The sequence below is a fragment of the Oryx dammah genome, unplaced genomic scaffold (genome assembly GCF_014754425.2).
Source record: "Oryx dammah isolate SB20612 unplaced genomic scaffold, SCBI_Odam_1.1 HiC_scaffold_29, whole genome shotgun sequence".
Taxonomy (NCBI): domain Eukaryota; kingdom Metazoa; phylum Chordata; class Mammalia; order Artiodactyla; family Bovidae; genus Oryx; species Oryx dammah.
In genome coordinates this window covers 72,573,997-72,718,175 of record NW_024070213.1, presented here as the reverse complement: position 1 = coordinate 72,718,175, position 144,179 = coordinate 72,573,997, and the positions used below count along the sequence as shown (strand labels likewise).

Here is a 144,179-nt window from a genome sequence, read left to right as displayed (position 1 = left end):
TGTTAGCCCAGCTCAACTGGACAACAATCTCCTTCCAAACTCCTTCAGGTCATTGATAGACCTCATCTGCTTATGGTTACAACCAGTATACTTGCTGGCTACAGCTAGGGCTGCTCTCAGCTCTAGCGGCACCTGCAGCCCCCTATCACACGCCCTCTTCTTAGGCTTTCTCACAACATGGCACTATACTTCAGAGCCAGCAATGGAGAGAGAATCTCTGACCGAAGGCAGGGCCCAGTCCTCTGTTCAGGACATTTACCTGATTGAGTCAAGTCCATCCATGACAATCTCCCTTTTGATTTACTCAGAATCAACTGATTTGGGATTTTAATTACATCCATAAAATCCCTTCCTCTTTGTCATATTCTGTTGGCTAAAAGCAGGTCACTAGTTCCACCCAAACTCAAGGGAAGGGGAGATGACATAGGGTGTGAACATTAGAGAGAGAATCAGAGGATCCATTTTAGAATTCTATCTATCTCAGCATAGATATCCCCTCACTATAATAACTTGGAAGTTAACTTTATGGAATTCCAGGGTTGAAAAGGACTTCCACAAACTTTAAGTAGATCAGAAAAAATGAATGCTTATCCCTTTATAGCGGAGAAGGCAATGGCAACCCACTCCAGTACTCTTGCCTGGAAAATCCCATGGATGGAGGAGCCTGGTAGGCTGCAGTCCATGCGGTCGCAAAGAGTCGGACACAACTGAGCGACTTCACTTTCACTTTTCACTTTCATGCATTGGAGAAGGCAATGGCAACCCACTGCAGTGTTCTTGCCTGGAATATCCCAGGGACGGTGGAGCCTGGTGGGCTGCCGTCTATGGGGTCGCACAGAGTCGGACACGACTGAAGCGACTTAGCAGCAGCAGCATCCCTTTATAGATCTTTAAGGAAAGTGAGTTTCTTTATAATCAATCTTTATGAATAATAAAAGCTAACACTTATGGGAGGGAAATATGTTTCTTACCAGGTCCAATTCCTTGGTAGAGGCTTTCTAGCTTTCTGAGGTATGGAGTTGGGAAGGTTGTGAAGCTAAGAGTTCAGTGGAAAAGAATTCCAGGATCAGTTATTGATGTCTGCCCAACAAAGGCTAATGGAAACAAACATATGACATAGTTGCCAATGTTGTAATGAGAAAAGAACCAGAAGGGAGGAATGGTCTGCTCCAGACCCATGTCCACTCTACCAGGTGACTTTGAGAAATCACTTACCTCTCAGCTCTTATTTCTTAATCTGTTTAAAAAAGGAAAAAAAAAAAGTTGCCTCTTAGGGTTTTCTTGATGATTAAATGACATACCTCAGATGAAGTTGTTCTGTAAATATAAACATTAAACAACTGTAAGATGTTATTGCCATCTAGCTGACATAGCCTTTGTCCCCAGAACCTTGTTTCTGCTTTCTCCAAATCTCAGGTAGAAAATATATTTCTCAAATTTGCACTTGGTGGACTGACAACTCCCTGGAATAGATGTCTGTCTTATCAAACTGATAAACAGGATGACAACACCATTAACTATAGAGTCAACATTAATGTGTTCTAACTCCTTTGAGTTTAGTATGTTAAGATCAAGGTTCACCTAAACAAACAAACTGAACTGAAACAAACAAACAACTTTATTTTAAAATCATGTGTGAACCCTAGGATCGCTAAAAGTGTGGCTGTACAGGTACAATAGAGCAATCTTGGGATCAAAAAAACAAGTTATTTGTAAAGTAAATGCAGTGCAACTGCCTTGAACTCTTTTCAAATGTGGGGCTTCCCTGGTGGCTCAAAGGGTAAAGCATCAGCCTGCAATGCGGAGGGAGATCCTGGTTTGATAAATGTAGGAAGTGTCAATTCAGGAGCTCATATCTACAGGCTCAGCTTGTGTCTCTGTCTTCAGTAATTGTTTTTTCTGATATTAAGCTGAATATGTGAGTGAGGAAACAGTTCCCATCCATCAGATTGTTACTACTCAAAAGTGGTCTGTGGACCAGCAGTACTGGCATCACCTGAAAGTTTGTTAGAAATACAGATTCTCAATCTGCAACTCAGACTTGTTGAATCCGAATCTGCATTTGAATGCAATCTCAAGGTCATTCACTTACAGGTTAAAGTTTAAGAGACCTGTACTAAACTTTCCAGAGCAATGTACCTGGGACTATCCCAAACAGCTTGGGGCATCCAGCCTCTTATCAATCGGTCTCTGTTTTGCAGAAATTACTGTCATTTTATTATTATTTGTTATTGTTGTGATACTATTTTTAAAAATCATTTATTTTCCAGCTTTATTGACAGATTGACTTAACACTGTATAAGTTTAAGAATATAAGTATACGATAGGATATACGTATGTATCGCAAAATGATTACCACAATAAGATTAGTTTACACGTTCATCACGTCACATACTTACGTATCGTGTGCTTGTATGTGGTGAGAACTTTTAAAATCTATTCTCTTAGCAATGTTTGAACATATAATACAGTATTGTGAACTATAGTCACCATGCTGTACATGGATCCCCAGAGCTTATTCATCTTATAATGAATGCATTCCTAAGTCAAGATTTATAAATGGGTAACTAGTCTTGTGGGAGCCAGGAACACATCAGCAAAAGTTTGCATCATTGTTTGGGAGTTACTTGGCCCTAATGATCATTAAACAGTTATTGTTATCATTGATTATTAACTACGAAGCCCTGGATAATAGAGAAGTGGTTTGCTACAAAGTATATTCCTGGGAAGGGTCAGCAAGAGGACTGGGGAAACTGTAAGGGCCCAAGATTGTGTCATGCTTCCCAAATGGCACTAGTTATAAAGAATCTGCCTGCCAATGCAAGAGACACAAGAGTTACAGGTTCAATCCATGGGTTGGGAAGATCCTCTGGTGTAGGAAATGGCACCCCATTCCAGTATTCACCTGGAAAATTCCATGGGCAGAAGAACCTGGCAGGCTACAGTTCACAAGGCCACAAAGAGTTGGACACGACTAAGCAATTGAGCAAACACACACAAGATTGTGTCAGTTATGCTCCCCCAGGGAATGTTCCCGGACCCAGAGATCCAACCCACATCTCTTACTTCTCCTGCCCTGGCAGGCAGGTTCTTTACCACTAGTGCCACCCGGGAAGCCCTACTAAGCACCCTAAGCTCACCCTTCTCACCTTTGTGATATCCCAATTAGCATCACTTTAGTGGCTTACCACAACAAATGATCTTGCCCTCTCCTCTGAGAAGCTCAGATAGAAGTATTTTTGCCTTTTGTGCACAACTTATTTCTTGGTGTTTCTTTTAAATTTGTACTACACAATAATTGTCTCATGTGGGTTCATCTCATCCCCAATAGAGACTATAAAGCAGTGCATATATTTTGGCTTACCCTTCTGTAAGAAGGTCGTCACTGCTGAGAACACATTAAGTTCCATGAAAATTTTCTAAGAAGAAACTTAAAAACATTAGGGTTGGATAGAGAGAGTTAATTTAAGAGTAAATTCATAGAGTAGAGATTCCAGACATAAACCCACGCATATATGCTACACTAATTTTTAAAAGTGGTGTCAAGGATACAAAAGGGGAAAAGATAGTTTCTTCGATAAATGGTGCTTGGAAAACTGGATATCCTCATGCAAAAGAATAAAACCTGGATGCCTGTCTTATACCACTCACAAAAATTAACTAAAAATGGATCAAAGACTTCAATTTATGACCTGAAACCATAAAACGCTTAGAGGAAAATATAGGGGGAAAGATCTTTGACATTGGTGCTGGTAATGATTTATTGGATAAAACAACAAGAGCATAGGCAACAAAAAATAAACAAGTGGGACTACATTAAACTAAAGAATTTCTGCACAGCTAAGGAAGCAATCAATAAAGGGAAAAGGTAGCCTACAGAATGGGAGAAAATATTCACAAATCGTGTATCTGATCAGGGGTTAATATCAAAATATATGAAGAACTTATATAACTCAATAGCAAAAAGCAAATAATCAAATTAAAAATAAGCAAAGGACTCAAATAGATATTTTTTCAAAGAAGGCTTACAAATGGCCAATAGGTATATGAAAAGATGCTCAACATCACTAATCATCAGGGAAATGCATATCAAAATTGTAGTGAGATATTACTTCATGCCTGTTAAGATGGCTATTATCAAGAAAAGACAATAAATAACAAATGCTGGCAAAGATGTGGAGGAAAGGGAATATGTATACAGTGTGGATAGGAATGTAAAATGGTGCAAGTCATTATGGAAAGTAGGACGGCGACTCCTCAAAATATTAAAAGCTGAACTACCATATGATTCAGCAATCTCTTTCCTGGGTATTGCTGGATATCCAGCAATTGAACTGAAATCAGTATCTCAAATTGAAATGAGATACAAAGGAATTGAAATTAGCATCTTAAACAGATATCTGCATACCCATGTTCATTGTAGTTTTTATTAACAATAGTCAAGATATGGAAAAAACCTAAGTGTCCATCAATGGACAAATGGATAAAGAAGGTGTAGTGTTACATACACAGTGCAACAGCATTCAACCATGAAAAAGAAGGAATTCCTGCCATTTGTGAAAACATGGACGGACATTGAAGGCATTATAAGTGAAATAAGGTAGACACAGAAAGACAAATACAGTATGATTTCACATGAGGAGGCTAAGAAAGCCAAACTCACAAAAACAGAGAGTACAGTGGGGTTAGCAGGGGTTGGGGGGTGGGAATTGAGCAGATGTTATTCAAGGGTACAAATTTGCAACTAGGATCAGGTTCTGGAGTTCTAATGCAAAGTGATCTTGGTCAATAATACTGTATTATAAAGTTCAAAGTTGCTAAGAGACTAGATCTTAATTGCTCTCACCACAAAAAAGGATGGTAATTATGTGAGGTGACTGAGGTGTGAGCTAAGGCTACCACAGTAATCATATTGCCATATATATGTATATCAAACCAAGGTGTTGTATTCCTTAAACTTACAGTGTTACATGTCAATTATATCTCTACTTAAAAATTCAAGACTAATGAAGAGTAAGTAAAATAGATTTTGGAAATATACTGCCAGATATTATAAACTTATCTTATTGCTCCCAGAGAGATGAAGGTGTCCTAAAGGGAATGACCAGTCCTCAGCTGCCTTGGGAAGAGGTCAGTTTGAGAGTAGGGACCAGACTTTGGAGGAGGTGCATGCATGGTAGGGGTAGGAGAGCAACACATGGCCCCCCCTCTCAGGTTGTGGAACTACCTGGAGCACTCCTATTGATAGGGGGTGACCATTCACTAGTTGGTAACCTGGGAGGGAGGCAGAAGTGGGCAGAGAAAAAGGTCTCAGGTTAGATCTTGACTCTGCAGTATCTCTGAGTCATTCTCTGTGCCACATGTCCTTTCGACATCCTCACAGCCTGTTCTGCACTGGATCAGGGAGGGTCCACACCCACAGTTGGGTCAGAGTGAGGCAGGGAAATGCTTGGTTCCCTCCCTGAGGTCAGAGAAGGGTGCCAGCAAGGAACAAATGGGCTCAGCTGGACACTCCCTAGGGGTGTTCCTTGGAAGAAGGCACTTAACCAAAGTGCTGTCTCAGTTCCCCATTTGTAATAGGAAAAGAAACAGTATCTTCTTCTTGGGGTTGTCATGAGGATTAGTAAAAAATATGTGCAGAGTGACTGGAATTTATTCATTCATTCAGCGTTTACTCATCTCAGGTAATAAGAGTATACAGTAGGCAAGACAGATCAAGTTCCCACTCTCTTGACTTTACATTCTAGAGAGAAGAGATAGATCATAAGCAGATAAAACACTGTCAGCCAGAGACTGTCAGACGTTGTATTTGCACCCATCATGTACAGCCAGCACTTCCAGCGCCCAGATTTAGCTGATAAGAGCTTCCCAAGGCAACTTTCAGTTGCTTCCCTTGCTGTCCACCCTGGTAACCTATATTCCTAACAGATACAGCCGTTCGTCATTATGCTTGATTCTCTGAAGCCCCAATTCTATAACTAGCCCCACTTCTATAACACAGAATTGGGCCTGATGAATTCAGAAGAACTACTGCCATTTGGGTGCACGTAATTTATTCAGAAGAAACCTGTCAAGGGTGAGGGAACCTGTATGGAGATGAGAAGAAGCTAAGCAAGAGTGAGCTCAGATCAAAGCTCACCTCGGCCTGATCACCGAGGACTCTGGCATGCAAACTGCGTCTTCCACTTGTACTTTAAAGGAAGGGGATGAAGCTTTTGTAGCTCTGTCTCTATCAGTTCTTGGCTGCCCCAGCTGAAGACTCCTTAGTCAAGGATGAGTCTGCAGAGAAGGTCACAGGTATAGGCTACAGCTGTGCCATTCACAGGAGGGAGTCTACGGGCTCACCCCTGGTAAAGGGGCTCTAGGCAAAGCATCCATGCCCTCTATGAATATTCACAAGGGAAAATGTCAGAGAGTGATAAGTGCCAGGAGAGAATGAACATTCAGTAACATGAGAGAGACCGTGCAGTGACTTTAGCTTGGCTGGCCAGGAAACAAGGGGTAGTCTCAGATTTTGTAGAACCTGAGGCTTACTGTTTGGGAGGTGGGGGGTCTTCTAAAGTAAAAGAATATAAAATCATAAATGCAAAACTAACACAAATGTGAAGATTTATTCAAAATGAGAAATCATAACAAATTACAAATACTAAAAGCTAATAAATACCTCAAACATCACAAAATCCAGAAAAAATCCCAGATATTATATTAACTCCCTGACATATTTCTGTAATACCTTTTCCTCCATGTTTTGATGGTACATTTTTTAACTACCTCTCCATTAGATATTTGATAATAAATTATCTGTTAAGAGAATTTCATGCCTAACATGGTAGATGAAAAAACATTTTATTTTTAAATTAGTGATATTTTGTTAAAGTTTCTTTCAGTTTCAGAACTTGTTATTTGGTAAAATCATATGACTTTTGAGGATTATCGTCAAGTTTGAGAAAGCCTCTGTTAAGCTTCTTTCATAAATGAGCTATGAACTTTGGCAAGATGTACTGCAGACTGGCTTCTGACTCCACACATTTCAAACTCACTCTCTTCCCATGCGCCTCGTTCTTTGGTTGCTAGGCGTCATGGAGCATATTCATAGTGAGATGCCTGTATATGACGAGGATAAGCAGTCAGAAGTGAATCCAGAAAAATCTTATTATGCAGAGTACATCTAGCAATAACGTACCTCCACAAGGAAATGGCTGCAAATTACTTAAATATCTCCCTTAAACTCAAATGAAATGAGTCCCTAAATCAACTTCCTTTTAGCCAGGTCCTGAAAATGCCCATAGCCACTCTGATGCCACCTGACCAGAGGAAGCAAAAAGATGGGATATTTGGAGTAAAAAGAGAGTAACTTTTTGTTGTTACTGATGGTGCTTAAAATATTTTACAGCATTTATAAAAACACATACACAGGTGAATAGATTACCAGAGTCCTTCCCAAGACTTAGAAAGGGCCCATGGAAATGAGCCTAGAGTAGGAAATGGCAACCTACCCCAGTATTCTTGCCTGGAGAATCCTATGGAGAGAGGAGCCTGGCAGGCTACAGTCCATGGAGATGCAGAGTCAGACACGACTGAGTATGCATGCACGCATGTGTGCAAATGAGGGGCTCTGAAATGTAAGCTTCATGCACGTCACCTTAAATCTGCCAGTCAGTGAGGGCCTCTGGGGAAGAGGTGCCATAGAAAATGAAAACACTTAGTTGACACCCAAAAAGTTATTATTATTAACTGGAGACTTGGGATGAATCTACTGAGATATTGCAAGGACCTTTGGTGCTATCCTGAGACTCAGATCAAATGACAAAAGGACAGGAACATGACACCTCCCCTGCAAGGCCTCTTTTAAAATAGAAGTGGCCCACATCAGAGATCTTCCCTAAAGTACCCCATTTATGGTTTTCAGCCACCCAGCATACAGGCAATGCATGGTAGCTGTCTAGGTATCTGTTTACTGTTGATTGCAATCAGTAAAGATTTAAAATCTGTGCATACTACTATAGATGCTTCTTGGAAGGAAAGCTATGACAAACCTAGATAGCCTATTAAAAAGCAGAGGCATCACTTTACCAACAAAGGTCTGTATAGTCAAAGCTATGGTTTTTCCAATAGTCATGTATGGATGTGAGAGTTGCACCATAAAGAAAGTTAAGTGCCAGAGAACTGATGCTTTTGAATTGTGGTGCTGGAAAAGACTCTTGAGAGTCCTTTAAACTGCAAGGAGATCAAACCAGTCAAACGGAAAGAAAATCAACCCTGAATATTCATTGGAAGGACTGATGCTGAAGCTGAAGCTCCAATACTTTGGCCACCTGATGTGAAGAGCTGACTCATTGGAAAAGACCCTAATGCTGGGAAAGATTGAAGGTAAAAGGACAGAGGATGAGAAGGTGAGACAGCATCACTGATACAGTGAACATGAATCTGAGCAGACTCCGGGAGATAGTGAAGGACAGGGGAACCTGTAGTGTGCTGTAGTCCATGGGGTCACAAAGAGCTGGACATGACCTAGCAACTGAACAGTTAACAATAAAATAGATAACTAATGAGAAGTGACTATATAGCACAGGGAACTCTACCCAATTCTTTGTGGTGACCTAATTGAGAAGGAAATCCAAAAAAAGCGCAGTTATATGTATATGTAAAGCTGATTCACTTTGCTGTACAGCAGAAACTAACACAACATTATAAAGCAACTATACCCAGTAAAATAAGATCAATATATTATTTCACTGTGATTTGTATCTTCTCTTCCTTTGCTGGCTGGGGGTCTCTGGAAAGGGTGGTAGGAGTAGAGAGAGTCTCTTGTGCCTTCCAGGTGTTCCTGATTATGGCATGAGTCTCCCAGCTTTGTGATTATTTGTTTACCTGCCTTCCAAAAATGAGCTGTGCCAGGGCAGGGGCCCTGTCTTACTTTATACACCCAGCACACAGCCCAAGGCACTTGATTCATGTTATGAAATGAATACATTATTGCCCACCCATGAATGTATAAAGAAGGAAGATCATTTCACCAGCATCTTTCTTTTATCTCAAATTCCCCAAGAGCAGGTAAGTTAATACTTTGTTCATTCTGTTCAGTCCTGTAACTCTTGACCCTGAGTGACTTCTCATTTACATAAATAATGTTCACTGTTGGCTAGAAAGCAATTGCAGAATAAAGGAGGAATAACACACAATATGCAGTTTTCATACTAGTGACTCTGCACCAAAATATGAAACAGATTCTCTTTCTTATTTTTGAGAAAGACAAGAGAGCTGCTTGTCTAGAATCACTGTTCTCTTTGTCAATGAATGAAAGCTTCTTGTGTTTGCAAGGGTTTCACATGATGTACTAAAAAAAAAAAAAGAAAGGAAAAAGGCGTGTTAAGTTTTCCATAGCAAGTGTGCTTACCAAATTTGCGTGAACTACTTAATTGCAGAGAATTCAGAGGGATAAACCGCACTTCTGGGCAGAGTTAACAGAGAGGGTGCAGAATGTTGTGGTGTTTTTCCTTTGGTTTCCCCTTTCCTCTCTAGCTTTCACAGATCCAGAAACAACAAAAGCAGCAGCAGCAGCAGCAGCAACAACAACAACAAAACCCCACAAATTGTTTTTAATTAAATCTGAAAATTTGAAGCTTATTTCCAAGGGACTAACAATATTTGCCATCAAGCTAAATTAATAGCAGGAAAATAAAAAATTTTTTCTTGTCCTTAAAGTACCAACAGTGTTTAATAAAAGCAACTTAAATCCTTCAAAAACTTTCTACAGTTCTCAAATAAACCCTGGATTAAGATAAAAGCCTTAACTCCAAAGATTTCAAAGGAATAACACAAATAACTATTTTTATAAAACATTAAAATCTAGATAAATCCTAAAACTAGTAAATGAAGATTAACTCTGGATAGTTAGAAAAGATCTATACGCATCAAATATCTGTGTGTGTGAAGCAAGATGAGCATTGCTGTTGTTTCGTGGCTCAGTCATGTCTGACTCTTTAGCGACTTTGGACTATAGCTCACCAGGCTTCCCTGTCCACGGGATTTCCCAGGCAATAATACTGGAGTGGGCGGTCATCTCCCTCTCCAAGAAGAGCATTAGTTTCATTAATAAATGAACCACCAGGGGTGGTAAATGGAATTTTAATAAGTAAAAGTTAATTTATGTTAAAAAATAAATAATTTAATCCAAGTAGCTTCAGATGACAACCCTCTAAACCAACTGCCCTATTTCTAAGGGTAATTATGAATGATACCAAAAGGTTTTGCTCAACTCCACTCAATGGTTTTTCTGTACACTGGTCTACTCTGTATGTGAAAATCTGGCATCAGCCTCATGATTGGGCTTTCTAAAATAAGTTCACTTTTATCAATCATTAATACTTTATTTGAGTTGGCATCTGATCTAGCATGATGTGAAGGCAAGAACTCTTGGTAGGAAGGTAGGCTGCGGGGGTCAGGAAAGGTGAACACAAAAACTGGTTTAAGAAAAAAAAAAGCAACTGTCTCTGTCAGCAGAGCCCTCCTTGGGTGGAACATTTAGAATGAAATCATACCCTGGACTGTGGCCAGCTCACCCAAGTCAATGCCAGCTTCTAAGGCTTTTCAGGAGATCACAGATAATCTTTTTTGGCCCATATTCTCTCCTCTCTCCATGTGGCCCTGGCATAGGGCAGAGGTCAAGCCCATGGTCTGTGTAGCCAGACTTACAATTCAGCTGTATGACCTTGGACAAAGTTTTTTTGTCCAAGATCAAAATTTATTTTTCATTTATGCATGTCTGCTCCATTAAAATGCAACTTTCATGAGGGTGAGAACTTTCTCTAGTTCATGACCACAGAAGAGGACCTAGTGCATAGTAGGTGCTCAGTTCTTATTTTTTTCACAACTTAATTGCTCTATGCCTTTATTTTGTGTGTATGTTAGTTGCTCAGTCGTATCTAACCCTTTGCAGCCCCATGGACTGTAACCCACCAGGCTCCTCTGTTCATGGGATTTCCCAGACAAGAATACTGGAGTGGGTAGCCTTTCCCTTCTACTGGGGATCTTCCTGACTCAGGGATCGAATCTAGGTCTGCTGCATTGCAGGCAGATTCTTTACCATCTGAGCCACCAGGGAAGCCCATGCCTTTATTAGCTAATATTAATAAAGCAAAAAGGGGACAAAAGATCAAAAACACTTTATATAGTTTTACAAGATGCATGGCAGGGGGAAAAGTGACTAAGAAGGACCAATAGTATCCTAGGGTCTCAGTGGATGCATTCCTAGGGGAAGTGGACCTCTAATTTCTGGTGGAGGAGGTCTCATTCCTGGATGGAAAATGCCTCCTGCTGTCACGCAAGTAGGGGGAAGCCGAGTGGATGGGCCCGTGGGTGGTCTTATACCATTGGAGAAGCCATAATGTCAGGTAATCCATCCCCAATTCAAAAGAGCCCATAGTCTTTCGTTAAAAACCAGTACCCAAAAGTGGGAAATATATTCCATAAGTACTTAGGCTGAGTCTTAATTCAGCATCTTCAGAGTAATTTTAGCCATCACTTCCTCACAATGATACAATCTCAAACCCATACTTATTCATTAAATGAGTGAATGAAGCATTTAACCTCTCTGGGCCTAGTTTTCTCACTTTTAAAATGAGGATAATGGTAGTAAAATATGACACATACACAGGTAACGACCTTTGTCAAAATGTAGGAACAGGGTTTACCCATCCGAGGGGCCCTTCCTGTTCAGAGAGAGCATCGTTTCAGGATGTGCAGCTGCTGACAAAACGGGGCAAATAGAGTCATTGCAGGTGGGTCCTGTTATGCATTGTTTAATCATGTTTACTTGGAATTCACTTGGCTCTTTCAAGAAAGACACTTGATCACACAGATGTCCTTATGCTCTTATTTTTGTTTTCTTGACACTAATATGTAGTAAAATGAAAGGGACTCAAATGAAACGTGATTGAGGAAGGAACAGGGATGGAAGTGAAACTTGTCAGTTACATTCTGAAGCCCTCATTCTCATTTGACTTCCACGTGGGTGGGAAAATATTTTTAGAATTCAGTTTGCTCAGTTACAAAATAAGTGTATAAACATTGGAATCTTTCCTACAGATGGTTGTGTTCAGTTGGGAAAAAAAAATAGTGGAAATATTTTTGCAACAGCAAAACTAAATATTAAACACCAATGAATAAATTTAAGAAATACAAAGGCCTACATAAAGAATCTTCTGCAACTTTATTCAGAGGCATGAAGAAGACATTTATATGAAGAGACACACTTTATCTATGGATGAGAAGATTCATTATCATAAAGGCATCAATTCCCTAATTCATTTATTAATTTAATGTGAAACTTTTCACAATATTTTTCTTGGACCTATTCAAAATAATTTTAAACATCAATTTTTTAGGCTAAACTTATAAGAATAACCAATATAATTTTAGCAAATATGGTAAATGAAAGATTTATCTTATCAATTGTTTAACAAAACACATTAAAAGGTATAATACTTAAAGTATAATAAGTAAGACTGCTAGTCATAACCCCCAACATTTATTTTATGGCCTGCTAAGGCTCATGAACTGCAGTGTGAAAAACACTGGTTTACAGATATTTTAAATGGGCAATTTGGTTAAATATAGTATAGCCATAATGTAGAATACATACAGCTATTTAAAATAATGTGATAGAACTATATTTATTGGCATGGAAAGGTGTTGACAACATATTGATAACTTAAACCTACTAGAATTAATCCATTTTGAAAGAACAACAAAAATACTTGCAGAGAAAAAAAATATGAACAGATAAGTGCCTATATGTTAGCAAAGGTTATAGCCCATTTCTCTTTAGCTTCAACCTTTTTTCCAATTTTTTTGCTATTATAAATAACAATATAAATACTAACTTTATTAAAAAAACATGTTTTGAAAGTTCAAATGATGCTTGTGGGATTGGTTCCTAGAAATAGAATTACCATAATACACATTTTTAAGGTTATTTTGTAAAATTATTTTCCAAAAGGGTTGCAGCAATTTTCATTCCTATCAGCAATATGTGAACCAACATGTCCTTTTAATCATATTCATATTAAGCATCTCATTTTAAAAACTAATAGGTACAAAATTCTAAATATATTCCTTTGCTATTCAGATAGGCTAAATTATTTTCACTGTACGTTTAATTTGTATTTCTTTTATTTTCAGTGAGGTTAATCCCTTTTCCACATATCAGGTATTTGTATTTCCTCTTTCGCATATTGTTGCACATGCTTTCTGCCATTTCCTTCTGAGTAAGAATAAACACACACACCATGATGACTGCTATGACTCAATTCTTTTTTTAATTTCAATTTTATTTGAGTATAGTTGATTATATGTTTGTTAATGTCAGTATACAGCAAAGTGATTCAATTATACATATACACATATTCAATGCAAACACAGGAAAAGAGCAGAATGGGAAAGACTAGAGATCTCTTCAAGAAAATTAGAGATGCCAAGGGAACATTTCATGCAAAGATGGACTCGATAAAGGACAGAAATGATATGGACCTAACAGAAGCAGAAGATATTAAGAAGAGGTGGCAAGAATACACAGAAGAACTGTACAAAAAAGAGTTTCATGACCCGGATAATCACGATGGTGTGATCACTCATCTAGAGTCAGACATCCTGGAATGTGAAGTCAAGTGGGCCTTAGAAAGCATCACTATGAACAAAGCTAGTGGAGGTGATGGAATTCCAGTTGAGCTGTTTCAAATCCTGAAAGATGATGCTGTGAAAGTGCTGCACTCAATATGCCAGCAAATTTGGAAAACTCAGCAGTGGCCACAGGACTGGAAAAGGTCAGTTTTCATTCCAATTCCAAAGAAAGGCAATGCAAAAGAATGCTCAGACTACCACACAATTGCACTCATCTCACACGCTAGTAAAGTAATGCTCAAAATTCTCCAAGCCAGGCTTCAGCAATACATGAAGCATGAACTCCCTGATGTTCAAGCTGGTTTTAGAAAAGGCAGAGGAGCCAGAGATCAAATTGCCAACATCTGCTGGATCATGGAAAAAGCAAGAGAGTTCCAGAAAAATATCTATTTCTGCTTTATTGACTATACCAAAGCCTTTGACTGTGTGGATCACAATAAACTGTGGAAAATTCTGAAAGAGATGGGAATACCAGACCACCTGATCTGCCTCTTGAGAAATCTGTATGCAGGTCAGGAAGCAACAGTTAGCACTGGACATGGAACAACAGACTGGTTCCAAATAGGAAAAAGAGTACATCAAGGCTGTCTATTGTCACCCTGCTTATTTAACTTCTATGCAGAGTACATCATGAGAAACGCTGGACTGGAAGAAACACAAGCTGGAATCAAGACTGCTGGGAGAAATGTCAATAACCTCAGATATGCAGATGACACCACCCTTATGGCAGAAAGTGAAGAGGAATTAAAAAGCCTCTTGATGAAAGTGAAAGAGGAGAGTGAAAAAGTTGGCTTAAAGCTCAACAATCAGAAAACGAAGATCATGGCATCTGGTCCCATCACTTCATGGGAAATAGACAGGGAAACAGTGGAAACAGTGTCAGACTTTATTTTTTTGGGCTCCAAAATCACTGCAGATGGTGATTGCAGCCATGAAATTAAAAGACGCTTACTCCTTGGAAGAAAAGTTATGACCAACCTAGATAGTATATTCAAAAGCAGAGACATTACTTTGCTGACTAAGGTCCATCTAGTCAAGGCTATGTTTTTTCCAGTGGTCATGTATGGATGTGAGAGTTGGACTGTGAAGAAGACTGAGCGCCAAAGAATTGATGCTTTTGAAATGTGGTGTTGGAGAAGACTCTTGAGAGTCCCTTGGACTGCAAGCAGGTCCAACCAGTCCATTCTGAAGGAGATCAACACTGGGATTTCTTTGGAAGGAATGATGCTAAAGCTGAAGCTCCAGTACTTTGGCCACCTCATGTGAAGAGTTGACTCATTGGAAAAGACTCTGATGCTGGGAGGGATTGGGGGCAGGAGAAGAAGGGGACGACAGAGGATGAGATGGCTGGATGGCATCACTGACTCGATGGACGTGAGTCTGAGTGAACTCCGGGAGATGGTGATGGACAGGGAGGCCTGGTGTGCTGCGATTCATGGGGTCGCGAAGAGTCGGACAAGACTGAGCGACTGAACTGAACTGAAATTTAATCTAATTCCCAGGTGTAAATTCTTTTTTTTAATCTTTTTTAAAATATATATTTATTTATTTTAATTGAAGGCTAATAACTTTACAATATTGTATTGTTTTTGCCATACATCAACATGAATCTGCCACGGGTGTACATGTGTTCCCCATCCTGAACCCCCCTCCCACCTTCCTCCCCTTACCATTGGTTATCCATTTTAAATATAGCAATGTGTACATGACCATCCCAAACTCCCTAACTGTCCCTCCCCCAGCAACGGTAAGTTTGCTTTCTAAGTCTGTGAGCGTCTTTCTGTTTTTTAAGTAAGTTCATTTTTATCATTTCCTTTTGGATTACACTTAGAAGGGATGTCTATATTTCTCCTTCTCTGTCTAACTTACTTCACTCAGTGTGATACTGTCTATGTCCATCCATGTTGCTGCAAATGTCATTATTTCATTCTTTTTAAAATTTACGTGTCTTTTTCCCCCTTTAAATGTGCCTCCCCAAAGTAATTTTAACTAATATGTTGGACCATTACTTTACAAATTTGATTTACACAGCATAAAATCCCCCTATGAACAACATTAAACAAAGTTGTTTAGAAAAAAATTGTGTCCAATAGACCTAAAAAGTTAAATAAGCTTATTGCTGCTGCTGCTGCTGCTAAATCACTTCAGTCGTGTCCGACTCTGTGCGACCCCACAGACGGAAGCCCACCAGGCTCCCCCGTCCCTGGGATTCTCCAGGCACGAATACTGGAATGGGTTGCCATTTCCTTCTCCCGTGCATGAAAGTGAAAAGTGGAAGTGAAGTCGCTCAGTCGTGTCCGACTCCTAGCAACCCCATGGACTGCAGCCTACCAGGCTCCTCTGTCCATGGGATTTTCCAGGCAAGAGTACTAGAGTGGGTTGCCCATTGCCTTCTCCTAATAAGCTGATTGAGCTGGAACTAATTCTTGGTCTATTTTTAGCAATCAATAGAGCTATGGTGGAACTTTCAGGACATACTTGTAGAGCCATAAAAAAGACAGTTATTATTTTATTTTCATGAGCTGGGTATTTTATCAAGGAAAAGCATTTTAGATCAGAGTTTTTCAAACTGTGAGTAGGTAATGAAATCAGTTAAGTGGGTTAGACTGGCTTTTTTTTTTTTCCATGAAACGAAATTGAAGGCAAAACAGGGGAAAACAAGAAAAGAGTACTGCATGTAATAAGGGTTAGTGTTAACTTCATATGATGGGCCAGGTTGCTGTGTCAAATGTATCCCTGTTATGGGCTGTGTCACATACGTATAAAAGCTCAAGACTATAGATAACAGTCAGTGTTCTTCTCATTAAGAAAAATCCTTAATTAACTATATCCTTACTTCAGCAGTTATTCTCCATTAACATAGTCCTTCTAAATTGTTTTATTTTTAAAATTTTTATTGGCATATAGTTGATTTACAATGTTATGTTAGTTTCCGGTGTACAGCAAAGTGAATCTGTTATATATAGACGTAGATATCTCCCTTTTTAAGATTCTTTTCCCATACAGGCCATTACAGAGTGTTAAGAGGAGTTCCCTGTGCTATATAGTTGGTCCTTATTAGTTATCTGTGTTATATACAATGATGTGTATAAATGTCTATCCCAGTCTTCCAATTTATCCCTCCTTCCCTTACCCCCTGGTAACCATAAGTTTATTTTCTACAATCTGTAACTCTATTTCTGCTTAATAACTTAAATTTCTTTTAAAGGGGGTTGTTCATTTGCTGTTACCATATGTTAGGCATTGTTCTAGGCACTGAGGATGTAGTGGTAATACTGAGATCTATACTCTCATAGCGGCCCTATAGAACAGAAGAAAGATGATGTACAGCATCCGTGGTTCTATAACCAGCATAACAAGAAGGAGCTTAAAGGGAATGCGAGTGACTCAGGTTCAACTTTAGAAAGGATGGTCGGGGAAGGAATCACTGAGAAGGCAACATCTGAACAGAGTTCAATATTTAATTTTTTAATCTGGCATTTTAAATGTTATTTTAAATCTAAATGAGCAACTTCATAAATAATAATGGACAATTACTGAGATTAAAATATATAATCTATTTAATACCCTATTATGATATTTAAATTTTTGTTCATTTATATATTTAGCAATATCTACAAACCGAGAAAAAGTCAAACTTCATTCCTGCTCTCAAAAAATGTCCAGTCTGCTGGGGTATTTACACAAAGGAAATAGGCAAAGGCAATCAGAATGCAATATGTATATAAGAGAAGGGGGATACACACTGTAGTTCCCTTCTTGTGGATCAGGGAAGGCTTCTGGAAGGAATGATGACTTTACTGAATTATGAAAGATGAAATAAATAATAAATTTAAATAAAAGTAAATAAATCAAAGGTGAAATAAAATTGTTGTAAGTTCTCAGTTTTGGGTTTTGTTTTTTTTTTTAACTAATCCTCAAAGCTGTAGCTGTGATCATGAGCATTTCAATAGTGTGTAATGAAAAACTTTGAGTCATGACATGTGCTTTTAACTTCCCATAGTACTGGATTAGACATCACCCGCACTTAAAAAAATTACAGAAGGTTAGAGAATGTTTACACATCTGTTTCCATTGAATTTAAGTTAAATCTATCTATAATTCTTTATCTTAGGTTTCCCTCTCTCTGTTTACTAAGAAGGGCAGAAGCATGTTTTTTACTTGGAGGGACTGTTGCTTCATAACCTGGAGACTATGGAAGTTTATGCTGCAGAACTACATTCTACATGTTAGGATGTCGTTGCAGAGAATTGTGTTTCTTCACTTGAGGTTGTAAAGTGTTTGTCACAGGAGGTTAAACTAGCTCACCAACCTTGTGATAATTAACCTGTAAGACATCAATGATGCTGTTAAAATTAACTCAACCAAGATAAAAGACTGTGGTTTTTCTGGTCAGAAAACATCTAAAGCTTTTCCCTCCTTGCTCTGATTATGCAAATAAATAAAACTAAATAGGTAAACCTAAGGCAATTAATTTTAAGCACAACTCCAAATCTCAGTCTTCCTCCAAAGTCAGCACATAAGGTGGAGTGGAGGAGTCCCTCATTCCAGATCAAAGGAACTGAATACTGCAATGCCTGGGCACTAGCAGAGGCAAGTTTCAGGAACTGAAAGTCATTCAGAAGCAAAGCTTTTGGGTGAAGATGGCAGATTGAATAGATGCCTGTGATTTCCCTCCCCAACCCATACTAAATCTACCATTGCAAAATGCTCCGGAAATGCCATTTCAAAACCACCACCACCCAACTTTTATTTAAAGCATTTAGACAAAAAGATATGACACTGAAAGATGAACTTCCCAGGTCAGTAGGTGCCCAATATGCTACTGGAGAAGAGTGGAGAAATAGCTCCGAAAGAAATGAATAGGCTAACTCAAAAAGTGGAAACAAAGCCCAGTTGTGGATGTGTCTGGTGGTGAAAGTAAAGTCCAATGTTGTAAAGAACAATATTGCATAGGAACCTAGAATGTTATATCCATGAATCAAGATAAATTGTAAGAGGTCAAACAAGAGATGGTAAGAGTGAACATCAACATTTTAGGAATCAGTGAACTAAAATGGACTTGAATGGGTGAATTTAATTCACATGACCATTATATCTACTACTGCAGGCAAGAATTCCTTAGAAGAAATGGAGTAGCCCTCATAGTCAACAAAGGAGTCTGAAAAGGAGAACTTGGGTGTAATATCAGAAACAACAGAATGATCTCTGTTTCTTTCCAAGGCAAGCCATTCAATATCCCATTAATCCACAACCACTAATGCCAAAGAAGCTGAAGTTGAATGGTTCTATGAAGACCTACATGAACCTATAGAGCTAACACCCCTAAAACATGTCCTTTTCATCATAGGGGACCAGAATGCAAAAGTAGGAAGTTAAGAGATACCTAGAGTAACAGGCAAGTTTGGCCTTGGAGTACAGAATGAAGCAGGGTAACAGAGTTTTGCCAAGAGAACTCACTGGTCATAGAAAATACTCACTTCCAACAACAGAAGAGATGATTCTACACACAGACATTACCAGATTGTCAATACCAACATCAGATTGATTATATTCTTTGCAGCCAAAGACGGAAAAGCTCTATATAGTCAGCAAAAACAAGACCAGGAGCTGACTGTGGCTAAGATCATGAATTCCTTATTGCCAAATTCAGACTGAAATTGAAGAAAGTGGGGAAAACCACTAGGCCACTTCAGTTGTGTCTGACTCTTTGTGATCCTGTGGAGGTATGACCTAAATCAAATCCCTTACAATTATACAGTGGAAGTGACAAATAGATTCAAGGGATTAAGTCTGACAGGCAGAGTGACTGAAGAACTATGGACAGAGGTTCATAACGTTGTACATGAGGTGGTGATCAAAACAACCCCCAAGAAAAAGAAATGCAAAAAGGCAAAATGGTTGTCTGAGGAAGCCTTACAAATAGGTGAGAAAAGAAGAGAAGAAAAAGGTAAAGGAAAAACAGAAAGATATATGCCTCTGAATGAAGTTCTAAAAAATAGCAAGGAGAGATAAGAAAGCCTTCCTGAGTGATCAGTGCAAAGAAATAGAGGAAAACAATAGAACAGAAAAGACTAGAGATCTCTTCAAGAAAATTAGACATACCAAGAGAACATTTCATGCAAGGATGGGCACAATAAAGGACAGAAACACTGTGGACTAACATAAGCAGAATATATTATGACAAGGTGGCAAGAATACATAGAGGAACTATAAAAGAAAGATCTTATTGACCCAGATAATCACAATGGTGTGATCACTCATCTAGAGCCAGACATCCTGGAGTGTGATGTTAAGTGGATCTTAGGAAGCATCACTATGAACAAAGCTAGTGGAGGTGATGGAATTCCAGTTGAGCTCTTTCAAATCCTGAAAGATGATGCCATGAAAGTGCTGCACTCAATATGCCAGCACATTTGGAAAACTCAGCAGTGGCCACAGGACTGGAAAAGGTCAGTTTTCATTCCAATCCCAAAGAAAGGCAACGCCAAAAATGTTCAAACTACCACACAATTGCACTCATCTCACATGCTAGTAATGGTCAAAATTCTCCAAGCCAGGTTTCAACACTATGTGAACCATGAAGTTCCAGATGTTCAAGCTGGATTTAGAAAAGGCAGAGGAGCCAGAGATCAAATTGCCAACATCCTCTGGATTATCGAAAAAGGAAGAGAGTTCCAGAAAAAAACACCTGCTTTATTGACTATGCCAAAGCCTTTGACTGTGTGGATCTAAACAAACTATGGAAAATTCTTCAAGAGATGGGAATACTAGACCACCTGATCTGCCTCTTGAGAAATCTGTATGCAGGTCAGGAAGCAACAGTTAGCACTGGACATGGAACAACAGACTGGTTCCAAATAGGAAAAGGAGTACGTCAAGGCTGTATATTGTCACCCTGCTTATTTAACTTCTATGCAGAATATATCATGAGAAATGCTGGGCTGGATGAAGCACAAGCTGGAATCAAGATTGCCGGGAGAAATATCAATAACCTCAGATAGGCAGATGACACCACCCTTACGACAGAAAGCGAAGAAGTACTAAAGAGCCTCTTAATGAAAGTGAAAGAGGAGAGTGAAAAAGTTGGCTTAAAACTCAACATTCAGAAAACTAAGATCATGGCATCTGGTCCCATCACTTCACAGCAAATAGATGGGGAAGCAATGGAAACAGTGACAGACTTTATTTTGGGGGGCTCCAAATCACTGCAGATGGTGACTGCAGCCATGAAATTTAAACACAGTTGCTCCTTGGAAGAAAAGCTATGACCAACCTAGGCAGTATATTAAAAAGCAGAGACATTACTTTACCAGCAAAGATCCATCTAGTCAAAGCTATAGTTTTTCCACTAGTCATGTATGGATGTAAGAGTTGGACTATAAATAAAGTTAATCACTGAAGAATTGATGCTTTTGAACTGTGGTGTTGGAAGAGACTCTTGAGAGTCCCTTGGACTGCAAGGTTATACAACCAGTCCATCCTAAAGGAGATCAGCTCTGAATATTTATCAGAAGGACTGATGCTGAAGCTGAAACTCCAATACTTTGGCCACCTGATGTGAAGAACTGACTCATTAGAAAAGACCCTGATGCTGAGAAAGATTGAAGACAGCAGAAGGGGACAACAGAGGATGAGATGGTTGGATGGCATCACTGACTCAATGGACATGAATTTGAGCAAGCTCCAGGAACTGGTGAAGGATAGGGAAGCCTGGCATGCTGCAGTCCGTGAATTGCAAAGAGTGGACATGACTGAGCGACTGAACAGTATCAACAAAATGCTATATATTTTACGCACTTGTTTTCTGCTCAACTTTGGGAGCAGAGTTGACATTAGAATGTCAACTCATAGAAAAAAGTACTCTGTCTGTTTTGCTCATTAGCACCCTCAGTTGAGAATAGGAGACTGATTGGAAGTTCAAAAATAAGGCTTTGATCTTCATTCTAGATCTAGGGTGAAATGGCTGGAAATCTTGCTCAGTCTCCTCTCCCCACCCTCTAACCTCCATATTAGTATTTTCAAATATTTCACTGTGGACTGGTCAGAAATTTCGTGAGAAAAGTATTCCTATCTCCTATCTTGAGGGTAAGGTTAGGAAATTATCAGATTCTGGGAGCTAAGTGGAGAGAGAGGTCTGGGAGTTTCTCTATTAAGTCAACTTTTCCTCATTGGTTAGTAGATTCATGGGAGAATATCCATGTCCCAATTACCCCAGCTCAAGAAATAGAAGTAAAAACCTGATTTTGTGTCCTATGCCTTCAATGTCTGCCAGTTCCTTTAGCAATCTCTCCTGGGTCCAGTTTATCAAGTTAAACATGAAGATATGTCTCTCACTTACCTTAAGTCTTTAACAGTGCTCTGTGTGAATCTAATCTGAGGCTTCCTCACTCATTCCTCCTTGTCTTTCTACTCTCAATGAGCCCCATCTGTTCATCTTAGTTAGGGCAGGACCTGTTCTATACAGAAGTCTGATTTCCTTTACACAAGGCAAGCAGAAGCCTCATACAAGACAAAAGTTGCATGTATCTCTAATCAAAGAGAATGAAATGGATGGAAAAGGAAACAGGGAACTAACTAGAAGGCTGGGAGTGCCGTAACATCATATTTGGATGTTTACAGAAAGTTCATGGAGTTTCTTAATATTACCACATGTATAGAAAGGTTCCAGCTGAGTTTACATGAGCTTGATAAACTTCACTTCTCTGTAAGGTGATCCTGGCAAGAAAAATGGTCTTCAAAATCAAGTCCTTCTTTGCTGAGTAGAGTTCAGTTCAGTCGCTCAGTCGTGTCCAGCTCTTTGCGACCCCATGAATCGCAGCACGCCAGGCCGCCCTGTCCATCATCATCTCCCGGAATTCACTCAGACACACGTCCATCGAGTCCGTGATGCCATCCAGCCATCTCATCCTTGGTCGTCCCCTTCTCCTCCTGCCCACAATCCCTCCCAGCATCAGAGTCTTTTCCAAGGAGTCAACTCTTCACATGAGGTGGCCAAAGTACTGGAGCTTCAGCTTTAGCATCAAGCCTTCCAAAGAAATCCCAGCGTTGATCTCCTTCAGAATGGACTGGTTGGACCTGCTTGCAGTCCAAGGGACTCTCAAGAGTCTTCTCCAACACCACAGTTCAAAAGCATCAATTCTTTGGCGCTCAGCTTTCTTCACAGTCCAATTCTCACATCCATACATGACCACTGGAAAAACCATAGCCTTGACTAGACGGACCTTAGTCGGCAAAGTGATGTCTCTGCTTTTGAATATACTATCTAGGTTGGTCATAACTTTTCTTCCAAGGAGTAAGCGTCTTTTAATTTCATGGCTGCAATCACCATCTGCAGTGATTTTGGAGCTCCCCAAAATAAAGTGAGCCACTGTTTCCACTGTTTCCCCATCTATTTCCCATGAAGTGATGGGACCAGATGCCATGATCTTCATTTTCTGATTGTTGAGCTTTAAGCCAACTTTTTCACTCTCCTCTTTCACTTTCATCAAGAGGCTTTTTAGTTCCTCTTCACTTTCTGCCATAAGAGTGGTATCATCTGCATATCTGAGGTTATTGACATTTCTCCCAGCAATCTTGATTCCAGCTTGTGTTTCTTCCAGTCCAGCATTTCTCATGATGTACTCTGCATAGAAGTTAAATAAGCAGGGTGACAATAGACAGCCTTGACGTACTCCTTTTCCTATTTGGAACCAGTCTGTTGTTCCATGTCCAGTGCTAACTGTTGCTTCCTGACCTGCATACAGATTTCTCAAGAGGCAGATCAGGTGGTCTGGTATTCCCATCTCTTTCAGAATTTTCCACAGTTTATTGTGATCCACACAGTCAAAGGCTTTGGCATACTCAATAAAGCAGAAATAGATGTTTTTCTGGAACTCTCTTCCTTTTTCGATAATCCAGCGGATGTTAGCAATTTGATCTCTGGCTCCTCTGCCTTTTCTAAATCCAGCTTGAACATCAGGGAGTTCACGGTTCACATATTGCTGAAGCCTGGCTTGGAGAATTTTGAGCATTCCTTTACTAGTATGTGAGATGAGTGCAACTGTGCGGTAGTTTGAGCATTCTTTGGCCTTGCCTTTCTTTGGAACTGGAATGAAAACTGACCTTTTCCAGTCCTGTGGCCACTGCTGAGTTTTCCAAATTTGCTGTATATTGAGTGCAGCACTTTCACAGCATCATCTTTCAGGATTTGTAATAGCTGAACTGGAATTCCATCACCTCCTCTAGCTTTGTTCATAGTGATGCTTTCTAAGGCCCACTTGACTTCACATTCCAAGATATCTGGCTCTAGATGAGTGATCACACCATCATGATTATCTGGGTTGTGAAGTTCTTTTTTGTATAGTTCTTCTATGTATTCTTACCACCTCTTCTTAATATCTTCTACTTCTGTTAGGTCCATACCATTTCTGTCCTTTATCGAGCCCATCTTTGCATGAAATGTTCCCTTGCTATCTCTAATTTTCTTGAAGAGATCTGTAGTCTTTCCCATTCTGTTGTTTTCCTCAATTTCTTTGCATTGATCGCTGAAGGAGGCTTTCTTATCTCTTCTTGGTATTCTTTGGAACTCTGCATTCAGATGCTTATATCTTTCCTTTTCTCCTTTGCTTTTTGCCTCTCTTCTTTTCACAGCTATTTGTAAGGCCTCCCCAGACAGCCATTTTGCTTTTTTGCATTTCTTTTCCATGGGAATGGTCTTGATCCCTGTCTCCTGGCCAATGTCACGAACCTTATTCCATAGTTCATCAGGCACTCTGTCTATCAGATCTAGGCCCTTAAATCTATTTCTCACTTCTACTGTATAATCATAAGGGATTTGATTTAGGTCATACCTGAATGGTCTAGTGGTTTTCCCTACTTTTTTCAATTTGAGTCTGAATTTGGTAATAAGGAGTTCATGATCTGAGCCACAATCAGCTCCTGGTCTTTGCTGAACTCTTCATTAATTCCTCTGGTTCCGAGCTACTGTGCACAGATGAGCTGCAAAGATGAGTCAAGGTCACTTATCCAGCATTTACCAGTGGGGACCCTGGAACTCTTAGACTGCTGATGTTACTTCCTTAAACAGTAGCATTATTTTACCTAATGATGGCTTGACTTGCTTTTATTTAACCTAGCAGTCGAAACACAAATTTGCTGTTGATGATAATGGAGGAATTTTATTCAGTGGTATTCTCTTTGAGGCGAGCACTGCACTTATTTTGAAGGAATATCTTGACTAAGGCCTTTCGGGAGTACAAAATAAAAGACTAGCAACCCATATGTCCATCAACAGATGAATGAATTGATCAATGAAATGTGGTATGTGCATACGAAGGAGCCTATGTACATATGATTCACCCTTAAAAAGGAAGGAAATTCTGACATATGCTACAACATGGATGAAACTTGAGGAAATTGTACTAAGTTAACTAAGCCAGTTACACACCAAGAAAAACCAAAGTGTGTGATTCCACTTGTATAAGGTATCTAGAGTTGTCAAATTCAGAGAAGAAAGGAGAATAGGGGTTATTGTGGACTTAGGGAGGAGAAAATGGGTTGTTCAATGGGTACAGACTTTCATTTTCACAAAATGAAAAAAACCTGGATATTGGTTATACAACAATGTGGATATATATACTTAACAACTGAACTGTAAACTTAAAATGGTTATGGTGGTATGTGAATTTTACCACAACTAAAACTTTTTAAAACCTACTTTAAAAGACCATGAGGGCTTCCCTGGTGGAATCATGGTTAGGAATTTGCCTTGCAATGCGGGGGACACCAGTTAGATCCCTGCTCCTGGAAAATTCCACATATTGTGGAGCAACTAAGCCCGTGTGCCACAACTACTGAGCCCACACTCTAGAGTTTCGGGAAGCCACAGCTACCGAAGCCGACGAGCGCTAGAGCCTGTGCTCCACAACAAGAGAAGCCGTGCAGCGAGAAGCCCTCACACAGCAAAGAGCAGCCCCTGCTCGGCGCAGCTAGAGAAAGCCTCAAAGACCCAGTGCAGCCAAAATAAAAATAAGTAATTAAAAAAAAACAAACGGATGGTGAAACACACTATTTAAAATAACCTAACTTTTTGTTTGTTTATTTTGCCTCGCTGTGTGGCTGTGGGATCTTAGTTCCAGTGACCTCTGCAGTGAAAGGGCAAAGTCTTAACCACTGGACCCCAGGGTGAGTTGCATAATCTGTGTTTTTTAAATGGTCTCCAAATATTTATGATGATCAGCCAAGTCTGGTAACCACTAGATGGTAGGACAGGTATTAAAATATTTGCCTGGGCTAGTAAATACTTGGGACTAATATTCTGAAGTGATTTTGAAGTTCTTACTAAAAGATTCGCAAGTTTAAATTAGATGACCCTTGTCAGGAGAAACCCTTATATTAGAAGATTGTTTTACAGTTTTATTTTCTTTTACTTAAACATTGCAATTAGAAAAACAACTTGACTTCCTTCCTCAGATGTTACAGGTAATCAGTATGCTTAATTGTAAGAATATAATTCTTCTTACCTATTCTACAATTAGGGAAAGGTAGTTTCAAAATGTCAAGTTCACTTGAACAAATCATACTTAGAAGATCTAAAATAAAAACCTAGGCAATGCCAGCTTCCTGGGCTCAAGAACTGTGCAGCCCCATAAGGGCCCCAGGCTTAGAAAAGCACCATGCTGGGTTTAATTCTCTGTTCTTGCCATCTTGAAATTCTTAATAATTTTTTGACAAGGGGCCTCGCATTTTTATTGTGCATTGGGCCCCACAGATGAGTATCTAGTTAGTCCAGGACTTTGGTCACTGATTCAAAAATGTGATGCTTAGCTGGGGGAAGGGTCATATGAGTATAGAAGAATTGTCCCTTTTATTCAAGTTTCAATATAGCCATTTTATACAAAATTTTCATACTAATTTTGCCATGAAGCATTGCAATACTAAATACTGAATCTACAATTAATTTAAAGAGAGGCTAGAGCACATTAAAGTTACATCCATGATTCAAACAGAAATCCTCACAAAGACGGATATAATTTTCTCATAAATATTTACAAGTTTCAAACTGATAGACATTAGCCACTCCATTTATCTTACTGTTTCTTTATGAATGAGGTCTATCCAGTGTCTATATCTTATTGAAAAATCTGTGAAGCTAATGAAGAAAGAAGAATCCAAGAATGCCAAAACTAAATGTTTCCCAGAATGAATCATTTGTTCATTCATATGTTAAAGAAAATGTGACCTTTTTTTTTCTAGTTTTACAAGGCCAACACCTTTCGGAAACACAAATTCTTACATTGACTGATTCAGACAAGTCTCAAAAGCCATAAAAAGACTGTTCATGTAAATGAACAAAGAATGTATTGATATGTTTATCTGAGACTTATTTCCAGAATCCTTTCCAAATCAGTAGAGTAACATTTACGTTTATATTGGTATGTTTTAGTGAATTTTATAAACCCTGAGGCTAACTGATTTTTGCTTATAGAGATATTAACTGATATCAGGAGAGAAAACCAGGGATATGGCAGAATGAAATGTTAGTGCATTTATATATTAAACCTGGTCATCCCTTCTCACCAGAAATCACTATAGAGTCAGCTTTCCCAGAAGGCGCTGAGATCTGAAGTCTGTGTTTCGCTTCTCTGCTGTCCCTTAGGCACTTACACAGTGTTCATGGATGGAAAGTACTCAGTGAAACTTTTCTTCACCCTCTTTCCAATTTGGGCCTCTGGAGGGATGGACTTCCTGCCTTCTGCTAATTTTTCTCCTGTTTCTGTCCGGATAGGGTAGTGTCTCCATGTAGCCAGCTCTTAATCTCTCTCACAATTCCAGTATAATTTACTTGTCTTTGGTCCCATTCCTTCTGATTCCCAAAATGAAAATAATCTGATTACTAACTCAGGCTTATGTTTCAATGATTTCATGTTTTAACAAGATAGCATGAAACTTCTCTTCTCCTTTTATAATAACAATGATCTTTCAAGACAGTGGTTCATGGAGTGACTTTGCAGGTTGAAATTTCTGGCTAGGCAATTGAGATTTTGAAACACCCCTGAGTCTCATAATTTATTACATGGCATTCTGTTGACAGGACTGGATTGGCTTTTTCTGAAATATGTTTTGTTTCTTTATTTGATCATCAAACATGTACCAAGGACTTACATAGACTGTGTCGGGACACACAACATTTGACAAGGTGACCACGTCCCTATTCTCATGCAGCTTATGTTCTAGGCATGTGGGGAGGAAACCTAGAGACAAATAATAAAATCTTTGGTAATAATAAGTGCTGTGATAAAAATAAGACATGGGGACGTGAAGAGAAATGACTACTTAGGGTGTGGGCTGGAAGCTACCGCTGAGTGGTCAGAGAAGGATTCTCTGGGGAGATGATATTGATGCTGAGACCCTAATGAAGGAACCAGACATGGGATGGCCTGGAAAAAGAGCATATCTGTACATGGAAGTGCTAGTGCAAAGGCCCTAAGATGAGAGGCAACTCTGTGTTCAAGGTGGTTATAGCTAGAATGCAGGATGATGGACGGAGATGGAGTGGGGAGAGCTATGCAGGGGCCGGTTCATGTTGGGTCTTAGAGGATAGGAAGAGGCTTCAGGTTTGAATCTGACTGTGACTCGACGTCACTGGAGCATTCTAAGCAGGGGGATGATAGATTCTGTTTATGTTTTAAAACAACACCTCCGGCAATCGCATTGTGACTATGGTGTCAGAGAGGAGGCCCAGAGGCCAGTTAGGACAGAGCTAATGGTGGCTTGGGCCAGGATGGCACCAGTGGGGGGGTGTCAGTAGCAGAGTCAGCGTGTATCTTGGAGATCGAGTCAACAGAACTTAAGGATGTATTGCACATGGCGAGGAAGAAAGGGAAGAGACGAGTCAAGAATGACTCCCGGGTTTTTGGTGTGAATAACTGATTGCACTGTGGTGTCATTTTCTGAGGTGGAAAACCTGCGTGGAGGAGGGAGTTTGGTAAAACAGATGCAAGAGGGGAAATCAAGAGCTGTTTTTAGAAAGTGTTGAGTTTGCGATGTCTATTAAACATCCAAGTAGAATTATCAAGTGAACATTTGGATAGTAAGTCTGGAGCACATAGGAGAAGTCAGGGATGAAATTTTAAATTTGAGAGTCATGGCCTATAGATGGAAGGTAAAACCATGGGTCGGGATGAGATTATCTGAGGGAGGGCAAATGAAGAAGATGAGAAATCAAGAATGCCACCACTTAAAAAAATACGACAAGCTAGTGAATATAACAAAAAGAAGCGGACTCGCAGATATAGAGAACAAACTAGTGATTACCAGTGGGGAGGGGGAAGAGGGGAGGGACAATATAGGGTAGGGCTATGAGAAGTACAAACTATTAGGTATAAAGTAAACTACAAGGATAGACTGTACAACATGGGAAATATAACCAATGTTTTCTAATAACTACAAACGGAGTACAACCTTTTAAAATTGTGAATCACTACATTAGACACATGCAACATATAATACTGTTCAGCAACTAAACACACAGACACACAGAATGCCACCACTTAGAGGATAAGCAGAGAAGTTAGCAAAGGAGCCATTGAGAAGGATAAAGATATGGACTACGTGTGGCCCAGAAGCCAAGAGAGAGTCATGTTTCGTGGAGAGGGAGCGTGGACTCTGCTGGGTGCAGATGAGAGGCTGCATAAGATGCAGACAGATGTGTGGTCATTGGAGATCTTTGGCAACCTTGCCAAGGCAGGTTCAGAGCAATGGGAACATAGTGAGGGGGACTGAGGAAATAGATGCCATATTCTTCCAGGTTGGGCAATACTGCTAAAGCTGTGCTGGAGCACCCGATGGTCTCCCAGTGGTTTTTTATTTTTCTAAACTGTGTGACACACAGAAAATACACAGAAAAAAAATGTTGTGAAGTTTTTATTGCCACCTACTTAGCTCATAAATCTTGAAATGCCATGAAGGAACTCCTAAATAACTAGCATTAATACATTTATGGGGTAGCTCTCCAAGACATCATGAGGGAATAACTAATAAAAGCAATTGTAAAAAGTCTAACAAAAATATAAAACCTGACTGGGAATCACTCATGCCTGATGAATTTCTATGTTGTAATGCTAACAAAGCTACTATAAACATAGAGTATTGACTTCCGTGGTTAAGGTATTTGTAGTATAACAATTCCCACAACTAGCAAAGCATTGGTCTGGAATTGTGACAGACTTTTATTACACTTGTCAAAGAGTGCTGCTGAAATAATAGCATACTCCATTTAATTCAACAAAGATTTTTATTCAGCAGATTGTCGAGAGAAGGGACTGTATTGCTGGGGAAGGAGACACAGAGATGAGTCACAAGTGATCTCTGCTTCAAAAAGCTAACAAGAACCCTCTCTACCACCTCGCCACCAGCACGACAAGGGCAGAGACTGTCTCTCTGGATTACCACGGTAAGCCAACACCCAGATGCAGAAGGCACTTCTCTCAGTCTGTTTGAGCTGCTATAACAAAATGCCGTGGACTGGTTGGCTTGTAAACAACAGAAATTCTCGTGGTTCTGGAGGCTGGGAAGTTCAGGATCACGGCACTGGCAGAGCTGATATTTGGCAAGGCCTTCCTGGTGAAATGGGTTTGCCTGGTGGCTCAGATGGTAGAGAATCCACCTGCAATGTAGGAGACCTGGGTTAAATTCCTGGGTTGGGAAGGTCACCTGGAGGAGGGCATGGCAACCCACTCCAGTATTCTTGCCTGGAGAATCCCATGCACAGAGGAGCCTGGCGGGTTACAGTCCAGGGGGTGGCAGAGTCAGATCCGACTGAGTGACTTTCACTTTCCTGGTGAATAGACAGCCGTCTTCTTGCTGTGTCCTCACATGGCTGAAGCTCTGTGGGGTCTCTTTCATAAAAGCATCAATACCATCCATAAGGGCTCCATCCTCATGACCTAAGTACCTCCCAGACTCCACTGCTTAATTCCACCACCTTGGAATTAGGTTTTGAATGTATGAATTTTGAAGGGAGTGAGACATTTGGACCAGAGCAGCACCCAAGCTAATACAAGTCAGTATTTGTGAATAAATAAATCCAAAGTAGAGAAAGAAAGGTATATCTGGTCCTTAGTAGGTGTGCAATGAATACTTGTTGAACAGGTATCTTAGGACACATTACAAAATAAATAGGAAAAACAAAGGAATATAGGATTAGAACTGTCTGGAAAAATTCTTGAAAAGATTGTGACTTCTGAAATAGGCCTTGAAGGCTAGATTGACAAATAGAATTAGAAGGAAGGATATTTCAGGCACAGAAATAAGAAAGAACTGCTTCTGTAAGATTTTTAACTGCAAAAGGAGATCCTATAAAGAGAAAAGAAAAGTGAAAATATGGACATGTTGGAAAAGGCTCTTTATTACCCAATCGTGTGAAGTGTACTGTTTTGAGTTTATTATCTAGTATTGAGTCAGATATTCTGAAGGACAATTTCCATCAATGTCCTAGGCTGAGTCCCACAATAATAACTTGTAGAAAAAGCTGTTTTCTAGGAACTGATATCTACCTTCTTGGCCTGACTGTATCTTCTTGAGAAATAGTAGTTTGGGTAGCTGCTGCTGCTGCTAAGTCACTTCAGTCATGTCCGACTCTGTGCGACCCCAGAGACGGCAGCCCACCAGGCTCCCCTGTCCCTGGGATTCTCCAGGCAAGAACACTGGAGTGGGTTGCCATTTCCTTCTCCAATGCATGAAAGTGAAAAATGAAAGTGAAGTTGCTCAGTATTGTCCAACTCCTAGCGACCCCATGGACTGCAGCCTACCAGGCTCCTCTGTCCATGGGATTTTCCAGGCAAGAGTACTGGAGTGGGTTGCCATTGCCTTCTCTGGTAGTTTGGGTTAGATCACCTGTAAATTTTGGATGAAGAGATAATCAGCCATCCAACCTCAGGTAACACAGCGGGCAGAGCTCTTTCTTTTGACCCTCCTGTAAGCACAGCACAGATGTATAAGGTCAGCCACAAATGGGTTTCCACCCTACATGCTCTCATGGGGAAGCAGACAGACCTCAGGACCCCTGCAGGACTCACTGACAAGATGCAGCCACCATGGAATTTTGCCCGGCCCATCCTCCTCCCAACAACTTGGAGAAGGTGTGAAAAGATTATAAATAGGACAAACTGGGGAGACATCTCTCTTCCCTCTTTCCAGCCAGTGCTCCACCTCAGAAATGCCCCACGTGTGTGTTTGGAAGAGGGGAGAGTAGGGGCAGAGACAGCTTCATGACTTGAGACCTGCACCAGTGAGACCAAGTGGGACCGGCTCTGGGTTTGACACTGTGGCTTCAGTGTCTCAAAATTCTTAATGATGTTTGAACATGGAATCTCACATCTTCATGTTGCCCTGGGCCCTACAAATTGTGTAGCCCTACCCAGAGATGGGAACTGGCAAGAAGTAGCTTTCAGAGAAAAGCAAGTTCAGGCCTGACTGTCACCTAGACTTTAAACTGGTGCTTCTTGACCAGTTTCTGGTCAAATTCTTTCTCCTCCCAAGTCCTCCCAACATCAGAACAAAGGAGCCTCGGAAGACCCACTGACCTGGGTCTGAGAGATCAGAGGGAAGAAGAAGAAAAAGCTCTCTTCAATGATGACATTTCTTTGAAGGCTAATTTTCATCCTAAAACCAAAACAGTGGTGTTTTCATTCTGTCCCATAATATATCTGTTGGATACATTTTTTTAAATCTTTTTTTTCCTTTAATGTTCTTTTCTTTTTTCTTTTTGGGTGTGCCACATGGCATACAGAATCTTAGTTCTCCAATCAGGGATGGAACCCATGCCCCCTGCATTGAAAACACAGAGTTCTGACCATTGGACCACCAAGGAAGTCTGCATACATTTTTAAAATAATACAGGATTTGCCCCCAGAAATAATCCTTAAGTGAGTGGTGTTGGAGAAGACTCTCAAAAGTCCCTTGAACTGCAAGGAGATCCAAACAGTCTATCCTAATGGAAATGAGTCCTGAATATTCATTGGAAGGACTGATGCTGAAGCTGAAGCTCCAATACTTTGGCCACCTGATGCGAAGAACTGACTCACTGGAAAAGATCCTGATGCTGGGAAAGACTCGGGGCAGGAGGAGAAGGGGACAACAGAGGATGAAATTGTTGGATGGCATCACTGACTTGATGGACGTGAGTTTGAGCAACCTCTGGGAGTTAGTGATGGACAGGGAAGCCTGGTGTGCTGTAGTCGATGGGGTCGCAAAGAGTCAGACACGACTGAGCGACTGAACTGAACTGAACTAACACGTCAAGAAGGTACACTTTCTTGATGATCTGGATGTGAAGTTCTCTGTCCCCCACCGCCAGTCACCTCCAGTGCAATGACAATAAGCAGGCACACAGGTCTAGGAGAGACAAGACAAAGGTCCAAATCAGTCACTTCTTTTCTCTCCTCCCATGGTTCTCCCGTGGCCTTCACCTGATGTAACTCACTGTGTCTTGTTCCTTTTTTCTGCCCTTCTTTCTTTCCCTCTTGTTATATTAAAAAAAAAAAAAAGTCACATTTGCAACAACATGGATGAATCCAGAGGGTATTATGCCAAGTGAAATAAGTCAAACAGAGAAAGACAAATTTTGCCTAATTTCACTTATAGGTTGAACTTAAAAAAAAAAACAAAGAAACAAGCAAACAAAACAAAATGAACACAGACTTATAGATACAGAGAACAAATGGTGATTGCTTAGAAGGGAGTGGGGTGGGGAAGTTGGCAAAATAGGTGAAAGGGATTAAGAGATACAAACTTCGGTTATGTAATATTTGAGTTGTGCGTTCATGCAAAGTCACTTCAGTTGTGTCCGAGTCTGTGCAACACTATGGACTGTAGCCTGCCAGGCTCGTTTGTCTATAGGATCCTTCAGGCGAGATTACTGGAGTGGGTTGCCATGCCCTCCTCCAGGGATAATATATAAGTCACAGGGAGTTAATATACAGCATTAGGAACATGGTCAATGATATTGTTATAAATTTGTATGGGGGCACTTGGTTACTAGACTTATCATGGTGATCCTTTTATAATGTATACAAATTTCAGATCATTATTTAGTACACCTGAAACTAATATAATATTGTATATCAACTATATTTCAATTTCAAAAAACTCAACATTTGCTAGAACACAGTCCTAACATTGCTTTTTACTATACAGTATTTCACTCCTGATCTAGGGGCAGTCTCACTGCCAGACCAGTTGGCTTCTGAATGGGCCTCTTGGTTCCTGGTGGTGCTCCACTCTCCTGGACACTGCCTGCCTCCTACTCTCCATCCCTCCTCTCTGCTCTGGACTCAAAGTCCACTGGTGGCAAAGGCCAGGAGGCATATGCCATATGAACTCTGATGGTGATAACAATGATCAGACTCTGGTTGGATGGTGTCACCAACTCAATCAACATGAGTTTGAGCAAACTCCAGGAGAAAGTGAAGGACAGGGGAGCCTGGTGTGCTGCCCGTGGGGTTGCAAAGAGTTGGACATGACTTAGCAACTGAACAACAACAACTCTGATATTTACCTCTTAGGTTTGCTCACACAGTGCCCTCTTCTTAGACAGCTCAAGGGCTTCTAACTGCCTTCATGTCTCAGTTTAGATGCCACCTCCTCTGGGTATCCTTCCTGGATGTACCCCACCTCTGCCCACCACCAGTTCTAAGCCAGTCCTCCCATCCTCCTCTTCCCTCCCCTTGTAGCAATACACATCCCACTATTCTTAATAATTATCCTAAATTTGTCTGTATCCCCTGCTCCAAGCAAGATTGAAGCAGGGACTAGCTTGTCTATTCTCCATTGTATTCCCCAAACTTGGCAGTCTTCTCCTCCTGCCACACACACACAAAATTTTTGAACATTGTTGAAGGCTAAACACTGTTAAGTGATTTTCATTTATTATCTCGTGACAGTCTTAGAAGGCAAGAACTAGTGTTCCCATTTAATGGAAGGGGAAAGTGAGGCTCAGAGAGATTAAGTTGCCCAAGATCACACAGTTAAAAGTGGTGCCATCGTATTGTCAGGCTTTACAGTCTATATGTTGAAAGTCCTGTGTCAGCTGGAGTTCAGTCAGAGAAGTAACACCACTAGGAATGATACAGAGTGAGTGATTTAAGGATTGGACTTGAATGGGCAATTGTTGGACCTTGTTAACTGGTCTCTCTAAGGCTATTGCTTCTGTGTCTGGTGCTGGGGCCTGCGGACTGCAAGGCAGGTAGTCAGGAAGGGAAGATGGACATGAAGTGGGAGAGAGCAAGGAAAAACAGGAGCCTGCAGGGACTACCTGGAACCCTCCCAAACAGACTGGAACCCACACTGGTACCCACCTGCTTCAAGCCTCCAACCGCCATGTGAGAAAGACCACATGTGAAGCACCTTTAGATTAGGGGTAAACACTCACCTGGCCCAGGGATCATGGAAGCTGAAGGAGGAGATCTGGGAGGATCTGGAGGAGCTGTGGGCCCAGCTTCTCTACATCAACCATGTGAACCAACAAAGAAGGCTGAGCTGCAACAGCTCTGAGACTCTGCCCTGATCTTCTGAGAATAGAAAAAATAGATGTTTCACTCCCACCTTCCGAATCTTGGCGAAATATCTCTTGCAGCATAGCAACCCAGAACTATGCAGAGAAAGGAGGTCTGGGAAATAGGGTTCCAGCTTAGCTTAATTGCCACAATGTAAATTTTCTTCACTCTGACTCCTAGTTGCTTTACTGTTACAATTTATGAAAGAAGATTTCCATTTCCTGAAAGCCAATATTTATAACATCAATATACTGCACGATATTATGCAGTATGGGCTTCCCAGGTGGCGCCAGTGGTAAAGAACCCGCCTGCCGATGCAGGAGACCTAAGATACACAGGTTCAGTCCCTGGGTTGGGAAGATTCCCTGGAGGAGGTCATGGCAACCCACTCCAGTATTCTTGCCATGGACAGAGGAGCCTGGTAGTCCATAGGGTTGCAAAGAGCCAGACACAACTGAAGTGACTTAGCACACACATGCAGTATATTAATGCCCTTAGTAATTAGTTTCATGCTTCCCATGATTCTGAAGCAGGAGTGGGCTTGCCTAGGTCAGCTATCTAATTTCATGTCTAGTTTTTCTGGGACCACCAAACTGTACTTGCAGTAGCTTTTCTGGCTGAGTGGCTCTCCCAGAGCAGTTCTACATGTTCTCCAGAATGGAATGTGTTCGTGCTTGATTTAATCATAGAGGAACCTGTTCTCATAGCCCTGCAATCAGAAATTTGGAATTGTGAAAACCTAGAGGGTTGGAACAGGCACTGATCTATTCTGTGCACTAGTATTCACTTTAGTATATGTGCCTCTATTGCCCTCTGGGGAACCAGACCATTTTCTACTCTTTTAGTCCGTCCAGTTTAGGACCACTCATCACCCCTCTTCCTTCTTCCCCAGAGAATGATCATTTAAGATCATGAAACAGGTAGTTTCACACTTCCAGGGAAAACTCCAGAAAATAAATGGTTAGCATTATTTATCTGATACCCATATTCCGGCTTCCCTGGTGGCTCAGAGGTTAAAGCGTCTGCCTCTAATGCGGGAGACCTGGGTTCCATCCCTGGGTCAGGAAGATCCTCTGGAGAAGGAAATGGCAACCCACTCCACTACTGGAAAATCCCCTGGACGGAGGAGCCTGGTAGGCTACAGTTCACAAGGTCGCAAAGAGTTGGACACAAATAAGCGACTTCACCTTCACCTTCACCTTCATATTCCAGCTATTACAGATAGATAATGAAATCTCAGTTATTTAGGGGCACAAATCAAAGGGACAATTATAAAACTTAAGTTTCCATATTTCTTTTGATTGTGGAAAGGTAAAACAGAAATGACTCATCCCTAGTCTGAAGATAATCCCCAACAGGAGTTAAATAAACGCCTAGCCCTGCAAAAGCGCAGAACCCTTAAAGATTTGGGTCCTATTTGTTCGTTTGTTAGATTCTATTTTGGGTCTTGAGAGCTTGCTTTCAGATACTGCGATGTTGTGATTTATAATAAGAAATATATATTTGGTCTTCATCAAGTTTCTGGCATAGAGCTTCTAAAATGCTTAGAATGTCCTAAGTGTTGAGAACATAAAGATGTTTCTTGTTATGTAAAACTGAGATGACTTTTGCACCTACCTAGGACTTCCCTGGTGGCTCAGACGGTAAAGCAATGCGGGAAACCTGGGTTCAGTCCCTGGGTTGGGAAGATCTCCTGGAGAGGGAAATGGCAACCCACTCCAGTATTCTCGCCTGGAAAATCCCATGGACAGAGAAGCCTGGTAAGCTATAGTCCATGGGCTTGCAAAGAGTCAGACATCACTGAGCGACTTCACTTTCACTTTTGCACCTAAGGATCAGGACTGGTTCCCAGGAGAACCAACCACTTGATTAGAGAGTTGGAACTTTCCATTCTATCCCCTGGGTCAGGGAGGGAGAGAGAATCAATTACCAGTGGGCAACGATTTAATCAATTGTGCCAATATAATGAATCCTCCATAAAACTGAAAAGGAGGGGGCTCAGCTTCTGGGTTGGTGGAGATTTGGGATGAGTGCTCACCTAGAGAGCATGAAAACTCAGGGTCCTTCCCACATACCCTGCTCTAGCCATCTCTTCCATTTGGCTGTTCCTAAGCTATATTCCTTTATAGTAAACTGGTGATCCAGTAAGTAGAATGTTTCTTTGAGTTTTGTGAGCCGTTCCAACAAATTAATTGAATCCAAGGAGGGTGTTGTGGATACCTCCAACCTACAGCCAAGTGGTGAGAAGCTCAAGTGATAACCTAGATCTGCGATTATCTGATGAAGGGTGTTGTAGGCATAGGAGGATGATGGGCCAGTCTTGCAGAACTGAACGCTTAAACTGTGGAATCTGATACTATCTCTGTATAGATAGTGTTAACTTAAGACAATAAAAACAGCCAGCTTTTTTACCAGCAAAATGGGTCTCTTTGATAAACAGCAAAGAATTGCAATTCAGGACACACAATCTATGGAAAACCACAGGCGAGGCCAGAGAACAAAGAAGAGGATCGTTCTTTTATAGAGAAGGGGGAGTTTAAAGGAGCTGCTATAAACAAACAGTCCGTTGGTGGAAACTGGAATTTGAAGAGTAGTGGCTTTCTATTGGTTGAATTGTGAATGTCTCATTGGCAGCGCCATGGCCAGGCAAGGAGAAATTCTTCTTTCCTCCTGCTGAGTACTAAAGTAATAGCTTTCTTCCTGTTGGAGATGCAAGATAAATCTCTTGTTAGTAATGTAATTGAAGTTGAATGGTAGGGCCTGAGAGCTCCTTCTTCTGGCCTTCCCATTCCATTTTAAACATTTTTCTTTTTATTAAGTTTCAGTAATGTCAGAAATGAATTGAATTGTAAGAGACCCAGTTTGTATCCAGAAAAGTGCTTGTTGGTAGGGAGGAAACTCACACAGTTCAGTTCTGTTGCTCAGTCGTGTCCGACTCTTTGCGACCCCATGGACTGCAGCATGCTAGGCCTCCCTGTCCATGGTCAACTCCCAGAGCTTGCTCAAACTCATGTCTATCAAGTTGCTGATGCCATCCAACCATCACATCCTCTGTCGTCCCCTTCTCCTCCCGCCTTCAATCTTTCCCAGCATCAGGGTCTTTTCAAATGAGTTGGCTCTTCTCATCAGATGGCCAAAGCATTGGAGCTTCAGCTTCAGCATAAGTCCTTCCAATGAATATTCAGGACTGTTTTTCTTTAGGATGGACTGGTTTGATCTCCTTGCAGTCCAAGGGACTCTCAAGAGTCTTCTCCAACACCACCTTTCAAAAGCATCAATTCTTTGGTGCTCAATTTTCTTTATGATCCAACTCTGACATCCATACATGACTACTGGAAAAACCATAGCTTTCACTAGACACACCTTTGTCGGCAAAGCAATGTCTCTGCTTTTTAATATGCTGTCTAGGTTTGTCTTAGCTCACACTTTTATGTTGAAATTAGGTTTTCAGAACCCTTTTAGATGGGCAACAGTTATCAGAATTGTTTGGGGAGTGGAGGGTGCTGGTAATAGAAAATATGACAGTATAAATGTATAAAAAATGAAATGATTCATCATCTCAATATTATTTCTAATGGATGTGAACAAATATAATAAAAACTACATGAGTCTATAAAATAAGACACATTATTCTCTTTGTCTGAACCTTCCATTTCTCCATCCTTTAGGTTTTGGGTTAAAAAGACACGTTTTGAAAAAGCCTTCTCTGACCTTCACTCATCCCCACCAGACCTGATTAGAAATTTCTGCTAGTCTGCCTCCTAATATCTTGTAATTTTCCTTTTGTGAAACACATCAAAATGATCACTGAGTATTTGTGGGTCTCTGTGACTTACACAATACAATAGGAACTCTATTAGTATGAAGGATATGTTTCTCTTTTCCACTGTGGTATTCACAGTGCTTAGTGTATTATTTGATGTCAAGTATTAGTTATTGACAGGCTGAATGAATCAATTAATTAAGCAATCATGAGGAGACAAGAGAATTTGTTTTGGGTGTTGTCTAAATATATTTAAATTTTGATTTCATGGAGATCATTGTTGAATGGACATGATCTGGGCTATTTTCAAAAGAATCATTGAAAAGTAAACAATTACCCCTGGACTGCAAAGAAATCAAACCAGTCAATCCTAAAGGAAATCAACTTTGAATATTCATTTGGAGGACTGTTGCTGAGGCTGAGGCTCCATTTCTTTGGCCACCTGATGCAAAGAACCAACTCATTGGAAAGATGGAATGCAAAAAAGAGAAGAGGGCAGCAGAGGATGAGATGGTTAGATAACATCACTGACTCAAAGGACATGAATTTGAGCAAACTCCAAGAGATCATAGAGGACAGAGGAGACTGGCAGGCTGCTGTCCATGGTTCCGCTGAGTTGGACACAATTTAGCAACTGAACAACAATAAGACCTACAACACACACAACATTGTATAACAATGTTATTCCAATAAAAAATAAATTTAATTAAAAAAGGAATGAGAATTTAAAAAGCAGATAATTAGATAAACTTACAAGTATCAACTATAATCAAATAGTCTCACCTTTGTCATTCTGGTATATATACATCTTTTTCTTTCTTTCTCTACAATCCCTTTTCTTTTCTTAGCAGATATGGAATATTAACAAAATTGGAGAACCCTTTCTCAAATACACAGTTTATTTTTTCTTAATGAGCCAAAAGATAGTTATTGCTCAACATTTAAAACAAAGTAAGAGGAGAAAATGGAATTCAGTGGCTCTACTGCTTCCTAAATAGATATGAGTACATTTATCATCTGCTCTTATGGCAAACAGTTTGATAGTGACCAAATATAATCCAGTGAGCCAAGCAAATGCTGCTAAATGTTACTGCCTTGGCTTTGGAAATTTGCCTTATTTGGCCTAGGAAGCTTTCTCTTAAATCTATCCTATAAATTAAGTATAGCAGGTAAAGTGAGAATTATTTTTGCACTCAGAGACCATGCTTTTAATAGAAAAAGTCACTTCTAACAGTTGCTCCTAACAGTTGATTATCATGAGTAATTAAGATTTATTCCACTATTGGGAATGTGTTGGAAGAAGCTGGGATGTAGAAATAAAGCAGCAGCAGAAGCAATCTCTTACATCTTTTGCCTCTTTCTGTCTTGCTTATTTCGCTAGGTGGTAACAACAATGACAACAATAGCTCCAATTTGAGGCTTATAAAGAATTTATAATATGCCATAGCTTGTACTAATAAAAATTGCAAAGCTAAGTGATTACCCCGGAGAAGGAAGAAAGGCCCAGTAACTGGGAAGTGGTACAAGAGGGAATTCTGAAGTAACTGGACCATTTTGTACCTTGACCTGGATGGTGGTTACATGAGCATTTAGCTGTGTACTTCTTTGTGTGCTTGTGTATGTGTCTGTAATATTCAATAAAAGTAACTTAAAATACATAAATACATACAATCCAATGTTTAGAAGACAATCTAAAAAATTTGAATGTTGACTGCATCTTAATATATTGAAGAATTCTTATTTTAAAAAATTTACCATGTGCCAGATGCTGTTTGTTATAAGTCCTTTACATATCACAACTCATTTAAAATATGCAACCCTATAAAACCCCTACAGACCTATAAGATTGGTACCATGAGTATTGCAAACACATACACATTTTACATATAAAGAAGTGAAAACACAGAGAGGTTAAGTAACATGCTCAAGGTCAAACAGTAAGTGAGAGAGTTAGGGTTTAAACTTGGGTGATCTGGCTCATCTCCTGCATTGCTGGCAGATTCTTTACCACTGAGCCACTAGGGAAGCCCTGGCTCCACAGACAGTTTTTAGCAATTTACTGTATGGCTTATTATGAATTATATACTGAGGTGCTATCCTTCCTAGAGGAACATTTATAAATCTGCAAGCATGTACTGAGCACTGCTCTAGAAGCTGTGGAGGGCATAACTCACTCTAATCAGGGTATCTTCCTAAACTAAATTAGATACATACCACATAGATTTTTCCTGACAGTGGTTCTCAATCAGTGTGTTAGGATACCCTGGGGTGTCAGGTCTAAGCTTTGATCTGATTAAATTTTCATTTTGCTCCACTGTCAGTAAATAGATAAAATGTTGAGCCAAAAAGGTCATGCTATACAGTGTAGAATGTGGTCCAAACCCCTAAAGATAAGACAGAGAGGCAGAAAGTAATGTCAAGCCAACTTTCAAGAAAGATCACAGGTTTCTTTGAGCATATGAGATTCTTTAGCGGAGAATTTTGATTGTAGAATGTAAGCTACATAAGGGCAGGGATTTGACCTGTCTTTCACAGTTGTACTCCCTAGGAGATAGCACAGTGCCTGGCACAGGGTAAGCAATAAATAATTGATAAATGAATGAATGAAAAGAGAGGAAGGAAGGAAGGAGGGGAGAAAGGAAGGGAAGAAGGAAGGCAGAGTGGGGCAGAGTAGCAAACAGGTTTACTCTCACCATGATGCCTGCAGCCCTGAAGGGGAACCATGGGCGCGTGATAATGGTGGATACCTTAGTAGTCACTGCTATCTATTGTTAAACTCTTCCAGGAACTGTGTTGTGCTTTTTGATGACTTTGTGTTTTTCAGCTGTTTCTCTCTGTGTGCTATCAAAAATTCCAGAATTCAGAAGTTTATCATGAACATAGATGTGTACTCAAATCCTTTATAAATCTCCCAAAGGAATGCCAACATGTTTACAATTGTACCTCCAAGATAAAAGCACTATTTTGCTTGGATTTCAATAGAAGCTTGCATAGCAAATAGAAAACTCAATCACCATCCCTAGTGAAATATTATCCCTAATGAAATGTTCTTAAAAAATAAAGGAGCAAAACCAAAAACAACAACCAAAAATGTACAGTACAGACTACAGAGTTCTCGTTTCCAACAGAGTGCTTGAGTTGAGCTGTGTTCTTTAAAGTTCTGGGTCCCACTGTTTAGACATCACTCTGAGGTTGCCTAGGAGAAGGAAAGAATCTTGGACCTTACTGGAAACCATCTAGCTTTCCACTGACTAGTTTCATGTCAATGACTAAAAATAGCTGTCTTTCCATCCTACAACACTGTAAAGTCACTTATTTTATTTTTACCAAGAATTAAGCAGACACAGAGATTTGACTTGGGGGAGCTAGTTTGCAGGAGGCAGGTGGAGGGCTGAGGGAGGGAAGTCAGGCTAACAGTAAATACCCAGCCTCTCTCAGCTATGTGGAAAGCAGCAGGCAGTGGAGTCATTGAGTGGCATCAGTATGAGTAATCATATTCCACAGGTGAAATGTCCAGAAAACGAGTCTTTTTTAAAGGCCAGCTGTGGGGGGTTGTTGCGCTGGTTCTTTGCTGTGAGCAGGCTTTCTCTAGTTGCTAGAGAGCAGGGGCTAGTCTTCATTGCAGTGCTCGGGCTTCTTATTGCAGTGGCTTCCCTTGCTGCAGAACACAGGCTCTAGAACACGAGGGCTTCAGTAGCTGGGGTGCATGTGGAAATCTTCCCAGACCAGGGATTGAACGCGTGTCCTCTGCATTGGCAGAAAAGATTCTTAACCACTGGACCACCAGAGAAGTCCAAAGACAATTTTTTAAAGAGCAGTTTTAGGTTTACAACAAAATCGAGAAGAAGGAGGTACAGAGATTTCCCATACAGTCTCTGCCCCTAAATGTGCATAACCTCTCCAGTATCAGCATCTTTCACTAGAACAGAAAATTTTCTATCAAGAATGAACCTACATTGACACATCATAAACACCCAATCATCCATAGTTTACCTAAGGGTTCACTCTTGGTGTTGTATATTCTATGGGTTTGAACAAATGTGTAATGATGTATATCCATCAGTATAATATCATACAGAGTATTTTTACTGCCCTAAAATCCTAGGTGCTCTATTTATTCATCCCCAACCCCTCCAAACCCTACCCTGGCAACCACTGATCTTTTTACTCTCTCCAAAGTTTGGCCTTTTCCAGAATGTCCTATAGTCCCATCATATATTACATGGCCTTTTCAGAGGGCTTCTTTCTCTTAGCGATATGCATTTAAAGCTCATCCATGTCTTTTATGGCTAGATAGCTCATTTCCTTTTAGCACTGAATAATATTCCACTGTCTAAATGCACAATGGTCTAACCATTCATTTATTGAAGGACATCTTTGTTGCTTCCAAGTTTTGACAGTTATAAATAAAGCTGCTATAAACATCTCTGTGCAGTTTTTTTGTGAGGCCATAAGTTTTCAACTCATTTGGGTAAATACCAAGGAGCAAGATTGCTGAATTGTATGGTAAGAATATATTAAGTTTTGTAAGAAAACACCAAACTGTCTTCTAAAGTGACTGTACCATTTTGCACTCCCACCAGCTATGTATGAGAGTTCACACCCTCATCAGAATTTAGTGTTACCGGCGATCCTGATTTTGCCCACTCTGACAAGCATGTAATGATATCTCAGTATTATTTTAATTTACATTTCCATGATGACTTATGATGTGGAGCATCTCTTCATATGTTTATTTGCCATCTACATCCCTTCTCTTGCAAAGCATCTGTTAAGATCTTTGGCACATTTTAAAATCAGATTGTTTATTTTCTTATTGTTTTAAGAGTTCCTTGTATATTTATATAACAGTCCTTTATCAGATATGTCTTTTGCAAATAATTTTTCCCAGTCTGTGACTTGCCTTTTAGCTCTCTCGATATTGTCATTTTGCAGAGCAAAAGTCTTTAATTTTAATGAAGTTCAGCTTATCAATTATTCTTTTCATGATTCATGTCTTTGGTGTTGTGCTGGGGAGGAAGAAAATTTCCTCTATCCTTCTATCCTATTATTCTGTGTTTAGCCACTCAGTCATGTCTGACTCTTAACAGCCCCATAGACTGTAGCCTATCAGGCTCCTCTGTCGGTGGGATTTCCCAGGCAAGAATAATGGAGTGGATTGCCATCTCCTCCTCCAGGGGATCTTCCTGACCCAAGGATGAAATCCGCATCTCCTGGGTTTCCCCCATTGCAGGAGAATTCTTTCCTGCTGAGCCATCAGGGGAAGCCCTAGATTATTCTGGCTGGTCTAAAAGTTAAACTGACGTGAGACAGATTAACAGGAGAAAATCAAACCAAAGTTTAATGATGTGTATATGTGGAAGAGACCAGAGAAACTGAGCCACTTGCCAAACGGCTGAAGCCTCATCTTGAATACCATCCTCAGTTACAGACAGAAGAAGATGTTGAGGGTGGGAAGAGTCAGTTACAGGAGGTTGCTGACAGTGATCCATTTGTTTAATCTTTCACCAGTACCTCACTGTCCTGATTAATGCAGCTTTATAGTAAGTCTCGAAGTTGGACAGTGTTAGTCCAGCTTTGTTATTCTCCTTTAGTTAATTGTGTTGGCCCTTCTTTATGCCTTTTCAAATTTACTTTAGCCTCAGTGTGTCGATACCTACAAAATACTTGCTGGGACTTTAGATATTGCATTGAATCTACAGATCAAGTTAGGAAAAACCCACATCCTGACAATACTGAGTTTTTCTGTACATGGATGCAGAATCTCTCTCCATTTATTTAGTTCTTTGATTTTGTTCATCAGAGTTTTGTAGTTTTCATCATATAGATCCTGTACATATTTTGTTAGATATATACCTAAGTATTTCTTTTGGGGAGATGCCAATGTAAATAGTGGTGGTCGTTTAGTCACTAAGTCATGTCTGATTCTTGTGATCCCATGGACTGTAGCCTGCCAGGCTCCTCTATCCATGGAATTCTCCAGGCAAGAATACTGGGGTGGGTTGCCATAATGGTATTATGTTTTAAATTTTAAATCCTACTTGTTAGTATGTAGGAAAGCATTTGATTTTTATATATTAACCTTGCTACCTGCAACCTTGCAACAATCACTTCTTAGTTCCAAGAGATGTTTTTATGTTTGTTTTGTCAACTCTTTCAGATTTTCCACACAGATAATCATGTCACTTGTGAAACAAAGACAGTTTTGCATCTTCCTTCCCAATTGTGTTTAATTTATACTTTTTTTTTTTTTTTGGCCTGATTTCATTAGCAAGGACAGTCAGTAAGATATTAAAAAATAGTGGCCAGAGGGGACATCCTTGCTTTGTTCCTGATCTTGGGGAAAACTTTATATCTCTTCTCATTAACTCTGATGTTAGCTGTAGGTTTTTTGTAGATAGTCTCTAGTAATTTGAGAATGTTCTCTTCTATTTCTAGTTTACTGGAAGTTTTTAATCAAGAATGAGGTTTGGGTTTTGTCAAATGCTTTTTCTGCATGTATTGATATGATCATGTGGTATTTCTTTTGTTAGTCTATTGACGTAATAGGTTACCTTATTCAGTTTTCAAATGTTGAACGAGCCTTGTTTACCTGGCATAAATCCAACTTGGTCATGATATATAATTATTTTTATACTTTTTTTGGATTCAACCTGCTAATATTTTGTTGAGGACTTTTGCATCCATGTTCATGAGAGATAACAATCTGTAGTTTTCTTTTCTTGTAATATATTTGTCTGATTTTAATGCTGGCATCATGGAATAAGTTATGAAGTATTCCCTTTGCTTTTATACTCTAAAAGAGATTATGGCAAATTAGTAAAAATTCTTCCTTAAATATTTGGTAGAATTCACCAGTGATCCATTTGGGCCTGGTACTTTCTGTTTTTAGAAGGTTATTAGTTATTGATCAATTTCTTTAATAGATATAGACCCAAACTTGTGTTTAATAAAAAAGAAATTTAAATGTTAACTTGTAGAAAATCGGTAAGATGCTAATTTTTTTTAATGTAAGGAGGGCATGGCAACCCACTCCAGTATTCTTGCCTGGAGAATGCCCATGGACAGAGGAACCTGGCAGGCTACAGTCCAGGGGGTTGCAAAGAGTTGGACACAACTGGGTGACTGAGCATGATTTATTTATTTATTTTTCATTGCACTGGGTCCTTGCTGCGCCTGGGCTTCCTCCAGGTGTGGTGAGCAAGCGTTATGCTCTAGTTTTGGTGCGTGGGCTTCTATTTGCAGTGGCTTCCTTTGTTGTGGAACATGGGCTCTAGGCGAGAGGGCTTCAGTAGTTGTGGTACACAGGCTTAGTTGTCCCAAGGCATGTGGAATCTTCCCAGACCAGGGACTGAACCCATGTCCCCAGGATTAGCAGGTGGACTCTTTACCACTGGACCACCAGGGAAGTCCCAGAGCTAATTTTTTTGTCTAAAAGAGATACAAATAATTTTTGTCTTTTATAGATGAAAATGATTTCTACTCTGTAGAGAAAGAAAGAAAGTGAAAGTGAAGTCGCTCAGTCGTGCCCGACTCTTTGTGACCCCATGGACTGCAGCCTACCAGGCTCCTCCGTCCATGGGATTCTCCAGGCAAGAATACTGGAGTGGGTTGCCTTTTCCTTCTCCAGGGGATCTTCCCAACCCAGGGATCGAACCCAGGTCTCCCACACTGCAGGCAGACGCTTTAACCTCTGAGCCACCAGGGAAACCTTAGCACCAAAGGTTATAGTTTATTACTCTGCAGGAATTTAATCAGATTTATATCTAGCAATAATTTAGAATGGTTTCAATATTCTTTTTTTCTTACACTGGTATATATAAAATATTACTTCCCATATCTTTCTTTGAACCAGCTTTGTTTCCTGCTGACTTCTTCAATAATAAGCTAAAGGAAAAACTTGACCTAGGTCTTCCCTGGTGGCTCAGGGGTGGAGTCCACCTGCCAAGGCAGGAGACACAGGTTCTATTCCTGGTCTGGGAGGATCCTACATGTCGTGAAACAAACGAGGCCTGTGTGCCAGAACTAATGAGTCTGTGCTCTAGAGCCTGGCAGCCACAACTACTGACCCTGAGTGCCTGGAGGGTGTGCTCCGTAACAGAAGTCGCCCAGGTGAGAAGTCCCTGTACTGCAACCAGAGAACAGCCCACGTAGCAAAGAAGACCCAGCATAGCCAAGAATAAATAAATAAATAAAATTATTTTTAAAAAAATAAAAACTTGACCTATGTTTTTTCTGTATTTTTACTCTGTGTGAGAATTTTTTGAACATTTTAAAATTATACTTTTGACATTTTATCAGAATACAGTTTGGCCAAATATTTAAAACTGCATTTTTAAACTGCATATTTAAAACTGTCTAAGAGTTGATCCTAAAGAAATAAGGATGTGCTCAAGAATTTAGTTCTAAGACTATTTACTGTGTGTAAGGGTAAAATATCAGAAGCAAGTATGCAGCATTAGGGGACTACTTAATGCCTAAATATATTTTCAGAATTGTTGTTACTGGGTAAGTGGAATTTGTAGATTTTAAATATTTCTTTACCTTGTTCATATTTCCTTGTGACACTTCTGAAAGAAGGAAAAAGCAAGATTGAAGGTCACAAAGTCTGGTTTCACTGGCCTGCCCGTTCTTGTTGACAACTATTGTGGCATTTAACCCCTGACTATAGTCACCAGTCACCAGGCTTCCCTGGTGGCTTAGTGATAAAGAATATGCCCGCCACTGCAGGAGGCAGGGGTTCCATCCCTGGGTAGGGAAGATGCCCTGGAGAAGGAAATGATAACCCAGGCCAGTATTCTTCCCCAGGAAATCCCATGGACATAGGAGCCTAGTGGGCTACAGTCCATGGGGTTGCAAAAGAGTTGGACACGACCTAGTGACTAAACAACGACAACAAAAAAATATTCACTATAGTCTTCCCTTCTGCTCTAATTCCTGCCACTATCTTAGGGAGTTTCAGAGTCCCATGACAGAATCATCCACCTGCTCCCCAAGCTTTTAAAATTCCTTAATATCCCATTTCCAATGTCCTTCTTCACTTCTGTAATTCACTCCAAAGAAATTTTAGATCTTGTCTTCATTGAGAATTGTTTATCTCTGACACTTCTGTGCTTTTTGCTCTTTCAGGTGAAAATGCCTTCATTGTTTTTCTGATGAAAAGAAGTAACACATGTATAACTGCAAACTGTTTTCAGAAAATACAGAAAGATTTTAAAAGGAAAATCAGAACCTTGCAACTCAAAGCTTACCACTCAGCAATTTGTAACCCTTTAAACTTTTTGCTAGGAATAGTTTTGTTTGTTTGCTTGCTTTCCAAAGTGGGAATTGACTATTCATTTACTTTTACAATCTTCTTTTTGCCACTCAATAACTTATCTTTCCAAGCCAATAAATACAGACCCACATCATCATTAATATGACTGAAAAAATAATTTATTGTAAGGCTTCAAGAAGATCAAACCAGTCCATCCTAAAGGATATCAGCTCTGAATATACATTGGAAGGACTGATGCTGAAGCTGAAACTCCAATACTTTGGCCACCTGACTCACTGGAAAAGACCCTGATGCTGAGAAAGATTGAAGGCAGGAGCAGAAGGGGACAACAGAGGATGAGATGGTTGGATGGCATCACTGACTCGATGGACACGAATTTGAGCAAGCTCTGGGAGTTGGTGATGGACAAGGAAGCCTGGCGTGTTGCAGTCCATGGGGGCGCAAAGAGCTAGACATGACTGAGCGACTGAACCGAAGGCTATAATAGTCTTCATCTAACCCAAGGTGTCTCAGTCTCAGCACCAGAACTTGGGGCTGGTAAATTCTTTGTTGTGGGAGGCTGTGTTGTCACTGAAGAATGTTTAGCAGCATCCCTGCCCTCTACCCACTAGGTGCCAATAGCACTGTCCTCCTCCCCCACCCCAAATCAATCAAAAATATTTCACACCTATTCCCAGATGTCACCTGTGGCCAGTATTAACCCCCAGGTGAGAACCACTGATATAATCAACCTGCCATTGTCTGTTTATCTACTTTGTCACAATTGAAAACAGGTGCTTTCACAAACTCAGCTCAATGTTATGCAGAAGCCTGGATGGGAGGGGAGTTTGGGGAGAATGGATACATGTATATGTATGGGTGAGTCCCTTTGTTGTGAAATTATCACAACATTGTCAATCGGCTATACCCCAATACAAAGCAAAAGGTTAAAAAACAGTGGTGCTTATAAATCTCCTAACATATAAATTTAACACTTATCCAAACTACTTCTATAGCTTAAGTTTTTATCAAGGAAAAGCATATTTTAAATTTTTATGTCCATTCCCCAGATTTCCTCCCAAAAATATTATAGCAATTTATAGTACCATTAAAATAGCAGGAATGTCATTTTCCCAGATCCTGTCCATTTCTAGGTACCATCAATTTTTTAATCTTTCTTGGTGATAAGCAAAACAAAGTATTACTTTGCCCTTCTAATGTGTAATTCTTTGATTGCTAAGCAGATTAGTAGCTTTTACTATGCTTATTGACCATTTGTATTACTGCTTTGGTGAACTGCCTATTAATGTCCTTGCCCATTCTTGATTTTGTAAAGGCTATCAGTTCTTCCAGTTTGCAATTTTTCTGGTAACCTTTGAGATTTCCTGAATAAAATGTATACATTTTTATGATGTTAAATTATCTGCCTTATTATGGTTTTACCTATAGTGGTGTCATGCTTAGAAAGATCACCTGTGTTAACTGTAGTGTTTTAGTCTTTTATGCCAACCTTATATACCTCCATATCTTTCACACTCTAACACTAAGCCTTTTTGACCTGTAGACCACTGCAAATAAAATCTGAATGTACATGAGGAAATGGCAATCCACTCCAGCACTCTTGCCTGAAAAATCCCATGGACGGAGGAGCCTGACAGGCTATAGTCCATGGGGTCGCAAAGAGTCGGACACGACTGAGCAACTTCACTTCAGGGATCATCTGGAAATCTTATTTAAATGTACGTTCTGATTCAGTAGGTTTGGAGTGAAACAAAGGATTCTGCATTTCCAGCAAACCCCCAGGTGATGTCAATGTTGTCTGGACCATACTTTGAGTGGCTAGGTTCTGGACCTTCAGCCCTCAAATCCCTATTCTCCCTGCCTCCTTTCTCTGATTGGCTTTCTCCTGAATTTGCTTCTCTTCCTACCTACTATGAACCCCAAGCATAGCAATTTCAACTATACTTCACTCCGTTGTTTATCTGGAATAAGAACCCTGTCAATCTCCATCCCAGTATGGACCAAGCTACATCTTCTCCAGTCTCCAGCCACGTCACCACTAAAAGAAATCATATAGCTGCCACTTGCTTCTGTACCAAATGTATGATTTTTAACATCAGATCAGAAATCCTTCACTTTGTTCCTTGACAGTTCCCTTTCCCATTCTTTACAGTAATTTTGCCTAAATTTAATCTCCTCAACCCTATTCCACCTCCTTTCAGGCCTCTGATGAATGAATGACAAAGAACATCTTAAAGTCATACAGTAGAAATAACAGAAGAGTAACTGCTGCACACTTTTTTTTGAGTCCGCTCAGCAACTCAACAACATCATCATAAGATTTTCCAACTCTTAGAAATTTTGCTTAAAGATTTATGAATTAAACTAGGTTATTTACTTAATAGACATCTCCCAGTTATTTAGGTAAGTACAATGATCATTTCCATCTTACAGACTAGGAAACTAAGGTACAGTGAGTTGACACAACCAATGAGTGTCAGAGCAAGGACGGAAACCCAGATGATGATGCTCTTAAACCTCTCTACTCTGCCTCCTGGGAAGGTTCCTAAATGCTTGGTGTATCCATCTATCACAAAGAAGAGTGACTAGCAATTTTCAACTCTGGAAGGCACATTCCATTCACATTCCCAGGCCTCAGAAATTCTGTTTAATTCGTCTGGGGTAGTGCCCTGGCACTACTGTTTTTAGTCTGTTAAAGGAGAATGTTATCCTAAATCAGTGCTTTTCAAACGTTTTACATTTACTGGACCCTTGGCACAAGTCTCCTGTTACCCTGATAGATAATGTATAACGGGTGTGTGAGGTGTTTGCCCTCCCCACACACCCTCTCAGGTTTTGGTCAAGTCCTTGCTGTCCCTAGTGCAAACACAGACCATTCCATCCTTCCAGAAAGAAGCATTTTAGGCCCTGAAGCTGACCTGGGCAGTGTTGGTGGAGGAAGCGTCGACATTACAATGATGACTCTGATGCCTTCTTACACATGATTTCCAGGTTGTCAGTGTTCAGTTTAACTTTGATTTAGTCAAACTTCCCTGGTGGCTCAGCTGGTAAAGAATCTGCCAGCAGTGAGGGAGACCCTACTGGGTTGGGAAAAGCCCTTGGAGACGGCAACAGCTACACACTCCTTTACTCTGGCTTGGAGAATTCCATGGACTGTATAGTGTCCATGGGGTCGCAAAGAGTCGGACACGACTGAGCGACTTTCTCTTTCTTTCATACACTATAAATATTTGTCGGAAAATTTCCTGGACTCCACAAGATCCATTTAAAACTTCTGAACACACGTTCTGAAACGCCACGCGACCGCAGGGCTGGGGGCGCCTGGAGCGTCTGAGAGCGTGGCCCTGGCGAGGCGAAGAGCATAACGGCCCGCCTGCAGCTGCGGCCGCCCGGGACTCACGGCTCATCGTGGGGCTCCCGGTGAGCCCCGGGCTTGCCGGCCCGCGCCGCCCAACGCGATAAGCCGTCCCAGCCCTTGCTGCAGCTGTTGGGCGGAGCGCAGGGGACCCCTACATCGGACGGAGCCGTGGCCGAGGTGAGGATACTTCCAACCTAGGGCGCCGGCAAAAACTAAGACCGCGCAAGGTAACTCAGTTTCGGGAAGCTCTGCCACGCCTCGGCACAAGCCGCCGCGCCCTGGAATCCTCGCGCCGCGTGGGCGCCGGCGGGCTCAGGTGAGAAGCAGGCAGAGGTGCCCGGGTCGCCCAGCTAGACCCCGCCCCGGAGTGCCTCGCGCGGTGTCTGAGTGGGCCAAAGCGACGTCAGTCAGATGTCGAGGGCGGAACCTGAGCTCGCCCGCCCCCTGGCCCAGCTATAATGTCTGGTCCCGGCAAGAGGCTGCAGCCAGGCGGCGGTGTGCGCCTGGGCAGGGGTGAGGCTTCGGGCGCGCGGGGTCAGGCGCAGCTGCTGCGACTGACGGGCGATGGAGGGTGGTGGGGACGTGAGGAGGGGCTGGGTGGGCTACGGGATGGTGGGCACCTGGGGCTGCCGATGCTCTGGGTACGCTAACTCCCTAAGGTGTTGCTTCCAACTTTTACCTCTTTCGGAAGCAGCGAGCTTTAGTGTCGGGAGATCTGATACTAGAGGGCACAGCGGGAGCTAGTAGCATTCACATTTTCCCTCCACCCCACCGCCTGCTTTATTTGCTCAGCTTTATTATTTTTATTCATCTCTAGATCATGGACTGCGCCCGCCTCTGGCTAGGGCTGCTGATGCCCGCGGTAGCTGCCCTGGACTTCAGCTACCACCACCAGCCAGAGATGGAAGCGTTTCTGAAGAGTGTTGCCCAAAACTACAGTTCTATCACTCACTTACACAGTATCGGGAAATCTGTACAAGGTAGGGTGAGTCTCCTGTACTTTCCAAAACCCCTAGTCCTCACTTTAATTCATCAAATATACCTTAGCTTCCTGCCCCCTTTCTATGAAGCTACTCAGAGGAGCTCCAGGCGAATCCATCACTGTCTTGCGTGTAGACTGTTTCTTCCTTTGTGTGTTGCGTTGCTTTTTGTCAGGGGAGTACTAAGATCTGAATTTTACTAAGTGTCTCCGCTGTCATTCGGTGTCATTGAATGCTTTGCGAGAATGGCGTTCTGATTTTGGATTTTGCAGACAGATTTCTTGGAATGAATATTTTAGCCTTTAGTTTTCTAGATAAACTTTTGCAAAGGAAGTCTGTTTACCCATCTCAAGTTTCCTTTTTTGATGGCTTCTTTAAATATGATTCAGACTGTTAGGATCCTGTCTTCAAGTCTCTTTTAAATCGAAATAGTGCAGTTCTATTGGTGAGATTTGTATATCATGTATAATATGGCTTAAAGTTATGTAAAAAAAAAAAAAGTGACTCTGGTACTGATTAAAAGGCTGTTTTAAAAATTATTCAATAAGACAATTGCTGAATAATAAGTGTACCATAGCAGTGACTGGTATTGCTCCTAGTATTTTCATGCTCATCATTTAAATATTTTAATTTGGAAGCCATATATTGAGTATAAACATTAAAATGTATATTATATTAATTCTTTTTTAGTAGATAGGAAAACTGAATCATAGTGAAATTAGTATCTTGCCCAAGAACATCCAGATCACGAGTGAGTTCTATAACCAGGATTGGCACTCAGATCGTTCTTCTTCAAGGCTTAAGTATTTGGGGAAAAAGGCAAATAATTTTACCACGTATTATTAATCTTATATTGGTACTTCCCCCCAAAACATACCAGTTGACTTAATACTTAAGTTTTGTCAAGTGTATGTAATTTGGATCTCAATTCTTTTTTTTTTTTTTTCCACACCAGAATAATACTTTAACAATCTGCAAATCTGTTCTTTTGGTTTTAAGTCCTGCAAAATGAGTGGTAAATCAAAGATCTGTGCACGAGTCTCTTGGATCTCAACTCTTTATAAGGTGTGTTTCAACCCCAACTGAATTTTAGCTCTGTGTTTTTCAGCCAATTTGGGAGTCTCTTAATCACCATATTCTGAAGCAATCATTTCCCAAAAACTTAAGGCCGTGGTTTATATTGTAAGCAGTGTTCCATAAGTTTGGTTATATGCAATGCAACAGAAAAATCCTAGGCGTGTGCGTAATGGCATCTTTGTTTTTAAACAGCATTGCTAAAGAGTTGGTGCCAGAATTATTCTATATTGCTCTATAATCCAAAATTATAGAGATTGAATGTATGAGAAAGCATATCTTGAATCAGCATATATATATAGCCTTTTGAAATTGTTTTCCCCTAGGGGTAAAGAAGAGCAACTTTAAAAGATCTAAGAATACTAATTATATCAATAAAGGAAATACAGAGCACAGCTGACTTGAGTTATTGTTCAGTCATCATTTAAACCACAAGGCAATGTGAATGTTGTTAATTTTTAAGTACTAAATGAGTTAGCTTTTATTTTTTCAAGCACAAAGTGCTTGTGCAGAAAATCAGGGACTCTCAATGTCAACCAGCTATTTTGATCTACCCTGCATGCTATCAAACTACAGCAATAAGGAAAGCCAGCAAGCTTAACTGTTTTTACCTATGTGCACTCTTGTAGTTAAAGGACTGGGGAATTATCACGTAAAAAATACAGTGATGCTAGTTTAGGTCAAAGGTTTGTATTGAGTATGCTCTGAATAATTTCTCTGATTAAGAAAAATCCCAAATCTGCTATTGGGTTCCGAGCAGGAGGTTAAACTGTACACTGGTAACTGGGAGCTAGTTGCCAGGGCACCCTTGTATGGTTGTTAGTACTCTTTTTGCTAGATGGACAGTTTTCCCTGGCTGTCTTGCCCTCTGATGTAAGATACTTACTTAGCAAACATGATTTACCATATGTGTTATTTATTTTTCTTTTTTTATTATGAATGTGGACAACCTACCTAGAAGGAAAAGTAATATTTCTACCTTGCCAATTTATTTTTAGCTTTTGTAAATGCCTGTCACATGTATTTTCACTGCTGTGATCATGGATTATAGTCTGCTTTCTTTCTCCCAGTTCATATTATTTCATTATGTATTTCTATGAATTGAATGGTTTGCTAGTGTGAATTGGTTGCTGCTGCTGCTAAGTCACTTCAGTCGTGTCCAACTCTGTGCGACCCCATAGATGGCAGCCCCCCAGGCTCCCCCGTCCCTGGGATTCTCCAGGCAAGAACACTGGAGTGGGTTGCCATTTCCTTCTCCAATGCATGAAAGTGAAAAGTGAAAGTGAAGTCGCTCAGTCGTGTCTGACTCTCCGCGACCCCATGGACCGCAGCCTACCAGGCTCCTCTGTCCATGGAATTTTCCAGGCAAGAGTACTGGAGTGGGGTGCCATCGCCTTCTCCGGAATTGGTTGCTAGATAATATTTTACATTGATTATGTTAATTTCTTAGTCTTTCATCTTTAAGCCATCTATATAGTTTCTGGTGGTCTCTGTTATAAACAGTGATGCTAAAAAAAATGCATGTCATGATTAATGGCCTTCTATTATAATTGATTATTTTTCCAGTTTTTAATTTTGAAATGTTTGAAACCTACACAAAAGCTCTACACACATCATTCATTATTAGAGAAATGCTAATCAAAACCACAATGAAGTACCATCTCACACCAATCAGAATGGCCGTCATCAAAAAGTCTACAAACAATGAACACTGGAGAGGGTGTGTGGAAAAGGGAACGTTCTTACACTGTTGGTGGGAATGCAAACTGGTACAGCCACTGTGGAGAAGAGTGTGGACATTAGAACTACTGTATGACCCAGCAATCCTACTGCTGGGCATACACCCTGAGGAAACCAGAATTGAAAGAGACACATGTACCCCGATGTTCATTGCAGCACTATTTACAATAGCTAGGACATGGAAGCAACCTAGATGTCCATCAGCAGATGAATGGATAAGCAAGCTGTGGCACATATACACAATGGAGTATTACTCAGCTATAAAAAATAACACATTTGAGTCAACTTTAATGTGGTGGATGAAACTGGAGTCTATTATACAGAGTGAAGCAGGTCAGAAAGAGAAAAACACAGATAATATATATTAACACATATATTTGGAACTTAGAAAGATGGTAATGACAGTCCTACATACAGGGCAGCAAGAGACACAGATAGAAAGAACAGACTTGGGCTCTGTAGGACCAGGAGAGGGTGGGATGATTTGAGAGAATGGTATTGAAACATGTATATTACCATATGTAAAATAGATGACCAGTGCAAGTGTGATTCATGAAGCAGGGCACCCAAAGCCAGTGTTCTGGGACAACCCAGAGGGATAGAGGTGGGGAGGGGGTAGAAGCGGGGTTCAGAATGGGGGAACACATTATATCTGTGACTGATTCATGTTGATGTATGGCAAAAATCATCACAATAATTATTCCTTTGTCGAGTGTGTTTGGCACATATTCAGTGATTTTTATGTTTGTTTAGTGGCTTGAATATTTTCCAAAGGAAAGTCTTGTGAAGCAAGCAGAAAAGTATGCCATTTGTGTCCTGCCATCAGATAGCCCCCTTTAAAATACAAATGTATTTGTTGTATCAATAGACTCCCCAGCTCTTCTCTTCACATCCCCTCAAATTAGTTCTAGGACCATTTAAAATAAGATTTCCTACATCTGTTCTAAGAATCTTGTCCTTCCTCTTGCTAAGTCTAACCTTCATCTGAATAAGGAAGGTTGCAAAGATCAAGGATTAGATAACAATATGTTATAAAGTGCTTTCCACATATTGGGTGTTTTAATATGTTTTTTTTAATCTCAACATCTCAAAGTAGGCATTAACGTCATTTCCGGAATGGGTCCAATGAGGTACAGATAAGTCAGTTAACTTGCTGAAGATCACACAGCTGACAAGTGTTAGGTCTCAAGCACGTCTTTCTCATCCAGGAAGCAGTTCCACATAGATGTGGTTGCATGGAGATTGTGGTAGTTAGTGGAGGGTTTTAGAGTCATGTTTTGGGCACTTTGATCTGAAAATAAAGCTTCTGCCAAGATCCAACACAGTAGTTAGTTGCCACTTGTCTATTGAGCAGTTGAAATGTGACCAGACCAAGTTAAGATGAGCTAAAAGTATCCCATGGACAGAGGAGCCTGGTAGGCTGCAGTCCATGGGATCACTGAGGGTCGGACGCGACTGAGCAACTTCACTTTCCCTTTTCACTTTCATGCATTGGAGAAGGAAATGGCAACCCACTCCAGAGTTCTTGCCTGGAGAATCCCAGGGACGGGGGAGCCTGGGGGGCTGCCGTCTATGGGGTCACACAGAGTTGGACACAACTGAAGTGACTTAGCAGCAGCAGCAGCAAAAGTGACTCTGAGGATTTTAGTACCAAAAAGTAAAATAGTCCATTAATATTTTATATTGATTCCTTGTTAAAATGTAATATATTTTAAATATATAGGCGAAATAAGACATATTTAAAAATTAACTTCACCTGGTTTTAATTTTGTTAACATGGTTGTGGTTTCTAAAACATTTTAAATTACATATGACTTGCACTGCATTTTGGGCCGTGCTGATCTGAACAGAAATTTGTTATGAGCAATTTTTTTCTGAATACAAAAGGAACTCAAGTTCATTTAGAAATTTGGGAAGTTATAACAAAGCACCGAGGAGAAAATTAAAATCTCACCATCCAAAGGAAACATGTAGTAAACTTGAAAGACTATATGCCCTTTGTGTCTTTCTCCCCTCCCACTGAGCCAAATGACTTGCTTGCCTGTGCAAACATATTTCTAAAACTTAACTTTTAATGCCTGCTACGTGTCCTATCAATGGATGTTCTATTGTTTATTTAACTTAGACCCCATTGATGAACATTTCGTTTGTTTCCAAACTTTTCCTGTTATTAAAAAAAATGGAGGTTCAAAAGGGAGGGGACATATGTATACCAATGGCTGATTCATGTTGATATATGGCAGAAACCAACACAATACTGTAAAGCAATTATCCTTCAATTAAAAATAATTAAAAAAATTTTAATGCCATAGAGAATATCTTTGTAGCTAAGACAACTGAAGTTGTCAGAGTGCACACAGGCTTGGTAACCACAAGGCCCAAGTTCAAATTCTAGATTCTCTATTTTGTAGCAGTGTGACCCTGGGTGGTTAGAATAATTCCTGGAGCATGGTAAAGTATTACATAAGCACTGCCATTCAGGATAAGACCTGCTATTGAGGATACATTTCTAAAAAGGAAATTACCAGCACTTAAAGCAGTTTTATGTATTTGATACATGTAATCAAACTTATTTCCTAAAAGAGTGTATTGATTTGATAATCGCACAAGAAATGTATGTGCTTAACTCTTCTAAATTTTATATCAATGATAAATCAGGCATTAGTGGCTTTAAAGATTTCTGTAGTATTTACCAAAGGGTACAGAGTTTTGGTCATCAGGATGAATATGTCCTAGAGATCTACTGTATGGTGGAGTGCCTATAGTTAACAATATTGTTTACTTTAACATTTGCTAAGAAGGTAGATATGCTAAGTGTTTTGATGATGAAAGATAACTGTAGCATAATTTTTTCATGATTCTTTAAAGTATAAAGGAGAATTTATTTCTCATGCATTTACCTCACGAACTCTCACTGTTCTATATTCATTCAACAGATATTTTATTGAATTTCTCTGCCAGGAATCTTCATAACATTGCATGTGCTCAAAAATCTTCCTAAAATTGGCTTGGATTCCAGCCCCAAAGAGGCATGCACTGTGTTTACGTATACAGGTCTCTCATTGTCTACTACCCTTGACTACTACTATCTCTCATTGTCTACCATTGACTAGCAATTTACCCTCAGAAAAGAACATTGTATTTAAGACTTTTGCCACAATATTCAGTTTTCTGTCACTCTGTTCATTTCTCAGGTGTGATCGGACAGCCAGTTTGCTTGAGATCCTGCTTAAAATGCTTTTTGTGATGTAAATATTTGACATATTGAGCACCAAATACTAAGAAGACCACTAAAATCTAGGAATTTCAGCTGTAATATACATGTTTGTGATTTCAGGTTACATTGAGTTAGCCTTTCTCCTTCTTTAACTTGAAATGTAAAGTCCTTTTCTGAAACATCTTAGGAATATCAGCCTTGTTTTATAACTACTCAGTTTCTTAAAGACACTGCTTTTTTTTCTTACAAGGAAATGATTTAGATTTCTACCATATCTATAGGATGATATTTGAAGAGGATGAGATAGGATATCCAAAAAGTAACAGAATTTTACTCTGCTTCTTGTGTCTAGGAACAATTTTTATTCCAAATCTCAAATATATCCAAACACCAATACTCTAGGGCCATTTGAAACTTAAAGGATAGTGACAGCCAACATTGACTGAATTTTACTCTTTACCTAGCACTTTACATATACACCTCACCGAATCACTCTAGTAAGAGTGTGAAATACCATTATTACCCTTCAATTCACATGGGAAGAACTGAGATTGAATGAATCATCCATAGTCAGTAAATGAGAGAGGAGTGATTGGAACCAAAGTTTGTCTTGCCCAATAGTGAACCCTTAAAAGCACTTTGCTGAAGTGAAAAGTTTCTCTGGTTACCTTGTCTCTCTTTTTGTCCCTTTCCCCTCCCCCACACATCCTTGCCTCTCCCCTTGCCCTGATCCCTATGATTCTGAAAAAGTTGACGAACATACTGTATCATCCAAGAAAAGGTCTGTTTTAAATGGTCTTTTATGTGCTGAGTGATAGTTTGTAGAATTCCTTGACCCCCCTTTCAATATTTGTGGTTTTATCCAAAGCAGTGTGAATTCCATATTTTGGTGTAGACTTAATTTTTTTCTTTATAGCAAAACTGTTTGATTATGAGGCAAAAGGAGAAGGCTGAAGTTCTGGTTTGCACACTTTTGAGACACCCACCATAAATGCCATCTCCAGAGTTGATAATATTGTTTCTCATTAAGAGCAGTACCGCCCCCTAGGGGGAATTTTGAAATCTGAGGGGCGGTTTAGGCCATAACTTTGACGTCTTTGGATGGGGGGACCTTGCTGATAATGCATCCTGCTGGTGGTGTTAACAATACACAGAATTGTCATGCATAGTGAAAAATCGTCCCCCATACTTCCAATGTCTTCCATAAGTGAAAGACAAGCTTACCATCATCTGAACCTAAAACCAATTCTTTTATTTACAAATGCAAAATATTTTCCTTCACAATTTTAATATGCAACAAACTTTTCAGGAATGTAACTATAGGTAAATTGAGGAAATTTTTATTATGTTTTTCTCTGAACTTGATTTTGAGATATTTCACATAAAATCCCGACACCAGTGGGCACACAGCTGTATCAGTCTGCATTTGTAATAAATGCCTTTACTGTGGGTCTCAAGAACTGATATAAGCATCTTTTTCATTGTGTCTTTTAGTGGATGGTGCCCAAGTATTTACATATTGATAATATGTTTTATTATAAATTGCTTTCTTTTTATTTTTCCTTGATATATAAATCTTTTTGAAATTACATAGGCAAATATTTTCTGTGAATTTTATGCCAGCATAGTAAATAAAGGAAGAGTTGCAAAATATTGGGTGTGAAAAGAGGCATCAACTGATAGGGTTTAGAACTGTTTGTCTAAAACCACAGATGAAGAGAGCTGATAAGGACCCTCTTCAGATTTGTGTAGCCAGCATCCAAAAGGTATTTGGTTTCCGTTCTTAACCAAAAAGCTGTGTGTCTGGAGGTAACACCACAGTGACAAATAGAATAGAGTTGAGAACTAACTGCTGTTCACCCTGTTTCCTTCCTTTATTTTGTGCATTTAGAGTGTCCCTTTCTCAAAGAATACAAAGTCAGAAAGTAAGATAAGGATATTACAGTAAAAAAAAAATTGAAGTATAACTGATTTACAATGTTGTATTTCAGGTGTGCAGCAAAGTGATTTAGTTTATATATACATAAAATATGTGTGTGTGTATATTTCAGATTCTTTTCCTTTATAGGTTATTATAAAAAAGTTAAATTTTTAAAGATTATATCAAATACCAACATGCATTTGAGTTAATGGAAAGAAGTTAAATTGGAACTTCCTATCTAGTGATTTAAAGCAATTGGTATTCTTTCTAGCTCCGTAGTCATTCAATGCAAGATAAGATAGTAGTTTGCTAAGAGGGTAGGAAATCCTTATTTGAGTTTGTGTGCAAATAAACAGACATTAAATAAAAAATACAAAAACAGACATAAGTTCCACATTAAAAGAGTTTTCCCATGCCTGTTTTGTAAGGGCTGCTGCATGTCAGATGGTTAAAAAGTGCACATTTTCTGGTCTGTGGCCTTTCTCATACATAACTTTATCAAAAGCTCAACTGGAGGTTTAGTCTCCATGGCATCACAAAAATGCCACCAACTTCAAACAAGTTGGCTTCAAACTGGCTCCTCAGACTTAGGCTCCTTAGGCTCCTGAACCTCCCCAGAGCTTCCTGAAGATAACAGCCTTCATGGTAGGGTATAAAGGCATTAACAACAGGATAAACCCTTCAAATATGCAGGCACTGTCACAAAGTCTGGGAGAAGAAAGCAAACCTTCAATCTGTATAAACAAAGAGCTTTCAGTGAGTTGTTTACTCAGTTTTAAAAAATTGCTCTGATAGAAATCTCTCTGAGGAAACTAGAACCATACTAGGGAGCACAACCAAAGTCACCTGAGCTGACAGTCCTCCTGATACATAACTGAGCGCCCCTTTCCAACAGAGTGCATAGGTACCACCCCCCACCACATCCCCCCCACCCCACACACACATACAAATGTTAATCAAGTACTTGGAATCCCTTAATTTTAAGAGTCTGTTTTTTTTTTCCCCCAAACTCAGCAATGCTTTACAGTTGGGGATCACTTGATCATTTATTCCGTTGATTGAGCTGAATTCAAAGTGTCATCTCCTCCTGGAAGTGTTTTTCTAGACGCTTGGGCAGAGGTAGACTTTTCCTGAGCATCTTCCAGCCCCTCTGTCTATATTGCACCTGGATGGCAGGGACCAGGCTTTGTTCATCTGTGTATCACAGTCCCAAATATGTGCTGATTATATGTGACAGGCGCTCTGAGGGTCACAGCTGAAGAGTTTTTCCATGCATTGTAAAGGAAACTTTAATGTAAATACATTTTTATACAGTATAGTATATAGTATGCTATGTGTATGTGTATAAGATGTTTATTTTAATGTATACTTTTATAGACATTTATGTAGTTACACATACTATATGTAACTTTATGCAACATTATGCAGTTACATACGTAGTATGTACCCATAAGTGTCAAGAAAATGAAATTGTTTTCTGGCCATATAAAGTGTTCTGCTCAAACTACAGTAAAATATTATGATAACTTGGAATAGTGGTAATGGAGGACTCAGAGAGTCACTGGCGTGTGCGAGGAAGCAATAGTGACGTTAGTGTCCTTCAGGCAGTAAAGGGGATAACTGAACTGTTCACTGTCAGCTAAAGGGATTTTATCCCCCTCTCCACTCAGCCCCCCAGACACTAACCAAACATGTGTTAAAAGAGTAAATACAAGAGATACACACACAGAGACCCCCCTTTCCATTAAGAAAAGTTTAAGTAAATATCCCTGGTTTTATTTGAACAGTGCAAAAATAATTCAAGTGTATTTAGGGAATATAAAAAAAGAGAAAAGGATCATGTGATGAAGCCCTCTCCACCACCCCCTACAACACCCCCCCACACACACACACACAAATGTTAAGCAGGTACTTGGAATCCCTTAATTTTAAGAGTCTTTTTTTTTTTTTTTTCCTTCCAAACTCAGCAATGCTTTACAGATTTAAGATGTACAGGTTTTGGAAATTCAGAGGTAGACAGAGTGAAGGTTGAAAGCATCTTTGATTTTTAATCCCTATTAAATATTCATTCCCTTGTTCATTGTTCGTGACTCAGTCAAGCCCATCCATTAAAATTCTTTTAAGGGGACTGTTTACTCTTGTGAAAGTGTGGACACCTGGGGATGTGTGGAGAGTATAGATCATTTTAACATGGAGCACTTCTATAGAAGTTTCCCCATTATATTAATAATTAAATATATTTGTCCCTTGGTAATAATACCAAATGGCAACCCACTCCAGTATTCTTGCCTGAAGAATCCCATGAACAGAGGAACCTCGAGGGCTATAGTCCATGGGGTCGCAAGCATCGGACACAACTTAGCAACTAAACCACCAAGCCACCACCAATAATACCAAATGCATGTGGAGTTAAAGCTGAGATGCAGGTTCCTCAGCTGAGGAACACGCTTACTCTTAGAGACTGAATAATCTTGCGGTCCTAGAGGTAAGCCTGGCAGGGTTATCACTTGTTACCAGTAAAGTCCTTTCTGTTTATGAAAACAACAGACAAATTTGGAAATACCACATTGTAGCCTTAACAAGCATTTAGTTGGGCCTGGTCATCTTCTGAGTTTTAGGAACATATACTTCTAAATGCACAGAAGGTGCCTTCAGATTCAGCAGCACACTCTAGCTCACAGTGAGCAGAGAGTGAGGAGGTTCTGAGGGCAGAAGAGTCTACTGTATTCCAAGAACAGAAACGAGGCCAGTGGCACTGGAGCACAGAGAGCAGGGGTAGAATATTTTGGGTGTGGCTAGAGAGGGGTGCAGGGGACAGTCCATAGAGTGCCTGGTACACCAATTCAAAGAAGGAGAGTTTGAATTCTCTTCTGATAATAACAGGAAACTACTGAAGGGTTTTCATCAAAATGATGTCATCTGATGTGGGTTTAGAAAAATTGTGACTTTGGCTGCTGTTGATGTTGCTCAGTCTCTAAGTCGTGTCTGACTCTTTGCGACCCCATGAACTAGAGCACGCCAGCCTTCCCTGTCAGTATCTCCAGGAGTTTGCTCAGATTCATATCCATTGAGTCAGTGGTGCTATCTAACCATCTCATCCTCTGCTGCTCTCTGCTCCTTGGCTGATAAGTAGAAAGTTAATTAGAAAGGGGAAAGTATAGACGGAGGGAAAATAATTCAGTTATAATACTCCAAGCACCGGTTACTGGTGGTGTTTTGGATGAAGACGCTGTATTAGAAATGGAGAGAAGTGGAGGGATTCGAGATTTGCTTTGGAAATAAAACCAACAATACTTGCTAATGGGTTGGGAGAGAGTGGGCAAGGATCAGGGAACAATAAAAGATCCAGGATGACTTTCAGGTTTCCAGCTTGGGCAGCTGAGTGTCTGAGGTTTTATTTACCAAGATAGAAAACACTAGAAAAGGGCAAGTTTTGGTTGAAACAAAGAGCTCTGATTTAGACAGTTTTTAGAAATTTGAAATCCTTAAAAGATATCCAGTGGGAATGTCCAGTAGACAGGTGTATAGGTGGAGTCTGGAGGAAAGTTTTGACTATAGAAATAAACGAGAGTCATCAACATGTAGATGGCATTGAAACCTATGTGATTAAAAAAAAAAAAAAATCTAACGAGAGTAGAGATAAAAGAGGGCCAGAATAGACCTGTAGGATACTGTAATCTTTTGAGTCTGATAGAAATAGAAGCCAGCAAAGGAGTTAGGAAAAAAATCAGCAACGTCAGCATGGGCTTACCTGTTCTCAGTGAGGGTTGCACAGATGCATGCTTCTCTCCAACCTGAAGTCTGTCTCCACTCACAGAAGCCCACTCGAGTCTTGGAGGCCCAGAGTTCTTCACAGGAGCTAGTCACGTGACTATCGTGACCAGCCAAGACACATACCCACACTAGGTACCAGGTACCCATTATGAATATTACTGTTTACTTTAAGCAATGCTTTAGGCCTGGTATATACTGACCCTTTGTCTTGCGGGTACAGAATAGCATCATTAATTAGAGAACACTGAAGGAGTTCAGTGCTCAGAGTTTGGTTAAGGGCATTATGATGAGTTTAAGTGTTCTAGAGATAAGCAAGAAGGGAGTAAAGCAGACCAGCTATGTTTCTTTCCTTGCAGAGGTCCTGCCCAACCATGCTGGATGCAGTTATAAGTGAGGTTTGAGGGCCGTAAAGTGATAGATCCCAAAGTTGCATTAGCTAATCTCTCTCTCTAGACAGATTCATTCAATTTATTCAGCAAACATGTACCAAATGCTTAATATAGTTTGTGATATTTGCTGGCATAAAAAGAGAGGTAAAGAAGTCAAATGTGGCCCCTGCCCTGATAGAGCTGATGATCTGAGACGTGAATGGGAAGGAAGAGACATCCTAATGAATGCGGATGGGATTCACCTTGGGGGAATAGATGGCAGGGGAACTGAAGGATAGAAGTGAGTTAGGTGAAAGGTGGAAGTTAAGGCTGTAAATAGTGTGTTCAAAGGTCTGGTGGTGAAGGGGCATATGGGCCTTGCGGAGCAGAAGTTGAATGTGGCTGGAGAGGAGAGCATGCAGGGGTGAGAGGAGGCAAGATGCGCAGATTGTGGAAGACCTGGCCTACCTTGGGAAAGACTTCATGCTTCACCCAGAGGGAGTCATCATCATCCTAGGGACTCCTGCCTGATAGGTTTGCTTTCTCACGCAGAAAATTTCTGATTATTTTACAGTTCACTTTGCATTACGATAAAGATTCTCTTTAAGAAGTAAAGTGCAATGGCCATGTCTGGAATAAGAAAAACAGTGAGAAAATATAAGCACGCCAGGGTCAATAAACCAGAACACCAACAAAGCATAATATTAAATTTACAAAAATAAGAATCAGTTCAGTTCAGTCGCTCAGTCGTGTCCGACTATTTGCTACCCCATGAATCACAGCACGCCAGGCCTCTCTGTCCATCACCAGCTCCCGGAGTTCACTCATGTCCAATGAGTCAGTGATGCCATCCAGCCATCTCATCCTCTGTCGTCCCCTTCTCCTCCTGCTCCCAATCCCTCCCAGCATCAAAGTCTTTTTCAATGAGTCAACTCTTCGCATGAGTTAGTCAAACTACTGGAGTTTCAACTTTAGCATCATTCCTTCCAAAGAAATCTCAGGACTGATCTCCTTTAGGATGGACTGGTTGGACCTTGCAGTCCAAGGGACTCTCAAGAGTCTCCTCCAACAACACAGTTCAAAAGCATCAGTTCTTCGGTGCTCAGCCTTCTTCACAGGCCAACTCTCACATCCATACATGACCATAGGAAAAACCATAGCCTTGATTAGACAGACCTTAGTTGGCAAAGTAATGTCTCTGCTTTTGAATATGCTATCTAGGTTGGTCATAACTTTTCTTCCAAGGAGTAAGCGTCTTTTAATTTTATGGCTGCAATCACCATCTGCAGTGATTTTGGAGCCCAAAAAGATAAAGTCTGACACTGTTTCCACTGTTTCCCCATCTATTTCCCATGAAGTGATGGGACCAGATGCCATGATCTTCATTTTCTGAATGCTGAGCTTTAAGCCAACTTTTTCACTCTCCTCTTTCACTTTCATCAAGAGGCTTTTTAGTTCCTCTTCACTTTCTGCCATAAGAGTGGTGTCATCTGCATATCTGAGGTTATTGACATTTCTCCCAGCAATCTTGATTCCAGCTTGTGTTTCTTCTAGTCCAGCATTTCTCATGATGTACTCTGCATGTAAGATAAATAAGCAGGGTGACAATATACAGCCTTGACGTACTCCTTTTCCTATTTGAAACCAGTCTGTTGTTCCACGTCCAGATCTAATTGTTGCTTCCTGACCTGCATACAGATTTCTCAAGAAGCAGGTCAGGTGGTCTGGTATTCCCATCTCTTTCAGAATTTTCCACAGTTTCTTGTGATCCACACAGTCAAAGGCTTTGGCATAGTCAATAAAGTAGAAATAGATGTTTTTCTGGAACTTTCTTGCTTTTTCGATGATCCAGCAGATGTTGGCAATTTGATCTCTGGCTCCTCTGCCTTTTCTAAAACCAGCTTGAACATCAGGACGTTCATAGTTCATATATTGCTGAAGCCTAGCTTGGAGAATTTTGAGCATTACTTTACTAGCATGTGAGATGAGTGCAATTGTGCAGTAGTTTGAGCATTCTTTGGCATTGCCTTTCTTTGGGATTGGAATGAAAACTGACCTTTTCCAGTCCTGTGGCCACTGCTGAGTTTTCCAAGTTTGCTGGCATACTGAGTGCAGCACTTTCACAGCATCATCTTTCAGGATTTGAAATAACTCCACTGGAATTCCATCACCTCCACTAGCTTTGTTCATAGTGATGTTTTCTAAGGCCCACTTGACTTCACATTCCAGGATGTCTGGCTCTAGATGAGTGATCACACCATCGTGGTTATCTCGGTCATGAAGATCTTTTTTGTACAGTTCTTCTGTGTATTCTTGCCACCTCTTCTTAATATCTTCTGCTTCTGTTAGGTCCATACCATTTCTGTCCTTTATCGAGCCCATCTTTGCATGAAATGTTCCCTTGGCATCTCTAATTTTCTTGAAGAGATCTGTAGTCTTTCCCATTCTGTTCTTTTCCTCTATTTCTTTGCATTGATCGCTGAAGAAGCTTTCTTTTGTCTTCTTGCTATTCTTTGGAACTCTGCATTCAGATGCTTGTATGTTTCCTTTTCTCCTTTGCTTTTTGCCTCTCTTCTTTTCACAGCTACTTGTAAGGCCTCCCCAGACAGCCAGTTTGCTTTTTTGCATTTCTTTTCCATGGGGATGGTCTTGATCCTATCTCCTGTACAATGTCATGAACCTCATTCCATAGTTCATCAGGTACTCTATGTATCAGATCTAGGCCCTTAAATCTATTTCTCACTTCCACTGTATAATCATAAGGGATTTGATTTAGGTCATACCTGAATGGTCTAGCGGTTTTCCCTACTTTCTTTAAAAATAAGAATAGTTCATCAGAATTAATCAGCATAAAGAGTTCTGATTTAAATACCATATTTGGGTCTGATTATTCATTTAAATCTAAAAGATCATTTATTTTTAATCATACAACTTAACTAGAAGCATTTTAATGATGCATTGCACATAGTGTCTTTTTTGCCCTCACAGAGCACAGATCACAGAAAGATTTTTTTAATCAGTCATTTTGGAGACAAATCATAGTTATACCAGACTTATGTACTGAAAGTATTTAATAATAATTAAATCTAGAATTCAGAGAGAAATGTTAGAGTACCTAGGAATAGACACTTAAAATTTTTCCCAACTATATTGAGATATAATTGGTGTATAATTTTATGTAAGTTTGAATTGTGTGATGTGATGATTTGATACACATGTACTGTAAAATCAGAAAAAGGTTAGTTAACATCTCCTCCTCCTCACATTTATACTATTTTGTTTTGGTGGTGTGAGAATATTTAAGTCTGGTCATTCATTCAGCAACTTCATATAATATAGTATTATTCACTATAGTTACTGTGTGTGTTAGTCACTGAGTTGTGTCTGACTCTTCTTGCAACCCCATGTGACTGTAACCCACCAGGTTCCTCTGTCCGTGGAATTTTCCAGGCAAGAATACTGGAGTGGGTTGCCATTTCCTACTCCAGGGCATCTTCCTGACCCAAGGATTGAACCCAGATCTCCTGTATTGCAGACAGATTCTTTACTGCTGAGCCATCGGAGAAGCCTGTAGTCACTGTACTGCCTATTAAGTCCCCAGAACTTATAACTAGAAGTTTGTTTCCCTTGATCAACACCTCCCCTTTTCCCCTCCTTCCCAGCCTCTGGCAACTGCCAATCCACTCTGTTTCTGTGATTCCAGCTTTTTCAGATTCCACATATAAGTCAGATCATTGCTGTGTCTTAATTCACTTAACATAATGCCCTCATTTCCTCCATGCTGTCACAGGTGGCAAGATTTCCTTCTCTTTTATGGCGGAATAAAATTCCATTCTATGTGCATACCACATTTTCTCTATCATTCATCCATCTGTGGACGTTTAAGTTGTTTCCATGTTTCGGCTATTATGAATACTACTGTTTTGAACTTGGGGGTGAAGATACCTCTTGGAGATACTGATTCTGTTTCCTTCAAGTAAATACCCAGAAGTGGAATGGCTGGGTGATTTGGTAGTTATTGGGGCTTCCCTGTGGCTCAGACAGTAAAGAATCTACCTGCAATGCAGGAGACCTGGGTTCAGTCCCTGGCTCAGGAAGACTTCCTGAAGAAGGGAATGGCAACCCACTCCAGTATTCTTGCCTGGAGAATCCCCACAAACAGTGGAGCCTCACAGGCTACAGCCCATGGGGTCACAAAAGAGTCGGACATGACTGAGTGAATAACACTTTCACTTTACTTTTTCTTCATGGTAGGTATAATTTTAATTTTTTGGGGGGGTGGGAAGGAGAAACTCCGTACCATTTTTTATAGTGGCTATACCAAGGTATGTGCCTACCAATCATGCACAAGATAGAAACACTTTCTATTTTAAAACAGTATTGGAGTTATCATGAAATACAGTTGACCCTTGAATATCATGAGCTTGAACTGTGTGGGTCCACTGTGGATTTTTTTTAATAGTAAATACTGCCGACTACATGATCTGCAGCTGGTTGAATCCTCTGAGGAGCCACAGATACAAAGGACTGACTAAATTACAGACAGGACTTTTGATTGCTCAGAGGCTTGGCACCCCTGACCCCTGTTGTTGTTTAAGAGTCAACTCTACAACCACTCAAACTTTTCAAGTGTTGTATAGCAGCACAGAGAGGGAACTTAATCTTGTCTCATTTTCTAGCAAGTTATTGAGTAGGAGCAGCGAGGATGAGAAAATGAAAGACCTGCAGCTGCTGTTTACTGAGTACCTGTGATGTGCCAGGCGCTCTGCTAGGCCCTTTACAGATTTTCCTCACTTAAGCTAAACAAAAGCTCTAAGTTATTTACATGCCTATCTTAGAGCTGAGAACAAACAGATTGCATAGATGAAGGAACTGATCCAAAATTGTGTCTTGGGAACTGATAGATTTGGGTTAATAATCAAATGTGTCTTCCAGTAATTCATTTATATACTTGGTCAACAATTGATTTATTGCCCTCCTGTTGTCTATCAGAACCTTGGCAGGAGGGTGCAAAGAACCTGGACCTTTCTCTTTAGGAACTAGGGCCAGGGCCTTACACCTAGTCACCTTAATGGGAAAAGTTCCATAATAGGGCTGTAAATGTTGAAAGGCCTGGTATCCAGGGTGCTTGGGAAAGTCGAGAAAGGTTTATCAGGAAAGCTGATAATTGGACAAAGCTTTGACTATTCCCAGGCAGACAGGTGACAGGGTAGGAATTCTTGGTAAAATGAATGGAGAAAACAGACTGGAGTAAGGGGCAGGGTGAGATTGTCCTGCAAGCAGCATCTGGGGCACTGAATGCTGCCCTCATACACAGTGAAGGATAAAGAATTGACAGTGGTTTCCTGTTTTTTTTTTTTCTTACTTTTTAAATTAATTTTTATTGGAGTATAGTTGCTTTACAATGTTGTGTTAGTCTCTACTCTGCAGCAAAGTGAATCAGCTCTATGTATACATATATTCCCTCTTTTTGGATTTGCTTCCCATCTAGGTCACCACAGAGCACTGAGTAGAGTTCCCTGTGCTAATACGTTGGTATAAAAGTAATTGCAGTTCAGACCATGAATTTTAAATCATTGTAACTAGGCTCAAACACATCTTTATTAATCAAAATAGGAACCATTACAATCAATACATTTTTGCCAATGAGAAATAAGTTTGTTTATTCCTGTAGCATAAAAACCTATGCTTTGGGATTCCATAAACTCTTAGAAAACATTTTCTGACTCCTGCTGCTTGTGATATTGTTTCCCTGCAAAAAGTTGTTGAGACGCTTGAAGCGGTAGGTAGTTGGCGAGAGGTCAGATGAATATGGCAAATGAGGCAAAACTTCGTAACCCAATTCATTCAACTTTTGAAGCACTGGTTGTGAGACATGCAGTCGGGCCCTGTTGTGGAGAAGAATTGGGCCTGTTCTGTTGACCAGAGCCAGCTACAGGCATTGCAGTTTTCGGTGCATCTCATCAATTTGCTGAGCATACTTCTCAGATGTAATGATTTCACCAGGATTCAAAAAGCTGTAGGGGATCAGACCAGCAGCAGACCACTAAATAGTGACCATGACCTTTTTTGGTGCAAGTTTGGCTTTGGGAAGTGCTTTGGAGCTTCTTCGTGGTCCAACCACTGAGCTGGTAATCACTAGTTGTCATATACATTCCACTGTTCTTTACATATCACAATCCAATTGAGAAGTGGTTCATTATTGTGAGGAATAAGAGGAAGACGACACTTCAAAAGAATGATTTTTTTTGATTTGTGGTCAGCTCATGAAACATCCACTTATCGAGCTTTTTCACCTTTCCAATGTACTTCAAATGCCACATGACTGTAGAATGGTCAACATTGAATTCTTCAGTATCTTCTCATATAGTTGGGAGAGGATCGGTTGTTGTCAACTTCCGATGACCAGCCACTATGCACCTCACCTTCAAGGCTCTCATCTCCTTGACCCACCTCTGCACTGTACCTTTGTTAGCGTTCCTGGATCAAATGCATTGTTGATGTTGTGAGTTGTCTCCACTGCTCTATGGCCCATTTTGAACTCATTTAAAAGAAAAGTCACTCAAATTTGCTTTTTGTCTAATATCATTTCAATAGTCTAAAATAAATATAAAATAGAAAGTAATACGTTCTTAGCAAAAAAAACAGAAAACGAGAAATGTGCATGAAAATGCTCTATAACATAACCACATTATGCTTAAGAATGTATTCCAATATCTAACAGCAAATTTCAACAATGCAAAACTGCAATTACTTTTGCACCAACCTAATATATAGCAGGTTCTCATTAGTTATCTATTTTATGCATAGCAGTGTGTTTATGTAGAATTGATGATGATTTCTAATATGTCTTAGCACCTAGGGTATCTTAGTTTGTGCTCACTGGAAAATACAGAATTTTAGGAAGATTGTGTCTTTGTGAGTTTGGTTATGGTTTTTTGGAAACAGATTGTTCAAAGAACAGTGATAAATAGGGAAAATATTTTGACTCACGTAACTCTTCACTAAAGTTGCATAGTTCGTAGCCCCCAGGGAACTGTGATTCCACAGAACATCCTGTTCTTTGTCCTTGGGAAAATATGCTTAAAAAGGAATAGGGACTCCCCTGGTGGTTAAGACGTCACCTTCCAATGCATGGGGCTTGCCTTCAGTCTCTGGTGGGGAAGCTAAGATCCCGCATGACTTGTGGCCAAAAAACCTAAACATAAAACGGGGGCAATATTGTAACAAAGTCAACAATGACTTCAAAAATGGTCCACATTTTAAAAAATCTAAAAAGGAATAAAAAGGGGATTTTGAGCATTAAAGTTGTATACTTTATCGAATGCTTGCTACATACTAGCTACTTTCACATATTTAAATCCTGATGTCAATCTGGGAACTAAGTAGTGTTATCCCTGTTTTAGAGGCTTCCCAGGTGATGCTATAGTGATAAAGAACCTGTCTGCTGATACAGGAGATATTAGAGACATGGGTTTGATCCCTAGGTTGGGAAGATCCTCCAGAGGAGGGCATGGCAACCCACTCCTGTATTCTTGCCTGGAGAATTCCATGGACAGAGGAGCCTGGTGGGCTACAGTCCATGGGGTCGCACGGAATCCAACATGACTGACACAACTTAGCATGCACACATCCTGTTTTACAGATGGGAAACTGGGGCTTGGGGAAAAGTTGCATAAGGCAGTTGAGCTGGTAGGCAGCAGAGCTAGGAACTCAAACCTAGGATCAAAGTTCCAGTTCCTGCAGTTTTCAAATGGTCTCTAGAACCAGGAAACTTCTGTCAAGGTGACTTGGCATGCTTCAGGGGGTAGAAAGACAACAGGTTGGCTCCTTAAACCAGAGCAGCTCAGCTTAACTTCTTACACTAGATTTTTACACAAGAATCTATTGGAATAAAGGTTCTGTAACCCAGGGACAGGTAACATGAAAGCTACCGCACTGACTATGGAACCTTTGCAAGGATAGACTGAGAAAGTGCCATAAGCAAGGCAAACACGCCAGACTCTGGCGAGTGCCAAGGATGATTAATTCCTGCCATTTGGAACATTCTCTTCTAGTTGGACATATATATGTGTGTGTGTGTGTGTGGACATATATATATGTGTGTGATGCTTTACAAAGGGGCTTTTCAGGACCTTCTGAAACTGATAAAAACAAGGTTTTTAGAAAATACAGTATTTTGTATTCCATATGTTAAATATATTCTATCACTATCTTGGCTGATCACCTATATGTTGAAGTAGGCAAAAGATCCCACTCTTGAGCCTCCACATGCCCACATCATTACTGTATTCTGGGCAGGCGTAGCCTCTCTTGTTGTTGTTCAGTTGCTAAGTCGTGTCCAACTCTGAGACCCCATGAAAAAACTGTTCAATTTTGAGGTGGAAACTCTTGGGAAATAAAGTAAGCTAATGAAACAGAATACTTTCCCAATATGAGAACGTAATGACCAAGCATTTGATTTTCAAAACATCCTATACTCATAGGAATCAGTGTGATCTTAGGGGCCATGAGTGACCAGTGAGAAGTTTAATAATGTCCTCTCTTAATATGCACTCTTTTTATAGCTGCCTTTAAAAACGTTCTCATTTGGCAGTCATTTAAAAAGATGTTTTAATGTTCAGTTCAGCAGCACATATACTTAAAAAGATTTTAAAATTAGGTAGTAGAGTGAAATTTGAATGTTCTATCAAAGTAATCTTAGTAAGATCTTGGTAAGAAAGGGTTGTTACTATCAGATATTGAAACTGGAGAGCTATCAGAATAGGGTGAGACACTGTATTTATAGCCATACCAATAAATACAGATATTTGTAAATAACAATAATAGTTTAGGTAGTGGTTAAGAATATAGACCCTATAGAACAGAGATTGCCTGAATTCAAATCCTGGTTATGCTATTCACTAATTGTGATCTAGAATGAGTTTCTTACCTTCTGTGCCTGTTTCTTTCTTTTTTTTTTTTTGTAAAATGTAAGTGATAATATTTGCCTCATACGGTGTTGAGAGGATTAAATAAGTTAATAGATGTTAAGTGCTCAGAATGTGATTTTGTTGTTGTTCAGTTACTAAGTCATATCTGACTCTTCACAATTCCATGGGCTGCAGCACCCCAGGCTCCTCTGCCCTCCACTGTCTCCTAGAGTTTGCTCAAATTTATGTCCATTGAGTCGGTGATGCTATCTAATCATCTCATCCTCTGTCTCCGTGTTCTCCCTTTTCCTTTTGTCTTTGCAGGCATTGGGGTCTTTTCCAGTGAGTCAGCTCTTCACACCAGGTGGCCAAAGTATTAGAGCTTCAGCATCAGTCCTTCCACTGAATATTCAGGATTGATTTCCTTTAGGATGGACTGAATGTGATTGCCACGTTATAAACGCTACAGAAGCATATTCTGTTATATAAGTTGGGGTATTTAGCAACTTGGAACCATGGCACTGATACATGCTTTGGTGTTTAAAACACTCAAAGCTACCCTCTATTGAGGGCATCTTTGATGTCAAGCACAAGGGGGCAGTATTTGTGCCTTATCTCATTAAATCGTCACAACACCCTGTAAGGTAAATACCAATTGACAGCTTTCAAGACTGGCTTTCCAGCAGTTTAGTAACTTGCTCAGGGCCCCAGAACAAGTCACTGGCACATTCAGACCTGAGCTTTCAGTCTCTGGACGTTGGCTCTGGCACACCTATGGGTTTAGGCTGACTTCATTCCTGCCAGCACAACCTTGTGACCTGGGCCATACAAGTGCTGGCAGCCAGGCTAGACCCTCCATTTTACAGAAGAGAGACATAAAACCACAGGACTAAGTGAATTTCCAGAGGTCACCCTCTAATCAGACTGTGAAGTTCAGCTTAGGAAACCTGATAAGGCTGTGTCCAGTGCAGGGTCCAGTGCTTGTGGTATGTTTGACCAAAAATTTCAGGATAAGCTGTCAGATAGCAGATAACTGATTCCATTGTCTAGCATATGCATGCTCAGATACTGGGGGACAGACCATCCTTTGCTTTAACTGGCTTGTATTTATATACTCGACAACTTGAATGAACTTAAGAAGATGTGGAGTTTTTCATTTGTTCACTTCTGCATTTGCTTTGGAAAATCCCTTATCTATCTCTCTCAGTTCGGTTCAGTTGCTCAGTCATGTCCAACTCTTTGCGACCCCATGGGCTGCAGCACACCAGGCTTCTCTGTCCATCACCAACCCCGAAGCTTGCTCAGACTCATCCATCAAGTCAGTGATGCCATCCAACCATCTCATCCTCTGTCGTCCCCTCCTCCTGCCTTCAATCTTTCCCAGCATTGGGGTCTTTTCCAATGAGTCAGTTCTTTACATCAGATGGCCAAAGTATTGGAGTTTCTGCTTCAGCCTCAGTCCTTCCAATGAATATTCAGGACTGATTTCCTTTAGGGTGGACTGGTTTGATCCCCTTGCAGTTCAAGGGACTCTCAAGAGTCTTCTCCAACACCACAGTTCAAAAGCATCAATTTTTCAACACTCAGTTTTCTTTGTAGTCCAACTCTCACATCCCTACATGACTACTGGAAAAACTATAGCTTTGACTAGACAGACCTTTGTTGGCAAAGATCCTTATCTTTAAAGAGATAGAGTCCTTACCTTTTTAGAGATTTAAAATCATATTTAACAATGATGTAGTAACCTTCGGAAAAGACTCACACATATTTCTCTTTATCACTGGTACTCAGCAGATGAGAGCTTTCTATCCTGTTGTTGTTTGGTCAGTCAGTCGTGTCCAACTCTTTGCAACCCCATGGACTGCAGCACACCAGGCTTCCCTGTGCTTCACCATCTCCCAGAGCTTGCTCAAACTCATGTCCATCGAGTCAGTGATGCCATCCAACCATCTCATCCTCTGCCGTCCCTTTCTCCTCCTGCCTTCAATCTTTCCCAGCATCAGAGTCTTTTCTAATGAGTCAGCTCTTCACATCAGGTGGCCAAAGTATTGGAGCTTCAGCTTTAGCATCAGTCATTCCAGTGAATATTCAGGATTGATTTCCTTTAGGATGGACTGGTTTGATCTCTTTGTAGTCCAAGGGACTCTCAACAGTTTTCTCCAACACCATAGTTCAAAAGCATCACTTCTTTGGCACTCAGTCTTCTTTATGATCCAACTCTCACATCCATACATGGCTACTAGAAAAACCATAGTTTTGACTATATGGACCTTTATTGGCAAAGCGATGTGTCTACTTTTTAATATACTGCCTATCCTGTGGAGGAACACATGTGCACAAAGAACATATGAGGATGTATGTTTACAGAATTTATTTATAATAATAAAAGATACAGTCATTTGATTAATGCTATTGAACTGTATACTTGAAATGGTTTAAATGAGAAATTTTATGTTTTATCACAGTTTTTAAAAATTAATAATGAAAAAAAACTACAGGCCAATATCACTGATGAACATAGATGCAAAAATCCTTAACAAAATTCTAGCAATCAGAATCCAACAACACATTAAAAAGATCATACAACATGACCAAGTGGGCTTTATCCCAGGGATACAAGGATTCTTCAGTATCCGCAAATCAATCAATGTAATACACCACATTAACAAATTGAAAAATAAAAGCCGCATGATTATCTCAATAGATGCAGAGAAAGCCTGACAAAATTCAACATCCATTTATGATAAAAACTCTCCAGAAAGCAGGAATAGAAGGAACATACCTCAACATACTAAAAGCTATATATGACAAACCCACAGCAAACATTATCCTCAATGGTGAAAAATTGAAAGCATTTCCCCTAAAGTCAGGAACAAGACAAGGGTGCCCACTTTCACCACTACTATTCCACATAGTTCTGGAAGTTTTGGCCACAGCAATCAGAGCAGAAAAAGAAAGAAAAGGAATCCAAATTGGAAAAGAAGAAGTAAAACTCTCCCTGTTTGCAGATGACATGACCCTCTACATAGAAAACCCTAAAGACTCCACCAGAAAATTACTAGAGCTAATCAATGAATATAGTAAAGTTTCAGGATATAAAATCAACACACAGAAATCCCTTTCATTCCTATACACTAATAATGAGAAAATAGAAAAAGAAATTAAGGAAACAATTCCTTTCACCATTGCAACAAAAAGAATAAAATACTTAGGAATATATCTACCTAAAGAAACTAAAGACCTATATATAGAAAACTATAAAACACTGGTGAAAGAAATCAAAGAAGACCCTAATATATGGAGAAATATACCATGTTCATGGATCAGAAGAATCAATATAGTGAAAATGAGTATACTACTCAAAGCAATCTAGAGATTCAATGCAAACCCTATCAAGCTACCAGCAGTATTTTTCACAGAGCTAGAACAAATAATTTCACAATTTGTATGGAAATACAAAAAAAAAAAAAAAAAAAACCTCAAATAGCCAAAGCAATCTTGAGAAAGAAGAATGGAACTGAAGGAATCAACCTGCTTGACTTCAGGCTCTACTACAAAGCCACAGTCACCAAGTCAGTATGGTACTGGCACAAAGACAGAAATATAGATCAGTGGAACAAAATAGACAGCCCAGAGATAAATCCACACACCTATGGACACCTTATCTTCGACAAAGGAGGCAAGAATATACAATGGAGTAAAGACAATCTCTTTAACAAGTGGTGCTGGGAAAACTGGTCAACCACTTGTAAAAGAATGAAACTAGATCACTGTCTAACACTATAAAAATAAACTATAAAAAAACTGTAAATAAACACTATATAAAAAAAAACTCAGAATGGATTAAAGATCTAAATGTAAGACCAGAAACTATAAAACTCCTAGAGGAGAACATACGCAAAACACTCTCTGACATAAATCACAGCAGGATCCTCTATGACCCACCTCCCAGAATACTGGAAATAAAAGCAAAAATAAACAAATGGGATCTAATTAAAATTAAAAGCTTCTGCACAACAAAGGAAACTATAAGCAAGGTGAAAAGGCAGCCTTTGGAATGGGAGAAAATAATAGCAAATGAAGCAACTGACAACTAATCTCAAAAATATACAAGCAACACCTGCAGCTCAATTCCAGAAAAATAAATGACCCAATCAAAAAATGGGCCAAAGAACTAAATAGACATTTCTCCAAAGAAGACATACAGATGGCTAACAAACACATGAAAAGATGCTCAACATAACTCATTATCAGAGAAATGCAAATCAAAACCACAATGAGGTACCATTTCACACCAGTCAGAATGGCTGTGTTCCAAAAGTCTACAAGCAATAAATGCTGGAGAGGGTGTGGAGAAAAGGGAACCGTCTTACACTGTTGGTGGGAATGCAAACTAGTACAGCCACTATAGAGAACAGTGTGGAGATTCCTTAAAAAACTGGAAATAGAACTGCCTTATGACCCAGCAATCCCACTGCTGGGCATACACACCAAGGAAACCAGAATTGAAAGAGACACGTGTACCCCAATGTTCATTGCAGCACTGTTTATAATAGCCAGGACATGGAAGCAACCTAGATGTCCATCAGCAGATGAATGGATAAGAAAGCTGTGGTACATATACACAATGGAGTATTACTCAGCCATTAAAAAGAATACATTTGAATCAGTTCTAATGAGGTGGATGAAACTGGAGCCTAATATACAGAGTGAAGTAAGCCAGAAAGAAAAACACCAATACAGTATACTAACACATATGTATGGAATTTAGAAAGATGGTAATGATGACCCTGTATGCGAGACAGCAAAAGAGACACAGATGTATAGAACAGTCTTTTGGACTCTGTGGGAGAGCGAGAGGGTAGGATGATTTGGGAGAATGGCATTGAAACATGTATAATATCATATAAGAAATGAATTGCCAGTATAGGTTCAATGCAGGATATAGGATACTTGGGGCTGGTGCACTGGGATGACCCAGAGGGATGATATGGGGAGGAAGGAGGGAGGGGGTTCAGGATTGGGAACACCCATGGCAGATTCATGTTGATGTGTGGCAAAACCAATACAATATTGTAAAGTAAAAATAATAAATTTTTAAAAAACTAATAATGTAATATTCCAAAACCATTGAATTATATACTTTAAGTGGGTGAATTGTGTAGTATATGAATTATACTTGATAAAGCTGTTCAAGAACAACTCTACATTCATCAACAGGGAATTGATTAGGTCATGCTATACCCGGTCAATGGAACATTCCACAGCCTTTGTGAAAGAACGAGTTAGATTTTTTTCTTTTGACATGGGAAGATAATAGAATATATATGAAGGAAAAGATGTCATATCCAAACTTTTTTCTATGCATTTATGTAGAGAGCACCATATGCACATGTCTACAGTTTTGTTTTATGGGTATTACTTTGTTAATATTGTTATGCAGCTTGCCTTTATTGGGGCATGAGGTGGGCATGGATTGGTACCTGTAGTCATACCTCATTGTTTTAAACTACTCCATACTATTCGTGGTTTGATTTTACCATAGCCTATTCAGTTACTTCCATGTTGATGAGTATTTCATCACTTAACAACTTTCAGTTATCTCAAACAGTTCTGTGATTGATACCCTTTGAACGAGCACGAGCTCAATAATTTCCTGAGGGTTGGCACTGCTAGATCAAAAGGTATGTGCATTCTTGTACTTGGTAGATGCAGATGTCTATGGGGCTTCCCTGGTGGCTCAGTGGTAAAGAATCTACCTGTCAATGTAGAAGTTGCAGGTAAGATCCCCTGGAGAAGAAAATGGCAACCTAGTCCAGTAGTCTTGCCTGGAAAATCCCATGGACAGAGGAACCTGGTGGAGTACAGTCATGGGGTTGCAAAAAGAGTTGGACGTGACTTAACGACTAAACAACAAGAGTGTATATTTTACACTTCCAGCACCACACAAGTGTGTACATTTCCCCACCTCCTAACCAACACTGAAATTTTTTTCCAATCCAATGTGTAAAATATGTCTCCATTTAAAATTGTGATTTCATGATTGAAACTTAAAAGGAGCATGTTTTCACATTTTACTTCACATTAAATAAACATTAGGGTACTGCTCTAGATGCTGGAGACAGCAGTGAACAAATTCCTGCTCTATGGACTTTACATTCCAAGTTTATTGGCCATTTTTATTTTCTCATGCCTAATGCCTATTTTTCTCCTTATGTGTAGGCCTTCTTAGATATTTAGGATAGTCTTTATTACACATGTGGCAAATATTTTCACCCATCCTGTGGCTTGTCTTTAAATGTTATTTTCAACATCTTTTGCCTTATAGAAGTTTTAAATTTTTATGAAGTCATATTCATCAATCTTTTTCTTTATGCTTTTTTGTTTTATGTCTCATTATAAAAGGCTTTCCTTACCCCCGAGGTCATAAATATATTCTATACTTTTTCTAGTACTTTGTAGTTTTAGTTTTTACGTTTAGCACCTGAATCCATCTGGAATCTATTTTGGTGAATGGAGTGGTGTGTGGATGGATTTCACATCCTACAGCATATATTTTTAAATGTTCAATTTTTTAAACAGTATGCATAATTTTTGTAAGCAGAAAGAGTAATGATGATTTTGAAAACATACTTATAAGTAGACTCCGGAGGAGGAAAGGTAAAGTGATGTGAAAAGAGGGCTGTGGCCTGTGGAGTGGATTTGGGTCATAATGAATCTAGATATGGACAGAAAGAAGAGCTCTGGCTGACCCTGTGTCCTGGGAGCTATAGAAACTCAGGAAATACATGAGTCATCTCAAATAAACACTATGTCAACTTCAGAATACAAGAATGAGAAAACAAGCCAGAGTGAATCAGAGATTGGATTCTCTGGTGTTTCTAGTAGTAATATAATAGAATTTATTAATTCATCATCTGGGACAAAAATGAGTTTGGGATAATATCCTATTTAAAAATAATCCAATACTGCATGAATGATTCACTTCATTCCCATTAGTTCTGACTACCAGTGATTAGTAAAAGTGGTATATTGATTAACACTCTTTTAGATATAAGAAAGCAAAAGTGGCAGAAATAGGTAACAAATGAACAAAATTCAGGTAGATAATTCTTTAAAGGGGGGGACGGGTAGAGTGTGATCTAGTCTGGGCTAAGCTACGCAAAGGTACCCTTCTTGGTACCCTTCTTCCTTTGGCATTAGATCCATATGATCCTTTAGCGTCTGTGTTATACTGATGAGTTTAAAAATACCAATCCATTCATCAAACATGTATGTTGATTGCTATGTGCCAGGCTCTGTTTAAGTGCTTTTCAAATATTAGCTCACATACCCCTCATAACAACCCCATGAGATACAGAAATAAGCCTTATTTCACACATGAGAAAACAGGCTCCAGAGCTGAGGGGCCCAGCGTTACAGAGGAAGTCACAGAATCACAGTCTGGACCTATGTGGTCTGGCTCCAGGTACACACAACTGCTCTGTGGCACATCCATGCAGGGCTGGTGTGCTGCATTCTGAAGGAAATGGTTCTCAATATGGTTTGCATCATAGGATGGGCTACTACACAGCCCTGAGAACGAGTTACATTTACATACAACAATATGAGTAAATCCACAGTTGGAAATGGATAGTGCCTGGGAGTAGGCACAAGTGTGCTTCCACATGCTGGCTGGACATCTGTGTGTTCAGTTTATAAAATCCACAGTGAGCTGTAAAATGCATAGTTTCCTGTATGTATACTGTATTTTACTGAAGAGGTTTTTTTTTTTTTTTTTTTAATGGTGTATATTATTTTAACGGTGTATATTATAGTCAGCTGAGGAATTAGGAAAAATGCAAAGTCCTGAACTCATATCTAGAGGTTCCCATTCTGGATGGGGCCCACAAGTTTGCAGTTTTAACAAATACCCTGGATAACACTGCTGCAGGAAGCCCAGAGACCTGCTCATGAGAAACACAGTGATGCTACCGACCTACTCTGCTTTTGACCTACTTAACCCTGGCCAGCAACAAGACTATGCAAGATGAGCAAAAGAATTATTCATGGGACCTCCCTGGCGATCCAGTAATTAACACTCTGTACTTCCACTGCAGGGGCACAGGTTTGATCCCTGGTTGGGGAACTAAAATCTTGCATGCCACAAGGCATTGGCAAAAAAAATAAAAATTTTTTTAGAATGATTGAACTCACACTATAGGATATAGGGTAGATAGAGATGTAACTTAATGACTTTAGAGTCACAAAAATGCAGAAACACTGTATAACATGCCTGCAACAAGGTTTGTCTGAATCATTTTCATGCTGGCATGAGAGGTATCTAAAAATCCTCCCACATGTTAATGGAAAGAGAGTAAACTCCAAGCCTAGCTCTTTTCTATTCAAGTTTATCTCCATTAGATAGAAGTCCTTTGTACACAACTATCACCAGTCACGCCCTCCACTACCTCCTCTTCCCCTTCTATCCAAATGCACATGCCATGGTTAAAGCTGTTCTGCCCAGCTTCCCTGGTGGGCCCCTCTCATACTATTTCATGCCCGCTTACATGTGGGTTAAGCGGGGAGGGCAGTTTGAAGAGCACGTAGTCACTGGCCTTCAAGACTGCACCTGATTCTGAGGGATGGTTGAGCACCTCTCAAGGTGTTGCCCTATTGGTAATTCTGTGGCCCAGCTTGCTGGCTTGTTGAGCAATGAGAAACCCTGGCAAATCTTGTTGCCCATCCTTTCTTAAGAATCTGCCTCATCTGTAACAGCCCAATTATTTGACTGAGAGTACTGAAGTGAATTAGGTGATGGCTTAATTAAGGGCCCTGTCTCCAAATGTGTTAAACTCAACTGGAGTAAACGCAGGCACACTGTCAGAGGGGATGAAGGCCAGCCACCGTGATGATAAGTGCAGAGCTGTCCCTGTCCTAGGAGATGTGAGATGTACCAGGGCCACACTGACCCGTTGTAGGAAAGTGTCTAATATAGTAAAAAAAAAAAAAAGGGGGGGGGGGGGTTCTGGAATGGCTCCTTACAACTATTTGGACTTTTCACTAAGATTCTTGTGTCACAGTCCCTGAAAAAGAGGGTGCCTTTCAAGAGACCGGACGTGCATCATACACTTATGTGATTGATCATAGCTTTTGGACATGGCATCTGGCCCACTCTCTCTTGAGAATAGTTTGCCAGTGAGCCACGTGCTGTGTGAGCAAGCCGCCTCATATCATTGTGAAACTGGAAAAGCATAATTGTCCATTAAATACATATAAACTAACAAAGATCAAGATAAGATGCCCTTTAGTGGGTGAGTAAACTTTGGTGGCTGATTAACAGCTGCATTTCCTCATGCTTCTTTAGAAATGGGCATTGCTCAACCCACATTTTAAGGTAGAAGCTGACCTGAGATACAAGATAATTATATAGTCCAAAGCAGAAAAGCTGGCTCTGGGAGATTTTCTGACCTTAAAGTGTTCAGTGGCAGCGATCCATGTAATCTTGGGTCTGCTCCGGCAGACAGCTCAGGGCCTGAAGATACGGTGTTGTTCCCTTGGACATATTGAGCCAAAGCTGCAGCTATAGGTACAAGATGGCATTGTTAAAGCTATGATCTTCAGCTTAAGAAGATTCATGATCAGTTAGTTGTACATACACAGCCAGAGAAACAGTTGGGAAGCTTAGCGACTTCCAAAATAAATGATCATTTCTTTGTCCATGTGGACATAGGTCTACTTTGCAGATAACCTTGACTTTGAAGGGTAAGAAGGGTCTCAAAACCTCTTCTAGACACAAAAGAAAAGCACATTACATTCCCAAAGCTTCTTAATTAATGAGTCTAATGCCATTATTGGAAAGGTGACTTATTGAGAATTGCTTTTGTTGGAAGGAGAGAGTGATGTGGGAGATGAAGCTGTAGGTTTATTTTGGGAGTCAGATGCCTTATAGATTCAGGAGTTAGATGCCTCAAATTCTTTGTCCCAAGAAAGAGAAACAACTATTGCATCTAAAATGGTAACAGAGGAAGTTCTACTTCATGTTGAAGGAGCAGTGTGGAACAAATATTAATCTAGAGTAAAACAAAAAGCCAGTTTGACTCCAAGCCGTCAGAGCCTATTCTTTCAACTGTAAAATGAGCAAACTACTTGCTTTACCTATCTCATGGGGTTTTTGCTGAGGATTAAGTGGTAAGATGACATATGAAAGTATGTGAAACACTTTGGAAATTATGTAAAATATCAGGATTTTAAGCAGATATGGTTTCCTGAAATCTTTGAATTCTTCCTCAGATTCCTTGATTATGACATCATTTAAATGTGCTACTCCCTCTGTAATCCTAATAATCAAATTCTTAGTGCAACACTAAAAAAGCCCCAAATCAATAGAAAGTCCTACTAAAGCAGCTCACCTTATAATGCCCCTCAGTGAGTGACGATTGTTGATGGGTCTGCTGAAAGCATCATTGCTGACTCTTGTAAGCTTGAGAAATCCATTAATAATTTCTGAAGGTTAGTTTGCAGATAACACCCAGATAATTTCTGGGTGTTGCAAAGATATGAATGCCAGAGCAATGATTCTTGTGGTTTTGTTTTGAAGTAAATATTTATATTTGTATTGACTTTGCAATGAATTTAACATGCTGCTTTGTTACAGAAGTTAATTAGCACCAGTTGATGGCTTAAATGATGTAGAACTATAATGTTAAATATACTCATATTCTTCTTGGCTATATCAAAAATAAATAGAAACAGGGACTTGCCTGGTTGTCTAGTGGTTAAGACTCCATGCTGCCAATGCAGGGGGCATAGGTTTAATCCTTGGTTGGGGAACTAAGATCCCACATAACATGCAGCATAGTCAAAAGATAGGAAAAAAATAAATCTCATACTCACCACTCTTGAAAGAGGTTGAGTGATTATCATGTAGCTTCTTAAGTTTGTTGACAACAAATTTATGCTGTGATTTTGTCAAAGGATAAATGAAAGGACCCTTGAAAGCCAGAAGATTTCCAAGTTCATCCAGGGCTTGTGCCTGCCTCCCCTCTGCTTCCTTACTTGTAGCAGTCTTACTGCTCTGTTCTATCCAAAGCCCGAACAGGAGTGGTGACCAAATTCAGGCAGAGAGGAAAGTTCCAGCCATCTACATCTTTTTTTCCCTGATCCAAAGCCCAATCCCGAGGAAGACATGAAACTCACGATTAATGAAGCCCACCAGCCAAGCTGACCTTTGCTAAGTTAATGACTTGGTGACCAGAAGATGCAGTGATCACATAAATCATGTGATTTAAAAATACTTCTTTAATTTTTTTCTGGTTGTAATAGAAATTTAAAAACATCCTTTGGTTAACATTCACATTTACATCGAGATGATTTTTCTTTCTCAATATATATGGAGATTTAATAAGCTATTGTGGGCTCTTCCCTCGTAGTCCAGTGGCTAAGACTCTGAGCTCACAATGCAGAGGGTCCAAGTTTGACCCCTGGTCAGGGAATTAAATTCCACAAGTCACAACTAAGAGTTTGCATGCTGCAGCTAAGACCCAGTGCAGCCAAATAAATTTTTTAAAAAATAAGCTATTGTGTCTTGGTTTGGGATAGTTTACATAGTAACTTCTTAACCCCCTTTCTAGTGTAGTTTTGTGTTTTCATCAGGAAGAGGCAACCTGTGAATTTCTCACCTTGGGGCCTCCATCCCCCACCTACCCATGACTTCACCTTTCAGGTGAATAACTCTGACCTCTTCTGACCCTGCATCTCACTTTGCAAAGTACGGAAACCAGTGAATCGGGCTATGATTTTTTTTTTTTTTTAACCATTATCTTTTACAAATCCTGTCCCCTCCAGCTTTTATTTTGAAATGTTTCAAACCTATAGAAATATAAAATATTGCAAAAATATTAAATATTCAGTTTTCATTTATATGTCCACCAGCTGTTAATATTTTGCTACATTTGCTTTCTCTCTCATGAGCTCTCTATGGGTTTCAGTGAACTATTAGAAATGGTAAATAGCATGCTTACTTACAAACATCTAAGCATACACCATCTAAATATGACTTCTTCCTAACCACAGCACATCATTATTGAATTAAGAAAATAATTAGTCAATGAACAGTATAGTCCATTTTCAAGTTCTCCAATGGCTCCAAGAATGCCTCTTATAACATTTTTTCCCCTTAGAATCCAATCAAAAACTAGAAACACACTGCCTATAGTGTTCTATCTCTTTAGTCTTGTAATCTGGGCCAGTCCCCCTGTCTTTTGTTGACATTGACCATCTCCCGTTGGACCAGTTTTTTGTCATTGACTGATTCCTAATGAACCAGTTCTTTATCGACAAGCACTGGGGTTGCCCGCCTACAGTGATGAGTTGGCGTCTCTCCACGGCAGGACCAGACTGGGAATCTTAACATGATTTCCAGCCTCCGTCTCCTGGAGACTATTAAAACCTGAGTGATGGCTTCAATCACTTTGGCAACTGATCACGTAAGAACACATTGTGAAAGATGTATTTACGGTTCAGCAGGGCAATGGCACCCCACTCCAGTACTCTTGCCTGGAAAATCCCATGGATGGAGGAGCCTGGTAGGCTGCAGTCCATGGGGTCGCGAAGTCGGACATAACTGAGCAACTTCACTTTCACTTTTCACTTTCACGCATTGGAGAGGGAAATGGCAACCCACTCCAGTGTTCTTGCCTGGAGAATCCCAGGGACGGGGGAGCCTGGGGGGCTGCTGTCTATGGGGTCGCACAGAGTCGGACACGACTAAAGCGACTTAGCAGCAGCAGCAGCAGCAGCAGGGCTGGCCAAGGCAGCCTGCTTCCTCACTCTCCTGGTGGCAGGGCTGCTTTCAGGCTCAGCACCAGCCTCAGGCATTTTGCTCTGGGAGTTCTGAATGAGGTTCAGTTCTTGGGCTTAAGTAGATTCACCTGATGTCTGGTGGTATGAACGTTCACGACAGTTTTCATGCTGTCATCATTGATTTTGAAGGACCTGTTTTCTCAAGACAGCCTGTTCATTCTGTGAATCCACACTTCAGGTTTTGAAAAAACTGTAGCTGATTTTGGTCTACCTGAACTGATCTGCACATTTTCTGAAAGACATTTTGGGGGCATGATGGTTCTGTCCATATGTTAGGGACACTGTTTACAGTTGAAATTTTTCTTTCATTGCTCTGACGCTGCATCATCTCCAAGGCCTGTAGTGGTGGTGGTGATGGTGGTGTGGTCACTAAACCGTGTCTGATTCTTTGCAACCCCATGGACTGTAGCCCACCAGGCTCCTCTGCCCATGGGATCCTCCAGGCAAGAACACTGAAGTAGGTTGCCATTTCCTTCTCCAGGAGATGTTCCTGACTCAGGGATCGAACCCAGGTCTCCTGCGTTGCAGGTGGATTCTTTACCAACTGAACCACCAGGGAGGTCCATAGGGCCTATAGTATCACCCGTCAATTCAACTCAAGGCCCTCAAACAAACATGTGCTCATCATGTTTCTGGCACTGTTTATAAAGTTTGTGAGGATTAAATGAGATAGAAATCCCACGAGGTACAGGTACCACCAATCCTATAACATAAAAACTAAATGCACTCAGCAAGATTGAGCAATTTACCCAATACTAGATGGGTAGTAAGTGGCAAAGCTGGGGGGTTTAAACCCTGGCAATTTGATTCTAAAACCTGCACAAGGCATTGTTACATAAGATGCCACTAGAGGGACATTGCATATCTTTCAAGAGCTCTCAGATGCTATTTGGAGGTGTATGTTGTGTTGAAATTTTGGTTTAGATGTACTTACTAAATTATTAACCCAACTGTGAAACTTAAATCTCAGAATGGTAAAACCAGCGAGAAAGTCTACTTTTGTTAATCCCACAAAAGCACCAATGGTCCTCCTTTTAGGTCAAGTTTAGACCTTAAAGGAACCTCATTTTGGCAACTTCGGGGCTTCTCCCACTGTCAGAAATTCAGCATATTTCTGTCTGAACCCTGGCTTCCTTTACTGTCAAATGAAAGCCTTTTAGGGACAAACGCAACAAGTAGGATGACTGAGAGAAAAGGTCTTTGTTCTTCTAAGCAGCTTATGAGAAAACTAGTAAAGGAATTGCCGTTATTCCTTGCCACTGAAGGATGAGTTCTTCTGGTGGCAATAAATAGGCAGTTAGGATAAGCAGGCCTCCAACAAACTGGAGTTTGAGGGAGGGAGCATGGAGGAAAGGCTCAAATGGATCTGAATTGACCTCATTGTAAAACACAGCTGTGTGACACCTCCAGGAAAGTATAAGAAGTAAAACCACCAACTGGGAAGAAAGAACCAAAACACTAACACTGAACCAGAATGCCCCTGGAAATCCTTAAAAGAGAACCCACCAGTGGACAATAAATGTAGAGTCAGCTATAATGATTGACCTTTTAAAATAGCATTTTTTAAAAATCTCAAGTACTTGTTTGTACTTTAAGATGATATTTAATTTGGCTGTTAAAACTGAGCCATTCTTCAAGAGGAAGATCTGATTTTGTTTGACCTCTCCCCTAAGGGACCAAAAGCGGAAGTTCGCAGCTTTTTATAGTATGAGGCCTCTAGAGATTTTCACTTTGGGGATTTAAAACAAGTTTCCTGTCTATGAAAAAAAGACTAGAAGGGAACATAAAAAAATTAGGGCAGCTGGGACATGAGAATTATGGCTAGCTTTTAAAACTTAATTTTTTAAAAAAATTCTCTTAATTTTATAGCTTAAAAATTAAAAATTTTTAGAGGAAGTGCAACAGATTTATCGGCTTCTGACCTGGGAATAGAGTGGGAGGAATAGAGAAGGTAGAGTTGAAAGAGGAGGAAGGCAGAGGAATTTCCTGCCATCTTCTTGTTTGGGTTGATGGTTGGTGATTAATGAGACAAACACTCAGCTTCTCTGGGAATCATGACTAGTCTTGAAATTTAAAAAAAAGGAAGGAAGGAAAAAGTCTTCCAGTTCAATACATCTTCAGGTTTTTCCTCTGTCTCTTCAATTGAAAATGATAATGTCCCCAAGCAATCAGAAGAATTTCTGATTTAGAAATTGAAACCTCCAAACTTCCCTACTGACTTGTTCAGGAAGCAATAATATGAAACTAACATCTCCATTTCTCAGGTGTCGTTTCACAGCATTAGTGCCACTGGGACAAATAAGTAAGCAAATGAAATCCCATCTCCCCATGATGACGGAAGTCTAACCAGAAGCCAGATATTTTGTTTGGATCTCAGCAGTCTCTTGTATGGAAATATCCCCAAGAAGGTCTGAAAACCCCGGGATTGATCTAGAAATTTGGAGCTTTTTCAGAGCCCACCCCAGATAGTTCTTTGTAGACTAGCTGTAAGCCTTTTCTTCAGTCCTGGACTCTGGCTCCAACTGAACTTCTTTATTTGATCATTTTTCCAGCCATCCATTCATTTAGCAACCATTATATGGGCCACCTTCTACATCTGTGCCAGGCATGACACTAGCCACCGCAAGCACAGAGATGCACAATCCCTTGCCTGCAGGAAAACCTGTGGTTTTAGTGTTAGGAGAGGGGTTGCAGAAGCATGTGGGAGATGTTCAAAAGAGAGAGCAACTCAGGCTGGTAAAATACAGGATCAAGGAAGAAGGGTAGGAAAGGTGGTAGATGGGAGGGGGCTTTTGGTTGAGCCTTGGAAAGGCAAGAGGAAGCTGGCCACTTTGATCAGGCAGATAAGAGAACTATTCATGCGGTAGCAAGAGCGCACGTTTATAGGCATCAAGGCTGATGGTAGCTCCCATTAGAAGCACACATGATTAAGGCTGCCTGGAGCCCAGTGTAAGGAATTGTGGTAGGAGGCTAGAGACAGCAAGGCCACAATCCATGAAAGGCTGTTTGCCATGCTGAGGGGCTTGGATTATACTTTGATGTCATGGGAGAAAAAGGGACCAAAACTTGGGGTCCTAGCTAGAACTGCCGGAGGCAAGAGGCAGCCCAGTCCCATGGCTGCTTCCAGGCAGAGAAGGGCGCTTGCTCTTGTCACAGTAGCAGAAGGACCTCTAGGTCGCCTGATTTCTTTCTGCACCGCTGAACCCCTTCTTGACAAGTTCCTCCATTCAGGAGCAATGTCAGGAATTCCGAGCCCACTACACTGCTGCTGCTAAGTCGCCTCAGTCGTGTCCGACTGTGCAACCCCATAGACGGCAGCCCACCAGGCTCCCCCATCCCTGGGATTCTCCAGGCAAGAACACTGGAGTGGGTTGCCATTTCCTTCTCCAGTGCATGAAAGTGAAAAGTGAAAGTGAAGTCGCTCAGTCGCGACCCCATGGACTGCAGCCTACCAGGCTCCTCCATCCATGGGATTTTCCAGGCAAGAGTACTGGAGTGGGGTGCCATTGTCCACTACACAGTAAATGGCATTAAAGCTCCAGAATGTCATGTGTCTGATTGGGGATTGGAATCATTGCATCTTACCAGGGAAGGGTTCACAGCTTTGCATGTACAGAATCAGACAGACTGGGCATGCACATGGGCTGGCCAGACTTCTCAATTCAATGCAGAAGCCCCGGTGACTGCTGGGCCATTTGCCATGTTGGGAGAGTGTGTGTGTGAATTTTTTTTTGTCCCGGGAAAGGTCTGAGTAGAGCAGATGAGTTTTGTCCATGTCCTTCCTCCTATTGCTACTCCACCTACCCTACTTTTTCAGCCTGGTCAGCTTAGCAGACCGATCTCAGAAGTAGAGCTGTCTCCAGATTCCACAGCTTTGGGGCAGAGCCACTGAGGCTTACCGGTAATCCTTGAATAGAGCAGTCTGGGGACAAGCTGGTAGTATACTAGTTTGCAGACCAGCCTGAGATTTGCATACTAAAGGAAGGAGATGAGAGCTTTAACTTCTCAGACCATCCTTATAGGGTCCTTGAAACCTCCTCCTCCCATTTCCAGTTCTCCAGAGGGGAGAAAGAAAAATCCCAACACCAGAAATGGCACATGGCAATGTATGGGCACAGGGTCACGTTTCTTTGATCTTTTCTGTCCCCTAGGTGACTGGAACAGTGCAGCCTAATGGTTAAGAACAGAGCAGCCTCTGAATAGGCTATCCAGCTCCATCCTTGTTTACTATGGCTCTCAAGCTTTATGTATATCTTTAATTGAAGGATAATTGCTTTACAATGTTGTTGTAGGGCAGAAACCAACACAATACCAATCAGCCATAATTATACGGATATCTCTTCCCTCCCCTCTCCCACCCCACCCCTCTAGGTTGTTATGGACTGCCAGGCCAGGCTCCCTATGCCATATAGCAGCTTCCCACTAGCTGTTTTACACATGAGAGTGTGAATACGTCAATGCTACTTTCTCAATTACATCCTAGCCTCTCTGTCCCCCACCATGTCCACAAGTCCAGTCTCTGTGTCCGTGGTTCTCGGACTTTAGCGTGCATGAGGATGCCCTGGGGAGTTCATTAAGACACAGACTGAAGGTCCTCACCCCCAGGGTCTCTGACACAGTATTTAGGGGTGGAGTCTGAGAAAGTGCATTTCTAACAAGTTCCCAGAGGACGTGATGATACTGGTCTTGGGACCACACGTGAGAACCATGGCCTTATGAGCTTCCCTAGGATAGCACCTCCACCTGTGTGAAAGGATAATCTTTGTACCTACTGCTTACAGTTGCCAGGGCCAAGTGAATATAGATAAAATGCTCTGAACTGTGAGTCATGCTGCCGTGCAAACATAGCCATTCTGGAGACTTTGTCCCTGTTTTGTTTGCAGTTGTTTGTGTTGTTTGTCATAAGCCACTTAGCAGGAACTTCCTCTTCCACTTCCAGGCCCAAGGTCACAGAGATTGTATGTTTAACCCGACTGAAGTTATGTGCTATTTTTCAGCTCCTCTGGGACATTATTTGATGCCGGGCTGGCTCTGTGTATGTAGTAATGGGAAAGAGCATAAGTGAGATTGAAGGTTTGGTGTTGGAGCATCAGCTTCTTTTTTAGGGAAGACAGGAGGAACTCGCCAGCTTTACATCAGTCTTACCAATAGAGCTGTTGGTCCCACTTACGTATGAAGACGCAAACTCATGCATCAAGCAAGGTCCCCTGAGCTTTGACTTAGGTCAAAGGGTAATTGTAAGGACACAAAGAGAAATATTCTACTCTGGGAAACAACTGATCCATCACCCTGGAGGCTGGTGCCTCGTGGGTTGGACCTTGCATATCACCAGCCTTGTCATCACTGCAGGTCTGCTCCTGGGACCAGGCCACCCACACAGGGATTCCATTTCTCTCTGGGTGTGTGTCCAGAGAGTAGAGACACACTTGGAGTAGAGAGAGTCTAATGGGGTCATTATGTCAACACCTAGTATGGACCATCCCTGTAGGGCAGCCCTAAGTTCAGGTGTATTGCTATGGCTCAATGGTCATAGACAGGTAGCATCCTGGAACTTGTTCCAGGGACAAATTATGGCAGTGTGATGCTGAAAGAACTGCTGGGGAACTATGCCCCCAGAGTGGGATTGGCCCTGACCTACCTATTACTTGCAGGAAGAGCCTGGAGTCATCAGAAGAACTCAGATATTGGAATCAGACAGACCTGGGTTTGAATCCTGGTTCTACCACTTATATCAATGAATTGTGGGTATCACCCACCACACAGAGGTGTTGTAAAGATCAAGTATTATAAAGTGTAAAGATCAGGTGTTATAAAGCTCAGCACACAGTATCTGAACTTAATAAACAATAAGATTTAGTGTTTTATTTTTAAAAACTAGAAAGATGGAAAAGTGAAAACAAAGTCTTGGTTTTATAACCCTATCACCTAGCCCATTTTTACTGACAGTGTGCTGGTTTCAATTCTTACAGAGACTCATGAATTATTTCATTTAAGGCTTTATATGCTTTGGAGCTGTTTCGTTCCATGGTATTTTGTTAGTGAATAGTCTGCTTTCAGTTCAGTTCAGTCGCTCAGTCGTGTCCGACTCTTTGCGACCCTATGAATCGCAGCACGCCAGGCCTCCCTGTCCATCACCAACTCCCCGAGTTCACTCAGACTCACGTCCATCGAGTCCATGATGCCATCCAGCCATCTCATCCTCTGTCGTCCCCTTCTCCTCCTGCCCCCAATCCCTCCCAGCATCAGAGTCTTTTCCAATGAGTCAACTCTTCGCATGAGGTGGCCAAAGTACTGGAGTTTCAGCTTTAGCATCATTCCTTCCAAAGAAATCCCAGGACTGATCTCCTTCAGAATGGACTGGTTGGATCTCCTTGCAGTCCAAGGGACTCTCAAGAGTCTTCTCCAACACCACAGTTCAAAAGCATCAATTCTTTGGCGCTCAGCCTTCTTCACAGTCCAACTCTCACATCCATACATGACCACTGGAAAAACCATAGCCTTGACTAGACAGACCTTAGTCAGCAAAGTAATATGTCTGCTTTTGAATATACTATCTAGGTTGGTCATAACTTTTCTTCCAAGGAGTAAGTGTCTTTTAATTTCATGGCTGCAATCACCATCTGCAGTGATTTTGGAGCCCCAAAAAATAAAGTCTGACACTGTTTCCACTATTTCCCCATCTATTTTCCATGAAGTGATGGGACCGGATGCCATGATCTTCGTTTTCTGAATGTTGAGCTTAAGCCAAATTTTTCACTCTCCATTTTACATGGTTGTAATTATATAATTTTGTACTCTGATTTCTTTGCCATGGTAAAATATTGTACATTAAAAATTCTGTACATAATGTAAGTGGACATGCTGTAATTTACATAAATTATTTATAGTTGGACACCTAACCATGGAGCATTGTTGAATGAATGATACCGCATTTGTGTAATAAAATATCAAACAGCCATTTTTTAAAATTTAAATTTATTTATTTTGGACACTGTGGAAGAGGGAGAGTATGGGATGATTTGGGAGAATGGCACTGAAACATGTATAATATCATATAAGAAATGAATCGCCAGTCCAGGTTCGATGCATGATACAGGATGCTTGGAACTGGTGCACCGGGATGACCCAGAGGGATGGTATGGGCAGGGAGGTGGGGGGGTGGGGTTCAAGATGGGGAACATGTGTATACCCGTGGCGGATTCATGTTGATGTATGTCAAACAGCCATTTTAAAAGGTGTAGTCAAAGTATATTTGTTAATATAGAAACATGTTCATGATTGTATGTAAAATGAGATGATTTTACCCCCAAATCTATCTGGACATTCACTGCCTCAATCTGAGCAGCTTTCAAACTTTAACGGGCCTCTGAATCACCAAAGGAGCCTGTTAAGTGCAGGTTGGGGACCCTCCCCCTAGAGTGTGATTTAGGAGATGGGGCTCAGGGATTGGCGCTTTTCCAAGGATCCAGTGATTCTGGTAGGGGAATAACACTCCTTCAGTTTCTCCCTGTTGACACTGTATTTCATTTTTCAAGCTTCTCCTCCTACTTTCTCCTGAATGCCTAGAGTGTTCTGTTTCCTTGCCTTGTGAATCTTTGTGAAGCCTTTTGAATGGTAACACTTTTCTGGTGCTACAAGCAAACCCAGTTAGGTGCCCAGTTGGGCACCATGTCGCATCCCTGGGCTTGGAGTCAAGCCCGGAGAGGGTTCCTGGACACAGATACTGACAATTTTGGAATCCAGGTTTACTTTGTAGTGGAGAGAAAGTGGCTGAGCATTTCAGAGCTCTTGAGCACACCTGGTGCTCAAGAGTTCAAAGTTCAAAGTAGGTGCTCAAAGTTCAAAGCAGGAACTTGGTGGGATAAAGGCAGGCTGTCCAACCTTGATAGAAAAAAAAATCTTGTTTAAATTAGCCTCACCTTGGCAATCAAGCTGTGAAAAGTCAATAGTCTGTCCTTTGTGCATTTACTCTAGTCTAAGCCAGAGATAACCAGTGTTTATTGGAAAGGCTGGTTAAAAACTTTCAAGAGGCTTAGCTTTCCAAAAGCATTGGGTGAATATCTTCAGGTTTATGGGTTGGTTTTCATCCTCAGGCTTGGTGCCATGGAGGGTTATTCAAGGTAAGTTTCTCATTTTGCTGTTCACTTAGGAGCCATTCATGCTAAAATTGAGATTGAGTTACTACCAATATTTCTTCATTTAGATTTTATTGGTTTGATTTCACTACTTCCTTGAACCAAATTATACACACGCACACATATGTGTTTTCTTTGGCTATGCTGGGTCTTGTTACTGCATGTGGTTTTCTCTAGTTGCAGTGTGGGCTTCTCATTGCCCTGGCTTCTCTTGCTGCGGAGCACCAGCTCTAGAGTGAGTGGCCTTCAGTAATTTTTGGCACACAGATTCTAGGGTGCAGGCTTAGTAGTTGTGGTGCTACGTGCTTAGTTGCTCTGCAGCATGTGGAATCTTCCCAAACCAGGGATCAAAGCAGTGTTCTCTGCATTGCAAGGCAGATTCTTAACCTCTGGACCACCAGGGAAGCCCTCAAATAATATTGAATACCTATGACAAGTCAGGTTTTTCTTGTCTGACACTATCCTTTATATTACAGGTCAGCTTTGCAAATGCAGAGTTAGAAAACAATTGAGAAACATCATGTCAAGGTGACAGGCTTCCCTGGTGGTTCAGTGGTAAAGAACCCGCCTGTCAATGCAGGAGACATGGGTTTGATCCCTGGGTTGGAAAGATTCCTTAGAGAAGGAAATGGCAACCCCCTCCAGTATTCTTGCCTGGGAAATCCCATGGACAGAGGAGCCCGATGGGGTATAGTCCATGGGGTTGCAAAAGAGTCAGACACGACTTAGCAGCTGTAAACAACAACAACGTCAAGATGATGCTGAATTTTTTTCCTTGCTTGTGAGGGGACCAGACCATATTCTATACAAATCTGTGGTTATTCTAGCCTTGAAAGTATTAATAGCTACAGAAAAGAATCCCCCAGAAGGAAACCTAAAGAGCCAAGTTTAATAGAAAAATGCTCTTATTTGCTTCACATGAAAAGTGGTTAACATGCTAAACTTGAAGCCCTAGGTGATCTGAGAATTGGTAATATAGGGGAATCAAAGATTCTGGTTAATAAAGTGGTTCTGGTGGGAAACCACCAAATGGATTGTACTGATACTTGTCCACATGGCTAACTTGGAGTCACTGTTCAGAACCCTGGTCAGAAGTCAGCTCTAAAACCCTATGTCTGTAAAGTTTTATGTGATCCCACTCCTTGGAAAAGTTTCTTCCTTTATTCTACAGTCACACCAGTACCTTATACATACTTTGTGATCATATATGTCACAGTCCAGTGTAATGATGTTCTTGCATCCTGTTCTTCTCTAGATCAGAGACTCACTGGGTGTAGAGAGCATAACTATCTGTAGGGTTAAATGCCTGAATATAATAGTACTAAATAAATGGATGTGAATGAATGACCTGAGTAGTCTGCACTGAACAAGTGGCATCAATCAGATAAGCTGCCCTTTGGGGATGTTTTTTGACAATCTCTGCAGTTACTAAATTTAAAGCATTACTCTGTCAAGATGAATTGTCCTACAATTGTTATAATGGGAGGGGGGTTCAGGTTTGGGAATGCATGTACACCCGTGGTGGATTCATGTCAATGTATGGCAAAGCCAATACAGAATTGTAAAGTAAAATAAAAAATTAATTAATTTTAAATAAATAAATAAATAAAGAATTAATGGTAGAAAAGACAAGTCCAGTACCTGCTTCTCCCTGAGTTCTTTATGGCAAGAGAGTATTCCCCCACCTATGGGATCCCCAGATTAAAGGAACTACACTAGAAATTCTGCAGAAATGGGCTCCACATTAGCCCACAGACTGCTGTTAAATTCCTTTCCTGGCTTCTTGAATTCCACAGAAGGTTTAGCTATTACAGATATGTGAACTTTGTATCTAGGTGCTAGATATCAAATATACATTTCCCCAGTCTCTAAAGTGTATCAAAAGAAAATGTGATTTTAGAATCAAAAGAAACCTCTCAATTTTGCTGATTAGGACACCAAGCTTCTTGAGTGACAGGCTGTTTTCATTAGTGTTAAGAGCTCTAGAATTGAGTCATATAGGCCAGAATTCAGGTCTTGGTTCTGGGGCTCAAATCACAGCCTCTTACTAGCTGTGTGATCTTAAGCATTTTATTTAGTATTTTTTGAAGGTCAGTGTTTTCATTTTGTAAAGTCTGGTTAAAAATCTATCTCACTGGCTCAGGACAAGGGATTGCCTGAGTTAATATGAACCAAAGATGAAATGGCAACCTACTCCAGTATTCTTGCCTAGAGAATTCCATGGACAGAGGAGCCTGGTGGGCTACAGTCCATAGGGTCACAAAGAGTCGGATACGACTTTGCCTGTGTGTACTGAACTATAACTTCCTCCAATTTTAAAGGAAAACTGGAGAAGGAAATGGCAACCCACTCCAGTGTTCTTGCCTGGAGAATCCCAGGGACGGTGGAGCCTGGTGGGCTGCTACCTATGGGGTCGCACAGAGTCGGACACGACTGAAGCGACTTAGTAGTAGTAGTAGTTAAAGATGAAATGGTAACATCTCTCTTCAATGATGTTTAGTCTCTGTCCAAATCTCACCATCCCTGGCAGAGTTAGGACTTACAAGTTTTCCTTGAGGCATTGACAGCATTGTTTGTGGTTCCCAGCTTACATGACAGGACTCCCTCACTGCTGAGAAGCTTTGTTACATGATCATTTGAATACAAGACTCAGGATTTACTGTAAAAACAGTCTCCCTTCTGAGTTTCATGTTTTCTTGCTGTGGGTTTTTTCACATTCCTTGCACTGAGAGTTATGGCTCCCTCCCAGTCAACTGTCAATTATTATTTCTGTGTTATTGTGTGAATTAGCAAGATCACTTCTATAAGGCACCAGGAACTGAGAGCACACTTTTTGTAAAAACAATTTTGGAAAAATCAGATCTCTGTAACCTACTAAGTCTACTAAACATTTTGGAAGAATAAGATGTATGTAACCTACTAAGCCTTCAATTTTTAAAAGTCACATTCTAGAATAAGAAGTTAAATATTTCTGCTGATTGAAAGGATTTGGCTGGCAGTAAACTAAAAGCGTTCCAGGCATGGAGGTGTTTTTGCAGGAACTGAGCTGGTAATGAAGCAGTCATGAGGTGGGAGAAGTGGCATCGTTGTTCACTGTTCTCGTTCTACCAGAGTTCAGTCGTCATTTCAAAAGGCTACTCATTTTTCTGTACTTTCTCCCCTGTAAAGGCAGAAACCTGTGGGTTCTCGTCGTGGGACGCTCTCCAAAGGAACACAGGATCGGGATTCCGGAATTCAAGTACGTGGCAAACATGCATGGAGATGAGGTACGTATGTGGTTTGAACACGTATCTGACGTGTCACCAAAGGACCTCCCCTCGGGTCTCTTGCACTCTGGAAATGCAGAGGAAGCAGCCGGCATTGTAGCAAAGACTCTGGAAGGGTCTTCCTGTAAGGCCTTCTGAGAGGACTGAAGGAGCTGTGATCCAAAAACCATCACAGCCGTTTGGTTGCTTACCCAGTGCAGGTAACCGGAGCTTGTTTTTTGTTTGGGGACTGGAAGAATGACAGCTGTCCAAGTCCCTGAACACCTCCTGGGTTGGTTTTCCCCACCTCCTGCTCAGCATCGAGGTGACCCCACAGAAGAGCAATATATTTGAACTAAGAAGGTCCCAACTGGCTATCCAGCCTCCTACTAGCTGGCTTTTTTAATGCTTTTGTCACTTTCTCTTAATCCAAAACATAGCATTTTTGACGCTTTAGACCATCAAGCTTAGGGCTCTGTCATCCCCACCTTTCCACAAACCCTTAAATTCCATCATAACATCTTGCTCTTTTCCAGCTTATCAGAGATCAATTCTATTTTGTTTCATTTATGTTATTTATCTTATAATTTGCAAAGTACCCTTTTACGACTCCTGGCTGCCCAACCATTCTAGCCAGGCATTTGAAGATGTTCCCAAAAATTTCTCACCTTACTTCCTCAGAGTATGTTTTTGTATGTATACTTTTATATATATATTTAGTATATACTGTTGTATATGTATTTTATGTACAATAAAATATATTTTAATATATATTTATACATACTTTTCGATATATATTTTAGTATATACTTCCTCAGCTCTCATATTTTTGAGACTATGACAGCTGCAGGATTTTCTGTTTCCCAGGACCCCACACAACTGGGCAATCCAGTGGAAGGGAAAGATAGTCTCCAGTCTTGACAGTAAAGAAAATTGACATACGATCTGTGTCACACCTTATCAAACACACTTAACTTTAGGGAATGTCAGAGAAAATGCATAATCCTGTAAGTACAACCTGCTGACTTGTTACAACACTTCCAGATCTACAATAGTGTGGCAGCATCCCCTGCTCAAATGCTGCGCTTCCTGTTCCAACTCAACCCTCCCCAAACCCAGGCTTTATAGGAACAGGCTCCACCCTGCGTGACACACGCACAATTCTGCCTTTCCTGTCCAGACATGTGAGGGGACTTCTTGTCACTGGAGCTCAAATGCAAATGTTTGCCTCTGAGAAAGTGGCTTGTCTTGTCTTTGAATCTGATTTATGGGTGGGTGGAAGTTACTTTTTTGAGCATAATAGGCTGTGCTCAAAAAGGCTTGATATTGCTGACAGTCTGAACAAAGTTGTTTTTAAAAAAACAATTATTCATGATAGATAGCAGCCCAGACTTCCTTTCCCTTTTGCTATCTGGTCAATTGATCAGGTCCCATGGAACCCATTTTTAATAAGAGACATGTGGCCCTCAATTGACTCCAGTAGCTTATTTATTGAATTCCTAGCATTTCGAAAGGTTGCAGTCTGCTGCTCAGAATTTAATCCTCTCAGTTGAAACTTCCAAAGAAAAGCAAGAGTCCTTCCTCTTGTTCACCCCTGAATTTGCTTGTGCTTTCCCAAATTTCTGACCTCTTGCCCTCCAGGTAGTTAATGTATCCCGTCAAAGCAGGTCTCACTCATTGACCTTGATTCTTTGACGACTACCAAGGACCGAGATTTTGCAGGGAGGAATGTCAGTGTGTTTTGCGTGTGGAGACCTGAAGTCCTGTCAACCTCTGTGTGTCCCAGCTGTTAACAGTGTCTGACAGCTTCGGGGGCCACTGAGAAACTTATTATCCTGAATTTAGATCTTGTGTGTTCCGCCCTCCTGGTGCCACCAGGAGCTGGGGAAAGAGATGGCTCAACCCAGGAGCAGAAGGGTCATTTGGATTAGCTGGGTCTAACCAGCTTCTTCATCCTTCTTCTCTTAGAACTTTTGGGATTAAAGAGCATTTTCAAGGCCCACTATTAAAAAGCAGCATATATAACATTTGTGAGCAGTGGTTCTTAACCTTCTTTGGGTGGATTCCTTGCTGTTCTGGCACACTAGCTTTGAATGCTGTCCTCAAGGTGCATGGATCTTCTAGGAGTTTGTGGACCTCAACACTCAGTCTTACACAATACACTACCCAGTTGTGGATTGTTGCTTCAACATTTTTTTGCAATTGTTCTTATAAGTGCTGGAACACTCATTTTCATCTATCTAGCAATTTCCAATTTGACTGAATTGAAGTAAAACTGATAGAGATTTATTTTCTCCTTCCTGAGTTCTTGCCATCTTTTTCTAAAAACTTTTAATTTTACGTTGGAGTATAGTTGATTAATAATGTGTTACTTTCAGGTGTACAGCAAAGTGATTCACTTATACATGTATCTATTTTTTCAAAGCCTTTTCCCATTTAGGTTTTACATAGTATTGAGCAGAGTTCCCTGTGCTGTACAATGGGTCCTTGTTGGTTATCTATGTTATATATAGTGCTGTGTGTATGTTTATCCCAAACTCCCTAACTATCCTTCCCCACTCTCCACCACATTCCTCCCTGGTAGCCATAAATTCGTTCTCTGTGAGTCTGTTTCTGTTTTGTAAAGAATTTTATTTGTATCATGTTTTTTAAGATTCCTTTTATAAGCAATGTACAATATTCCTCTTTCTCAGTCTGACTTACTTCACTCACTATGACAATCTATAGGTCCATCCTGGGGTATTGCCGTCTTAATGACCAGATGAATTATCAGAGAAACACTCCAGAAGCCGGTGTGCTTACCCAGCCTTTCAGGCTCTTCATTAGGGATTCTCCACACTCTCACAAAAGGAAGCGAAAGCTAAATGAAAGGCTGAATAAGTCAATGGAAACACTTTTGACCACATTAAAAAAAAAATTGAGTCTCTCTAAGGTCTCATGTTCAAAGACTTAATTTTAAATGAAGGGAGGCCTATACATAAAACATGAATGAGTATTTGAGACATTTATATTAAGGTTGAGAATTAATTTGAATAATATGTGACATAAATTTGCTTTTACAGAGACAAGAAAATATGGTCCAAGAAAACAAAAGGACTTTGTTTAACTCTCTCCAAAATTTTATCAGTTTACCTCACAAGTTTTGAGATTATCTGACCCTTAATCAGTTCTTTATCATAGCTCCAAGATTTTTATTTCACCCTATGCAGTTAAGAATTTGTGGTTTGTTTTGGAATATGGAGGCAAACAGAAGACACCTTGGTCACACATTTGTGTCCTTGAAAGAATCATGATTTTGTTTTTTCAAAAAGAACATAGGTTTTCTTTCACTTAAAAGAAAGAGAAAAATAAGAGTAAGAACTATTCAAGATACTGTCACTCAGAAATAGCCATCATTATTATTTGCCAGACGCTATTCTACATATCTCTTTATTTCTATAGTAATAGAATGAGAGGAATCAAAAGGAAATAAAATGTGTCATATGTATTATCTTTAAGAAGTATGAGATTTAATAACTTTACTTGAGCTTAACAGAACTGAAGTTGATGAAAATGAAAATGACTGGTGAACTTGTTAATTTCTCAAAATAAGAAATTAATTATCTTATTAATAAGATTCTTCTGAAATCAAAAATTAGGAAAAACTGAAATTATAATGATTATATATATATATATATTTTAAACTTTGGATAATATCCTATGACCCACTGCTATGAAAAGTGAAGAAATTAGCACTTTGAAAACTCATCTCCCCTCCATCCCCTAGCCCTCACCCTTGCTGTTAACTATAAACCTTGAATTTTACCTTCTATCCTATACTCACACCACCACAGTTGCTTAATTTAGTTGTATAGCTTAATCACAGCTTCTTACTCTTTGTTTTCATTTGCTTGTGGGTGGATGAATTTCATTACCAATTCCTGTCTTCAGTTCAAGCATGCTTGAGAATGTATGATTCAGAGAGTTAAGAAGAAATTTACTTTTAGAATCATGTGGGAACTCCAGTATGGCTCACTTCATACTTGACCTGGGACTCAGATGGGCCTCAGGTTTTTCCTGGTACATCCCTCTAAGGGCAGCATCCTGCAGAGTCAAACCAGCGTTTAGAAATCTCACTTCCTCCTCCCTTTCCTTGACCCTTTTATCTTCCCTTCCCCTTGCCAGGAAAGCCCCCCTTCCAACCAACCACACATCCACTTGTAGAGCCTTTCACAACTTAAAATTACCATCCCCTCCTCCTCTGGTTTTAGGGAAAGCAGTAAGGAGCTTGCAGATGTGCTTGAGCTTCCAAAACACCGAATTGGAAACCCAGTGTGTGACTCACTTGACTTTTTTAGTTATTAGTTAGTTTAGTTATTAGTTTTAGTTATTAGTTTAGTTTTAGTTTAGTTATTAGTTTTTCAACCTACAATTTGGACTATAAAAACAAAAATCACAGTAGTGGAAGCAGACAGACATGAGTGGGAGAAAAAACAAATTGAAGTCAGAATGGAATTTATTTCCACTCTAAATTTTATGGCTAGGTATAAATATATAATTCACATATTTAAATTTTTCTTAATTCCATTTTCAATTCTTCTGTGTCCATTAGGATAACAGATTCATAAGATGTGATCTCTTTGCTTGCCAGCAAGGGGTATAGAGTGCAGCATTGTTCCTTCTTTGTCACAGCCATGAATTGCTACAATGGAGTCATAATTGAAGATTCTTTTGTTGCCCATGGCCTTCATTAATGCACTGGCAGCACCATCCTTATTTAACACCTGCTGCACTGATTTCCCATATCCTAACCCCTCAACAACATCTGATCACATGCAAGAGGTAAATATTCCTTACTTAGAAGCAGAATCTTTGAGGTCAGGGTTACAGGGGAAAATTAATGTAGGGTAATCAGATCTTTCTGAAGGAGATCAGCCCTGGGATTTCTTTGGAAGGAATGATGCTAAAGCTGAAACTCCAGTACTTTGGCCACTTCATGCGAAGAGTTGACTCATTGGAAAAGACTCTGATGCTGGGAGGGATTGGAGGCAGGAGAAGAAGGGGACGACAGAGGATGAGATGGCTGGATGGCATCACAGACTCGATGGACGTGAGTCAGGGTGAACTCCAGGAGTTGGTGATGGACAAGGAGGCCTGGCGTGCTGCGATTCATGCGGTTGCAAAGAGTTGGACTGAGTGACTGAACTGAACTGAATCAGATCTTTACAGAATAAGGCTGAAAATGTGAATTCCTTTTTTTTTTTTCTAAAACATGTGACCATGTTTATTTTCATAGTCATGCTTTTATTTTACTGTATAATTAAAAACATGGAATCTAGCAAAATGCCAATTATACAAAGTTAATCATTTTTAATGTAAGTAAAAAGCCAGCCAATTTACAGAAAATGAAAACTAAATAATAGTATAGATAATATGGAGATATGGCAAAAAGTTGTGAGGATGATGTGCCAACGAAACATGGGACTAGAAATCAGATGGACAGAGGTATGGCAAAAACTGCACAAGTGTGCAAGAGGGCAATTTGAAAATAGAAGAACTTGGAAACAGGGGAATCTGGAAGTCAGAAACCTGTTTAAATTATGAGTATTACCGATTTGGATTTTTCTCTGTTCAAGTCTGCGTGTCTGCTGCAGGGGTTCTCCATGTGCCGCCCACCCAGACTCGTACCACAGCTCCTCCTCTGTGTCCCACGTGTTCATGAAGACGCTCAGCTCCCACGCCGGATTTCTAGCTCTGCCTCTCTCCATCACTCCAGGCAGTAGTTGGAAGACAAGCAAATTGAAAACAGGATAATAAGAAATAACCTTTACTCCACTCCAATTCATTTTTTAAAAGTAAATTAATAGAAACTTAAAAAAATTATCTTAAAAAAACAAACTCTTAAAAAGATTTTGCCCCATACTAGTGATGGATCGCCATGTGCCTGAAGAAACAGTGTTCTGACAACTGGTTTTGGTTTTAAGTATCATCTGTAGTGCTTCTTGTTGGGGAATTTGTTCTTTGGGGACTGTTTTCCTTATTTTCCTCAAGTAGCCTCTTCTCTGTTTCAACACCTACAGGCTGTAGGGCGGGAACTGCTGCTCCATTTAATTGAATATCTTGTAACCAGAGATGGAAGAGACCCTGAAATCACAAATCTAATCAATAGTACCCGGATACACATCATGCCCTCAATGAACCCAGATGGATTCGAAGCTGTTGTAAAGCCTGACTGTTTTTACAATGATGGCAGGTAAGAATGGGCCCGTCTATGTAAAAGATAACAAAACCACAAAAGGCCCCCATCAGATCGGACACCTTGGCCCTGTCAAGAGGAACTAAGGAAACATCTCATAGCCTGCGTCATGTCACTGCCATGCTGGAAACTCTTCAGGGCCACCCATGGCTTTAACTGTGAGAAGTGAAATCCTGAATAAGGCTGGTTTACTCCTGTGCCTGCACACCCTCCACTGCTCCGGCTTTATTGCTTTTCCCACTATCACCCTGCTGCAGCCACTTAGATCCCTATTCACCCCTGAAACTACAACTACAGGCTTCCTTCTCACCTCTGGCATTCTCACGCCACATCGGCCCCACCCCAGCCTGTTTCAACAGCATTTCCTCAAAGCCTCCTTCCCTAACCTATTGGATATTAGGTCCCCAGTTATACTCATATCACCTGGCCCTTTACCCTCACAGCACAATTTTAATGTCTCATTTCTCCTTTAATGTCTACCTGAGGGCAGGAGCCCTGCCTATAGTGTTCATCACTAGGAAATCCCAGGGCCTAGTATAGAACCTGACCCCTCGATAGGCAGGTTGATTTATTAAGCCAGCCCAAGAACTAACATAAAGAAGAGTGAGTCTTGTAGTATTTCTGATTTAAAGTTTATTGTATTTTAAATGGCCTCAGGGAATTTGGAATTTCTCAAATGTCTGATAAACACTGATACTTGTGCAATTAAAATTTTGTTTTTACCAAAGATAAATCACCACTGGATTCCTTTCCACATTTAAGTTTTATTTTTTAGCATATTTAAACATGGCCAAGTCTTCCCAGGTGGCTCAGTGGTAAAGAATCCATCTGCCAAGCCAGAGACATGAGTTTGGTCCCTGTGTCAGGAAGATTCCCTGGAGAAGGAAATGGCAACCCACTCCAATATTCTTGCCTGAGAAATCCCATGGATAGAGAAGCCTGGCAAGCTACAGTCCATAGGGTCACAGAGTCCGACAGGACTTAGCGACTAAACAACTATGACAACATAGCCAATCCACTTTTCCGAAATATATTTGTATAAAATAGCATGTTCCTATTATTTCTGATAACAATTGCTATGGAACAAACTGCCCCCAAATTGAGGAAACAGCCACCTTTTTATTTACTCTCCACTCTGTAAGTTGGGAATTTGGGCAAGGCAGAGCAGGGTCCATCTCTATGCCACGATGCCTGGGACCTCAGAGGGAGTCTGTCTGGGACCCTGTGTCTTGAGTTTCAGTTCTGGATCTCACCTGGGTCTCTCATTCCTTCATGTGGCCCCTTGATGTAGCTAGCAGTGGGGTCTCAAGGTTCCAAATGGGAGTGTTCCCAGAGCAAAAGCCCCAAAACACAAAATACTTATCCAACCTCTGCTTACATCCGAATCACTCCTGTCCCGCTGGCAAGAACAAGTCCCACGGGAGGGAGCAACGCAGTGCATGGATACCAAGTGCAGTTCGTTGGAGGCTGATAAGGCAACCATCCACCACCTCCGTATTCATACCTGGAAAAACAGCTGGAGCCCAGAGCAAAGGTCTACACTCTACAGGAATTTGCTCCCTCATATACCAACAGTAAACCCTTAAAACTTCTTTCTTTTAAAGGGATAATAGTAACCTCTATGACCTGAATAGAAATTTCCCTGATGCTTTTGAGCTTAATAATGTACCGAGGCAGCCTGAGACCGTGGCAGTCATGGAGTGGCTGACTACAGAGACCTTTGTCCTCTCTGCAAACCTCCATGGTGGTGCCCTGGTGGCCAGTTACCCCTTTGATAATGGTGTTCCAGGTAAGCACACAGGGGCCCTGCCCTTGCTCTCTAAATCCAGAGTGAGACTGCAAACTTTCTGCCTCTGGACGGGGATACACTCTTTATCTCCCTACTTAATTTTTCTGGTGGAGTTGGAAAAAGCCTCATTCTCTTGACTCTGAGCTATCCTTCCTACAATTTATAAACAGTAGATGGGCAAGGTGTCTGAACTGACAACCATAAATGGGATTACTTGACATTCATCAGTGAAATAGTAAAATTGTAATTTAGATTAGCACACAAGAGACAACATGACTGAAAAAAAAAAAACTAATCACATGAATAATAATTCCTGACTCCCCTTAAAACTGTAGGATAAGGTATGTACCAAGGAGTTAAAATATTCTAGTGGCTTCATTTAATCCCTACAGTACCTAAGGAAAGTTTACTGATCTGGAATCAACAAGAATGACTAAGAAGGTATTTAACTTTTAAGCTGACTGAGGAGGAGCTTGGACGTGTACATGGATATCCCTTCTGTTATGTCCATCAAAAACTGGGAATAAGAGTAGAGAGACATTCCTGGAAGTGGGTAGAGGATCTCTCTAGGAAACTAGAGCCTTTGTGTGGAATCTGATGATGCAGGGGCTAATATATTGTATACTTCCTCTACATTGGCTAAAAGGTCTTGGTCTCTCTTCCACGTACAGCCACTGGGACATTATACTCTCGGAGCTTAACCCCTGATGATGATGTTTTTCAATATCTTGCAAATACCTATGCTTCAAGGAATCCTGACATGAAAAGGAATTCATGTAGAATTAAAACAGGGTTTTCTAATGGAATCATAAATGGATACTCCTGGTATCCACTGAAAGGTGAGTTCCTCTTCATTCTACTGCTCTAGTTGTCTTTACCTAGAGGTGCCAGCTGGCCTTTGTTGACCCTAGTAGTTGCCAGAAGTTAGTCAGGCACAGTGCAGTCCCTTCAGTCGTGTCTCTGTCAGCCAATAGCACAGAGCCAGGAGGGGAACGACCGCTTGAGAGATGCTCAGACATGTTCCCTACTGCCAAAGCTGCCTGAGTTCAGACGCTTGTTTAGCATTCACTTTGGAGCCGGGAACTGTGCCAAGAAAGATGAACAGGACACAGATCTTAAGCCCAAGTTTAACAGAGAAGAGCAACATTTAAGTTAATTATGATGGCAGTGTCATATGAATAAGAACAGAGATTTACAAAAGGCACAGTGTACCACAGGGGTGGAAAGCCAGATCACAGCAGGAAGTAGTGAAGGCCTTGGAGAGATGTAATTCTTATGTCTCACCCAGTAGGGACAGTTGCTACTTGTGTGTTAGTCACCCAGTCGTGTCCAACTCTTTGCAACCCATGGACTGTAGCCCACGAGGATAGGCTCCTCTATCCATGGAATTACCCCGGCAAGAACACTGGAGTGGGTTGCCATTTCCTTCTCCAGGGGATCTTCGCGACCCAGGGATCTAACCCGCTTCTCTTAAGTCTCCTGCAAAGGCAGGCAGGTTCCTTACCATCTAAGCCAGCAGGGAAGCAAAGTGTGTTGCTCCTTACATCCAGGTAGTTACTGCCATGCAGCAGTAGGGGGCAGTATTGCCAGATCTTCCAGGTTGTGAAGCAAGATGGATGTTTCCATGAAGTCTCCTGATTTTTCAAGCCACTTTGCAGACTGAACAGAAGAGCCCTCTAGTCTTGCTCCCTTGGAACAGGATAGCCAGGCGAGGGAGGAAGTTAAGAGTTTGCCATGTAGGGAACATGGCTGAGAGGATGTTCTTGTCAGAAGGAAGAATATCAGCAGAAGCCCAAGGGTGTCATAGTCCTAGTCTGAAAACTCAAGAGAATAGGAGGGACAGAGGACGGAAGGGTGAGAGGGGAGACAGTGGGCAGGGACCAGGTTTCCACCACCTCAGTGAAAAGTGCCCTCTTTCAGACTGGTCAGCAGATCCGGCCAGCAGCAGGCGCAGCCTGCATTTCCACACTCGGGCCACTTCCTCACTTGTCACCGTAGATGCACAGGCAGGTAATCTTGCACAAGCTGGGACTTTTATATTTGGGCAGGTTTCTGCCAGCTTTCCAGGCAACGTAAATAAGCCTAGACCATGACTGGAAGGCGGCAGGGCCAGCCAGATGCCACAGTGCCCCAAACTTCTCTCCCATGTCCGAGAGACGGGCAGCCTAGTCTCTGCTGACCACTCCACACAGGGGAAAGGAGCCCTCTTGCCCAGGGCCAGCTCTGTCCTTCAGAGTGCTATGTGACTTCCCAAGACAGATCCAGATGCATGGGAGATTGACTAGGAACCTGGTTTTGCTGTTGTGAGTAGTTCCCAAGTGTGCCTTTGTTGGCCAGGCCTGTCTGGCTTACCAGAGCGGCACACACTCTCCACAGCTGGCGTTCTCTATCCGGTGTGCTTTCCACACCTGTTTTGCCATTTAAGTTCTTTCTACCTGAGACAGTCATCCAGTCAAGGGCTTTTGTTTTGTTTCATTTCTCTCTTCCTTTCTTGGTGAAAATAAGCTTAGAAATACAAAACTTGCAAGTAAAGGAAAAGGAAGAAAAGAGTAATTCTCCCCGGCTAAAACTGGGACCTACGTGTGTGCGCGCTAAGTCGCTTCAGTCGTGTCCGACTCTTTGCAACTCTATGGACTGCAGGCTCCTCTGTCCATGGGATTCTCCAGGCAAGAATACTGGAGTGAGTTGCCATTTCCTTCTCCAGGGACCTACATAAGTATTACTTAATAGTTATGTAATATTTTGACCATTTTCTGAGCATAAATATTTACTTCATGACTTCCCAAATACTCTGATGGACTTGAGAAAACTTATTTCACTAGGCAAATATCAAGTATAACTAATTAAAATCTGGCAGAGACTAATTCATTCAAAGATACCATACTTCATCAAATCTAAGATGCCAGTGATTGTAAAATATGTCCCACCAAGAAAGAAAAGTTTCCAGCTGAACTAATAACACAATGATGCTTTTCAGCCATCAAATTTAAGATGCTTCCCAATTCAGAGATTTTAAAATAGAAGTTTTGCATCTTAAAAAATATAAAATATGAGTATAACCATTTGAAAATAGGGTGTTGAGAGGTAAGAACTAGAAAGTGAGCATGGGCAGTGGTAATCCCAGAAGCAGCAGGGGACTGGGTCTTCCCCTGCTCCCCAAGAGTCCACACAGCACCATGTCTCTCATCCACAGACGTAGTGCGGTGTGATGGGTGAGAGCACGGGGCGTCTAGGAAGGCGGCATGTGCTCTGGTTTCAGCCATTCACTGGCAAGAATCCCTGGGTACATGACCTATCATTTGTAATTAAGTTTTTCACCTGTAAAATACAGGTGATATTTACTGTGAGGGTTAGAGCTGACAGTGAAGTTCTTCAAACAGTACCTAGCAACAGCAAACACTAAGTAAACATTGGCTATTATTCCTCCAAATTCATGTACTTCAGTTGCTCAGTCATGTCTCTTTGCGATCCCATGGACTGTAGCACACCAGGCTTCCGGGTCCATCACCAACTCCTGGAGCTTGCTCAAACTCATGTCCATCAAGTCAGTGATGCCATCCAACCACCTGATCTTCTGTCGTCCCCTTCTCCTACTTTCAATCTTTCCCAGCATCAAGGTCTTTTCAAATGAATCAGTTCTTCGTACCAGGTGGCCAAAGTATTAGAGTTTCAGCATCAGTCCTTCCAATGAATATTCAGGACTGATTTCCTTTAGAATTGACTGGCTTGATCTTGCAGTTCAAGGGACTCTCAAGAGTCTTCTCCAACACCACAGTTCAAAAGCATCAATTCTTTGGTGCTCAGCTTTCTTTATGGTCCAACTGTCACATTCATACATCACTACTGGAAAAACCATAGCTTTGACTAGACAGACTTTTGTTGGCAAAGTAATGTCTCTGCTTTTTAATATGCTGTCTAGGTTGGGCATGTCTTTTCTTCTAAGGAGCAAGGGTCTTTTAATTTCATGGCTGCAGTCACCATCTGTAGGGATTTGGGAGCCCCCCAAAATAAAGCCTCTCACTGTTTCCATTGTTTCCCCTTCTATTTGCCATGATGTGATGGGACCAGATGTTATTATCTTAGTTTTCTGAATGTTGAGTTTTAAGCCAACTTTTTCACTCTCCTCTTTCACTTTCATCAAGAGGCTATTTAGTTCTTTGCTTTCTGCCATAAGGGTGGTGTCATCTGCATATCCGAGGTTATTGATATTTCTTCCAGCAACCTTGATTCCAGCTTGTGCTTCATGCAGCCTGGCATTTCGCATGATGTACTCTGCATATAAATTAAATAAGCAGGGTGACAATATATAGCCTTGACGTACTCCTTCCCCAATTTGGAACAAGTTTGTTGTTCCATGTCCAATTTAATTGTTACTTCTTGACCTGCATACAGATTTCTCAGGAGGCGGGTCAGGTGGTCTGGTATTCCTATCTCTTTAAGAATTTTCCACAATTTGTTGGGATCCATACAGTCAAAGTCTTTGGCGTAGTCAGTAAAGCAAAAGTAGATGTTTTTCTGGAACTCTCTTGCTTTTTCAATGATGAACCAGATGTTGGTTCCTCTGCCTTTTCGAAATCCAGCTTGAACATCTGAAAGTTCACAGTTCACGTACTGTTGAAGCCTGGCTTGGAGAATTTTAAGCATTACTTTGCTAGCATGTGAGATGAGTGCAGTTGTGCAGTCATGAACTCCTTATTGCCAAATTCAGAGTTAAATTGAAGAAAGTAGGGAAAACCACTAGACCATTCAGGTATGACCTAAATCAAATCCCTTACGATTATACAGTGAAAGTGACAAATAGATTCACAGGATTAGATCTGATAGAGTGCCTGAAGAACTATGGACAGAGGTTCATGACATTGTATAGGAGGTAGGAATCAAGACCATCCCCAAGAAAAAGAAATGCAAAAAGGCAAAATGGTTGTCTGAAGAGGCCTTACAAATAGCTGAGAAAGAGAAGTAAAAGGCAGAGGAGAAAAGGAAAGATATACCCATTTGAATGCAGAGTTCCAAAGAATAGCAACGAGAGATAAGAAACCCTTCCTCAGCATTCAGTGCAGAGAGGAAAACAATAGAATGGGAAAGACTAGAGATCTCTTCAAGAAAATTAGAGATACTAAGGGAACATTTCATGCAAAGATGAGCACAATAAAGGACAGAAATGGTTTGGACCTAACAGAAGAGGTGGCAAGAATACACAGAAGAAGTATACAAAAAAAGATCTTTACGACCCAGATAATCACGATGGTGTGATCACTCACCTAGAGCCAGACATCCTGGAATGCGAAGTTAAGTGGGCCTTAGGAAGACTCACTACGAACAAAGCTAGTGGAGGTGATGGAATTCCAGCTGAGCTATTTCAAACCCTAAAAGATGATGCTGTGAAAGTACTGCACTCAATATGCCAGCAAATTTGGAAAACTCAGCAGTGGCCACAGGACTGGAAAAGGTCAGTTTTCATTCCAATCCCAAAGAAAGGCAATGCCAAAGAATGTTCAAACTACCACACAATTGCACTCATCTCACATGCTAGCATATACTTATTTTTACAAAATAAATGTGTTTATGAAAGGCTTGTAATAATATTTTAAAAGAAATATCACTCTAGTTTCTCTCTGTTTAAAATGCAATTTAGGAAAGAAATGTAATATGAAGAATCCTTTTTGTAGTTGTGATTTTTAAAAAGGACCCTTCTGTTACTCCTCAGTTAATCTGGATGCATAGATGAACATCAGTCAGCTCTGATTCAGTTACCCATATGGGAGTATTTAGGGTTGCTTGGTCATGTCTGGATAATAAAATGTCAAGCTGTAATTGTACATGCCAATATGTCAAATGCATCTTTTCCTGTTTACATGTACTGTCATTGCAACTGTCTAATTCACCTGTCTCCAAGATATGTGATACTTGACTTCACTCCAACTTCATACTTTTTAAAAGACTTAAATATGTTTGTGTTTAGGTGGAATGCAAGATTATAACTACATCTGGGCCCAGTGTTTTGAAATTACATTGGAGCTGTCATGCTGTAAATATCCTCGCAAGGAGAAACTTCCAGGCTTCTGGAAGGATAACAAAGATTCGCTGATTGAATATATAAAACAGGTGCACATAGGTTTGTAAGATTTTATTATTAATTCCTATTAACATAAAATATAGCATCTGGCAAAACCTTTGGGTTGAGAAAATGCAAGCCTCTATTTCTGTTTTCTGGGTCCAGCCTCATTTTTAGTACCAAAACTAATGGTTCAGAATTCTCTCTGCATGAGCATCTGCAGCATATGAAAAATGCAGCACCCATCAGCTCATCTAAGAGAGGGCATGGTGTGTGTTACTTTAATATGGGGGTGTAAAATCCAGAGTACTTTTAGTTTGACATGTTGACTGACCTGGAAATCTGGCAAAAGATCAATAAAACAGGCTGTAACTCTGTTACATCATCACCCATTTAGAAAGAAGACAAGTTTGCTTGTCATTTGCCATTTACTACCACAGACCCAGAGAATGTTGGACATGCCATTTTACATTTTTTTCTAGAACTGGGTGGTGACCTAGCACCATTAGCTTCAACCCCTCCCACCTCTCAACTGTGCCAAATGACCAGGCACTGGGAGTCTTTGCAGTCTGTTTTTTTGTTGCCTGTCTGACCTTATGACAGATGAGCGGACGGTGTGACAAGAGCAGTCATTCTCAGACATGTGCAACGGACTCACCAGGAGGGTTTGTTAAAACATGGATTGCCAGGCCCATCCTCAGAGTTTCTGACTTAGTGGGTCTGGAATGACTGACGTCTTCCCTGGGGATGCGGACACTGCAGGTCCAGGGACTACCCTTTGGAAACCATTGCATGAGAATAGCACATTGCTGGTGGTGATGGTGGAACCCTGGGCAGGCTGTGGAAGGCTCTTCTGCATTGCCCGTGTTATTTTTCTCCATTCAGAACAGTTGGGGGAAGCAAGGAGTCAAGAATTGGAGTAATGGTTATGCTACCATATGAAGCCAAGTGGTGTGTGTGTGTGCTGAAGAAGTTTTCATCATGGACCAATTGCATAATTGCAGAATTCCTGGATTTTCTGCATGCTTCACACCAAAGCTTCCCACCTGCTGCCAAGAGATGGTGTAGTTGAGGGGTACAGGGCTGAGTGCAGGGACAACCCCCAACCTCTTGCCATCCCAAAACACAAGTACAGAAAGATTATGTATTTTTAAATATTTATTTTTATTTATTTGGCTGCACCAGGCCTTAGTTGTGGCACGCAGGATCTTTAGTTGTGGCATGCGAACTCTTGTGCGCATGTGGGATCTAGGCCCCCTGCATTGGGAGCACAGAGTCTTAGCCACTGGACCACCCAGGAAGTTCCCAAAAATATTATTTGTGAATTGGCAGGACTGCATCTAACTGGCTGAGACATTAATGGAGTAGGTTGATGGGGGGTATTACAAAATGTAGTATTACCAGCATCTTGCTGCTGCTGCTGCTAAGTCGCTTCAGTCGTGTCTGACTCTGTGCGACCCCATAGACGGCAGCCCACCAGGCTCCCCCGTCCCTGGGATTCTTACCAGCATCTTAGTGTACTTTAACCAGCATCTTAATAATTTTTATTGAGCTTATTATTGGGTCTTTTTCCTTTTTCATTATGTCACCAGACTCTGTTCTGGTGTTTCTCCTTTTGACTTTCTTCACAAGGCACATTTCTACTTTGGCTGTAGCTTTTACCTATACCAATCTTTTAGTGTAAACTCTAAAAATTCCTCCTTTAGAAGAGTAAAACTGGGAATGCAACGGAACACAAAATACACTCTATGAATTTCAGACTAGTTGGAAAGCTTAGGGTACTACTGGGCACTGAGTTAAGGTGGGCTCTGAAATATAACGCTGAAATAATATTGTCAGTGAAGGAGCTTTGTAAACTGTTAGATAACATACAAATTATGGCCTAAGTGTTATTGTTATTAATTTAAAGCATTTACAAGTCCATTTAACTAGATTTTATAAAGAATATTCATCTCTCTGCGTGTCCCTATAATCAGATATGCACAGTTCACTTAAACCATATGTATGAATATATATTAATATATCAGCACTGCCCCCTTGTGGTTTAAGACAGGGTTTTTGTTTTTGTTTTCCTCCCAGTTTAATAATGAAACTCTGTTTCAAAATACTGATACAGCATGGTTACTGTTACCTGATAGAGAGGTTCTCTCCATATTGGTGCCCAGTGGGAAGCCAAAGAGTATGTTTGTGGATAACAGAAATAAACATTTCTTTATTTTTACCGTTATTGCTCTGGTTTAAGGAAATTATTGAGGTTTGTCAAGGTGCATCACATTCATTGGTTCAGTTTCCCCACTTGCTATGATGCTAAGATCTGAGATTTCCAGGTGGGTCAGAGACTCTGGTAAGCCGTCCTTGTCTGGGAAGGCAAGGCCTTTTACTCTAATGGAAGAACCTGGTCTAGAGCAGGGGTCCCCAACCTCTCTAGTGCCTGATGATCTGAGGTGGAGCTGATGCAGTAATAATGGAAATAAGTGCACAGTAAATGCAATGTGCTTGACTCATACCCAAACCATCCCTCCACCCCTGGTCTGTAGAAAAACTCTCTTCTATGAAACCAGTCTGTGGTGACAAAAGGGTTGAGGACCACTGGTCTAGAGGGCAGGAGCCTGGGTATAGCCTAAGCTGTTCTGTTATCTGCCTGTGTGAAACCTTGCAAGTCACTTGCCTCGACTGTTTTTAGTCAACTGATAGCTGGGACTGACAGCATATGCCTTGCCTCACCCCAGCTTATTATAAGGTTCTGATTGGTCATTCTTTCCATTAAATCTCACCTCCAACCTCAGTCTAAACTCAGACTCTTTGTTGCTGTGTCGCCAAGCTTAAGAGGGTTGACCAGGCTCAGGTTGAGATGAGGGTAAGGCAGACATTAAGATTAGTCTGAATTCTAGGGACCTGGAATGTCCCAAATGTTCCCTCTCTGGGGAGAAGTAAAGATGAGCAAGACATGGCATTATCTGCTGCTGTCTTCTCCCCTGAACTCCTTAGAGCAGAGCTGAACCCAAAGGTTAAGGGATGGCCCACAGCACCCAGAAACCTAGGCAACCTGGGCCCGAGAGAATCTGGTATGTGCTGAGTGCCAGAAGCCTGAGAGACACAGATAACCCAGATAACAGGATCCAAAGTCAGTGACACCTGTGCTCATCAGGTAGGGGCATGGGAATGAACAGTCCCCCGAAAACCACCATCTCAGACTGCTCTCTGGCCAGTTCTTGCCCAGAATGTGCTTTTCACCCATGGAGCTTGATACATCCCCAAGGGATGTACATTCATTTCTCCCCCTCATTTCCAGGTGTGGCCACAAAATTTAAGTCTCAGATTTCATTCTCTTTTGCCCATTACATGAACTTTTTTTTAGAATTTTGCCTTTTGTTCCCCTGATGTCATAGTGCTGTTATCTGCAAATCTTTGGATCTACTGGTCTTTTTTTTTTTTTCCCATTTTCGATTTTAACATATCAAAATAAATCATCTCTTTTGGTAAAACACTTATAAGTGAAGAGTTTGGTGGTGCCTGGACAGAGTATTGAAAAGATATATATGATCCAAAGGTAGCTTACATTTGGCTGGTGGTATGGGGTTATCCTCTAACAGAAATTCTGTAGTTACGCCTTGTCTGTGTTTTTTCAGTAACAGTGATATTCAGATATTCCCAACTTGAACTACTGTCTCTAGGTTTGGGTAAGGGGTATACAGAAATGAATATTTTAATCTTTAGAGGACACTGAATGAAAGTCAAACTTGAATATGAACACTTTAGCAACTGACCTGAATCCAAATTACTCTTCGTTTCCCCGTACTTGAGGATAGGCAGACTATAGGTCCCTGGAAATCTTTCTTCAGTTTCACAGATGATATGGGGGGCTGTGTGGGTATCTAAAGTCATCCAAAAACACTGTTCATAGGCTGTCAAAAAATTCAGATCTGTTCTGTTAGAGCATAACAACCATTTCCACCCAAGAAGGAAATGCTAACTTTTTTTAATTTGAAGTATAATTGATTTACAATGTCTTAATTTCTGCTGTACAGCAAAGTGACTCAGTATTATATATGTATATATAACATATAGTTTTATATACTTTTCATATTCCTTTCTGATTTATCACAGGATATTATTCATAGTTCCCGGTAGGACCTTGTTGTTTATCCATTTTAGACAGCTTGCATCTGCTAATCTCCAACCCCCAGGACATCTCTCTCCTACCCCCTCCCCCTTGGCAACCACAAGACTGTTCTCTGTGTCTGTGGTCTGTATGTATGTATAGCATCTTCTTTATCCATTCATCTGCCAAAGGACATTCATGTCTTGACCTTTGTGAATAGTGCTGTTAACATAGGGATACATGTATCTTTTTGAATTATAGTTTTGTCTGGATACATGTCCGGGAGTGGGATTGCTGGATTATATAGCAATACTATTTTCAGTTTTTTGAAGGATCTGCATACTGTTTTCCATAGAGACTGCACCAACTTACATTCCTACCAACACTGTAGGCAGGGTTTCCTTTTCTCCATACCCTCTCCAGCATTTGTTATTTGTAGACTTTTTAGTGATGGCCATTCTAACCAGGGTGCTGCTGCTAAGACGCTTCAGTCGTGTCCGACTCTGTGCGACCCATAGACAGCAGCCCACCAGGCTCCCCCGTCCCTGGGATTCTCCAGGCAAGAACACTGGAGTGGGTTGCCATTTCCTTCTCCAGTGCATGAAAATGAAAAGTGAAAGTGAGGTCGCTCAGTCATGTCCGACTCTTAGCGACCCCATGGACAGCAGCCTACCAGGCTCCTCCGCCCATGGGATTTTCCAGGCAAGAGTACTGGAGTGGGGTGCCATTGCCTTTTCTATAACCAGGGTAAGATGGTACCTAACTGTAGTTTTGATTTGCATTTCTCTAGTAATTAGCAATGTTGAGCATCTTTTTATGCCTTTTGGCCATCTGTATGTCTTCTTTGGAGAATTGTCTAGTTCTGGCCATTTTTAAAATCTTTAAGTTGTATGAGCTGTTTATATAGGAGGTTTAGTCACTAAGTCATGTCTGACTCTTGTGACCCCATGGACTGTAGCCTGCCAGGCTCCTCTGTCTATGGGATTGTCCAGGCAAGAATACTGGAGTGGGTTGCCATTTCCTTCTCCAGGGTATCTTCCCGAGCCAGGAACTGAACCCAGGTCTCCTGCATTGCAGGCAGATTTTTTTACCAACTGAGCTACAAGGGAAGCCCCGCTGTTTATATATTCTGGAGATTAATCCCTTGTCAGTTGGATCATTTGTAAATATTTTCTCCCAGTTGTCTTTTCATTTTGTTTATGATTTCCCATGCTGTGCAAAAGCTTATAGTTTGATTAGGTCCCACTTGTTTTTGTTTTTATTTCTATTGCCTTGGGAAACCTAAGAAAACTGCTATGATTTACATCAGAGAATGTTTTGCCTGTGTTCTCTTCTAGGAGTTTTATAGTGTCATGTTTTATATTTAAGTCTTTAAGCCATTTTGAGTTTATTTCTGTGTATGGTGTGTGTTCTAACTTCATTAATTTACAGGCAGCTGTCCAGCTTTCCTGACACCACTTGCTAAAGAGACTGTCTTTTCTCCATTGTGTATTTCTTTTGTCTCCTTTGTTGAAGATTGACCATAGGTTGGTGGGTTTATTTCTGGGCTCTCAGTTCTGTTCCATTGATCCATATGTCTGTTTTTGTGCCAGTACCATGCTGTTTTGATTACTGTTTGCTGATTTTTTTAAAGTACCATGGAATTTTTTTCTTGCTATCTTCTGCCTTGTATCCTGAATCTTTTTAAACTTTTTTATATTGGAGTATAGCCCATCAACAATGTTGTGATAGTTTCAAACATCCTGAGTCTTATTCTAGCATTATCTTAGATGTCAAAGGATGGTATAAAGTCAATTTCAAAGATAGCTTACTTTTCTATGAGTTGGGGTTGTGTTTTGTTTTGAAGATGAAAAATACAAAAGATGCCAACACACATACTGCCAGTACCACAAGCTCTCTTGCATAAATGCACAGATTTTCCAAGCGGTAGGAAGACTATAAGCTAGTTCAGAGGCCTAAGGAAGGAAGATCTAAGCATAGCTTCTTTCCTCACATATGCTTGCTCCTGGGGAAAAAGTTGAATTGAGATCCCAGCAATTTATGTAGTATATCTATTCAACTTCAGACTTACATAGCTGTGGTCTTTCTATTCCTTTGTATCATTTTTCTTATCCAAATAAGAAAGAGAAGGATTAAGAAATGGATTAATATTTGTTGAGCCTCCTCTTGTATTTGATCTTCATGACAATCCTGGAAGGTATATACATATTATGCCCATTTTATAGGTGATGGAATTGAGGCTTGGGAATGTTTAGTGACTTGGGACATAATGGAAATCTCTCTTCAAAAAACGAATGCCACTGAAATTCAATGAATAAATACAGAATCAGGTTACTAAATTATGACTGATGTTTAACAGTTGAGTACTACCTGAAGATCAAAAGGGTACATATGACCCTTGAACCACCCAGGTATGAACTGCATGAATACACTTATATGCATGGGGTGGGGTGCGGGACTGGTTTTGTTTTTTCACTAAATATGTACTCTAGTAATACCCAATTCATGGTTGGTGGACTCTGCCAGCACTGAGAGCGCCAACCATAAAGCTGTATGTGGATTTTCAACTGTGTGGAGGGTCAATGTCCCTAACACTTGCATTGTTCAAAGGTTAGCTCTAGTAGGAATAAGTATAAATGGAACCTATTTTTTTAAAATGCAAAAGAAGAAAAAATCAAAGTGGAGGTTTACATTTGATTACATTGAAAAAATGAGAAGGAAATATGGAATTTAATAACTTTTATCCTTGTGGCCTCTTCTCATTTATATCATTAAGATAACATGACTTGTCAATGAAATAGACAAACTGAGATGGGAAAATAGGATTTTAAATAAGTAGAGTCTTAAAATATATATGGCCTTTTATTAACTGTATTCTTGAAATTTCAAGGTGTCAAGAATACACCTTGGTCTAATGTATCATTTAAGGCCGTTTCCTTATTGATTCTCTAACTGATCTGTTCAGTGATGAAAGTGGGGTATTAAAAGTCCCCTACTATTACTGTCAATTTCTCCTTTTATGGCTGTTGGTATTTTCCTTATATATTGAGGTGGTCCTATGCTGGGTGCCTATGTATTTACAATTGTCATATCTTCTTAGGTTGATTCCGTGATCATTGTGTAGTGTCCGTCTTTTGTCTCTTACAACAGTCTATTTCCACCATTCTGTCTTCTGGCTTACTCATCCATCCTTCTGCCTGTTACTCCACTGATTCCTTCTAGGGTACTGTTTCATTTCATTGATTGTGATTTTTAATCTCTTTGTTCTTTAGTTCTAGGTTTTTGTTGAACATTTCTAGTATCTTCTCAATCTATGCCTCCATTCTTTTTCTGAGATCATGGAATATCTTTTCTATCATTACTCTGAATTATTTTTCAGGTAGATTGCCTATCTCCCCTTCGATTAGTTTTTGTCCTGGCATTTTATCTTGTTCACTCATCTGGAACATAGTTCTCTGCCACTCTGTCTGACTTTCTGTGATTGCAGCTTCCATTCAACAGGTTGCAGGGTTGTAGCTCTTCTTGCTTCTGCTGTTGGCCTCCTGGTAGATGAGGCTGTTTAAGAGGCTTGTACAGGCTTCCAGGTGTGAGGGACTGATTTTTGCCCATTGGTGGGTGGAGATGAGTTTTGTTCCTCTGGTGGGCAGGGCTGTGTCAGGGGGTGTGCTTAGTGGGCAGCTGTGTGCTCAAGAAGACATTAAACAGTCTGTCTGCTGATGGGTGAGGCTGTATTCCTACCATTTTGATTATCTGGCCTGAGGCTTCCCAGCACTGGCGCCTACAGGCTTTTGGGCGGGGACAAGTCTTGGTGAGAAAATGGCAGCCTTCCAGAGGGCTCGTCCCAATGAAAACTCCCCAGAACTACCACTGCCAGTGTCCCTGTCCCTGCAGAGAGCCATAGCCATCACCCCCACCTCCACGGTAGACCCTGTAATACTGGCAGGTAAGTCTGGCCCAGTCGATTATGAGGTCTTTGCTTTTTTCCTGGGTTCTGATGTGTATGAGACCCTGTGCGTGCCTGCCAATAATGGAATTTTTGTTTCCCTTAGTTTTGTGGAATTCCTGCTATCAAACCCCACTGGCCTTGAAAGCTAGATTCTCTAGGGAAGACTCCTCCCCACTGCCCAACTCCCAAGCTGGGAAGCCTGATACGGAGCTCAGAACTTTCAATCCTATAGAACTTCTGTGGTATAATTATTTTCCAGCCTGTGGGTCACCCACGCAACACGTATGGGATTTGGTTTCAGCGGGATTGTACCTCCCACCTGCTGTCTTCTTGTGGCTTCTTCCTTTTCTTTGAAGGTAGGGTATCTCTTTTGGTAGATTCCAGGGTTTTTTTTTTTGTCAGTGGTGTCTCCATAAGAGGTGAGCTTGTCCTTCTACTCCACCATCTTGTCTCCTCTCTAATAACAGTGAATTTAAATGTGCAGCTCTAAAGGTCAGAAGTTCAATACCAGTCTCATTGGGCTTAAAGTCCAGGTGTCAGCAGGACTGGTTCCTTCCAGAGACTCTTGAAACATATAACTTTGAAAATGAGAGGGCATGCATCCATGAGACCCACAAAGCTATAGCAAACTGAGAAACGGTTCTTCAAGGAATCACACAGACTTACCTGGCTATCCCCCAGGACCTAGTGCTAAGGCAGCTGATGGAAAAGTACCCAGCCTTTCTGTGAAAGAATCTAGTTGCCTGTCTGAAAGCTTCAGCCTGAGGGGCAGTCATTTCATTTAACGCATATCTAGGGGTCAGCTGAAATACTCTCCGAAGATGGAGGTTGCCATCTCTGCCCTGTCCCTCCACCTCCCTGCAGGATCCCAGTGTCTCCTGGAAAGGAGTCTGTGCACTTGTCTGGTGCCCTGTTTTCTACAGTTGCCACCCCTTCATTTCCTGGTTCTGTTTGACCAGCAGGGCTTGTGTTCCTGGATCCCACGGGACTGTAACAAACAGAAAAGGAGTTCTTAACCAGCTGTACCCAGGACACAGTGGGAGAGGCAACAGTGAAAACATAAACAGTCTTTTGGTGAAAGAGGACTATTAGTTTATCTTCATAGCTGTGGCTTAAGGAGCAGGCTTCTAATTAAATTTACATCTCGTGGCTGACTACAATCATCTCTAGATGTCACTGGGCACCATCTTCACTCTCAGCTTGTCTTCAAGAAAGGAGCTTGTATACCTTTCTAGCCCCTTGGCTTTTGTGGCTACTACCCAGAGAACACTTTCTTTGATAGCCTGATTCTCACGAGTTCAAAGAGATGATATCAAACAAAGAAATGGTTCTTAACTGGCTGTCACCCCAGGGCTCAGTGCAAAGGCAATAGACAGAAACACTCATCTCCCAGCCTTCCCCGAAAGAGATATATTTGTATACCTTCAAAGCTGCTGTCTGAGGGTTTGGCTTCTGGTACACCTGAACCTTTGTGCAAAATATTCCCCTTTGAGATACTAACAGGCCTTGGCACACTCTCAACTATGGGAGTCATTAAGACTAAAGTAAGCAGCTTGGGTAATCACAAAGATTGGAGACAAAACCCAGAGCTGGGGCAGGGTTGAATAGTAAGTTCATCTCTCACATGAACCCACTCCTTCGAGACTGGTGGCGACGGTTGTTTTATCTAATACATATAAACCAACACAGTGTCAGCACAGAGGACTACATTCCAAATCAAAGAACACGATAAAACCCCAGAAAAGAGCTTAATGAAATAGAGGTAAGTGATGTATATGATAGAGTTCAAAACAGTGGTCATAAAGATGCTCACTGAGTTCAGCAGAACTATGCATGAACAAAATAATTTCAACAGAAAGAAAATATAAGAAAGTACCAAACAGAAGCCATAGAGCTGAAAAATACAGTAGAGGGGTTCAACAACACACGAGATGAGATGGGAGAAAGGAAAGTAAATCCAAGGACGGGACAATGGAATTCATCCAATCAGAGCAGAAAAAAGAAAATAAAAAAGAGTGAAGATGGCTTTAAAAACTTAGGGGGAAAAAAAAAATAAAAACTTACGGGACAACATCAAGCAGACCAACATTTACATTACAGGAGTCCCAGAAGGTGCAGAAACAGAAAACTTACTTGAAGGAGAAAAAGGCTGAAAAGTTCCCTAACCTGGAACTTCCTAGAAGGAAGCAGACATCCAGATCAAGGAAGCCTGGAGAATTCCAAATAAACCAAAAGAGACCCACATCAAGACATATTGTAATTAATATGTCGAAAGTTAAAGACAAATAAGAGATATCACCCTACCCCTGTTAGAATGGCTGTTGTCAAAGGACAAGAAGTAACAAGTGTTGGCAAGGATGTGGAGAAAAGAGAACCCTTCTGCACTATTGACAGGAATGTAAATTGGTGCAGCACTATGGAAACAGTATGGAGCTTCTAAGAAAAACTTGGAACAGAACTACTATATGATCCAGTAATTCTACTTAAGGGTATTTATCCAAAAGAAATGGAAGCAACTTAATCAGATGGATAAACAGATACAGAAAATGTGGTATGTTTAAATAAGTCCTGGGGAGGTAGCGTACAGCATGGTAAATATAGTTAATACTGTACTGTATACTTGAAGTTTGCTAAGAAAGTAAAAAAAAAAGTTATCATCACACAAAAAAAGTGTAACTATGTTAACTGAGCATATTTTGGTGAATATTTCACAGTACATACATATATTTAGCCATGTTGTATACCTAAAGCTAATATATTTTTATCATATCTCAATTTTTTTTAAAGTTTACCATCCCTTCTCAAATACTCTATTAACTCAGAATAGCTAATACATATTGGGCTTATTTTTCTAAACAATTATAGGAATTTTTTTTTCTTATGCCATAAAATGTGATATTAACACTTAATTCTTTTTTTGTCTTGCAGGTGTAAAGGGCCAAGTGTTTGATCAGAATGAGACTCCATTATCCAATGTAACTGTAGAAGTCCAAGACAGAAAACATATCTGCCCCTATAGAACCAACAAATTTGGAGAGTATTACCTCCTCCTCTTGCCTGGATCCTATGTAATAGAGGTAAGAATACAATGCTAGTTACTGTTATTAAAACACTATAGAACTCAATCTTTACTCACCTAGAAAGAATCTAAAATACGTCTGGAATATGGAAAAGGAGACTCATCAGGAGAGAATAAAAAGTCAATGTCAGATCTGCATCTGTCAGAGGGAGTGGGTGAAGTGGCAACAGTGAACTCAAAATCATGTTTTCTCCCCAACTAGAAATTTTTAAAATAGAAGCCAAATCACATTTCTCATGATAAAAAATGGAAAAAACCCTATAGAAACAACCAACATAGTCAGAGTTCTTCCAAGGTTCGTGAAATACCAGTTTAACACCTATTCCATGAACCATAATTTCTACTATTAAAAAACTGACTGGGACACAAGTTCCTTGGAATTCATTACAAATAAAATTTGAGCCACAAAGTCTACCAGTATATTAAGTGACACATATTTTTGCAGCCTTCTCATAAGCAGACGAAGGTCAGTTTTTCAATCAATCCAAGTAAAATTTCAGATTTTAATTCTATTTAGATGAATGTTTCTGAGGCTTTTCTTCTGTAAGAATACATGGCCTAGTTTGAGGCTGAGTGGGTTTATGCAAATGAACTAAATGACTAAGTAGCTGATTTAGTAGGCTAGATTGTGCCTCTTCCTTTTTGATGTGGCTTCATGTAGAATGCAAGTTATATCTAGTTTGTTTCGTGGGTCTAATGCCAGCCACAGCATACATTCCATACAGAGCTATTCCTGAGAAGCTAGTCATTTATTCTATAGTAAAAACTGGCTTTGTAGTTACTTTGTCTTTAGGACATAAAAAAAAAGGCATAATTTTCAGTTCACAAAACTCTGTAGGATTAAAAACTCCCACTCCAGAAAGTGAGAATGAAATCGCTCAGTTGTGTCCGACTCTCTGCAACCCCGTGGACTGTAGCCCACCTGGCTTCTCCGTCCATGGGATTCTCCAGGCAAGAATACAGGAGTATTTCCTTCTCCAGGGCATCTTCCTGATCCAGGGGTTATCCTCAAAGTGCCCAGCACACTTGGAGTGAGGTACTCATCCTTTTCTTGAGTGTCTCTCCTCCTACTGAGGAGATAAACAGAACTGGAAAGACCCAACTCACTATGAATCTTTGCCTTAAAAAGGCCCTTTTTTTCCTGGGACATTTTCATTATATGAAAAAAAAAAAAGGGTTTTCCTTGTGGTGAATCTAAATTGTTTTTATGCAGTCCCATAAATAAGCCACATCTTGGATATATGTATAACAGATTCACTTTGCTGTACACCTGAAACTAAAAACTTGTAAATCAACTGTACTCTAATAAAATTTAAAGTTATAAATTGTTGATTTCCAATTAGTTAGACTAACGCAGCACAAATCAGCTTTAGTCTAGGACAAAAGGGAAAGGTAAGATTGTGAAAGCTGAGATGAATAACTAAATACAGGCTAGTGCTAGTTAGTGGTCATGTAAATGTTATTCCCCATTCTCTTCTCCCTCTACCATATATAATGAAAGCATTTCTCAGTAAATAACAGTCCATAGTTTAGCATTTGTTATTTTCCTGATCATTTCCTCCACCAAAAAGATAAATCTAGCTGAAGATTCAGATCCATGGACAAAACCAGGTAAAATCAAAGCTTTTTACGGAAGCAATAACATTTACACACACACACACACACACACACAGAGTACTCCATATCAGCAGGATAACTCATTCAGCGAGCAGGACTGACGCTGTTTCTATGCCTGGGGAGACCTGGCAGGTTGTTACGTGTGTTTCATAAAGGCTGCATTTTAGTGGGTATCAGTGTTTTCAGGGCTGGCACCACAAAACATCTGAAATCACTCAGATAACTGTTTCTTGTTTCCTCTCAGGTTACAGTGCCTGGACATGATCCACATCTCACAAAGGTGACTATTCCCCCCAAATCCCAGAACTTCAGTGCTCTTAAAAAGGATATTTTACTTCCATTCAGAGGGCAATTGGATCATATCTCAGAATCAAATCCTTTATGTCCCAGGATTCCTCTTTACAGTGAACTGCAAGGCCACTCAGCTGCAACAAAACCCAGTCTGTTCTTATTTTTAGTGACTCTTTTTCACATATTGTTCAAATAAAGCAAAATGTGAAACTCAACCCCCATCATCACCTGGTATCAGGGATTAATCATGCCAGGTTACTGCAACTCTTAACTCCCTCTGTGGGACCTTGATTGGATAAACTCCATGATCCTTCCCTAAGAAGAGAAATGTTTGTTTTCAAATCCTGCAACGAGCAATATACGGTGATAATGAAAGGAATGTTTTAGTCGTAATGTGGAAGATACCTGCCCATCAAGTACTGCTCACTTACTCTTAATCTTGAAGTGGTCTTAGAAATTTATAAGAAGTTAGACTTGAGAAGCTAAAAAAAGTTCCTGCAAGGGAAAAAAAAAGAACTAATTTTGTATACAGACAGCCATTTGAATATAAGCAATGAAGATGAATATTTATTACCTATTACATACCTGGGTCGGGAAGATCCCCTGGAGGAGGAAATGGCAATCCACTCCAGTATTCTTGCCTGAAAAATCCCATGAACAGAGGAGCTTGGCGGGGCTACAGGGCAAAGGGTTGCAGCGTGGGACACAGCTGAGTGAGCATATAGCATACTGCTAATACATGCAAGGCCTTGCCACATGTGCTCCATGTGAAGAGATGGTGCCATATATAATTTTCAGTACAGGAAGAAATGACATAGGACTGGGAATATTAAGTTCTGCCAATGTTCTAGGGAAATGTAAGAGAAAATAGGCAACCATGTCCCAGAAGCCCAAGAAAATACAGACCTGATGGAATGACAAATTTGTCTACAGAGCCCCCAAAATAATAGGTTAAGTAAGGGTCCCTGCCTTTCTGAAACCAGATGCCACAGTCCTCAGTTATGCTGATGACCCCCAAATGCCGGACTTCAGACTCAGGTCTGACTGCCCACTGGACACATCTACCTGGATGTGACCCATAGATGCCTCAAATTCATCATGTTGAAAAATTGTACATACTTTTCTCCCCAGAGCTGCTTTTCCTCCTGCATTCTCTGTCTCAGTTACTGACAGCACCGAACTAAAAACCTGGACGTCCCCCTAATACCTCCTCCTGCTCCTTCATCCCCTCTATTCAGTCAGTCCTTGACTTTCATTTACAATCACAAACAACAAAGATTGTTATCAAATAACAATATGAAAAGAATTTTAAAGGATTCAACTTATTATTATTCAAATTCAAATATGAAATCATTCCTTTCATATGTTATCAAATAGCAAAGATTTCAAATAACAATAACGATTGTTGTTTGTGTTGATTGATTCTACGTTCTCTTCACGGCTGCTAACCCCACCAGGTTTGGGCCATCATAACTCACCTGCACCACAACAGCTTTACTGCTCTCTCGCTTCCAGGCTTCTCCTCTTCAAATGCAACCTCCATGCAGCACTAGGGAAAGGGGTGTATTTAAAACAATCAGCAATCAATTGCATGTAGTTCCTACACACGTTACATGCCGTGTATGTTCCCTGTGTCTGGCAGTGCCATTCTGACCCATGACATTTTCTTTCCCACTCCACCTTTAAAACTCAGTTAAGGCTGTCTATTGGGTGCAGAGTTTCTGTTTAAGGTAAGGAACTTCTGAAAAGAGTGATGATGGGTGTACAACATTGTAAAGTATTTAATGCCATTGAATTATATACTCAAACTGGTTAAAATGGTAGGTTTTATGTATAAAGATAGTAACTATTACATATTAAAATAACGTTTCATAAGGTGCTTTGTGATAATGTATTCTACAAAGTGAAGGTTTCAAGGCATACATGCTATGTAAATTACATCTTTCTTACTTGCTGATGTGAAACTGCAACAGAAATAAAGACTAGTCTGTTAAGAGTAAACAAGTAAAACTTAAAAATCGATGATTCCCTTAAAAAAAAAAAAAAAAACCTCAGTTCGGGTTTCAGTTCCCTTGGGAAACCTTTGCTGCCCTTTGTCCCATTTCACTTCTGTTTCACTGTGCCGCACCCCACCCCCACCACGACCCGTTGATCTGAGGGCTCCCCAAATTACACAGGTTACTTCTGTTATGGGACTTACCACACTGTATTATGATCTTCTGCTTCCATAGCTGATTTTCTCTGGTAGAGTATGAGGTCTTTGAGACCAAGGTCTAGTTAATTTGTTTGGAAAATTTATTTATTCTCAAATCCTAGCACACGGTGAGAACTGAATAAATGAACTAAGTGCTCTAGCAAACTGCTATTCTTAAAACATTATATATACAAATTAGGTTAAAGGGGTCGGGCGGTTATCAAACAGAAAAATATAGCAACTGTGGCAAGCAGATTTCTGACTGCTGTGTATTCCTCTTGGAAAGTGAGTTGCTTTAGTTCTTATTTTAAATTGAAAGTTCTATACGATCTGGAAACAAAATATCTTTTCCTAGGGAATATAGAAAAATGAACATAGCATATTGTCTCACTGTAATAGGGAAAGTTGCTTATTGAGAAATTTGGTTCTTATTCTACACAGTGATAATACAGTTGATGCCTATTTTATGACTGATTTAGACTGGGTGGAAGGGGAGAAAATTTTGGTTCAAGAGAAAAAAGTTCACAGCACCTAAAGTAGGAATTTGGGGAGACAGTCTAACTTCATTACAGACTTTTACATTGTATCACTGGTAAGTAGGCATTGTACTGAATTGACCATAAATTGTTTTATCATACTTTAGCATATGAACTACTCCATAGCCTTTTATAGATGTTGCATAAGATGATTTTACAAGTTTTTGCAGTGACTTTCTTTTGTACTATAATTAAGAAAACATACAAATTGTCTAAGACAATAAAGTCTTATTGGGTAGGGGTCATGACTACCTCTGAATTCAGTAAAAATCAGAATATTTCTGATTCTCAATAAAGAATATTCCTATAAACAATGAGTGCTGCTTCTTTCCATTATGTTACTTTGAAAACACATACACCAGTGTACAAAGTCCACATACCAGAAAGAACTAATTGTCATCAAACAAAGCCTAGAAAAGACCAAATCTAATGACCTTTTATGAGGCAATGATATTGCAATAACTCTTCAAAGCCTAGATAGCCCTTCCAGGAGAGCTTATATGACATATATTCATCCAAATTAGTTTGTGCATGGGTCGGATAATGGATGAAAAGTATGCCTACTGACACAAAAAATCAAACACAAAAAATCAGACAAAAAAACATACTACATGCACAAAAAAATCTTTGGGAAATTCCCAATGCACATTAATGTAATAAAGGGTCTGAGCAATCATGCAGGAAAAAAGTAGATTCCTCCAACAAACTCAGCCATGGAACCTTTGCTTGAATAATTTAGGCTAGTGCCATCTCTTAGAACTGACTTATCCAGATTTCCAAACACATTTTGGGAAATGCTGATACAGGGAAGGGCCTTTTGTCCTAAATAATGTCATTGATTTCAAAGTGCTTGTGAAACACAGAAAAAGAATTTGCCTCTTCTAGGAATTGGAAAACTAATAGCCCTAACCCTCATTCCTTCATTGATGCAACCTCTTAACATTGATCTAGTCATAGGGCAGAGAAGTTGGACATAAGTGTCTATATGCCCCCTGAAACATGCTAAACAAATAATAGTTTAAATGAGACAAGACTGAGGAGGAACTAATTTATAGGTACCAATTTTTTTAAAGTGATAAGTGTCTCAATTTCAAAATAAATTGGGGACAGTTTTTCTATTTTCAGAAGGAAAGGAAAACGAAAGAGCTTCCCTGGTGGCTCAGCTGGTAAAGTGGCTGCCTGCAACATGGGAGACCTGGGTTCAATCCCTGGCTCGGGAAGATCCTCTGGAGAAGGAAATGGCAACCCACTCCAGTACTCTTGCCTGGAAAATTCCATGGATGGAGAAGCCTGGTAGGCTACAGTCCATGGGGTCACAAAGAGTCGGACACAACTGAGTGACTTCATTATATAGAAATGCCTTTAGCAGTTTCCTGGTATATCTTACCTAGACTTTGATACTTAAATTCTGGCTGCATCACAACCAAGGTGAGATCATAGTTACCCAACCAGGGATTGAACCCACACCCCTTGCAGTGAAAGTGTAGAGTCTTAAACACTGGACCCCCAGAAGTCCCTGGACTTTGATACTTAAATTTGCAGCTCCTTATAGCATTCTTTACTCCCATTACACCTTCCAAAGCAAAATACAATTTTTAAATACACTAAGTTTTAAAATAATAGACATAGAGGAAAAAAGTAAAAGAGGTAAATTCTAAAAAGGATTAGTCCAGGGGGCTTTTCTGGAGGCTCAGTGGTGGAGTCTGCCTGCCGATGCAGGGCTCCATCCCTGATTTGGGAAGATCCCACATGCTGTGGAGCAACCAAGGCTGTGTGCCACAACTATTGAGCCTGGGCTTTAGAGCCCAGGAGCCGAAACTACTGAAGCCTGCATGCCCTAGAGCCTGTGCTCCGCAACAAGAGAAGCCACTGCAATGAGAAGCAGCCTGAGCACTGCAACTAGAGAGCAGCACCCACTCACTGCAACTACAGAAATTCTGAGCACAGCAACGAAGATCCAGCACAGCCAAAAATAAATAACTAATGTATTAGTCCATATTTTGGGATGGTACTATGTTTTTGTTTTTCTGCCTTCATTTTTGAAATTTTCCACTTACTACTTTTGTAATGAAAGAAGTGTTAGTCACTCAGTCGTGTTCGACTCTTTGCAATCCCATGGACTGTAGCCCGCCAGGCTCCTCTGTCCATGGAATTCTCCAGGCAAGAATACTGGAGTGGATAGCCACTCCCTTCTCCAGGGGATCTTCCCCATCCAGGGATTGAACCCGGGTCTCCCACGTTGTAGGCAGATTCTTTACTTCTGAGCCACCAGGGAAAGAAATACGACTGATTTAAAGACTGGAACCTCAAATTTCAGAACACCAGCTTATGCAACTGCTACACATTCTTATATATTCATGGAGATTTCCAGAGCTTATATGAAAATAATAGTTGGTTTAACCTAGGTTAAATTTTTTCCTAATTGATCAAGTTAAGGATATGTTCTTCAACATGAAGGCACAGTATTATTATGTACAGTGTTTATCCCATGAAACCCTTAAGGGTGACTAGTGAAGGATTTATGTATAATAGAATTTGTATTATTTCTTTGCTTTCTAGTCCGGCAATCTGTCTTGTGGGAGTATTCTGTGCATACTGTTAGGAGTCTACATACCATTAGTGATGCCTTCTGAGAATGCCCAATGCAGTGCTTGCATCTGGTGGTTAAAGGAATTAGCTACAGAGATTTGGTCTTCTCACATGTCTCTTAGGAAAGAAAAATAAACGATTGTGAGAAAAGGTGAAAAAAGTATTAATACCGAGAGATGCTCTGTTTTTAACTGGGAAAGTTATTCTATTACACGTCTGACACTATATCAACTTTTTAAGATCACTATTTCATTAGAATGTTTCTCGTCATTTAAGTAATAATTTATTGCATGGACAATAACAACTGTCTTTTCCTCTTGTAAATTTGAGAAAGCTGCACAGCTGATTTCCCTGCCAAGCAATACCCTTTACTGAATGCCTACTGTGCACAGGATGCAGGACATGAGGCCCCTGGGGTTAGAAGACAACTCAAAATGATGCTATAATCTGCTGTGGAGAGAAGATACAAAGCAGCAAGGCAGTGAATGTAAATATGAGTAGAGTACTCAGGCAACACAGGTGAAAAAATGGGGGCGAGTTGAATTCAAATCAGTGGACTTGTGGTCATAATGGATGCAAGGAGGATATGATTAAAAGAAGTCCCTCCCACTGGCCAGACTCCATTCCAGGATTTGTGTATTTATTGTCTCTAATTCTAATTAAAAGATGCTTATTCCTTAGAAGGAAAGTTATGACCAACCTAGATAGCATATTCAAAAGCAGAGACATTACTTTGCCAACAAAGGTCCGTCTAGTCAAGGCTATGGTTTTTCCAGTGGTCATGTATGAATGTGAGAGTTGGACTGTGAAGAAAGCTGAGTGCCAAAGAATTGATGCTTTTGAACTGTGGTGTTGGAGAAGACTCTTGAGAGTCCCTTGGACTGCAAGGAGATTCAACCAGTCCATTCTAAAGGAGATCAGTCCTGGGTGTTCTTTGGAAAGAATGGTGCTAAAGCTGAAACTCCAGTACTTTGGCCACCTTGTGCGAAGAGTTGATTCATTGGAAAAGACTGTGATGCTGGGAGCGATTGGAGGCAGGAGGAGAAGGGGACGACCGAGGATGAGATGGCTGGATGGCATCACCGACTCAATGGACATGAGTTTGGGTGAACTCCGGGAGTTGGTGATGGACAGGGAGGCCTGGCATGCTGCAGTCCATGGGGTCGCAAAGGGTTAGACACGACTAAGCGACTGAAGTGAAGTGAATTCTAAGGCCACTAAGCAAGTAAGTACCAGATCTGCTATCTGAATTTAGCCTGTCCCGCCCCACTAGGATGAAAATGAAGTCATGAGAAACTCAGGAGGCAAATGAGCTTTGTTGCAGCAAGAAACCTGAGAGAGAGAGAGGTGAAAAGAAAGCTTTCAGAGAGCTCTGCAAGTCTAAGATGGCTGGGCAAACATCTGAGATAACGTCCAACAAGCAGGAAAATTATTGAAGGGTTTTTTTCAATATTTAAATCAGGGAAGTGACATGAAGATATCTGTAAATTATCTATAAATGAATTTTTTTTTAAATGTGGTAAGGTCAATCTAGGCAGATGTTACTGTGATCTTAGAGGAAGGCCTAGTACAGGATGTGGCCTGGGAAAGTGTGAACCAAAAATAAGCATATAAAAATACTGAAACTTAACTGAGAAATAAATGAAATCCACCTAACATGATAGTAGAAAAATCTTCTGAAAAGGTTGACATTTTGAAATTTGGAATATGAAAGATTATTTTCATAAGCTGACCTTATGTAGTTGGGTAAACATCTAAATAGTATTCTGAAGGCAGATCTGTAGGACTGAAACAAGGATAAAAGGGCAACATTGGGAACTCCCTGGTGGTCCAGTGTTTAAGACTCCCTGCTTTCACTGCCATGGACCCAGGTTCCATCCCCAGTGGAGGAACTAAGACTTTGTAAGCCATGCTGAGAGAGAGAGAAGGTAATATCTATCAATTTTTTAAAACAGGAATTTTTAAAGGAGAGTTTTAGAAGAGAATGGTAAGAATTCAAGGATGTTTTTGGATCACCACGCTCCTAAAAACAATCAATGATGGTGCTTTTATCCAAAATAATAATTTGTAACAATATTTTAATATATAGTTTCACATGCATTTCATACTAGTAAACTACTAACCACATGGGGACTCTCACAATTGCTTGTCACTTTACACTGCCCTTGTTCTATTTTCTGTTTCTCTTTGCTAGTTCCTGTTAATAGTTCATTATATAATTTGCCATTATATTAAACACTTCTGAGCAACTTCTAAATGTGCTGGTGCTTTCCAATATTTATCTTTTTAAAGCAGTATTTGTAAATGTCAAAAATTACCTATATTATTGAAAACCGGCTGTGTAATAGACAATATGGCCACAAACTTTTAAACCAGTTTTTAAACAAATTACTAAAATATAATTTTCGTAAATATTACTAAAAATAATTTTTTTAGTAAATCAAATCAAAAATTTAGTAAACTAAATCAAAAAACACAATTCAGAATCCAAATAACCAGAAAATGGAACTATCACTTTTCACAATACAATGAATATTTGCAGTTACTGTCATGAACCTACAGATCTAATCAGTAGCTTTAAAACATTTATTAAAAGTACTCACCTAGAGCCAGACATACTGGAGTGTGAAGTCAAGTGGGTCTTAGGAAGCATTACGATGAACAAAGCTAGTGGAGGTGACAGAATTTCAGCTGAGCTACTTAAAATCCTAAAAGATGATGCTGTTAAAGAGATGTACTCAATATGTCAGCAAATTTGGAAAACACAGCAGTGGCCACAGGACGGGTAAGTTTTCATTCCAATCCCACAGAAAGGCAATGCCAAAGAATGTTCAAACTACCATACAATTCATTTCACATGCTAGCAAAGTAATGCTCAAAATCCTTGACGCTAGGTTTCTACACTACGTGAACCAAGAACTTCCAGATACACAAGTTGGATTTAGAAAAGGCAGGGCAACCAGAGATCAAATTGCCAACATCCGCTGGATCACAGAAATAGCAAGGGAATTTCCCTCAAAATCTACTTCTGCTTCATTGACTATGTGAAAGGCTTTAACTGTGTGGGTCACAACACACTAGAAAATTCTTAAGAGATTGGAGTACCAGACCACCTTACTTGTCTCCTGAGAAATCTGTATGCAGGTCAAGAAGCAACAGTTAGAACTGGACATGGAATGGACTGGTTCAGAATTGGGAAAGGAATACAAAGCTGTATATTGTCACCCTGCTTATTTAACTTATATGCAGAGTACATCATGAGAAACGCTGGGCTGAAGGAAGCACAAGCTGGAATCAAGATTGCCAGGAGAAATATCAATAACCTCAGATATGCAGATGACACCACCTTAATGGAAGAAACCAAAGAGAAATTAAAGAGCCTCTTGATGGTGAAAGAGAGTGAAAAAGCTGGCTTAAAACAACAGTCAAAAAACAATGATCATGGCATTCAGTCCCATCACTTCATGGCAAATAGAAGGGTTGAAAAAGTGGAAACAGTGACAGAGTTTATTTTCTTGGGTTCTAAAGTCACTGCAGACGGTGACTGCAGCCATGAAATTAAGACATTTGCTCCTTGGAAGAAAACCTATGAAAAACCTAGATAGCTTATTAAAAAGCAGAGACATCAATTTCCCAACAAAGGTCTATAAGTAAACCAAAGCCATGGTTTTTCCTCTTCATACTGTTTGTGAGGTTCTCAAAGCAAGAATACTGAAGTGGTTTGCCATTCCCTTCTCCAGTGGACCACATTTTGTCAGGCCCTAACTAGCAGGGACATGCCCTTCAGATTGCCAATATCAATAACCTCAGATATGCAGATGACACCACCCTTATGGCAAAAAGTGAAGAGGAACTCAAAAGCCTCTTGATGAAAGTGAAAGAGGAGAGTGAGAAAGTTGGCTTAAAACTCAACATTCAGAAAACTAAGATCATGGCATCTAATCCCATCACTTCATGGCACATAGATGGGAAAACAGTGGAAACAGTGACTGACTTTATTTTGGGGGGCTCCAAAATCACTGCAGATGATAACTGCAATCATGAAATTAAAAGATGCTTACTCCTTGGAAGGAAAGTTATGACCAACCTAGACAGCATATTAAAAAGCAGAGACATTATACTTTCCTAACAAAGGTCCGTCTAGTAAAGGCTATGGTTTTTCCAGTAGTTATGGACTATAAAGAAAGCTGAGCACGGAAGAACTGAAGCTTTTGAACTGTAGAGACTCTTGAGTCCCTTGGACTGCAAGGAGATCCAACCAGTCCATCCTAAAGATCAGTCCTGAGTGTTCACTGGAAGGACTGATGTTGAAGCTGAAACTCCAATACTTTGGCCATCTGATGCGAAGATTTGACTCACTGGAAAGGACTCTGATGCTGGAAAAGATTGATGCTTGAAAGGAGAAGGCGATGACAGAGGATGAGATGGTTGGATGGCATCACTGACTCAATGGACATGAGTTTGGGTAAACTCTGGGAGTTGATGATGGACAGGGAGACCTGGAGTGCTGCAATCCATGGGGTCGCAAAGAGTCGGACATGACTGAGTGACTGAACTGAACCTTCAATACTTTGGCCACCTGATGCATAGAGCTAATTGAAAAGACCCTGATTCTGGGAAAAATCGAGGGCAAGAGAAGGGAGTGACAGGGGATGAAATGGTTAGATGGCATCACTGACTCAACGTACACGAGTTTGAGGAATCTCAAGGAGATAGTGATGGACAGAAAAGCCTGGAGTGCTGCATTTCATGGGGTCACAGAGTTGGATACAACTTAGCGGTTGAAGAACATGGTTTTTCCAGTAGTCATGTATGGATGTGAGAGTTGGACCATAAAGAAGGCTGAGCGCCAAAGAACTAATGCTTTCAAATTGTGGTGCTGGAGAACTCTTGAGAGCCCCATGGACAGCAAGATCAAACCAGTCAATCCTAAAGGAAATCAACCCTGAATTAGAGCCTTAGCGACTGAACAACAAAAAATAAAAAATCAGACTTACCAACTGAACAACAAAGTTAAAAACCTGAACTAAGTTACGCCAACAGCTAACCTTGGTTTGACTTGGGACCCACAATCTCCTGCTTTAAAGCCAGCTTCAAGATTCACGTCCCAGTGCTTAGACTCATTAAGTATCAACTCTTATTAAGCACCTGTATGTATATCCCAGTCAAGAAGACATTCTTGGCCTCATGGAATTTAGGTTCACAGACAACACAGAGAAGTCACATGCAATTACAACAGTGCCTTTCATGCTGACAAGTGACAGGGTAGCTAATCCTAGTCCCATCCATGCCCTAGCTACATCCCTTTCAGACTGTTCAGAATTACCACTTGTTGAGAAACTACTTAAGCCAGCCTGGCATATGGTAACAAAAGTGAACAAGACAGGGAGACAACAGCAATTTGTGGCCCTGCTAAATTGTGTCATTATTCTCAAGTTGGTCTTATTCCATGCCTTACAAGCTCCCAGCTGGGTCACGCTGCCCATTTATGTGTACTTCCATAGTGGGCAGGCATGGCCATTCTAAAAGCAGCAGCATATTTACACTAGTGCCTTTGATTACCCAAATAGATGATATTCAAATATAATTTTTAACAAAACTCATTATAATGGAGATGTGGCCAAAATAGCCACAGATAGGAAGACCCTGAGCTCACCTCCTCCCATAGGCACACCAAAATTACAACAGGGAAACTACTGATGAGAAAAGCTGGAAGACTAGCAGCAAATATCTTCAATCAAAGATACAGAAAAGGAACTGTAACAAGACATGTAAAAGGGCAGGCGATGCGATATAGCTAAAACTCATACCCCCAGGTGAATGACCCACAAAGGGGAGGATACTTAAAGTTGCAGAGGTTCTCCCATGGAGTGAGTGGTCCAAGCCCCACAATGGGCTCCCCAGCCCAGAGAATCCTGCACCAGGATGGGCCCTTAGAACATCTGGCTTTAAAGACCAATAGGGCTTACTTCTGGGAGAGCCAGAGGACTGTGGGAAACAGAGACCTCTTAAAGATGCACACAAGCTCTCACATACTCCAGGACTCAGGCCAGAAGCAGTAATTTGAAAGGAGCCTAAGTTAGATCCACCATCTGATCTTGGAGTTTCCTGGTGAGGCAGGAGGCAACTGCAGCTTGTCCTGGGGACACAGACACTGGCACAACTATCTTTGGGAGCTTGTTCTATCACATGAACACTGGTGTTGGCAAGTGCCATTTTGGAGGCCTCTCTCCAGCTTATTAGCTTCAGGATCCAGCTCCTCCCACCAGCCTGTTGGCATCAGTTTTGGGATGCCCAGGCCAAGCAACTAACCAGGTGGAGAAACAGTCCCACCAACAACAGGCCTGCTGCCTTATGATCCCAAGCCCATAGTCAACCCAGGACCTGGCTATCGCTACCAAAGGGCTCAGACCCTGGTTGGGTCCACCAATGGGCACTACTCACAGGACAAAGCTCACTCATCGGTGGGTAGAGCCAGGATCCTATGGGCACCACTCCACACACCAGCAGGACAAAACATCAACTCGGACCTCCAGGACCCTGGGCTAAAGACCTCAGGTGCTGGATCTACCTCCCAAGACACCCTGGGCCTTGGCCCTGCCCACCAGAAAGCAGACACCAGATCTAGGACTACTTCAACCCTGCACCCTACCGTATCAAGATCCAGCCCACCTACCAGTAGGCCTGTACCTGCCACAGGACCCCTTGGGCCCAAGCCTGCACAGCAGCAGGCTAAAACCAGCTCTGGGACGCCTTGGGACCCTCAGTCAGCTGGTCCAGGATACAGTCCCACCTACCAGCAGAACACTACCAGCTCTAGGACTTTCGGGGCCTTGCAGCCAGAGACCTGAGAACCCAGTTCTGGCCACCAGTGAGTTGGCATTAGCTCCAGCACTGTCTCCCTGCAAGACACCACCCGCCCCAGGAAGCCCCAATCCCACCCACCAGCAGGCAGACACCAACTCCAAGACACCTTGTAACCCTTAGCCAGCTGCCCACTCATTCACCAGTGAGCCAACACCACACCTCAGACCTGGCAGCCAGCTATGTCAGCAACTGGCCCCGCCCACAAGCAAGCCAACATTAGATCTGGGACACATTTACCCCTTCATTCCCCACAGCCCCCCTGGCCACTTCGCTCACCGCACTGGGGACTAGCTGGAGTCCAGGATCCCCTAAAGCTCCACAGCCGGCAGCCTTGTAATCCAGCCCCGCCCACCAGCAAATGGCAGCCTCTGCACAAGGCAAGGCCTGGAAACCAACCGGGCTTGGGCCAGCCACATCCATCAGACGGCCCACGGTAATCAGCCCACCCCAACAGAAGAGTTCAGGCACAAATAGGGGGCGCCTCTATGGCATACAGCCCTAGTCACCAAGCAACGATCACAATGATGTTCCGTACCTGAGACAAAGTGCTGTGGGTCAACAGAGCAAAATGTTAAGAAAGTTTTAACAAAGCATGATAAAATATAAAGAGGAGCCAGAGACGAAGAATATAATACCTGAAATAAAAAATACACTAGAAGGAATCAATAGCAGATTAGACAATACAGAGGAATGGATCCACAAGCTAGAAGACAGCAGTGGGACTCACTGGAGCTGAACGTAAAAAGAGCAAGCAAACAAAAATAAATGAGGACATCAGTGTTCACAGCAGCATTATTACAAATAGCCAAGGTATGGAAGCAACCCAGGTGTCCATCAACAAATGAACAGATAAGATATGGTGTGTACACACACACACACAATGGAATACCACTTAGCTGTAAGAGAATGAAACTGCTGTCTGCAACAACATGAATGGACATGAACCATGTTATGTCTAGTAAAGTAAGTCAGAAAAAGGCCAAAATAATGTATGCTATCACTTATAAGGGGAGTTTAAAAAATAAAACTTGTGAATATAACAAAAAGAACCATATAGAAAACAAGCTAGTGTTTACCAGAGGGGTAAGAGGAAAAGGAAGAGGGAGGACAAGATAGGGGTAGAAGATTAAGAGGTACAAACCACGATGTATAAAGTAAGTTACAAGGATATATACAATATTTTGTAACTATAAACAGGACATAAGCTTTGAGAATTGTGAATCACTGTTCTATCCCTGAAACTTACATTGTGCATCAACTGTATTTCAATTTTAAGAAAAGACAGACAATGAGTTTAAGAGACCTGAGGGAGAGCGTCTAGTGGAGCAACACTCACATTACAGGAGTCTCAGAAGAAAGGGACAGAGAATCCGTCCGAAGACATAATAGCCAAAAGCTTCCCTAAGCGAGGAAACAGACATCCAGGTGCAGGAAGCCAAGAGTCTCAAACTCAGAGGACTACACCCATGCAAAAATTAAAGAACATTAAAGCAGCAAAGCAAAAGCACCTAGTTAAGTACAAGGGAACTCCCATAAGGCTATCAGCTGACTTTTCAGCAGAAACTCTGCAGGCAAGAAGGGAATGGCACAATATACTTGAAAAGGGAAACACACACACACGAGAGATCAAACATTTTACAGACAAGCAAAAGCTAAGAGAAACACACACACACACACACACGAGAGATCAAACATTTTACAGACAAGCAAAAGCTAAGAGTTCTGCAGCACCAAACCAGCTTACAAGAAATGTTAAACAGACTTCCTAAGGGGGCAGGCTAGGGGGCAGGGCACAACTAGAAAAATAAAAATTACAAAAGGAAAAAAAAAATCTCACTGGTAAAGGCAAATTTATAAAGTAAGATTAAAAGACAAAATTATCCATAGTAAAATTGCCTATATCCACAATAAGTACTTAGCGGATACAGAAAAAAAGATATATGACATCAAAAACAGTGAACATGAGGGGGAAACGGTCAGTAAAAATGCCAGGATTGTTAAAATGCATTTGAACTGAAGAGATCAGCAACTTAAAATAATCATAGATAGGTAGGTAGGTAGGTAGATAGATAACTTTATGGTAATCAGAAAATCAAAACCTGTAACAGATACACAGAAAAAAGAAAGGAATTAAAACATAACAATAAAGAGTCTTCAAATCACAAGGGAAGAGAATTAGGACCAAAAACTATAAAACCCTCAAACAATTAACAAAATGGCATTAAGTACATACCTATTAAAAATCACATTAAACATAAATGAACTAAATGCTCCAATCAAAAGACATAGAACGGCTGAACAGATACAAAAACAATACCAATATATATGCTGCCCGAGACTTGTTTCAAATCTGAAGTAACAAAGTAAGTAGATGGGGAAATAAGCATTCCAGGAAAAAGGGGGTGGGGGGAAATGAGGTACCAATAGTTAGAACAAGCTTGAAAATAAAGAATGTCACAAGAGACTAAGGACAATATATGATAAAGGGATAAACTAAAGAAGGCATTAACAGTAATAAATGCAACGAACAGAGGGGCACCTAAACACATAAAGCAACTATTAACAGACACAAAGGGAGAAACTAAGAGTAATACAATAATAAGGGACTTTTCAGTTCAGTCAAGAGGCAGGTCAGGTGGTCTGGTATTCCCATCTGTTTTAGAATTTTCCACAGTTTCTTGTGATCCACACAGTCAAAGGCTTTGGCAAAGTCAATAAAGCAGAAATAGATGTTTTTCTGGAACTCTCTTGCTTTTTCCATGATTCAGCGGGTGTTGGCAATTTGATCTCTGGTTCCTCTGCCTTTTCTAAAACCAGCTTGAACATCAGGGAGTTCACGGTTCACGTACTGCTAAAGCCTGGCTTCGAGAATTTTGAGCATTACTAGCATGTGAGATGAGTGCAATTGTGCAGTAGTTTGAGCATTCTTTGACATTGCCTTCCTTTGGGATTGGAATGAAAACTGACCTTTTCCAGTCCTGTGGCCAATGCTGAGTTTTCCAAATTTGCTGGCATATTGAGTGCGGCACTTTCACAGCATCATCTTTCAGGATTTGAAACAGCTCAACTGGAATTCCATCACCTCCACTAGCTTTGTTTGTAGTGATGCTTTCTAAGGCCCACTTGACTTCACTTTCCAGGATGTCTGGCTCTAGATGAGTGATCACACCATCGTGATTATCTGGGTTGTGAAGATCTTTTTCATACGATTCTTCTGTGTATCCTTGCCACCTCTTCTTAATATCTTCTGCTTCTGTTAGGTCCACACCATTTCTGTCCTTTATCGAGCCCATCTTTGCATGAAATGTTCCCTTGGTATCTCTAATTTTCTTGAAGAGATCTCTAGTCTTTCCCATTCTATTCTTTTCCTCTATTTCTTTGCATTGATCGCTGAAGAAGGCTTTTCTATCTCTCCTTGCTATTCTTTGGAACTCTACATTCAGATGCTTATATCTTTCCTTTTCTCCTCTGCTTTTCACTTCTCTTCTTTTCACAGCTATTTGTAAGGCCTCCCCAGACAGCCATTTTGCTTTTTTGCATTTCTTTTCCATGAGGATGGTCTTGATCCCTGTCTCCTGGACAATGTCACGAACCTCATTCCATAGTTCATCAGGCACTCTATCAGATCTAGGCCCTTAAATCTATTTCTCACTTCCACTGTATAATCATAAGGGATTTAATTTAGGTCATACCTGAATGGTCTAGCGATTTTCCACACCACAAAACGAGTTTCCATAAATTTAACAAAACTGAAATCATATCATCTTCTGACTACAATGTTATGAGACTAGAAAATAAATACAAGGGAGAAAAAAACTGCAAAAAAGACCCCCAAAACACACAAACACTCCAAAACAATTAACAAAATGGCCATAAGTACCTATCAGTAATCACATTAAATGTAAATATGATGTTAAACAACATGCTACTAATCAATGGATCACTGAAGATTATCAACAAAAAAAGGAACTTAAAAATACCCAGAAATGAAAGCAAAAACATAACAATCCAAAATCTGTGTGATGCAGCAAAAGCAGTCCTAATGGAAGTTTATAGTGCTACAAGCCCATCTCAGGAAAGGAAAAACCTCAAATAAACCCCCTACTCTTACACCTAAAAGAAACAGAAAAGGAAGAACAAATAAAACCCAAAGTGAGCAGAAGGAATTAAAAGGTTAGAGCAGAAATAAGAGACAGAGATTTAAAAAACGAGAGATTAAGGAAACTAAGAGCTGATTCTCTGAAAAGATAAAATTGCTTTACCAGACTCAACAACAAAAGAGAGCCCAAATCAATAAAATCAGAAACGAAAAGGGGAAAGTTACAATTGACACCACAGAATTACAAAAAGGATCATAAGAGATTACAACAATTATATACTGATAAACGGACAAACTCAAAGAAACGATAAATTCCTAGAAATGTACAATCTCCTCAGACTGAACTAAGAACAAATAAAAATGTGAACAAACCAATTACCAGGAATAACACTGAATCGGTAATAAGACAACTTTCAGAAAACAGAGTACAGGACCAGACTGCTTCACAGGAGAATTCTATCATCCAGAGAAGAGTTAACACCTATCCTTCTCAAACTATTTCCAGAAAACTGTAGAGGAAGTAACATTTCCTCAACTCATTCTACAAGACCAGTATCATCCTGCTACAAAAACCAAATGAAGATAACACTAAAAAAGAAATTTATAGGTATCACTGATGAACACACATGCAAAAATTCTTAAAATATTAGCAAACAGAATTCCACAATTCATTAAAAGGATCATACGCCAAGACCAAATGTCATTTATCCCAGGGATGAACTAATACCTGCAAATTAATCAAAGGGATACACATTGACAAACTGAAGAACAAAAATCATATGCTCATCTCAACAGATGTAGAAAAATATGACAAAATTCAACATCCATTTATGATAGAAACTCAACAAAGTGGTATAGAGGAAACATATCTCAAAACAATAAAGGCCATAAATGACAAGCCCACAGCTAACATCATACTCAATGGTGAAAAGTCAAAAGCATCTTCTCTAACATTAGGAACAAGACAGTGATGTCCACTCCTGCCACTTTCATTCAAGATATCATTGGAAGTCCTAGTCATAGCAATCAGGTAGGAAAAAGCAGCAGAATCCAAATTGCAAAAGTAAACTGTCACTGCTTACATGATACTATACATAGAAAATCCTGGGAATTCCCTAGTGGTGGTCTCGTGGTGAGGATTTGGTGGCCCTGGGTTGGATTCCTGGTCAGGGAACAAAGATCCTGCAGATTGCACAGTACACCAAAGAAAATTCTCAAGATGCCAACAAAAATCACTATAGCTCAATGAATTTGGTAAAGCCGCCAGAGACAAAAATCAATATACAGACACCTGTTGCATTTATATACACTAACAACAAACCATCAGAAAGAGAAATTAAGAAACAATCCCATTTAGAACTGCATCAAAAGGAATAAAACATTTAAGACTAAGGTAACTAAGGACGTTAAAGATCTGTACTGAGAAACTACAGGACATCAATAGAAGAAACTGAAGATGATATAAACGGAAAGACATACGGTGTTCACGGACTGGAAGGATTTGTTAAAACGACTATATACTACTCAAGGAAATCTACAGATCAATTCAATCCTTATTAAAATATTAATGGTATTTTTCACAGAACTAATAAAACTTGTATGAGAAAACACACACACAAATGGTATTTTTCATTGAACACACACACACACACACACACACCCACCCACCCCCCGACCAGCCAAAAGTCTTGAGGAAAAACAAGCAAGCTGGGGGCCTCACACTCCCTGGTTCAAACCATACTATGCTACAGTCATCATAACAGGATAGTACTGGCACAAAAACAGACACATAGGTCAATGGAACAGAATACAGAGCCCAGAAATAAACCCACACTTAAGGTCAATTAACCTATGACAAAGTGGCAAGGATATACAATGAGAAAAACACAACCATTTCAATAAGGGGTGTTGGGGGATTCCTTGGTGGTCTAGTGCTTAAGAATCTGCCTTGCAACGAAAGGGACACCAGTCCAGTCCCTGGTCCAGGAAGATCCCACATGCTGCGAGGCAACTAAGCTCATATGCCACCAACTACTGAGCCTTCGAGCCCTAGAGCCCAACGAGAAGCCACCCCAACGAGAAGCCTTCACACTGTAACTACAGAGCAGTCTCCTCTCACCACAACTAGAGAAAGCCCATGTGCAGCAACCAAGACCAGCACAGCCAAAAATAACATACTCTGAAAAAGCAGTGTTAGGAAATCTGGACAACTACATGCAAAAGAAACTGGCCTACTCTCTCACACCATTCACTAAAATAAATCCAAAATAGATTAAGTTCAATAAAAACAAGCCTGTTGAAAAATGGGCCGAGGATCTGAACAGATATTTCTCCAAAGACGACATACAGATGGCCAACAGGGACATGAAAAGATGCTCAACATCACTAACCAGGGAAATGAAAATCAAAGTCTCAATGAGAGCTCACCTCACACCTATCAGAATGGCTATTATCAAGACAGCAAATAAGGTGGAAAAATAGAGCTACCATATCATCCAGCAACTCCACTCTAGGCATATACCTTGAAAAACCAAAAGCACTAATTCAAAAATTTACATGCACTTCAATGTTTGCAGCACTATTTACAGCAGCAAAGATACGAAAGCAACCCAAGTACCCATCAATGCACAATGAGTAAAGATGTAGAGATGTAGTATACACACACTGTACAAGACTAGCCATAAAAAAGAACAAAATCTTGCCATTTGCAAGAATATGGATGGACCTAGAGGGTATTATGCCAAGTGAAATACGTGCATGCTTTCACTATATGTGGAATCTAAAACATGAACACAACATCAGAAAGTGGTGGCTGCCACAGAGATCAGAGGAGGAAAGAAATAAGTGAAGGAGATTAACAGGTACAAATACTTAGTTGCAAAGTAAATGACTCAGGTGTGAAATGTACAGTGTATGATTAACAGGCAATAACTATGTAACATCTTTGTACAATACAT

At 40.6% G+C, this 144,179-nt stretch overlaps 1 protein-coding gene across 1 annotated transcript; it reads left to right on the top strand.

Moving 5' to 3' along the window:
- Positions 1 to 52,084: 52,084 nt before the first annotated feature.
- CPM (carboxypeptidase M) lies at positions 52,085 to 127,978 on the top strand. Its single transcript, XM_040233427.1, has 9 exons — positions 52,085 to 52,127; positions 52,432 to 52,594; positions 97,747 to 97,844; positions 103,883 to 104,055; positions 105,663 to 105,847; positions 106,519 to 106,686; positions 111,810 to 111,962; positions 122,879 to 123,027; positions 124,891 to 127,978. The coding sequence occupies exons 2-9, from the start codon at positions 52,435 to 52,437 to the stop codon at positions 125,131 to 125,133; spliced, it is 1,329 nt and encodes a 442-aa protein (XP_040089361.1). The 5' UTR covers positions 52,085 to 52,127; positions 52,432 to 52,434; the 3' UTR covers positions 125,134 to 127,978.
- The last annotated feature ends 16,201 nt before the right edge of the window (positions 127,979 to 144,179 follow it).

What these genes read in the sequence shown, in the direction of transcription:
- CPM (XM_040233427.1), top strand. Translation starts at nt 52,435, where the DNA reads ATGGACTGCGCCCGCCTCTGGCTAGGGCTGCTGATGCCCGCGGTAGCT. An exon ending in CTTTGATAATGGTGTTCCAG is followed by an intron (nt 105,848 to 106,518) that starts GTAAGCACACAG and finishes TTCCACGTACAG; the next exon opens with CCACTGGGACATTATACTCT. An exon ending in CTGGATCCTATGTAATAGAG is followed by an intron (nt 123,028 to 124,890) that starts GTAAGAATACAA and finishes GTTTCCTCTCAG; the next exon opens with GTTACAGTGCCTGGACATGA.